Consider the following 121896-nt stretch of genomic DNA (forward strand, 5'->3'; position numbering starts at 1 on the left):
GGTGGGTTGCCATTTGCTTCTCCAGGGGACCTTCCCAACCCAGGGATTGAACCCAGGTCTCCTGCACTGCAGGCAGATTCTTTACCGACTGAGCTACAAGGGAAGCCCTTTGTCTCTATTAGTGGCTTCCAAATTGGCAACATGGTTTTTAAAAACTGATAAGGATAAGTGTGTTTTTTTTTTTTTTTAACTAACTGTATAGTCATTAAGGTCAAATGACTTTTCTATGAACTGATTCTAATCAATCAACAGAGCATGCTGCCACATTTTTTTTTTTGCAGTGACTAAATGTAAAATGATAGCATCTCTTTTTCTTGATTTTACTCTAACTCTCATCCTTTCAATCTCCAAGTATATCTTTTGAATAATTTTTAAATTAATGAATAACATCATAGAAAAATAAACACAGAACAACTTCCCCTTGGCATAGCAACTATCAGATTTTTGTTGACCACTTCCAGTCTTTACTAAGACAGCTTTACAGAGTTATAATCAATGACGTGGAATTTTATCTTTTTTTGCTTATTAATACTTCTCCTCCATGTAGTATTTTAAAGGTTGCATGCCTATGTGCTCACTTGTGCTCAACTCTTTGTGACCCCATGGACTGCAGCCCACAAGGCTCTTCTGTCCATGAGATTTTCCAGGCAAGAATACTGGAGTGTGTTGCCATTTCCTTTCCAGGGGATCATCCCAAGCCAGGGATCAAACCCATATCTCCTGTGTCTCCTGCACTGGCAGGCAGATTATTTACCACTGAGCCACTGGAGAAGCCATTTTTAAAGTTAGATGGAATTGGTGTACCACAGTTTACCTCACCATTTGGGTTGTTGCTAGTATTCCACGATTACAAATAATGCTACTAAAAAGCTCTATGTATAATTTTAAAAAATATTTCCTTATGCTGAGAAACTTACATGCTCATTTTAATAGCTTTGTTACATTTTACCAGATAAACCCTGTAAAAATATTCAATGCACAAAAAATAAATCATATTTTTACAGTGTTGTACCATTAAAAAACAACTTTATTTATTTTTGGCTATGCTGGGTCTTCATGGCTGTGCGGCCTTTTTTGTCTAGTTACAGCGAGCAGGGGCTACTATAGTTGCAGTGCACGGGCTTCTCCTGCTGTGGAGCATGGGATCTAGGGTGCGCAGTCTTCAGAAGTTGTGGCTTCCCAACTCTGGAGCACAGGTTCAATAGTTGTGGTGCATGGGCTTAGCTGTGTGTCATCTTTCTGGATGAGGGATTGAACCCATGTCTCCTGCATTGGCAGGTGGATTCTTTACCACTAAGCCACCAGGGAAGCCTGTGTTTTACCATTTATAAAGCACTTTCACAAAATAACTTTGTTTAATCTTGATATCAGCTCTGTGGGATGGATTTCTTTCCCTCAAGGTTCTTTAGCACTAGAATATAATGAGAGAAATGAACCAAAAAGGAATGCTATGAAATGAACCAAAGAAGAAGTTCTAATAAAAAAGGTTGATAAATATGTTGGTAAACATAAATAATCCTGGTTTAGAAAATAGATTGGGTCTTTCAAGACAATATGGAAAAATATTCTAAACACTGATAATGTGGAAACTTAAGATGGAATTAAATTCAGTGGTTCTTATACTGTTTGAAAGGATACTTAAGATATTAACTTCAGATTTCAAAATAGGCAGGTGAAAAATTCAAGGATAGCTATTAAAATAATCAAAATAGAATGTGCAACTTCAAAACCAGTAAAATAAAACAAGAGAATAATGAAAACTCCGCCAATCCAGAAACCTAGAAAGGAGAAATAGAAGGAAAAAGCACAAAATATGAGAAATACAATCAAATTTATCAGGAATAACAGTTCACTTCATGCAAAATGACACTGTGCTCCATCAATTCAGTAGTGTCTGACTCTTTGCAACCCCATGGACTATAGCCCACCAGGGTCCTCTGTCCATGGGGTTCTCCAGGCAAGAATACTGGAGTGGGTTGCCTTCTCCAAAGGATATCCATCTCCAGGGGGTCTTCCCAGCCCAGAGATGGAACCTGCGTCTCTTGTGTTTCCTGCATATTCTTTACCCATTGAGCCACCTGAAGCCTAAAATGACATTAAAAGGGTTTAAAAATCAAAGGATAGAAAGACACATTGCGTGCGTGCATTTGTGCCCAGTTGTATCTCACTCTTTGCAACCCTATGGACTATAGCCTGCCAGACTCCTCTGTCCATGGAGTTTTCCAGGCAAGAATACTAGAGCAGGTTGCCATTTCCTCCTCCATGGGATCTTCCTGACCCAGGGGCCCAACCTGTTTCTCCTGCATTGGCAGGAGATTCTTTACCATTCAGCCACCTGGGAAGCCTCAGAAAGACACACTAGACAAATACTAATCAAAGGCAAGTTGATAGACCTTCCCTGGTAGTCAACTGGTTAAGAATCTGCCTGCCAACACAAGGGACACAGGTTTGGTAACTGGTCCAGGACGATTTCACATGTCTAAGGGTAACTAAGCCAGCATGCCCTAGAGCCGTGCTCTGCAACAAGAGAAACCACCATAATGAGAAGCCCACACACCACAACTAGAGCAAACTCAAGAAACCCAGCGCAATGCACCAAAGACCCAGCACAGCCATAAATAAATAAATAGAATAAATACACAAATAAAAGCAAGCTGGTACACTGATATCAATATCAGAAAAAGACAAGGTTTTGTCAGAAAGTATTATAAAGAGATTTACTAATAGGTACACTAACAGGTATTTCACAGTATTTTATTTATAATGAAGATTTCCCTTTCATTGATTATAAGTGAAGCAACATTTTTAAGTAGTAGCTTACTGAGAACTGGGAACTTGACTGATCTGACTTTTTAGTCTTTTTAAAAATTAATCATTTTTATTGCACATCTTTCCACCCCTCCTCCTACAGTTGTTATCTTAGTTTTATAGATTCTATAGGTTCCTACCATTAGTAAAAGTGGGGTCTGGCTGCTCACTGCTCAAAAGCCAATAAAGAGGCCAGGTTGGTGGAAAAGGCGGCTTGCTTTATTTTGGATGCCAGCAACAGGAGCAGCAGAGGTGGAGGAAAGATGGATTTCTGTCCAAAAGCTGCCCCCTCCCCCTTCCCTCAATCAGGGGGCAAGCACTGTTATAGGCAGAGGGAGGGGCAACATGCGGAAACAGCACAGTCAGCTCTGGCATTCATGTTGAAATCGGTCACTGGTAGCCTGACGAGCATCATCTTGATTGTTTTGGATACAGTTAATCTTCAGTTCCATGGTCAGTTTTTCCCATTTCCTTGAGACTAATTCTTGGAATTGAGGCACCTTACGTCATGGCTATGGTCTGATCATCATGTAGTTACCGTCTTCCACCTGGTGGAGGTTTCCATATTTGTGTAAGACAGCTCACAGGATATGGCTCAGAGTATTATCTACGGCCCTTGAGAAGAAATTGAAGGTCCTCAACTATGTTTAATGACCACATTATTATTTGGTCTCCTTTGTTGTTTTTCTTTGTTTCTGCCTGTTTTTACTTCTCTGATTATTTTTTTTGGCTAAAGTTTTCCACAGTCTTATAGAATCTACAAAACTCCTTATTTTAATGACACTAATCTGAGAGTCTGGGGCAATGTCTTGTAACACATTCTGCCTTCCAGATTTGCCTTTTTCATCCTCATGTTATTATTAATACTTCTTATAAACAAGAAGCTTAATCTAAAGGTGCTAAAGATTCAAGTTAAATTTTTTCTTAATCTAACTTCATAAAAGGTAATGTGGGCTACTTTATATTAAGACCACAGCAGGAGACATATAATGTCTGGTTGTCCAAATGTTCAATGCTATTGATATATCCATCGCCTCCAAAAGTTTCTTCTCATCTTATTTTCTATTATATATTTTTTTGTGATAAGAACAGTTAACACAAGATCTACCATCTAGGCAAATTTTTAAGTATACAATATAGTGTTGTTAAAAATACCCATGATGATGTACAGTATTCATCCTGCATAACAAAACCTCTTATTTTAAAGGTGTCTATTCCTTTCTTGTGGTGGTACTTATGATAGGGACAGAGTGAAGGGACAAAGTAGGTAATTAAATATCTAATCCCACTGCTGCTGCTAAGTCACTCCAGTCGTGTCCGACTCTGTGTGACCCCACAGACGGCAGCCCACCAGGCTCCCCCGTCCCTGGAACCCTCCAGGCAAGAACACTGGAGTGGGTTGCCATTTCCTTCTCCAATGCATGAGAGCTAAAAGTGAAAGTGAAGTCGCTTAGTCGTGTCTGACTCCCAGCAACCCCATGGACTGCAGCCCACCAGGCTCCCCCATCCATGGGATTCTCCAGGCAAGAGCACTGGAGTGGGTTGCCATTGCTAATCCCACTAGGGGATGGTAAGTAGAAAAAAAATATGTATGCTAATGATAGGTACGTAAGTTAATGATTACTCAAGAAAACAGGTTTGCTTAACCACAAAACCAAGCACATTTGCTTAGCAACAAAACCATGCAGCAGAAGCACGCGACGTGCCCCAAAACAATGAAATAATTGTGGCATGAGACCCACAAACTGCCCAGTGAGCTCAGAAAATTAAAGATTCCCTACAACATGCTCTCTGCACACACAGACAACAATAATTTGTGGAACTAGCTTGACCCAGTAGGGACAAGAAAACTCCCCTCCTCAATCTGGAGAAGGAACTGATGATGGAAGCATGACATCTGCTCAAGAGAGACAAAGAAGCCCTTCTTCCCTTCCACATTTTTCCTTTGATTATAAAACTGTAGTCCAGTAAATTCTCAGGGTGCAGCATCACTCACTCGCCAGCATGTAAGCCTCACAAGTGTCCTATTCTAATAAATCACTTCTTATCACTTAGCTCTGGATGAATTCTTCTTTGTGCTGAGACATAAAGGACTATGGTACCAGAGCTCTTCAGAGCCCCCGCCCAAACAACACCAATTAGTTTTGCTTATAAAAGTGGATTTTCTTTACACATATTTGTGTAATTTTATAGTCTTATAACATGGGCTTCCCAGGTGGCTCAATAGTAAAGAATTTGCCTGCCAGTGCAGGAGTTGCAGGAGACATAGGTTTTGATCCATGGGTCTGGAAGATCCCCTGGAGAAGGAAATGGCAACCCACTCCAGTATTCTTGCCTGGAAAATTCCATGGAAACTGGAGCTTGGCAGGATACAGTTCATGGGATCACAAAGAGTGGGACACAACTGAGCAACTGAGTGGAAACACACAGAGTCTTATAACAGCTTTTGGTCTACAATAGTAGTTTACAATTTTTTGGTATTAAATTCCTGTCTGCACTTGTAGAAACTACTGAGGATCCAAAAGAGCTTTTATATGAGTTATAATTATTAATATTTACTCAATTAGGAGCTAAATCTGAGTTTTTAAAAAGTCACAAGAACATACATGCATACCGTCCATCAACCATCATTTCAATGGTGTCTCTGACACCACATGATTACTAAAACACAGTACATTAATAGCCACTGAGAGTGCACTGCTGCTGCTGCTGCTAAGTTGCTTCAGTCGTGTCCGACTCTGTTCGACCCCATAGACGGCAGCCAACCAGGCTTCCCCGTCTCTGGGATTCTCCAGGCAAGAACACTGGAGTGGGTTGCCATTTCCTTCTCCAATGCATGAAAGTGAAAAATGAAAGTGAAGTCGCTCAGTCGTGTCTGACTCTAGCAACCCCATGGACTGCAGCCCACCAGGCTCCTCCGTCCATGGGACTCTCCAGGCAAAAGTACGCAAATAACATCTTAGTTTTGTTAGAAAAACAGCTTTGACCAGAATGGACACCATACCCCCCATTCCACTCCAGGTGTCCCGAGATCACACGATCACACTTGGGGAATCCCTGGCCATCTCAAGTCTTCGCATCCCTTAGTGTTAGTGTCTCTCAGTGCTGCCTCTGAATAATTGTAAGGGATCTGATTTAGGTCATACCTGAATGGTCTAGTGGTTTTCCCTACTTTCTTCAGTTTAAGTCTGAATTTGGCAATAAGGAGTTCATGATCTGAGCCACAGTCAGCTCCCGGTCTTGTTTCTGCTGACTGTATAGAGCTTCTCCAATGGCTGCAAATATAATCAATCTGATTTCAGTATTGACCATCTGTTGATGTATATGTGTCGTGTCTTCTCCTGTGTTGTTGGAAGAGGGTGTTTGCTGTGACCAGTGCAGTCTCTTAGCAGAACTCTGTTAGCCTTTGCCCTGCTTCATTTTGTAGTCCAAGGGTAAATTTGCCTTTTACTCCAGGTATCTCTCAACTTCCTACTTTTGCATTCCACTCCCCTATGATGAAAAGGACATCTTTTGGGGGGTGTTAGTTCTAGAAGGTCTTGTAGTTCTTCATAGAACTGTTCAACTACAGCTTCTTCAGCATTACTGGTTAGGGCTTAGCCTTGGATTACTATGATATTGAATGGTTTGCCTTGGAAATGGACAGAGACCATTCTGTCATTTTTGAGACTGCACCCAAGTACTGTACCTCTGACCCTTTTGTTGACTATGAGGGCTACTCCATTTCCTCTAAGGGATTCTTGCCCACAGTAGTAGATATAATGGTCATCCATTCCATTCACCCATTCCAGTCCATTTTAGTTCACTGATTCCTAAAATGTCAGGGTTTACTCTTGCCATCTCCTGTTTGACCACTTCCAATTTGCCTTGATTCATGGACCTAACATTTCAGGTTCCTCAGCAATATTGTTCTTCACAGCATCGGACTTTACTTCCATCACCAGTCACATCCACAACTGGGCACTGTTTTCACTTTGCTTCCATCTCTTCATTCTTTCTGGAATTATTGCTCCACTCTTCTCAGTAGCATATTGGGCTCTTACAAACCTGGGGCGTTCATCTTTCGGTGTCCTATCTTTTTGCCTTTTCATACTGTTTATGGGGTTCTCAAGGCAAAAATATTGAAGTGGTTTGACATTCCCTTCTCCAGGGGACCACATTTTGTCAGAACTCTCCACCATGACCCATCTGTCTTGGGTGGCCCTACATGGCATAGCTCATAGTTTCATTGAGTTACACAAGGCTGTAGTCCATGTGATCAGTTTGATTAGTTTTCTGTGATTGTGGTTTTCATTCTGTCTGCCCTCATGGATAAGGACAAGAGGCTTATGGAAGTGACAAATAGATTCAAGGGATTAGATCTGATAGAGTGCCTGAAGAACTATGGACAGAGGTTCGTGACATTGTACAGGAGGCAGTGATCAAGACCATCCCCAAGAAAAAGAAATGCAAAAGGGCAAAATGGTTGTTTGAAGAGGCCTTACAAATAGCTGAGAAAAGAAGAGAAGCTAAAGGCAAAGGAGAAAAGGAAAGATATACCCATTTGAATGCAGACTTCCAAAGAATAGCAAGGAGAGATAAGAAAGTCTTCCTTAATGATCAATGCAAATAAATAGAGGAAACCAATATAATGGGAAAGACCAGAGATCGCAAGAAAATTAGACGTACCAAGGGAACATTTCATGCAAAGATGAGCACAATAATGGACAGAAATGGTATGGACCTAACAGAAGCAGAAGATATTAAGAAGAGGTAGCAAGAATACACAGAAGAACTCTACAGAAAAGATCTTCATGACCCAGATAACTACAATGGTGTGATCACTCACCTAGAGCCAGATATCCTGGAATGCAAAGTCAAGTGGGCCTTAGGAAGCAGCACGACAAACAAAGCCAGTGGAGGTGATGAAATTCCAGCTGAGCTATTTCAAATCCTAAAAGATGATGCTGTTAAAGCACTATACTCAATATGCCAGAAAATTTGGAAAACCCAGCAGTGGGCAGGACTGGCAAAGGTCAGTTTTCATTTCAATCCCAAAGAAAGGCAATGTCAAAGAATGTTCAAACTGCCACACAATTGCACTCATCTCACACTAGCTAGCAAAGTAATGCTAAAAATTCTCCGAGCCAGGCATCAACAGTACACAAACTGAATTTCTAGATGTTCAAGCTGGATTTAGAAAAGGCAGAGGAACCAGAGATCTAAGGGCTAACATCTATACGATCATCGAAAAAGCAAGAGAATTCCAGAAAAACATCTACTTCTGCTTTATTAACTATCCCAAAGCCTTTGACTATGTGGATCACAACAAAATGTGGAAAATTCTTCAAGAGATGGGAATACCTGACCACCTGACCTGCCTCCTGAGAAATCTGTGTGCAGGTCAAGAAGCAACAGTTAGAGCCAGACATGAAAAAACAGACTAGTTCCAAATCTAGAAAGAAGTATGTCAAGGCTGTATATTGTCACTCTGCTTATTTAACTTATATGCAGAGTACAGCATATGAAATGTCAGGCTGGATGAAGCTGAAGCTGGAATCAAGATTGCTGGGAGAAACATCAATAATTTCAGATACACAGATAACACCACCCTTATGGCAGAAAGCAAAGAAGAACTAAAGAGCCTCTTGATGAAAGTCAAAGAGGAGAGTGAAAAAGTTGTCTTAAAACTCAACATTCAAAAAACTAAGATCATGGCATCCGGTCGCATCACTTCATGGCAGATAGACGGGGAAACAATAGAAACAGTGAGAGACTATTTTGGGGGGCTCCAAAATCACTGCAGATGGTGACTGCAGGCTTGAAATTAAAGGACGCTTGCTCCTTGGAATCAAAACTATGATAAACACAGCATATTAAAAAGCAAAGATATTACTTGTCAACAAAGGTCCATCTAGTCAAAGTTACGGTTTTCCCAGTAGTCATGTATGGACGTGATAGTTGGACTATAAAGAAAGCTGAGCCCAAAGAATTGATGCTTTTGAACTGTGGTGTTGGAGAAGACTCTTGAGAGTCCCTTGGACTGCAAGATCAAACCAGTCAATCCTAAAGGAAATCAGTCCCGACTATTCATTGGAAGGACTGATGCTGAAGCTGAAACTCCAATAGTTCGGCCACCTAAGGCGAAGAACTGACTCATTAGAAACGACCCTGACGCTGGGAAAGATTGAGTGCAGGAGGAGAAGGGGACGACAGAGGATGAGATGGCTGGATGGCATCACCCACTCGGCGGACATGAGTTCGAGCAAGCTCCGGGAGTTGGTGATGGACAGGGAAGCCTGGCCTGCTGCAGTCCATGGGGTCGCAAAGAGTTAAACACGACTGAGCGACTGAACTGAACTGAGAGGCGCCTCACCCCTGCCCCTCCCCTCCCCGCCCTCTCGCCCCTCCTCCCTCGGTCCGCAGCTAGGAGACACAAGCCCATTTCAAGACCTGGCACGCAAAGGCCTCAGATTGTAAACCTGCGCGCGCACCTAGCTTCCGACTTCCCGGCGTGCCCCGCGCCTGCGGCGTAAACGCGCGCCGGCGCAGCAACCCACCTGACCCGCGGCGTAGCCAAGGCGGGAGTCTGTGAGTGCCTCGGTCTCGGGCTCCCTGGGCCTGGGGTACTGCCCGCGTGTGTCGTGGGCAGCCCCGGGCTGGCCCCCACCCCCGCTCTCGTCCTGCAGCAGGGAAGAAAGCCACTGTGGGAGGGACGGTCCCACCTCGAGCCTTCCAAGACGCTGGAGTCCTTACGACCCGTTCTTGCTGTGCTCCGGCCTCGCTGCTAAACTTTGGTGGGCCCCGGGATCTAGACCCCAGCTGTTGAGAAACGAAACGTTTGCAAACATGTCCCGGATCGAAAAGATGAGCATTCAGGGCGTGCGGAGTTTTGGAATAGAGGATAAAGATAAACAAATTATCACTTTCTTCAGTCCCCTTACAATTTTGGTTGGACCCAATGGGGCGGGGAAAACGGTAAGTCCTCTAAGGAGCCGCCTTCAGTTTATGGGTCGCCACGTGTTACAAATCTGGAGTAGAATATCTGCAGAGTTCGGAACTCTAGGGTGAGAGGAGTCAATATGACTCAGCTCCTGGGGCCCCAGGGTACACCTGGGTCGTCAGCTGACTTGCGTGCCCGGGAGCATGGCTTGGTGTGGCCTTCAGGTGTCTGTCACCTGAGGCGCCGACCAGACTTTTGTCCACTGCTGCCCAGTGAACAAGGTTTTCTTGAGAATCCCGAGAGGCCGGGAGCTAACTGCGTGAGCTTACGGAGCTCACAGCCCCACAGGAACTTTTTTTTTTGTCTATATTCATGTTTTCTTAATTCTCTTTATTCTCATGGCATAGCATTCATTTCCTGGTAGTTGTCCCCGTTGGGGATTTTTTTGTTGTTGTTGTTATAAAATATAAATATAAATGTATGACTTTAAGAAAACCGACTATCCCAACTAAGCATAATGACTAGGTAAATAACAGTTTTAAAATGAAACATCCATTGGGGCTTGGTTAAATTGAGAAACCATTTTATTGTTGGGATGCTCTTACCTAGTTCAAATAAAGGTTAGAGCACAGCTCATATACTGTGACTTTTTAAAACCCTGGAAATACTTAGAAATTTGAGTTGAGCCCTGGAATGGTATGCAATTATGAAAGAAGTGTAGCCAAGAAGCTCTCTGGTCTGAAAGGGTGGTTTGAGAAAAGCAAGGTGGTATCATTGTAACAGGGAGAAGAGGAAGTGGAAAGCATAGAGAAAGACAAGGTTTGGTGTTAAATGCCAGACTCTTGTTTATTTGTTTATGTAGAAAGATTATTTACTGATGCTTTTTTATGTACCTAAGCACTATATTAAGTGGTACTGATGGAGAGGTTAGTATGTTTAGTGTTTATGAGCCCTAGCTGCTTGAATACAGAATTTTTTTTTTTTTTTTTTTGCTTCTCCATTTATTGTGTGACTGGGCAAAAGTGACCTAAATGTTCTTTGCCTTAGTTTTCTCATTTATAAAATGGATGTTAAAAATAGTTTCTATGGCCTAGGGTTAATGTGAGAATTAAATGCTTAATGTATGTAAAAGTGGTTAGTACAGTACCTGTCACATAAGGTTGATACTAGCCACTTGTTTTGTTTCAACTTTAAAAAAAATTCAGCTTTATTGGAGTATAATGGCATATACATTGTAGGCTATTTAAAGTATACATCATGGTGATTTGACAAACATGTGTTCCCCAAAAGGTTTCTCTTCTTCTAGTTAGTTAAAATATCTATCACCTTGAACCAGAAAGCTCAGTTTCTCTGTACAATGTTGCCAAATTAAATCCCGGAGACAGTTTTGGGTGAAGTAGAAAAGGGTAGCTTTATTGCTTTGCCATGGAAAGGGGGACACAGCAGGCTCATGCCCTCCAAACCATGTGTCCCCAACTGGGGAATATAGTGACAAGTTTTCTAGTAACAGCATGATTAGCTCCTGGCCGTTCTTCTGATGGTGAGGGAAGTAGGAGTCAACATCATCAACCCTCAGGTGTAATTACTCTGGGGTCTGCATGTCCTGGGCAGCATCCCACCTGGAGGGGTTTCGGTATTGCTGCTGCTTCTGCTAAGTCGCTTCAGTTGTGTCCGACTCTGTGCGACCCCATAGACGGTAGCCCACCAGGCTCCCCCATCCCTGGGATTCTCTGGGCAAGAACACTGGAGTGGGTTGCCATTTCTTTCTCCAATGCATGAAAGTGAGAAGTGAAAGTGAAGTCGCTCAGTCGTGTCCCACTCTTAGCGACCCCATGGACTGCAGCCCACCAGGCTCCTCCGTCCATGGGATTTTCCAGGCAAGAGTACTGGAGTGGGGTGCCAGGGCCTTCTCCGTCTGTATCTGCAGAGTAGCTCAAAGATATTGTGATAGTGTGTGTATCTGTTGGTAGGGAAACAGGACCTTACCCCAAGGCTGCTCTTGACTGTCTCTCTCTGGTCTCATCCCCTCCCTCCCCTAAATAACTTTATTGCATGAATCTGCCCTTTGGAACTCAGGGAAGGTCATGGAGGGTGAATGAAGGCTGCTTCCTATAATCAAAGAAATGGGGAACACAGAAAGTCCTTGTGCCCAGGAGCCCCACAGGGCCCTGCAGAGTATCAGCCTCACTTTTTATCCTTTTATGTGTGTGTGTGTGAGAACATTTAAGTTTCACTCTCAATAAATCTCATTTATACAATATAGTATAATCAGCTATGGTGAGCTGTTTAAGCCAATGTTATTAAAAACAGTTTAATAAGAAATAGAAAATTTTCCTCCCAAAATAATAATTATTTTTTATTTCAGTATACCTTCTTAATTATATAGCTTTTCTATATTTATATGTCAGGTTTTATAATATCAAAATTTACCTAATCATGTATTTTATAGTCTTTTTTATAAACATTTATAATGAATTAACATTTTATGGTTAAATTCTGCAGTTTTCTAATAAGTAAATAATATAATTTTCTATTTCTTTAGACCATCATTGAATGTCTAAAATATATTTGTACTGGAGATTTTCCTCCTGGAACCAAAGGAAATACATTTGTTCACGATCCCAAGGTAATGATGCCAGTGAAATTTTTTTTTCTTTTATTTTTTAATTTTATTGAAGTATAGTTGATTTGATTGTGTTAATATGTGTTAATTTCTGCATAGCAAAATGATTCAGTTATATACTTTTTCATATTCTTTTCCATCATGGTTTATTACAGGATATTGAATATAGCTTCCTGTGCTATAGAGTTGGACCCTGTTGTGTATCCATGCTAAATGTAATAGTTTGCATTTGTTGACTCCAAACTCCCAGTCCACCCCTCCTCCTCCCCTCGTCTCCTTGACAACCACAAGTCTGTTCTCTGTGAGTCTGTTTCTGTTTTGTATGTGCGTGCTCAGTTACGTCCAACTCTGCAACCCCATGGACTGCAGCTTACCAGGCTCCTCTGTCCATGGGATTTTCCAGGCAAAAATACTGGGGTGGGTTGCTATTTCCTACTCCAGAAACATTTTTTTAATAAAATTTTTATAATGATAAAAGTGATAGCTCATTGTAGAAAACTTGGCAGTGGAACAATATGAGATATGAAAGTCACTCATGTACAGTCAGTGAGTGATAGCCATTGTTGACATTATCATGTGTTTCTTCTCCTTTACGTACTGTCTTAAGTAGCTGAAGTCATACTCTTAATTTTGTATTCTGAGCTTTTTTTCCATCTAACATTATCATCTAGTCCTGTGTTATTAAAAACTATATTAAATTCTTAGTCTGGGTGTTTGGTACATGGGTACTTTTTATTTTATTAATTTACTTACTTTAATTGGAGGCTAATTGCTTTACAATATTGTAGTGGTTTTTGCCATACATTGACATGAGTCAGCCACGGCTGCACATGTGTTCCCCATCCAGAACCCCTCGCCCACCTCCCTCCCGATTCCATCCCCCAGAGTCATCCTAGTGAACCAGCCCTGAGCACCCCGTCTTATGCATTGAACCTGCACTGGCGATCTGCTTCACGTTTCAACACTACTCCCTCAAATCATCCCACCCTCGCCTTCTCCCTCAGAGTCCAAAAGATTGTTCTTCACATCTGTGTCTCTCATCTTGTGTCTCTCTTGCATATAGGGTCATCGTTACCATCTTTCTAAATTCCATATGTATGGGTTAGTATACTATATTGGTGTTTTTCTTTCTCACTTACTTCACTCTGTATGATAGGTTCCAGTTTCATCAACCTCATTAGAACTGATTCAAATGCATTCTTTTTAATGGCTGAGTAATACTCTATTGTATATATGTACATAGGTGCTTTTTAAATCTTTGTACTTCTTTGTCTGAAATATTTTCTACTTAAAACACCTAACCTTTTATGAACATTTTTAATGATTGCATCATTTTCTTATATTTAGCCTTGCTTTTAGTTTTTCATTAAAATGTACCATGATGAAAGTCTGTGTATGAATCTTTGAATTATGGTGTTTTAACTATTAGTGTGTGTTTAGGACATAGACTTTTCTATATACATTTTGGTTTATAGTTTTTCCTTTTTTTTATTGCAGTATAGTTGATTCACAATATTGCATTAGTTTCAGGTATACAGAAAAGTGATTCAGTGATATGCATGTATTTTTTGATTATTTTCCATTATAGCTTGTTACAAGATATACAGTATTGTTGCCTGTGTTAAATCACTCTTGCTTATCTTATATATATTACTATGTATCTACTAATCCCAAACTCCTGATTTATCTCTCTTCCCGAAGTAGGTTTTACTTTGGCGTATGTGTAGTGAGGTCCTGTGCCTCTCATTACCCCTGCTTCCCAAGAGTTTGTTGTGTATTTCTTCCAGGCTTTTTTGTATGTTTACGGAAAAAAAACCTCTGTATACAAATACACTCACATAAATATTTTAGTATATTAATAGAATTTTATTTTGACTATTGTACAAATCAAGTATTTATTTTGTGATATTTTTGTTGCTGTTTTTTTAGTTGCTAAGTCATGTCCAACTCTTGTGGCCCCATGAACTGTAGCCCTCCAGGCTCCTCTGTCCATGGTATTTCCCAGAAGAATACTGGCGTGGGTTGCCTTCTCCCAGGGATCTTCCCAACCCAGGAAACAAACCAGTGTCTCCTGCGTTGGCAGATGGATTCTTTACCACTGCGCCACCTGCAGATACGTTAAGATATATATGCTTTTGTTTCATTATTTTTCGGAGAAGGCAATGGCACCCCACTCCAGTACTCTTGCCTGGAAAATGCAATGGACGGAGGAGCCTGATGGGCTGCAGTCCATGGGGTCGTGAAGAGTTGGACACGACTGGGCGACTTCACTTTCACTTTCATTATTTTTAATTACTTAATAGTATTCAATTGAGTTTATATTCTCTAGCTTATTTAACTGATGCACTGTTGATAGTCTTTTAAATTGTTTGCACTTTTATATGGCTAAAGATAACTGATTATGAAAGTGATCTCGGGCAATCTTGGCCTGCAGTGGCTTGAAGCAGGATTTTGGCTCCCTGGCCAGAGACTGAAGTCAGGCTGCAATAGAGCACCGAATCCTAGACTCTAGACCATCAGGGCCAGTGGTCACTGACAAGGCCCTGGCCCATTGTTTTGTAGAAATTAATTTCCACAGAGACAGAAAGTCATGAAACATGTGAAGTGTTTATTTGAAAGAAAAAGAATATGTATGAATAGACTCACATGAGCAGCCTCAGAGAATCATGCCCTGGAGGTAGTTTGAATCACTTATATGGGACATTCCTTCCAGGTTTTCTCTGGCCAGTCATATTACTTTGCCTGGTTCTGAGCCTGTGTTTGATTTAACTCAAGGTCCTCCCCTGTGTGAGCGCACATTTTTCAGCCAAGGTGGATTCTAGTGAAGAGGCCTATGGGCAGGTTGACATCATCTACCATGGGGTGGTTCCCCCATTTTTTTGGCCCCTTAGGAGCCTTTCTGTGCATGTGTTGTTGGGAATGTCTCCTTGACCTCAAGAATGAGAAATATGTGGTCTCTATCTGGGCAGGGCTCAGGTCCTCCTCACTTCTGCTGTTATTTTCGTCTTGGAGTATCTGTCCACAGGGGCAAACTCCAGCTGCTCAGCCCGGGGCACATCTATCTCCTGTCTCAAATCCCCCCTGAGAGATGTGAACCCCAAGAAATCTTTATTGGGAGGATAAAGGGTGAGGTCTGTCTTTTGGGCTGGCATGGGGCTTGTAAGCCTACCTAGTTGGGGTCACAGAGCTCTCACCCTGTCTCAATAAAGGGCCCAGGATGACCTCTGTTGTTACACCAGCAGGATCTGTTCTGAGGAGTGGCTGGCATCTCCGCATCGCCATTGTCTTGATATGAAACTACTGTAATCTGGAAGAGACAAACTTAACAAGTAGATTAAAAAGGCAGGGGCCCAAAACCAATAAATGAACTATTATAACCAGGGCCCAAGCAGGAGTAAGAACCAGGTTATATATGGTAGCAATTTTGATCCTGGTCCATATAGAGTCAGTACTGGGGTTACCCTGTCAGAAGGGATGGAGCCATTTGGCATGATCTTACATATTTTTTTTTTTTTTTGATCTTACATATTTTTGATGTCTGCTTCTGTTAGCCCAGTGTGATTTGATGTGGGTGTTATAGACTCGGTTGGATAACCTGACATTAATAGACAAAACAGATCTCATTTCTTCTCAGGAAAATAAGCCTAAACCCAGTTTGGACCTAGTGCTTTGGGGAGACTTGTAACCAGGTAGCCAGTTGTCTAGTTTAATCTAACTAGGTTTTAACCTTTGATGTGATATTAACACATAAATAATAGAAGCTGTTGATCATCATACAGGTCTCTTCTTTTTGTTATTTTGTAAAGCAATTTTAATATCTAAAAATGTAATAGTTATAAGAGGAGACTTTTAAAAAGTAAGGTTGTAGTTGCCAGCTGTTAGCAGACACTGTTTTGAGAATGGCTGGTGGCATCTCAAGACTGATACCGCTCAGAAAACTTAAGTTCTCAACAATATAAGGACTTGTCTGAAATCACACCCAGTACTAAGTGTCACTTAGTATTGCCTTGGATGTCTAAAGCATAGTTACTCCATTTTGACTTTTAATTGTGGTTTTCTCCGTAATAGTCAAAGCACATGGTGCCATTAATGATGTTAGTACCTCTCTAGGTATGAGAAGATGCAAGAATTTGGGCTCATAAAATCTCCTGAAAATATCTATCTGAAGGCCTGTTTTGTCAGTTTTTCCCAGAGCACAGAGTGAGTGCCTCATTACTGATCTCTACCCTGAACCTCTTTTAGGGAGTGTTTAAAGGTCAGCAGCTGCAGCGGCTCATGATTTAATCCTTGCCACCAACCTACAGCGGTAGGTGGCAAGTGCCAGTCTCCAGTTGTCAGGGCCCCTTTATGGTCATAAATTTTATGGTCATAAAAAGGGCCCTTTCATAACCATTTCATCCCATGGTGCTTGGAATGCTCATTCCTGGGTCTGGTGAAATTTTGTTGCTAGGCTGCTCAGTGAGCTATTATTGGACTAGGCCTTACTAACAGTAGCCATAAATTTCTATACCACCTGTATTAATTACTAGGTTCTTACGGTCTAGGAAAAAATTCCCTCTTGTAGCTTCTTCTCATAAGAGTACCACTGTTATAGTCATTGACCTCATATAGAACTATATATTTTTGTTGGAGACTCAGTCACACAATGGTAAATGCAAGAAATGACAATCTTATAAAACAGGCAATGTAAAAAAATAATATAGCTAACAGTATTATTACGGTCATAAGTAAGAACTTAAGAATTTGTATTAGGTACAACCCAGTATATCCCAGATTGTCTGACTTTGTTTTGTGCCAATCCTTATCTTTAAGGGAAATTATCCACAAGGCACTCAGCTTGGTTTCCTAGTGGTGGTGTTCAGTTGCTCAGTCGTGTCCGACTCTTTGCGACCCCATGAACTGCAGCATGCCAGGCTTCCCTGTCCTTCACCATCTCCCAGAGCTTGCTCAAACTCATGTCCATTGAGTCGGTGATGCCATCCAACCATCTTATCCTCTGTCGTCCCCTTCTCCTACCTTCAGTCTTTCCCAGCATCAGGGTCTTTTCCAGTGAGTCAGTTCTTCTCATCAGGTGGCCAAAGTATTGGAGCTTCAGCATCAGTCCTTCCAATGAATATTCAGGACTAATTTCCTTTAGGATTGACTGGTTTGATCTCCTTGCAGTCCAAGGGACTCTCAAGAGTCTTCTCTAACACCACAGTTCAGAAGCATCAGTTCAGCACTTAGTTTCTTTATGGTCCAACTCTCATATCCATACATGACTACTGGAAAAACCATAACTTTGACTCTACAGACCTTTGTTGGCAAAGTAATGTCTCTGCTTTTTAGTATGCTGAGTTTGTCATAGCTTTTCTTCCAAGGAGTAAGCATCTTTTAATTTCACGGCTGCAGTCACCATCTGCAGTGATTTTGGAGCCCAGGAAAATGAAGTCTGTCATTGTTTCCATTGTTTCCCCATCTGTTTGCCATGAAGTGATGGGGCCAGATGCCATGATCTTAGTTTTTTGAATGCTGAGTTTTAAACCAGCTTTTTCACTCTCCTCTTCCGCTTTCATCAAGAGGTTCTTTAGTTCCTCTTCGCTTTCTGCCATAAGGGTAGTATCATCTGCATATCTGAGGTTATTGATATTTCTCCTGGCAATCTTGATTCCAGCTTGTGTTTCATCCAGGCCTGCATTTCACATGATATACTCTGCATATAAGTTAAATAAGCAGGGTGACACTGTACAGCCTTGAACTACTCTTTTCCAAGTTTTGAACCAGTTCATTGTTCCATGTCTGGTTCTAACTGTTGTTTCTTGACCTGCGTACAGGTCTCTTAGGAGAGGTGATCTGGTATTCCCATTTCTTTAAGGAATTTTCCAGTTTGTTGTGATCCACACAAAGGCTTTAGTGTAGTCAGTGAAGCAGAAGTAGATGTTTTTCTGGAATTCTCTTGCTTTTTCTATGATCCAGCTGATTTGGCAATTTGTCTCTGGTTCTTCTGCATTTTCTAAATCCAGCTTGAACATCTGGAAGTTCTTGGTTCATATACTGTTGGAAGCCTATCTTGGAGAATCTTGAGCATTACTTTGCTAGCGTGTGAAATGAGTGCAGTTGTGCCGCGTGTTGAACATTCTTTGGCATTGCCCTTCTTTGGGATTGGAATGAAAACTGACCTTTTCCAGTCCTGTGGCCACTGCTGAGTTTTCCAAATTTGCTGGCATATTGAATGCAACACTTTAACAGCATCATCTTTTAGAATCTGAAATAGCTCAGCTGGAGTTCCATCACCTCCACTAGCTTTGTTTGTAGTGATGCTTCCTACAGCCCACTTGACTTTGCACTCCAGGATGTCTGGCTCTAGGTGAATGAGCACACCATCGTGGTTATCCAGGTCATTAAGATCTTTTCTGTATACTACTGTTGTGTACTCCTAGTGTTACTAATTATCCTTAGTATGATTTAATTGTTCCCAACAAAGGAATTAATTATTCTTTAGAAATAGTAAATCATTTACTACATTTACTGAGCCTTTTCTACAATGACTATTTCACACCTTCTCTTAAACTTAAAATGTACTCTGTTCAATTGATGGATGATCTTGCCTTGTGTTTTCTTGAGAAAGTAGAAGGAATCAGATGGAAAGTCCTCATTTCCAATAATTAAATCTACCAAACTACCCTGCATATATATCTGTAGTGTTTTCACCTTTGTGATAGGGGTACATTGTTTATCATTTGTTTTAAGGTCAATTAAGTCCTCTTGGAACCTAGATCCAATATCAGTCACTTTTGTCAAGTCAGGCATTTTGCCTTTCAGCTGTCTTTGCTCCTGCATTCAGTTTCTCCCTCTTTAGGGTATCATTTACGTCAGCAGATAAACATGGTCAGGTTGCACCAGTCTACAAACAAACTCTCCCTTTACTCCAGTTCAGCCTCTGGCTACTACTTTTTGTTCTGTTTATACCAAAATTCTTAAGAGTTATGTGTACTCATTGTTTTCACTTTATTGCTTCCCCTTTTCTCCCCAGCCTACTCTGTTTAGATTTTCCTTTTTTCCCCCTCACTAAAACTGCTCTTGTAAGGTCACCAGTAATCTCCATATTGCCAGATAACTTTAAAAAAAAATTTTGTTTAGCTGTGCCAAATCTTTGTGGTGGCACGTGGGGGTCTTTGATCTTGTGGCATGTGGGATCTTCTCTTTTTTTAGTTGTGACATGCAGAATCTTTGTCTTTGTATCTTGTGGCATGTGGGTTCTAGTTTCCTGGCCAGGGTCTCCTGTGTTGGGAGCACAGAGTCTTAGTCACCGGACCACCAGGAAAGTTTCAAAACGGTTATTTTCTAGTTCTCAATACTTTCTCTGCAGATTTGATGTATTAATAATTGGTTTTCCTCTTTTTTTTTTTAAAACATTGCTCTCTTGGCTTTCATGACACCATAATCTCATACCTCTTTTTTGATGGGCCATCCTTTAGTCTCCTTTAATGAGTCTACTTTTGCCTGACTCTTCTTGGATGATATTCATTCTCACAGCTTTAAGTATTGGTTATGTTGCAGGAAGAGGGACCTCTTTCAGGGCCCAAGAGTGGGCTCTTGTCTAACACTCAGAAACGAATTGTCTGAGGAGACATGTGCTGAAAAAGCAAGTAACTTCATTGGGAAGGGGTACTCGGGCAAAGAGCAGCAGAGTAAGGGAACTCAGGAGAACTGCTCTGTCGTGTGACTCGTGGTCTCGGTTTTATGCTAATAGGGTTACTTTCCAGGTTATCTCTGGCCAATCATTCTGACTCAGGGTCCTTCCTGGTGCTGTTCTCATTGCTCGTCCAGGATAGATTCCAGTGAGAAGGATTCTGGGAGATTGGTAGGACACATGGATTAATGTCTCCTGTCTCCTTTTGATGTTTCGCAAATTCTTCCGGTTGGTGGTAGCTTGTTAGTTCCACATTCTTTACCAAGAATTCCTGTTGTAAGATAACCCATGCAGATGGTTACTATAGGGCCTGGCCTTGACAGGCAGTTTGGGTCAGTGGTTCCCTGTACAGTTACATGCTGATGAATTCCCAAATATTGTGTTTAGTCCTAACTTCTTTCCTAAACTATAGACATATATGTCCAGCTGTTTAAGTATTTAATGGGGATCTCCAATATAACATACTGAAAATAGAACTCTTGGTTCCCTGTTCCCCCATTCCTCTCACATTCTCAAGCCTGTTACTACCTCAGCATCAGCACCCTGCAGTTTAATAAATGATGTCATCTGCACCTTTGCTCATGCAGAAACCTGTTTGTCATTCTTTTAGTGATTCCTTTATCTCATCTTGTTTCTAATTCATAAGCAGTTCTTATGTACTCTTCTACAGTATGTCCAGAATATGTCCCTTCATTTCATCCCTACTGTTTTCCTGGTCCAAGCCACCACCTTCTTCCCTTTGAACTCTTCTGATAGTCTGTAAACTTGTTTTCCTGGCTCATTCTTTTCTTTTTCTGGCTGTGTCATGTGGGATCTTGGTTCCCCAACCAGGGATTGAACCTGTTCCTCCTGCAGTGGACATGTGAAGTCTTAACCACTGGACCACCAGGGAAGTCCCTCCTGCTTCATTATTGAAATTCTTTTCTATAGAAAAGAAGAATCTCTTTTCTAATAGCAACAAATTATCTCTAAATATTTATTCATTCATTTAACAGGGAGTGGGTCTTTTAAAGTCTGAGGAAAGAACACTCCCGTCAGTGTTAATACTAACTGCAGAGTCCGTGAGGTAGGGTCATATTTGGTGTGTTCAAGGAATCACAAGGGGAGGAGCAAAATAATCAGGGGAAGACTAGTAGAAAATTAAGTTAGAATAGTTGAAGGGTCTAGATCCTGTAGGATTTGGGGTTCTAATTTAAATGGGAATCCATTAGAAGATTTAAGCAGGAAAAGGGCATAGTTTGTATTTTAAAGTGATCAGTCTAGCTGTGAGAGGACTGTCTATAAACGGCAAGGGTAGAAGGGTGAAGACTGATGAAGGGCATTTTGTGGTAATCCAGGTGAGGAATATTGGTGGCTTAAGTAAGTGGTAATGGTAGGAAATATGACAAATGCTTGGATTTGGGATGTTTTAAAGGTAGAACCAGCCAATTAGCTATTGATTTGGGTAGTGGTGTATGAGAAAAATAGAAGCATCAAACAGAACTTAAAGTTTTTTGACTTTAGCAAATAGATAAAATAGTAGTAATGAGGAAAACTCTGGAAAAGGACGTTTGAGGGCCTCTGGTTTAAATGTATAAATTGGGATGGGAATTCCCAGGCAGTCCAGGGTTAGGGCTTGGTGCTTTCATTGCCAGGGCCCACCACCCCGCTCCCTCCGCCCCGGGTTCAGTCCTTGGTCAGGGAATTAAGGTCCTGCAAACTGAGTGGTGCAGTTAAAAAAGAGGAAAAAAACAACCCACATGTAAATTGGGGTGTTTGTTATGTTTGTTAGATATCGAAAGGAGATGTCCGGTAGGTAAATAGAAGTATGTCTGAGGGGAGGTTTGAGTTAAAATTAGGAATCATTGATGCGTACACTTACATATGTATATAGGCTTCCCTGGTGGCTCAGAGGTTAAAGTGTCTGCCTCCAATGCGGGAGACCTGGGTTTGATCCCTGGGTTGGAAGACCCCCTGGAGGAGGAAATGGCAACATATGTATATAGTCAGTCTTAAAGCCTGATGGGATCTCCTAGGAAGTGAATATAGAGAAAACCCTAGCCTAAAGCATATTAGCATTTAGAAATAAGAAAGAGGAGGAGCCAGTGAAAGATGCTAAAAAAAAACAAAACAACTAGTTAAGTAAGGAAAATAGAGAATGGTGTCTTAGAAGACAAAAGAATAGTGTCACAAGAAAGAGGAGTCATCAGCTGTGTCAGGTATGTGGATAGCTCAATCAAGAAGCAGATTTGACTATGTGAAGGTCATTGGTGGTCTTGACAAAACCAATTTTAGTAATCTGAGAAAACAGGAGGTAAGGAAGTAAAACGGGTAGAATTGTTTTATGAGTTTTGCTATAAGTGGAAAGAGATGGGGCAATAACTGAAAAGGTTTGCAGGATCAAGAAGAGTTTTTTTTGGCTTTTGTTCCTGTTTTTTCTACATATGTGTGTATTTTCTGGATGTTTCCATGTTGATTGATGCTCTAGTATCTCTGCCAGTCTCATCTATCACCCACCCCCTTTCCAATTGCTTTCATCTTTTTAGAGCTGTTTTTCTCAGGTATCTGCTTATGTCCTGTCTGTGGTTCTTCTGGCTATGGTGGTTTAGCTCTCTTCACTTATTACCCGCTTTTCGGCTGCTCTCATTTTCCAGTTCTGAGCTCCCACCCACACTTGTTCATCAACTCTTCTCTCCTGAGTCACTCACACCTCCTACTGTGGGTGGAGCCATTCCCCTCACCTGAATTGCCCACATCCCCTCGGTTTTCCCAATATGCTATGTTCTTCTCAACATTTCAGTTTCTCTCCCCCTCTTATATCTTCAACTTCTCTTGTCTTTCTATTTCCCTGTTTTAATTTGACCCTGCACCTAATATTGTTTATCTTAAACAAATGCCTGGGTTCTTCTGGTTTTTCTCAGTAATTTTTCTTACCTGTGTTCAGTTGTTTCTATCTTTTTAGGTACTTTGATTTCCATGTTGCTCTATTTGCCTAACTTCACACCTTTCTCCTCTACTTCTTTCAAACTTTCAGCTACGTAAGTACATCTATTCTTCTTCTACCTAATTTGCATTTCTTCAGTTGACCTGGACCCTCAGAAGCTCATTTCTCTGTTGTCTGCATCTCATCAAGTTTGTTTTGCTTCTGGCTGATACTGTAAATTTTCTGGATGCTTGTTTCCTCAGCAGTTTCTTTATCCCATTTTGCGGTCATATATTGCGTTCCTAAAAGTGGGAGATACTAGAACATTTATAAATTGATAGGAATGACACTGGATAGAGGGGGAAATTGATCTAAGGGAGGGGACAATTATAGAGCAAAATCCTTGCGTAGGCAAGAAGAGATAAGATCCATTGCTCAACTGAAGGAGTTAACGAGAGTACACAATGTTTATCCATTGTAAAAGGATGGCAGGCAGAGTACATATGGTAAATTTAGTAGTGAGAGAATGAACCAATTCTCTTTTGATTGTTTCTATAGTCTCAGTGGAAAAAAGAAGTGAAATCATTAGCTGAGAGTGGGAGAAGGGGATAATTGAAGCTAGTAAAATTAAAAGGTAGTCTTTATTTCAGAGTAATTTGATTAGGGAAGTGTTAAAGCGTTACGTGACGGTGTCAAGGGGTCACTTGAGGTTTGTGGGTGAAAATTTATAGGGAGAGCAACCATTATGTTTGTGTGTTTTCAGTTTTCTTCAGCTGCTCAGTGGCAGACACTGAGTGAGTTGGAAAGTTGGATTTAATCAAGGTTGAGGGTTTGCCTGGTAAATAAAATGAAGGGATTAAGAGGCAAGGAATTTACTATATTCTTTTTTTTTCCAACTATGTCCTCAATAGATTTACTTATTTGATCAATCCCCTTATATGTAATGAATCTCCTATTGGTGCACCAGAACTCAAACACTCCATACTGGACCAACTCTACCCGCCATGTCCAAACCCTCTTCATCCTGCTTGGGCTGTAACTCCTCACGCTGGACCCTCATGTGGATGTTTTCCCATTCCGCCTGGGCTCTGACTTTCCATGCTAGGCTACCTCCCATTTTCCACCCATGAACACCTTGCTTACCTTTCTCAGCCACAAATACTCTTTACCTCGAGGCCTCTTGTAGGGTGGCTGTCTCTAATCTAGCATCTGAATTGTCCCCCCAGGCTCCCCCCTGCCCCTGTGGATTCCCTCCTCAGTGTTGTCAGGCTCTGCATCCCCACAGTATGCCTTCCCCTAGAACAGACATCGTCCTTCTCCTGAGCTTGGTCATCCCTACTCACAGATGCCCTTTGAGCCTGCTTGAATTGACACCCTTGGACTTTGGAAACCCTGGGCCAAGCTGTCTGTCCATGTGTGTACCCTTGACAGCCTACTCAAGCTCATTCAGCCTGCTCCGTGCTGAGCTACCATGTCCCCCCACCCCAGCTAGCATGCACGTGTACCTTCTTCTGCCCCATCTAATGGTTTTACAACTAGATTGTTTGGAAAGAAAAGGGCTTATTATATTTTTTTGTTTTGGATAGAAATTCTTCTAAAGTGTAATATATGTTTCTCCGCCTTAATAAATTACTTAGTTTTACTGAGGAAGAGCCACCAGGGAAGCCCCTACTTTTTGAAGAGCATCAACAACAGCATTGTGCTTGAAATGCTACAAAGTACGCCTTCTTGACAGGTAGATGCCAGGAGAAAAAATATGTATTTGGCTAACCAGGCTATTTGTAACTAACCAGGCATATTGTAAACAATTTAACTCATTTTCTGGTATGTAGATGTAAAAAATCCTTTAACTGCCATGGATTAAAATCTCAGTAGTTACTTTCCTTGGCTTCCCTCCTAACTCAGTCAAGAATCCGCCTGCAATGCAGGAGACCCAGGTTCGATCCCTGGGTCGGGAAGATCCCTGGTGAAGGAAATGGCAACCCACTCCCGTATTCTTGCCTAGAGAATCCCAGGGATAAAGAAGCCTGGCAGGTTATGGTCCGTGGGGTTGCAGAGTCGGACACAAGTCAGCGACTAAAATAGCTACTTTCCTTGGGATGAAATGATAGGATCAAGTCCCTGGGCAAAGCTGAATATTAATCTTTTGCCACCTCCTCACTAAGATGTCTGTATCTAAATTTCTCCTGGATTACTCTCAGCTCCTTATCTTGCCTCAGTCCAGTCTGTTTACCCTGAAGACAAAATGATTCTTCTAAAATGCATTATCTACTGCATGGTTTTCCTTTAAAAATCATAAAACTCTAATGATTTTCCATTGCTTTAAGTCCAAAACTCTTTTAACATGTTTCAGAAAGCTTTTAATTGGTGAAACTATCTTCTGTCTCTACTTTCCTTTTCCCTTCTTTCTGCAGAAAACTTTCTGAAATTACTTTAGCCATTCAGTGTCTCAGATCTTTTCATCTGCTTACTTCTGCTTATCTTTGTCAGGTTTCTATTTAAATATTCATTTCTTTTGGGAAACCTTCCCAGTACTCTCCTAGGTAAGTTAGATGCCTCTCCTCTGTGCTCCCAGAGCATCTTGTACTTCTCTCATGATGCTTAACATTCCTTTTTCTACCCTTTTGTTTAACCCCTCTGTCTTCCATGCACCAAAGGAAAAAGTGTCATTTTTGAACCAAGACAACACATGAAAGCTGCTGCTGCTGCTGCTAAGTCGCTTCAGTTGTGTCCGACTCTGTGCAACCACAAAGACAGCAGCCCACCAGGCTCCCCCGTCCCTGGGAGTCTCCAGGGAAGAACACCGGAGTGGGTTGCCATTTCCTTCTCCAATGCATGAAAGCTAATGAATGCCTAATAAATATTTGTTAAACAGTTGATGAATATGAAAGTTAAATTTATGCTAAAAAGTCATTAAAAGATCAACAAAAGTTACCTACAGTTTTTTTAAAAAGGCAAAACCCGGAGTTTGTGATTTTGGTTGCAACAGAATAATGAGTATCATACTTGTGCTCCCAAGATGAACGACTATAAAACTGGAAAAAATACTTGAATCAACTCTTTCAGGCATTGGACAATAGATGCTGGGTTGTGATATCTAAGAAAAGAAAAATATATGTGGTGACTACACATTTATTCTAGCTTTCTACCTAGGGACACTTTGCAAACTTGAGTGCATAGAATTAGAATCCAACAGAGAGCAGTAGTCACTCGGCAGATGGAACAAAGAAGTTTGGGTTTGCTGAGGTGGTTGTAAATTGTGAGGCAAGGTTCAGGGGTGGGATTGCTGTGTAGAGATGGGACCCCAGAAATCTTCATAAGGAACCCATGAGTCTTTTGCCAGATACTAAGCTGCATGTGCTTTAGAATGAGATTCAGTGAGGACTAGCAGAGAACAGCTACTGGGGTTGAGAAGTGGGATTGTAAACTGAATAGAGATTCTAGCTTTCCTTCCAAGGAGCAAGTATCTCAATTTTGTGGCTGCAGGCACCTTCCATAGTGATGTTGGAGCTCAAGAAAATAATAAAATCTGTCACTACTTGAAGTTTTCCCCGCTTCTGTTTGCCATGAAGTGATGGGACCAGAAGCCATGATCTTAGTTTTCTGGATGTTAAGTTTTAGGCCAGCTTTTTCACTCTCCTCTTTGACTTTCATCAAGAGGCTCTTTAGTTCTTCTTTGCTTTCTGCCATTAGAGTGTTATCCTGTGTGTATCTGAGATTATTGATATTTCTCCTGGCAATCTTGATTCCAGCTTGTAATTCATCCAGCCTGGCATTTTGCATGATGTGCTCTGCATATAAGTTAAATAAGCAGGGTGACAATATACAGCCTTGACAAAATGTTTTCCCAATTTTGAACCAGTCTGTTGTTCCATGTCTAGTTCTGACTGTTGCTTCCTGACCCACGTAGGTTTCTAAGGAGGCAGGTAAGGTGGTCTGGTATTCCCATCTCTTTAAGGAATTTTCCACAGTTTGTTGTGATCCACACAAATACTTCAGCATAGTCAATGAAGCAGAAGTAAATGTTTTTCTGCATTCCCTTACAAAAAGACCCCAATAAAAAAAAAGGAATACCAGTAGGTTGTTTTTTTCCTAAAGTATAGTTGATTGACATTTTTGTGTTACTTTCAGGTGTACAATGTAGCGATTCAGTATTTTTGCAGATTATACTGCATTATTGGTTTTTACAAGAAAATGGGTATAATTCCTTGTGCATTCTTGTTGCTTACCTGTTTTGTATGTAGTATCTTGTATCTGTTAATCCTTTATCCAAATTTATTCCTTTCCCCTCCTCTTTGGTATCCACAAGTTTGTTTTCTATATATCTATTTATGTTTTGCATATACATTCATTTGTATTATTTTTTAGAGGGAATAACTATTTTTGAATATAATAATACAGATAAATTAAACATAAAAGGATGGAAAATGTACTAAAATATGCCAGCTAATAAAGAGAAAACTGAATTGGCTATATTAACATCAGACAGTATACTTTAGAACTAGTAATGCTATTGGGGTAAGAAGTGATGTTTCATGATGATAGAAGAATCAGATCATCAAGAGGATGCAACAGCTCTAGATTTGATCATATTTACTATCATTATTCTGAATTCTTTTTCAGGTAGTTTGCCTGTTTCCTCTTCATTTATTTGGACTTCTGTGTTTCTAGTTTCTTCCTTCATTTGTGTAGTATTTCTCTGCCTTTTCATTATTATTATTATTTTTTAACTTACTGTGTTTGAGGTCTCCTTTTCCCAGGCTTCAAGGTTGAATTCTTTCTTTTGGTTTCTGCCTTCCTAAAGGTTGGACCGGTGGTTTGTGTAAGCTTCTTGTGGAGTGAGATTTGTGCTGAGTTTTTGTTTGTTTGTTTGTTTTTCCTCTGATGGGCAAGGCTGAGTGAGGTGGTAATCCTGTCTGCTAATGATTGGATTTGTATTTTTGTTTTGTTTGCTGTTTAGATGAGGCATCCTGCACAGGGTGCTATTGGTGGTTGGATGATGCTGGGTCTTGTATTCTAGTGGTTTCCTTTATGTGAATTCTCACTATTTGGGCTTCCCTATAGCTCAGATGGTCGGAGAAGGCAATGGCACCCCACTCCAGTACTCTTGCCTGGAAAATCCCATGGATGGAGGAGCCTGGTGGGCTGCAGTCCATGGGGTTGCAAAGAGTCAGACACGACTGAGCAGCTTCACTTTCACTTTTCACTTTCATGCATTGGAGAAGGAAATGGCAACCCACTCCAGTGTTCTTGCCTGGAGAATCCCAGGGACGGGGGAGCCTGGTGGGCTGCCGTCTATGGGGTCGCACAGAGTCAGACACAACTGAAGTGACTTAGCATAGCTCAGATGGTAAAGGATCTGCCTGTAGTGCAGGAGACCCAGGTTTGATTCCTGGGCCAGGAAGATCCCCTGGAGAAGGGAATGGCAACCCACTCTAGTACTCTTGCCTGGAGAATCCCATGGACAAAGGAGCCTGGCAGGCTACAGTCCATGGGGTCACAAAGGGTTGGACAGGACTGAGTGACTAACACTAACACTACTAGGATTAGTTCTCTGGTAGTCTAGGGTCTTGGAGGCAGTGCTCCCACTCCAAAGGCTCAGGGCTTGATCTCTGCCAATGTACAGCAGCACCATCCTCACCCACAGCTCGTGCTCACAACATCCACTCCTGCTCCTGGTGAGTCTGCAGTGAGTCTACAGGGCTCGGCTAGGGCACACATTATTTGTAATCACTCTAAAACATTCACAAATATGCTGAACTGTAAAACAAGTGTAAATAAATTGCAAAGGATTGAAGTCATACAGAATATATTTTCTGACCATGCTAGAATTAGACTAGAAGTCAATAAGAAAAAATCTCCAGATACTTGAAAATTAGACAGTACATTTCTCAATAACCCATGGGTCAAAAAAGGAATCATGAAAGTAATTTGAAAAATACTTTAAATAAAATGAAAGCATACCATATAAATATTTGTGGACTGCAGGTAAGTAATGGTTAAAGATTTATAGGATAACATGTTTATATTAGAAAAGAAAAAATGCCTAGAATTAATGACTTGAGCTTTTATCTTAAGAAACTTGAAAGACAAGAGCTAATTAAACTCTAAGTAAAAGAGAGAAATTAAATAAAGATAAGAGCAAAAGAATACAGAGACAATAGAATCAGTGAAAGCAGAATGTGGTTCTTTTCTTTTTTTAATCAATAAAATGAATAAACCTTTAAGCAAAGTGATAAATAAGCCACAAATTACCAATATTAGGAATGAAAGAGACAACATCACTGTGAATCCTACAGACATTATATAGGTAATAAGGGAATATTGCTAGGAGGTTTATGCCAGTAAATTCAGCAACTTAGATGAAATGAACAAATTCTCTTAAGAACATAAACTACCAAAGTTTACTCAAAAATATACCTACTGAAGAAACTGAAAATCCTTACACCAAGAGTTTCAGGTTCTGATAATTTTACTGGTGAATTGTAAAAAAACATTTTAGGAAGAAATAGTGTCAATTCCACACGAACTGTTTTCAGAAAAGAGGCAAAGGAAATATGTCCCAACTCATTTTATGAAGGTGATATTACTGTGTTACCAAAAACTAGACAAAGGCATTACAAGAAAACTACAGATGAGTAACTCTCACAAATGCAGAGATCCATAACAAAATATTAGCAAGTCAAATTCAGCATTGTATACATAAAGATCATACACTATGACAGAGGTCCAGAATTTAGTAGTAGGAGGAGAACATCCACAAAATCCTGATTGGGAGTCAGAGCCCAAGAGAAGAATGTGTTAGTCCATAGTGATATTTTAAAAATGAAAATCAAGGTGGCATTTGCAGGGGGGTGGGTGCGGGGCAGGGTGTGAAGGATAAATCCCTTCCTTATAGTAGAATCTTAATAAATACAGGAGGAATAATGGAATTAGAAAACTATTCTTTAAAAAAAAAAAAAAGAAAACTATTCTTTGATAGCTATCACAGTAATAATTCATACAAGAAACATTAATAGAGGTGCTAAAACTGATGAAGGAAAAGCTTGATGAGATATGAGACATTTACACAGTTTCAATGTATCTGTTTCCCAAATATTGACAGCAAAGCAAAAAATAATATGATGGAGAAGCCTGGCAGATACCACCTTTACCAGGAGATAGAAGGTAACATTCTCAGTAATGATACAAATTGAAATAGTGCCCATCTGATAAGATGCAATGTAAAGAATATATCATCACTTCTGTGATACTGCTGTAGAAAAGTGAAGTTGCTCAGTCGTGTCCGACTCTTTGTGACCCCAAGGATAGTAGCCCGCCAGGCTCCTCAGTCCATGGAATTTTCCAGGCAAGAGTACTGGAGTGGGTTGCCATTTCCTTCTTCAGGGGAACCCAGGTCTCCCACATTGTGGGCAGATGCTTTACCATCTGAGCCACCAGGGAAGCCCAGTATTGCTGTAAAGAGGCATAATCTGATTCTAGTCCTGAAGACATATTAGAAAAATACAAATTTGGGGACACATTCTATAAAATAATGTTCTGTAATTTTTAAAATTATCAGTCATGAAAGTCAGGGAAAATCTGAGGAACTGTTCCAGATTGAAAGAAACATGACAACAATGTGTAATTCTGAATAATGCATAATGTGTAATTCTGAACTGGATCCTGTTATTGTAAAGGACATATTGGGACAGTTGGCAAAATTGAATGGGAACTGAGGACCATATGGTAGTAATATATCATTCTCAATTTCCTGATTTTTACAGTAAAAAATGCCCTTGTTTCGTAGAAAATACTGGTGTTTGGATGTCAGATCAGCAATTCATTCTCAGGTGGTTTGAGTGGAAAAGTCATGATGTATATTGTATTTCCATTTTTCTCTAAGCTTGTGATTGTTTTTTAAAATACTAAAAACAAACACTTGGTTCTTAAAAAGATAAAATTCATTTATTTTAAAAATAATGTCAGTAGATAATATAGTTCTGGTAAATTGAACTGTACTTTTCCTCATGCATGTATTTTTTTAATTCACTTAAAATTTATTTAAATTTATGTATGTGGTTCCACTGGGTCTTAGTTGTGGCATGTGGGATTTTTTGTTGTTGTTGTTGCAACACTCATATTCTTAGTTGTGGCGTGTGATCTAGTTCCCTGACCAGGGATCAAACCTGAGCTCTCCACATTGGGAGTACAGAGTTTTAGCCAGTGGACCACTAGAGAAGTCCCTTAATTTACTTTTAAAAAATTTTAATTTCATATTGAGGTATAGTCGATTTCCAATGTTGTGTTAGTTTCAGGTGTACAGCAAAATCATTCTCTTATACAATACATACGCCTTTTTTTTCCCCCAGATTCTTTTTCCCCCACATTCTTTATTTCCCCCAGATTATTTTCCCTGATTATTCCTAATCAGTATTACAGAATGTTGACTAGAGGCTCTTATGATATTACAGCAGGTCCTTGCTGATTGTGTATTTCGTATATGTATGTGTGTTAGTTGTTCAGTCGTGTCCAACTCTTTGCAACCCCACGAACTGTAGCCTGCCAGGCTTCTCTGTCCATGGAATTCTCCAGGCAAGAATACTGGAGTGCATTGCCATTCCCTTCTCCAGGGATCCCGACCCAGAGATCAAACCCTGGTCTCCTGCATTGCAGGCAGATTCTTTACCATTTGACCTACAGGGAAGTCCTGTATTTTATATATAGTGAGAGTGATAATGAAGTCTCTCAGTCGTGTCCGACTCTTTGCAACCCCACGGACAGTAGCCAACCAAGGTCCTCCGTCCATGGGATTGTCCAGGCAGGAATACTGGAGTGGGTTGCCATTTCCTTCTCCAGGGGATCTTCCCGTCCCAGGGATTGAACCCGGGTCTCCTGCATTGTAGGCAGAGGCTTTACCATCTGAGCCACCAGGGAAGGCCTAATTTTATATATAGTAGTATGTTAATCTCAACCTCATAATTATCCTCCACCCCTAGCCTTTCCCTGTTGGTAACTATAAGTTTGTTTTCGAAGTCTGTGAATCTTTCTGTTTTATAAATAAGATTTTTTTAGATTTCATATATAAGTGATATCATATTCCTCTTTGTCTCAGTATGATAATCTCTGGGTCCATCCATGTTGCTCCAAATGGCATTATTTCATTCTTTTTTTTTAATGGCTGATTAATACTCCATTGTATATATTACCACATCTTCCTTATTAGTTCTTCTGTTGATGGACATTTAGGTTGCTTCCATGTCATGGCTATTATAAATAGTGCTACAGTGAACATTGGGGTGTATGTATCCTTTTGAATCATGGTTTTCTCTGGGTATATGTCCAGGAATGGGATTGCTGTATAATATGGTAGTTCTATTTTTAGTTTTTTAAGGAACTTCAGTACTGTTCTCCGTAGTGGCTGTACTAATTTAAATTCCCACCAACAGTGTAGGAGTTTTCCCTTTCCTCTTCACCTTCTCCAGCATTTATTGGTTGTAGACTTTTTGATGATGTCCATTCTGACCAGTGTGAGGTGATACATCCTTGTAGTTTTGATTTGCATTCTCTAATAATTAGCAATGTTGAGCATCTTTCATGGGCCTATTGGCCATCTGTATGTCTTTTTTGGAGAAATGTCTGTTTAGGTCTTCTGCCCATTTTTTGATGGGGTTGTTTTTTCTATTGTTGAGTTGTATGAGTTGTTTGTATATTTTGGAAATTAGCCCTTGATCACATTGTTTGCAGATATTTTCTCCCATTCTATAGGTTGTCTTTTCATTTTGTTTATGGTTTCTTTTGCTATGCAAAAGCTTGTAAGTTTGACTAGGTCCCATTTGTTTATTTTTGCTTTTATTTCTATTGCCTTGGGAAACTGACCTAAGAAAACATTGGTATGATTTATGTCAGAGAATGTTTCTGCTAATGCTCTCTTCTAGAAGTCTTATGGTGTCATGTTTTATACTTAAGTCTTTAAGCCATTTTGAGTTTATTTTTGTGTATAGTGAGAATGTGTGTTCTAAGTTCATTGCTTTACATGTGGCTCTCCAATTTTGCCCACACCACTTGCTGAAGAGATAGTCTTTTTCTTGTTGTAAATTCTTGTCTTGTCAATTAATTGACCATAGTTGTGTGGATTTTTCTGTGCTGTCTTATTCCATTCCATTGATCCATGTCTGTTTTTGTGCCAATACCACACTGTTTTGATTATTGTAGTTTTGTTAGTGTTGTCTGACATCTAGGAGGGTTATGCCTCCTGGTTTGTTCTTCAGGATTGCTTTGGTGATACTAGTCTTTAATGGTTCCATATGAATTTTAGAATAACTTACTCTAGTTCTATGAAAAATGTCATGGGTAATTTGATAGGGATTGCCTTAAATCTGTAGATTGCTTTGGGTAGTATGACACTTTAATAATAATAGTTCTTCCAAGCCAAGAGCTTGGGATAGCTTTCCATTTCTCTGCATCATCTTAAGTTTTCTTTTTTTTTTCTTAATATATATATTTTATTGAAGTATAGTTGACTTAATGTTTCAGATGCACAGTAAGGTGATTCAGTTATACATATACACAAATACTAGTTTTGAAATTATTTTCTATTATAGGTTATTAAAAGATCTTGACTATAGTTCCCTGTGCTATCTAGTAAACCTTTGTTGCTTGTTGCATATCTGTTTTTTTAAATTGGAAATCTAGCATTCTATTTGTAAGTCAAACAAGTGGAATAAAAATATCATGAAAGTTTTAGGTAGAGAAACATTCATAAGTTTTCTAAAATATATCTAATATATATTATTTATACATATATATACAAAAGCTTTTCTACTATGCTTGATAAAGTTTTGAGAAAGAACATCCAAAAAAAAAAAAAGATGGAGAAATTGGAAAACATAAACTAAATGAGATAGGAGCACTGACTATGTAATAGAAAAAGTGAAACTAGATAAAAGTAAAAGATCATCATATAGTCTGGTTGTGTTTAAATATGGTTGCATATTAGAAATATATCTGGAGCTCTGGCCGAAAAACCCCCAATATCTGGGCATTTGTATTTTTCAAAAAATTCGAAGATAATTCTGATATGCATCTGGATTTTAAAAAGTGATTACAGATTTTTCTGTTAAATGGTAGTTTTGGTGATACTGAATTCTATTATTTTCCTGTTGACCAATCATGATGCAGTGGTATTAAGGGAGTAATAGTTACATGATCACAATAGTAAAAGATATTTATCAGTTTTCACAGTCAATACCCAGACCAAAAAAAAAGATAATTACAGTGGTAAGCCATAATGGAAACATGATTAACCTAGCAATATAAACTAGTCACGTACAATTTGAGGGCTCACGCAGAGTGGTGTGGTAAGTGGAAGTGCACACATGCACGTGTTTCCACCTGCCCAGCCAGTCTGTGTCTTTTGGTTGGTGCATTTAATCCATTTACATTTAAGGTAATTATCAATATTATGATCCTTTTACCGTGTTCTTGGGCTTTTGTGGTGGCTCAGAGATTAAAGTGTCTGCCTGCAATGCGGAAGACCCAGGTTTGATCCCTGGGTCGGAAAGATCCCCTGGAGAAGGAAATGGCAGCCCACTCCAATACTCTTGCCTGGAGAATCCCATGGAGGGAGGAGCCTGGTGGGCTGCAGTCCATGGGGTCGCAAAGAGTCGGACACGACTGCGTGACTTCACTTCACCATGTTCTTAATTGTTTTAGGTTTATTTTCTGTAGGTCTTTTCCTGCTCTTGTTTTCCTGCCTAGAGAAGCTCCTTTTAACTTTTGCTTGTCTGGAAAGATTCTGATTTCTCCATCAAATCTGAATGAGAATCTTGCTGGGTGGAGTTTTCTTGGTTGTAGGTTCTTTTCTTTCATGCCATTCCCTTCTAGCTTGTAGAGTTTCAATTGAGAGTTCCCTGATAGGAGTTCCCTTGTATGTTTTTTGCAGTTTTTTCCTTGTTGCTTTTAATATTTTATTTTTGTCTTTAATTTTTGTCAGTTTGATTACTATGTGCCTTGGTGTGTTCCTCCTTGGGTCTATCCTGCCTGAGGCTTTGCTTCTGGGACTTCGATGACTATTTCCTTGAAGTTTTCAGCTGTTATCTCTTCAAATATTTTCTCAGGTCCTTTCTGTCTCTGTTCTTCTGGAACCTCTATAATGCAAATGTTGAGGCACTTAATGTTGTCCCATAGGTCTCTTAGGCTGACTTCATTTCTTTTCATTCTTTTTTCTATATTCTTTTCTGTGGCAGTGATTTCCACCATTCTGTCCTGTAGGTCATTTATCTGTTCTTCTGCCTCAGTTATTCTGCTATTGATTCCTTCTAGTATATTATTCATCTGTGTTTGTTCTTTAGTTCTTGTAAGTCATTGGTAAACATTTCTTGCATCTTCTCCATTGTTTTCCCAAGATCCTAGGTCATCTTTACTATCATTCTGAATTCTTTTTCTGGAGGGTTGCCTGTCTCCACTTCATTCAGTTGTTTATCTGGGATTTTATCTTGTCCCTTCATCTGGGACATAACTTTCTGCTTTTTCATCCTGATATAACTTTCTCTAATGTGGTTTTTGCTTTAGCTGCTGTGGGGTCTGCGCTTTTTCCTGCTTCTTCTGTCAGTTTTCCGATGGAGGAGGCTGAGAGGCTTGTTTAAGCTTGCTATGGGAGGGACTGGTGGTAGAAAAAACTGGGTCTTGCCCTGGTGGGCAGGGCCTTGCTCAGTAAAGCTTTAATCCAGTTATCTGCTGATTGGTGGGGTTGCAGTCAGACCTCCCTCATAGTTGTTTGGCCTGAGGCTACCCAGCCCTGGGGTCTGTGGGCTCTATGGTAGGGTTAATGGTGGCCTCTAAGAGGGCTTACGCCCAAGGGGTACCTTCTCGGACTGCTGCTGCCAGTGCCCCCTTCCCTGTGTGAGCCCTTGCCGACCCATGCCTCCACAGGAGACCCTCCAACACTAGTAGGTAGTTTCGGTTCAGTCTCTTGTGGGGAGACTGTGCTCCTTTCCTCTGGGTCTTGGTGGGCACAAGAGTTCGTGCTCTCTAAGACTGGAGTCTCTGTTTACCCTAGTCCTGTTGGAGTCTAGTAATCAAATCCCACTGGCTTTCAAAGTTAGATTCTCAGGGGATTCCCAGTCCCTTTGTCAGATCCCCAGGCTGTGAAGCCTGATGTGGAGTTCAGAACCTTCACAACAGTGGGAGAGCTTTGGTATTATTGTTCTTCAGTTTGTGGGTCACCCGCCCAGTAGGTATAGAATTTGATTTTATTGCGATTGCGGCCCTCCTGCCGTCTTACTGCAGCATCTTTGTCTTTGGCCGTGGGGTATCTTCTTTTGGTGGGCTCCGGGGACCTCCTGTCAGCAGTCATTCAGCAGATAGTTACAGTTTTGCTTTCTCTCGCAGGAGATGAGCACGCGTCCTTCTATTCCACCATCTTGACCGGAACCTCAGTTTTCTTTACTAATGTTTTATAGTCTTCAGTGTAGAAGTTTTTCACTTCTTTGCTGAAGCTTATATCTAAGTATTTTATTTTTGAGATTGCAGTTTTAAAAAGTATTTTCTTTTCCAGTTTTCTTTCTGAGATTTCATTGTTGGTGTAAAGAAATGCAGCTGATTTCTGTCTGTTAATCTTGTATCTTGCTACCTTGCTGGATTCTTTTTTTAGTTCTAGAAGCTTTTGTGTGAGTCTTTAGGGTTTTCTATGTTACTGTTATTGTTCAGTCATGTCCAACTCTTTGCAGCCTCATGGAGTGCAGCATGCCAGGCTCCCCTGTCCATCACTCTCTCTTGGAGTTTGTTCAGATTCATGGTCATTGAGTTGGTGATGCTATCTAACCATCTCATCCTCTGCCACCCCCTTCTCCTTTGGTTGTCAATCTCTCCCAGCATCAGGGTCTTTTCCAATGAGTCAGCTCTTTGCATCAGGGGACCAAAATATCGGAACCTCAAGCATCGGTCCTTCCAGTGACTATTCAGGGTTGATTTCCTTCAGGATTTGATCTCCTTGCATTCCAAGAGAGTCTCAAGAGTCTTCTCCAGCCCCACAATTTGAAAGCATTCATTCTTAAGCACTTAGCCTTCTTTATGGTCCAACTCTCACATCCATACATGATTACTGGAAAAACCATAGCTTTGACTATATGGATCTTTGTCAGCAAAGTTATGTCTCTGCTTTTAATACACTGTTTAGGTTTGTCATAGCTTTCCTTCCAAGGATCCAGCATCTTTTAATTTCATGGGTGCAGTCAACATCCACAGTAATTTTGGAGCCTAGGAATAATAAAATCTGTCATTACTTCTGCTTTTTCCCCTTCTGTTTGTCATGAAGTGATGGAACCAGATGCCATGATCTTAGTTTTTTGGATATTGAGTTTTAAGTCAGCTTTTTCACTCTCCTGTTTTACCCTTATCAAGAGGCTTTTTAGTTCTTCTTCACTTTCTGCCCTTAGAGTGGTATCATGTGTGTATCTGAGATTGTTGATATATCTCCTGGCAGTCTTGATTCCAGCTTGTGATTCATCCAGCCCTGTATTTGCCATGATGTACTACTCTGCATATAAGTTAAATAAGCAAGGTGACAATATACAGCCTTGTACTCCTTTCCCAATTTTGAACCAGTTCATTGTTCCATGTCTAGTTCTAACTGTTGCTTCTTGACCTGTGTACAGGTTTCTCAGACAGGTAAGGTGGTCTGGTATTCCTATCTCTTTAGGAATTTTCCATAGTTTGTTGTGATCCACACAGTCAAAAGCTTTAGTGTAGTCAATGAAGTAGCTGTTTTTCTGGAATTCCCTTGCTTTCTCTGTGACCCAGTATGACCCATGTTGGTGATCTGATCTCTGTGAGAGAGTCACTTCCTAGGCAGGTTGATAAGGAGTCTAGGGGTCCCCAAGGAGAGAGGGGTCTGGAATTCTCAAGGAGGAAGAAAGGACAAACTTTTTTTCTTTCTCCACATTCCTTAGGATTATATAACAATAATGTATCCTGCCTGAGGACAGTCTCTGGATTAAACCTTCTGGCTAATTCTGTTATCTTAAAATGTAAATTATGGGAGTAGGTCTGATGAGGTCTTTACAACCTCCAGACATTCTTTGGATTATATAACTTCATTGTTAACACTAGCAAGCAGGTGCTCTTTCTGCTCCCTTCTGATGCCTATGTCAGAAGCTTTCTCTATCTCCTTTATACTTTAATAAAACTTTATTACACAAAAGCTCTGAGCGATCAAGCCTCGTCTCTGGCCCCGGATTGAATTCTTCTCCTCTGGGGGCCAAGAATCCTGGTGTCTTTGCGTGATTCAACAACAACCTTTCATCTGGTTTCTCTGCCTTTTCTAAATCCAGTTTGTATATCTGGAAGTTCTCAGTTGATGTACTGAGGAGTCCTAGCTTGAAGGATTTTGAGCATAACCTTTCCAGGATGGGAAAAGGTCAGTTTTTCATTCCAATCCCAAACAAGGGCAATGCCAAAGTGTTTTCTATATATAATATCATATCATCTGCATACAATGGCAGTTTTACCTCTTTCCTTCCAATTTGGATACTCCCCCCCCCCCTTTATTTTTGTCTTACTGATAAGCCATGGCTAGGTTTTCCTCTACTGTATTGAATGAAAGAGATGAGAGTGAGCATCCTTATTTCATTCCAGATGTTAGCAGGGAGACTTTCAACTTTTCACCACTGAGTATTATATTAACTGTGGATTTGTCACAAATAGCTTTTATTGTCTTGAGATGTGTTCCCTCTGTATCCAGTTTGGTAAGACTTTTTATCATGAATGGATGTTGCTTTTTGTCAGATGTTTTTCTCTGCATCTATTGAGATGATCATGTGGTTTTTGTCTTTTCTTTTGTTTGTGTCTTCTATCACATTGATTGATTTGCTTTTGTTGAACCAATCTTATAAACTTAAGATGAATCCCACTTGATTGTGGTGTGTGATATTTTTTATGGGTTGTCGGATTCAGTTTGCTAATATTTTGTTGAGAATTTTTGCATCCATATAGAGGCAGCCCACCAGGCTCCCCCGTCCCTGGGATTTTCCAGGCAAGAGTACTGGAGTAGGGTGCCATTGCCTTCTCCGAAACCAAAGACATTGGCCTGTAATTTTCTTTTTGATGGTGTCTTTGTCTGGTTTCTGTATCAGGGTTGAAAGTGTTTCCTGCTCTTCCATTTGTTGGAAGAGGATCAGTGTAAGTTCTTTATATGTTTGATAGAATTCTCCTGTGAAGCTGTCTGGTCCTGGACTTTTGTAGAATGCTTTTTCGTTTTAAAATAATTTTATTTATTTTTGGTTGTGCTGGGTCTTTGTTGCTGCTTGGGCTTCTCTCTGGTTGCAGTGAGTGGAGGCTACTCTGGTTGCTGTGTGCAGGCTTCAGTAGCTGTGGCTCACTAGTTGTGGTACTCAGCCGTAGTTGCTCCTCAGCGTGTGGCATCTTCCTGGGCCAAGGATCGAACCCGTCTCCTTTATTGGCAGGCAGATTCTTTACCTCTGAGCCACCAAGGAAGCCGTATAGAGTACTTTTTAATTACAGATTCTGTTTTGCTTCTAGTGATTGATCTATTTCTTTTTGATTCAATTTTAGTGGAGTATATGTTTCTAGAAACTTGTCCATTTCTTTTAGGTTGTCGAATTTGCTGCCATGTAATTGTTCATAGTATTCCCTTAGGTTTTTTTTGTATTTCTGCAGTATCAGTTGTTACATCTCCTTTGACATTTCTTATTTTGTTGATTTGGATTCTCTATTCTTCCTGGTCAGGCTGGCCAGAGGTTGTTAGTCTTGTCTATCCTTTCAAAGAACCAGGTCTTGGTTTTATTGAATTTTTTTTTTTCTCATATTTAAAAAAAAAATTTGTATTTTACTCTTTCTTTCAGATTTTTATCATTTCCTTCTTTTGGCTGATTTTAGGTTTTCTTTTCCTTTTTTTTTCCCTGATTTCTTAAAGTGGTAGTTTAGGTTGTTTGTCTGAGATTTTTCTTGTTTTTGAGGAAGGAATGTATCACTATGGACTTCCCTCTAAGAACTACTTTTGCTGCATTCCAGAGATTTTGCATGGTTGTGTTTTCATTGTCATTTGTCTCAAGGTATTGTAAAATTTCCTTTATAATTTTGTCATTGACCCATTGGTTTTTTAGTAGCATGTTGTTTAATCTCCAGTAATTTTTTTTTTCTCATTTTTTTTTTCTGTGGTTAATTTCTAGTCTCGTGCTGTTGTGGTCAGAAAAGATACTTGAGATAATTTCTGTACTCTTAAATTTGCTGAGGCTTGTTTTTTGTCGTAGTATGTGATCAATCCTAGAGAATGTTCAGTGTGCGCTTGAAAAGAATGTGTATTCTGGGATTTTTTTGGCTGTAATGTCCTGAAAATATCAATTATGTCTGTTTTATTGTATCACGTAGGATTTTTGTTTCCTTACTGAGTCTGTCTAGAATATCCGTCCATTGATGTGAGTGTGGTGTTACAGTCTCTTATTATTGTATTCCTGTCAGTTTTTTCCTGTATGGGTGTTAGTATTTATTTTATGTATTTGGATGCTTGTATCTTAGGTGCATATATGTTGTGTAAAATCCTTTTCTTGTATTGATCCTTTTGTCATTGTATAGTATCTTTATCTTCTTTATGGCCCTTTTTTAAAAGGAATTGAGTCACATGCATTTATTTCTTTTTGGATATGCTGGGTCTTCATTGCTGTGTGGGGGCTTTCTCTGTCTAAGGTGGGCAGCGGTTCCTCTCCAGTTGCGGTGTATTGGCTTCTCATTCAGTGGTTCTCTTGTTGAAGAGCCTGGGCTCTAGAGCTACAGACTCAGTATGTGCAGTGCACATAGGCCTAATGGCCTTGCAGCCCGTGTGGTCTTCCCATTCCAGGGATCAAGCCCTTGTCCTCTGCATTGACATATGAGTGTTTAACCCATGGACTACAAGGGAAGTCCTGTGGCCTTTGTTTTAAATTCTGTCTTGTCTGATACAAGTATTGTAATCCCTGCTTTTTTGTCATTTCTGTTAGCATGAAATATCTTTTTCCATCCTCTCACTTTGAATCTGTGTGTGTTCTTTGCCCTGAAGTGGTTATCTTTAGGTATATTGTAGGCTCTTGTTTTTTTTAATCCAATCTGCCACTCTGTCTTTTGATTAGAGCATTTAGTCCATTGACACTTAAGGTAATTATTGATGCTGCTGCGTTGCTTCTGTCGTGTCCGACTCTGTGCGACCCCATAGATGGTAGCCCACCAGACTTCCCGTCCCTGGGATCCTCCAGGCAAGAACACTGGAGTGGGTTGCCCTTTCCTTCTCCAGTGCGTGAAAGTGAAGTCGCTCAGTCGTATCCGACTGTATCGACCCCATGGACTGCAGCCTACCAGGCTCCTCCATCCATGGGATTTTCTAGGCAAAAGTACTGGAGTGGGGTGCCATTGCCCCCACTTATTGATAGATATGTATTTATTGCCATTTTAAACTGCATTTTCCTCTTGATTTTATATTTCTTTGTTCCTTTTTGTTTTTCCTGTTGTGCTGTGATTTTTTTTTTTTTTGTATTATACGTATGTTCTTTTTGGTTTTTGTGAATCTATTTTATGTTTTTGATTGTGGATACTCTGTTTTTTCAAGTATGTCAACCCCTTCCTTATGTATTTCTCTTAGACTGGTAGTCATATAGGCTGAAAGATATCCTAGGAAGAAAACTACATTTACTTACTTTCCTCGTCCACATGTTATGATTTTGATGTCCCGTTCTACATCTTCATGTTCATTCTTTTGTTCTTCATTGTGTTATCATCACTTTAATAGAAGTTTAAAAAAATTTTTTATATGTGTAATGGTTTAAGTGATTTACTTTCCAGTTTTGATTTTCTCTTATAGATTCTTATTTTCTTTAAAGATTTGGAGAAGATCTTCCAATATTTCCTTTAAGATAGGTTTAGTAGTGCTGTGTTCTTTTAGCTTATGCCTGTCTGAGAAATTCTTTATCTCTTCTTCTTTTCTAAATTATAATCTTGCTGGGTAGAGTATTCTAGGTTGTGAATTTTTCCCTTTCAAGACTTGGACTGTATCTTGCCACTCCCTTCTGGCCTGTTGTGTTTCTGTACAGGTGATAAACCTGCTGCTGCTGCTGCTAAGTCACTTCAGTCGTGTCCGACTCTGTGTGACCCCATAGACGGCAGCCTTATGAGGGCTGCTTATAATTAAATCTTTTTTTCTTTCTGCCTTAAGAATTTTCTCTTTAACTTTTGCCATTTTTATGTATGTCTTAGTGCAGATCTGTTTGGGTTTATCTTATTTGGGATCTCCTGTGCTTCTTGTTAGGGCTTCCCAGATGGCTCAGTGGGTAAGGAATCCACCTGCAATGCAAGAGTCAGAGGAGATGTGAGTTCATTCTCTGGGTTGGGAAGATCCCCTGGAGGAGAGCATGACCACCCACTCTGGTATTCTTGCCTTGAGAATCCCATGGACAGAGCAGGATATCTGTTTCCTTTTATAGGTTTGGGAAGTTTTCAGCCATGATTACTTCAGATAATTTTAGACCCCCTTCTGGTAGCCATCTTATTGGTGGACTTGCATGCCTTATACTATCCCATAGGTCTCTTATATTGCTTTAATTTTTTTCATTTGGCTTTCTATCTGCTGTCCTGATTGAGTGATTTCCGTTATTTTATCTTCAGGGCACTTATTCATTATTCTGCATTGTTTATTCTGCTGTTCATTGGTTTTAGCTCAGCCTTCATCTCTGCAAATAAATGTTCTAATTGCTCTTGGTTCTCTGTAGTCCTTTATTTCTTTTTACAGTAGTCTGCATTTCTGTTGATAGCCTTTCTTAATTCCTTCAGTATTTTCATTACCTCCTTTTTGAAGTTGATGTTTATTAAAAGAGGTCTGTTTCATTGTTCTTTTGGGGGATTTCTCTTGGTCTTTTAATTGAGAATGGTTCTTCTGCGTATTCATTTTACTTATACTTTTCTCACTCAAGTTTAGGAAAACTAGTTATGTACTGTGGCCTTGTAGGGCTGTTTATATGTGAGGTTGTCCCTTTGTAGCTTGTCTAGGATTAATACATTTGATATGAGGGCACTTGCTAGTATGGATGCCTAGAGCCTCTTTCTTCAGTGTGTACTGGTTTTTATCCCCTTGATGGGAGTGTACATATGCAGGAGCTTACTGCCCAATCCTGAGGTTTGCCGTGGTGGCCCAGGGGCACCCCTGGGGCAGGCGATGGGAACGGATGTGGCTCGTGACTGTTCTGGAGTCTGTTCAGGCAGCAGTAGGAGCTTGTGACTGCTCTTGGGTTCTGGGAGGGAGGTGGTGGGGGCTTGCAACCATTCTTGATGTCTGGAATGGAAGTGGTGGGGGCTGAAGAGCACTAGAAGCCCACGCTGCAGGCAGTGTCCTGTCCGCTGCTAGTACGCACACTGGGGAAAGGGCTGTAATCCGGGTCCTACCCCTCTTCTCGTTGCACCCCCTAAACAATGGCAGCTAGCCTCTGAGGTTGCCCAGGCTTCCTTTGAGTTGAGCTCAGACTGGATTCCAGCCCCACGCTCCGGGATGTTTCTGCAGGGCCAACCGCAGTTCTCTTTGGTTCTGATCTCTGAAGCCCGCCTGTCAGCACTCAGTCCCTGTCCGCACCAACAGAAGAGCATCTGAGGCTAGGGAGTGCAGGTTGGCAGCACCGACCATCTGTGCGGTTTTCCCTCTGGCCTGACTATACAAATGAGCTGCACATTCTTCTCTGAGACTCAGAAACTCCCCTTATGTCCTGGCCAATCTCCTGCCAGTGAGGGAGGTTCACAGGGTGCAGGAACCTTTCCTCTCTCATGGCTCCCTTCCACAGGTGCAGGTCCCATCCTGATTCCTTTCTCTTCTTTCTTTTTGTTCCTTTTTCCTACCTGGTTATGTGGAGATTTTCTTAACCTTTCAGAAGTCTGAGGTCTTTTGCCAGCTTTACAATAGATACTCTGTGAGAATCATTCTACATGTAGATTTATTTTTGATGTTTGTGGGAGAAGGTAAACTTCAAGTCCTACTATTCTTCCATCCTGATGGCTCCCCTGTATGTCTTTTTTGGAGAAATGTCTAGTTAGATTTTCTGTCCATTTTCTGATTGGGTTGTTTGTTGATAGTGAGCTGCATGAGCTGTTTGTATATTTTGGAAGTTAATCCCTTGTCAGTCACATTATTTGCAGATATTTTCTCCCATTCTGTGGGATGAATTTTCCTTTTGTTTATGGTTTCCTTTGCTCTGCAAAAGCTTTGAAGTTTAATTAGGTTCCATTTGTTTTTGTTTTGATTAGTCTAAGAGGTCGGAGAAGGTAATGGCACCCCACTCCAGTACTCTTGCCTGGAAAATCCTATGGACAGAGGACCCTGGTGGGCTGCAGTCCATGGGGTCACTAAGAGTTGGGCACGACTGAGCGACTTTACTTTCACTTTTCACTTTCATGCACTGGAGAAGGAAATGGCAACCCACTCCAGTATTCTTGCCTGGAGAAGCCCAGGGACAGAGGAGCCTAGTGGGCTGCTGTCAAGGGGGTCGCACAGAGTCGGACACGACTGAAGTGACTTAGCAGTCTAAGAGGTAGCCCTAAAAAGATACTGCTGCGATTTATGTCAAAGATTGTTCTGCAACAGTTTTCCTCAAAGAGTATTGTAGTATCCGATCATACAGTTAGGTCTTTGATCCATTTTGAGTTCATTTTTGTGTACGGTATTAGAGAATCTTCTAATCTCATTCTTTCACATGTCACACACTAATTTTCCCAGTACCACTTATTGAAGAGACTGCCTTTTCTCCATCATATATTCTTGCCTCCATTGTTGTAGGCCAGTTGACCATTGGTATGTGGGTTTATTTCTGATCTTTCTAGCCTGTTCACTTGATGTGTAAGTTTGTGTTTGTGTCATTATGTACTGTTTTGATTACTGTAGCTTTATAGTATAGTCTGAAGTCAGGGAGCTCTGTTTTTCTTTCTCAGTATTCTTTGGTTATTTGTGGTCTTGCTATATTTTGAATAGCATATAATAATCTCATTCATTTTTTAAAATTTTTGATAAGTAAAATTGCTTGAATATTTTCTTTTCAGAAGTAATATTCTGATACTTATTAACGTAGCATGATTTTCCTCTTTTTACCTTCAAAGGTTGCTCAAGAAACAGATGTTAGAGCCCAGATTCGTCTACAGTTTCGTGATGTCAATGGAGAAGTTGTGGCTGTGCAGAGATCTATGCTTTGTACTCAAAAAAGCAAAAAGACAGAATTTAAAACCTTGGAAGGAGTCATTACTAGAACAAAGTAGGTGTTTATTTTATATTTGAATGTCTGATCCTTTTTGTCTTTCGGTCTACAAACCTGTATGTTTTTATTCTACATTTTAAGTTTAAGGGAACTTATTATTTTTTTGCTTTTTAAAAATATTTCAACATAACTATGCTTACAGAAATACACTCATATGGGTTAATAGAATACACAATTTGGACCAAAGTCCTGGTACAAGGTTTGCTTGGAAAAGAAAAAAAAAAAGCACCAAAGGATTTGCAGTCTGGTTTTTTAATCTATTCAAAATGGAACTTATTAATTTTTTAACAGACTGTATCTTTAAACCTGTTTTATTTATTTATTTATTTATTTATTTTTTTTTGGGAAACAGCATGCAAGTCGGTTTAAGATAACAGTTCAAAAGGAAGCAGTGAAAATCTCAGGGTACAGTAACTCCATTTTTGTATCATCCTCAGGAACAGGTTCTAAGAGTAACGGACTCTATGGGGTAAAACACAGCATTTCACAGTCTAATTTAATTTAAGCCACTGTTTTATAGAGGGGAAGCTGATGCCCAGAGAGGCTGGCTTGCCCAACGTATTATAACTTGTCGATGAGAGGTTGACAGTTGAAAAAAAAAAAGGAAGATGGAACCATTGTTTCTTTTTTGGTTTGTTTGTTTTGAACATAATGAAAATTAGCTGGACTACAACTACAAATGAGTATAGGAAACAGTAGGACGTCATTTCACGATTCCTGATTTGGGAACCGTGAACGATAACAGAGAGCCAAAATATGATGTTATATAAGAATATTAATTCCTCCAAACTAGAAGATGAAAATATCGAAAAGACCAGAGAGAAAGATGCAGATTTAACGTTTGTTGTGCTTGTATGTTTATGTGTATATAGTTATTTTTGATGTGGCAATGTGACATATTCTCTGTCAGAAGCAAACCCCTGAAGAGGAAGTGTGGGGAGGCTAGAGCATCCGCCTTAGTTCACATAAGCATTGCAATCATTTCCTTGGAAAGAAGAATAATTAAGACTATACTGTATGATTGTAACTGTATTATTATTGTTGTTTGTATGCTTGTGTATAAAATGAGTTGGTAATTTGTAAAGGACACATGAAAACGAGCTGTATGTGTATTTGTATTAAGACAGATTACATGACAGGAGTCTATCTGTAATACCATATTGTTTCAATGTTAGAAAAATTAAGTAGTTCTTATGAGAAGAGACTCTTTAGGATATAATATATGTGTTTTCTTTAAATAATAAAAGAGACCTGTAATCGACATAAATACTTAAGTGGTAGGGGTTTTAGGACAATATTGCTTTTTGGTGATAAAATGCATGAGGCAAGATTTGCTTTAACCATTTGGGACAAATAAACACTGTTTTGGGTTATACTCTCTATAAGGTATTCAAAATTTTCTTTCCTACTACAATCACTAATTCTGTCCCTAGTACTATTCCTAGAAATATATCCAAATGTATAGATATACAATATATATAATTATACATATAATATATAGACATATTGTTATCCAGAGATGATTGTCAAGTACTTTTTTTTTTTTTATTATTATTTATTTATTTATTTATTTATTTTTAATTATTAATTTCTGAACCCTCCTCCCTCCCCCCTCCCCATACCATCCCCCTGGTCCGTCCCAGCGTACCAGCCCCAAGCATCCAGCATCGTGCACTGAACCTGGACTGGCATCTCGTTTCATACATGACATTTCACATGTTTCAATGCCATTCTCCCAAATCTTCCCACCCTCTCCCTCTCCCACAGAGTCCATAAGACTGTTCTATACATCAGTGTCTCTTTTGCTGTCTCGTATACAGGGTTATCGTTACCATCTTTCTAAATTCCATATATATGCGTTAGTATACTGTATTTATGTTTTTCCTTCTGGCTTACTTCACTCTGTATAATAGGCTCCAGTTTCATCCACCTCATTAGAACTGATTCAAATGTATTCTTTTTAATGGCTGAGTAATACTCCATTGTGTATATGTACCACAGCTTTCTTATCCATTCATCTGCTGATGGACATCTAGGTTGCTTCCATGTCCTGGCTATTATAAACAGTGCTGCGATGAACATTGGGGTACACGTGTCTCTTTCCCTTCTGGTTTCCTCAGTGTGTATGCCCAGCAGTGGGATTGCTGGATCATAAGGCAGTTCTATTTCCAGTTTTTTAAGGAATCTCCACACTGTTCTCCATAGTGGCTGTACTAGTTTGCATTCCCACCAACAGTGTAAGAGGGTTCCCTTTTCTCCACACCCTCTCCAGCATTTATTATTTGTAGACTTTTGGATTGCAGCCATTCTGACTGGTGTGAAATGGTACCTCATAGTGGTTTTGATTTGCATAAACCTGTTTTAGTTTCTTAGCACAACTGAGCAGAAAGTAGAGTTTCATCCTGTCTCTACACCTGCACAGCCTTATCCACTATCATCATTTAATTTTTTATTTTATACTATTTATCAGTTAAACAGAGTGATCCCATTAAAGATTTAGTAATAATGGTCCATTCCTTTGAGTAAATTTATGGACAGTTGCTGAATTGAAGGTGCATAATCACTCAAATATAGATTGAATGAGTGAAAAGTGGTAGTAATCGTGTCTATAGGGAAAGATGAGGTAAGCAGACAGGTAGGAAAGCATATTGTCCCTTTCAGCTGTTGTCATTCTGTTAAGGGCAGGTATCATCTTGTAATGGGTTTGGATGTTGGAATTAGGCCGCCCTGAGTTCAAAGCTTTATCCTTATTGAGCAAATTATTTATCATCTTATCCCTTTCATTTATTAATTTGTTAAACTAATTAAATAATCTGTTAACCAATAATGTGTAGCACCTATTATGTGCTAGAGAAGGTGGCTTTTAAACACACTCAGGTCTCTCCTGCAAGCTCAGGTTTCGTTTTACTTCAATTATAGTCTGTCTTCATCTTCCCCTTTATGGTCAGTTTTTTTTTTCAGAAGAGTTATTGATACTCACTATCTCCATTTCTTCACTTCCTCCTGACTCCTTCTCTTCCCCCATTCTTGTATTGAAACAGCTACAACTGTCACAACCTCTGTATTAGTTAGAATAATGCTATTGGGCTTCCCTGGTGGCTCAGAGGGTAGAGTCTGCCTGCAATGCAGGAGACCTGAGTTTGATCCCTGGGTCAGGAAGATCCCCTGGAGAAGGAAGTGGCAGCCCACTCCAGTACTCTTGCCTGGAGAATCCCATGGACAGAGAGGCCTGGTGGACTACAGTCCATGGGATCACAAAGAGTCGGACATGACTGAGCGACTTCACTTCACTTCACTTTACCAGATAGACCTTGCAGTGAGTCTCTATTTTTTAATATGTAGAATATGGCTTCGTTATCACTGTAGATATCTTAGAAAGACGTTAGGGGTTGAAGTAAAGGACATAAAATGCTTAATGTGTCATTGGGACTTGTGTATTAGTTTTCTGTGATTGCTGCAACAAATCACAAACTTAATGGCTTAAAACAGTGCAAACTTATAGTTCTGTAGTTTAGCCAAATCGGATCTCACTGGCTTAAAATCAAAGTATTATATGCATATGTCAAAAGTAAAAGCCATTGTACAGTTTTAATATGTGAAGTTTATTATGAGTAATTTGAAAATATTTGAAAATATTTAAAATTGTAATAAAATACACTTAACATCAGTTTCCAAAAATAAAGTCAGATGAGGAACAGTCCACTTAGCCATGTAAACTAACGCATTTAAAAATTCCAGGAATTAGAATATAACTATCCTGGAGGGTCTGTGTATAACTCAGTAAATGGTAGCTGTTAATCACTTCTTGAAAATTTTTTTCTAGACTGCCATTTTATAACACAATATTTTTGCCTCTTTCTCTCCCTCACTCACATCCTACCCAGTCAGTTGTTTGGAGTTCCATAGGCTCTGTCTTAGATCCTCTCCTGTTTTTGCTCTACATTCTCATTCTTCTTCATTTTATTTGTACATATTTGTCAGGTGAGTGTGTATGCTCGGTTCTGTCTCATCACAACAAAGATTTGGAGTGACGGACATTAAAACCCTCGGCGCATCACAGCTCTCGGGTCTTGGACAGACTGTGTTATAGCTCTTAGACAAATCATTGTTACAGCTCTATTTTATTTAGAAAATAGCAAGAGAATCCTCAAGGTGTGAGGGCGTGCCGACCCAAAGACATGAGGAGAAGAGAGTGGGGAAGCATGCCAGTGCGCAGGAGAGGGAGAGAGAGAGAGCGCCCTTTGGCCCCTCTTTTTATGTGTTTTTCCCTCCCCCTGGGTCTGCCCTATGCAAATTGGGCTAGCCAGGAGTGCTATTTGTTCTACCTGAAGTCCTCACTCTGGTCCTCTGACCTTTCTTTGACTTTCCTTTGTTCTATTTTCACGGGCTTTTCCCTTCCTTGTCTTTTAGCCACCGCCATTTTGGACTCCTGTTTCCTATTCTAACTACCTAACATATTCATATATATTTGTAGGTGACTCATACGTGAATGTCTCCAGAGTAGACCCCTGATTCCAGACCCATGTACCGAGCTGTCTCTTTCATTTTCTACCAGTTCTTCCAAAGAAACCTCAGTTTCAACGTATTCAAAACCAAGCTCATGATCCTTTCCCCCTTGGCTCCCTGTTAGAAAGCCGCCTACAACGTCCTGATCTGTCTTTGTCCATTCTGTCCCCCTACAAAACATTTTCAGTACATTCAGTGCAACATTTTCAGAATACATACAGAAATGACAGTAAAGACAGACATTACCTCTACTGACTGTATACAAGACAGAAGGTTTGAAGGAAAATGGTCAGTTTACCCTTCTGAAGAAAGGTACTGAGAAACCACTTGGAATCCAAGGCTAGGGATGCTCCTGGCCCCAGGTGTAATGAAATAGGGAACTTACTTAAAAGGCCCTGAGGCAATCCTGTTTTGACTGTTCTGTCCTTGTGACCCTAGAACTTAGATCTGTTGATTAGGAATCTTCCTAGGATTTATTTGGATGGGCATCACTAAGGTTTGCCTTTATACTCTTTTTATTGTGTCTTTTACTAAACAGTCCCTTATCTAACCGGCACAGTATCAATATTTTTTTAAGTACCTCTGCCTGTCTGCTGTGCATTAGCATGCTTTATTCTTTTGAGTCTCTTATTTTCCGTATTTTAAAATTTTGAGGATGGAAGATAGTTTATTTTCGTGTATGTATTGCCTATAAATGTTTTCCAACTACATAAAAAAACAATTATAGCACCTGTTCCCTACCACCCTGTTTTACATACTTTTTCATTTCACTTTTACATACTGAAACATTTGAGAGTTGTACTTTTTAGTATTAGAAGGCCATCCACTGGGGATGGATGAGGGGGATTTTTTTGGCTTTTTTGTAAGTACAGGCACGAAGATTTAATTAAGTAACAGACTAGATACAGTTGAACGCCATTTTACATAAATTCTTGATTTTCCTTTTCTGCAGGCATGGTGAAAAGGTCAGTCTCAGCTCCAAGTGTGCAGAAATTGACCGAGAGATGATAAGTTCTCTTGGGGTTTCCAAATCTGTGCTAAATAATGTCATTTTCTGTCACCAAGAAGAATCCAATTGGCCTTTAAGTGAAGGAAAGGCTTTGAAGCAAAAGTTTGATGAGATTTTTTCAGCAACAAGGTTTGTAACCTGTAATTAGATTTTGTAGTCCATTAAGTTATTGAGCCAGAATTGCAATTTGGATGCTTCTTTTTCTAAACAGAAAGTCAAGCAATCATACCACTTATCCAGTGGAAACCAGCGGGCATATTTCCTTTCAGTTTTCTTTCTTTGCATCATTATTCACTTGGTTGACAGAATATATGTAACATTTGTACTTACTATTATGTCATAAGCATTTTCTGAGTTATTAAAAACTCTTTGTGAATGTTATCTTAATGACTGCATAATTTCCATTGTTTGAATATACTATAGTATGCTTACCAAGAAATTTGATTTTTATTTAATATCTTCAAAGGTACATAAAAGCCTTGGAAACACTTCGGCAGGTACGGCAGACACAAGGTCAGAAAGTAAAAGAATGTCAAACAGAACTAAAATATCTGAAGCAAAACAAAGAAAAAGCTTGTGAGATTCGTGATCAGATTACTAGTAAAGAAGCCCAGTTAACATCCTCGAGGGAAATTGTCAAATCCTATGAGAATGAACTTGATCCATTGAAGGTAATTTGATCTCTCGTATGCTGAGGAGAAGGTCACCATTTATCTATCTCTTACCCTAAAAGTACTTATTTTTCTGTGAATGGTGTGTGTATTTCTTGAAAAAATGATCAGAGACTGTATGTTATGGTTATGTCTTAGGTCTGTGTTAAGATAGTCCTAAAGTTGCCTGAAGATCTTGCATTTGAAGGTAAACAAATTTGTAGTATTGTATTAATGAGTCATGTCACTAGTTTTTAACAGTGTAATGACTCAACCTTACAGTTCTGTATTCTTCAGAAGATTATTTTTTTAATCATTTATTTACAGTTGCACTGAGTCTTTGTTGCTGCATGCAGGCTCGCTCTAGTTGCTGTGAGCAAGGGCTGCTTTTTGTTGCAGCGCACAGGCTTCTCACTGCGGTCACTTCTCTCGTTGCGAAGCACAGGCTGGAGGTGCATGGGCTTCAGTAGTTCAGCATGCAGGTTCAGTAGCTGGTGGCTGTGGGCTCCGGGGCGGGTAGGCTTCAGTGGTTCAGCGTGCAGGTTCAGTAGTTGGTGGCTGTGGGCTCTGGGGCGGGTAGGCTTCAGTAGCTGTGGCCGTGGGCTTGGTAGTTGCGCCTCTCAGGCCCTGGACCACAGGCTCTGTAGTGGTGGTGTGTGGGCTTAGTTGCTCTGTGGCATGTGGGATCTTCCCGGACCAGAGATTGAACATGTCCCCTGCATTGGCAGGTGAATTCCCAATCAGTCTACCACCAAGGAAGTCCAAAAGAGATTATTTTTTAATTAACAGGTCTTTCTTTGCAGTTTTTATAATTTGTAGGATGTTCTCGACATTGTGCAAAATTTGAAATTGATGTGTAGCGTGTTGATATATTTACAAATGAGTTAGATTTCTAAATTCTGTGATTGGTAAGCAAGACTTTAACGGAATCCCATTCACTCGTTTCACAAGCATTCATTAAGTGTTTCCAGTGTGTCAGGGTATACTATGTTTGGAGCTACAGGTGCAGAAAGAACAACAGTAGTGTCCTTCCCATTTAAGGTATTACTGGTCTAAAAAAAAACAGTTTTTTTAATGGCTTTTTAAAGTAGCAGAGGAAAGTTAAAAAAAATTTTTTTTAATTATTTGGTTTTTTAAAACTCTTATAAATACTGGTATAGATATTTGAATTGCAATCTGAAAATAGCTTGGTTTTCTGTCCCAGTGCCTATTGACATGAATGCATCCTTTAGTGAGTATTTATTCTTTTGAGCATAACACTGTGCTAGGTACTCTTGAGGATTGTTGTTGTTGATCAGTCGCTAAGTCATGTCCAACTCTTTTGACCCCGTAAACTGCAGCATGCCAGGCTTCTCTGTCCATCACTATCTCCCTGAGTTTGCTCAAGCTCATGTCCGTTGAGTCAGTGATACCATCTAGTCATCTCATCCTCTGTCACCCCCTTGTTCTCTTGTCCTCAGTTTTCCCCAGCATCAGGGTTTTTTCCCATGAGTCAGATCTTTGCATCAGGTGGCCAAAGTATTGGAGCTTCAGTTTCAGCATCAGTCCTTCCAATGAATATTCAGGGTTGATTTCCTTTAGGATTGACTGATTTAATCTTCTTGCTGTTCAAAGGACTCTCAAGAGTCTTCTCCAGCACCACAGTTCGAAAGCATCCATTTTTCAGTGCTCAGCCTTCTTTATAGACCAACTCTCACAGACATACGTGACTACTGAAAAAAACCATAGCTTTGACTATACAGACCTTTGTTGGCAAAGTGATGTCTCTGCTTTAAAACACTGTCTAGGTTTGACATAGCTATTCTTCCAGGGAGCAAGTGTCTTTTAATTTTGTGGCTGCAGTCACCGTCCGTATTGATTTTGGAGCCCTGTTCTCTTGAGGATAGGGAAGCCAAAGACTTAGACTTTGTTTTTAATGATCTAGTAGTCTAGTTAGAGAAATAAAGAATATATTTTGAAAGATAGTTAGGATTACAAAGAAGTAAAATGAAGAGCTGTAGCAATGTGAATGATATAGTTTAAACATAGGTTAAGAGCTTGAAGATGGTGATTGTGGCACAATTGAGAAACGAAAAGAAAATAGATAAATTGGACTTCATCAAAACAAAAAACTTTTGTTCAGCAAACTATACCATCAACAATGCAAAAAGACCACACACAGAATGGGAGAAAATATTTACAAGTTACATATGTAACAAGGAACTTTTATCTGGAATATATAAAGAATCCTTCTTGTTGTTGTCTAGTCGTTAGGTTGTGTCTAACTCTTTTGCAGCCCTTTGGACTGTAGCCCACCAAGCTCCTCTGTCCATGATATTTCCTAGGCAAGAATACTGGAGTGAGTTGTCATTTCCTTTTCCAAAGGATCTTCCTGACCCAGGGATCAAACCCACACCTCGTACATTGGCAGGCAGACTTCACTGAGCCACTAGGGAAGCCCCAGCCAAGATAATGTTAATGCTGCCACAGCACAGTGAAAACGCTGATGGAAGCCGACAAGTTTCTGAGAAGTAGAAACTCCTCTTTTACAGTAACAAGGGTATTCCTGTTTATTGCCATTAAGAATTAATCCAGTTCTTCTTGTTAGACTGCTCAATATATTTTCTGAATAGTTTTTTCCCCACAATTGATATGAATGATCACATTCATGAAGGACTTTCTGTATGCCCAGTCACTGATCAGAATGCTTTAAAACATATTATACAAGCCCCGTGGTAACCCCGTGAAGTTTTTCAGACAAGAAAAACAGGTATTCATACTGGAAGTAAGAATTTAATTCCAGACCTCTCTGATTCCCAGACCCATACTTTTCTCCTTTGGTCAGATTTATCAAAATATAATTTACTTTTAATAAAATCCACACTTTTGAAATTACTATTTGATGAGTTTGGACAAATGCATACAGTAGCAGTATTACTGTATGCTACAGTAATACATACTAGTAGCAGTATTACTACTAGTACAGTCAATATATGGAAACTTCCCATCACCCCCAGAGGTTCTTTCAAGTCTGTTTGTAGTCAGTCTGCTACCTCCACTCCCAGCCTTTGGTAGTCACTAATTTGTTTTGTGTTTTGGCCTTTTCTAGAACGCCACATTCTGGAATGTGGCATAATGCACAGTGGAATCGTGCATTATGTAGCCTTTGTGTCTGACTATTAGCGTAATGCTTTAAAATCTATGTTGTTGCATGTTTGAGTAGTTCATTCCTTTTTATTGCTGAGGATATTCCATCTTAAGGATATATTGCAGTTTGTTCATCTGTTCTCGTTGGTGGACGTTACATTGTTAACAGCTTTTAGCTATTACAAATAAAACTACTGTAAACTTCTGTGTAGAGGTCTTTATTTGGAGATACGTTTTCATTTCTCTTGGGTAACTCCCTCAGAGTGGGTTGTTAGGTTATATATTAAGTGTGTGTTTTACCTTAGTTGCCAAACCATTTTTCAGAGTGTCACTTTGGTAGTCCCACAACAATGTTTAAGAGTGTAGTTGTGCTTCATCCTTATCAGCACTTAGTGTTACTGTTTTTTATTTTAGCCATTAAAATAAATGTCTGATTGCTGTTGTTGTTGTTCAGTCACTTAGTCCTGTCTGACTTTTTGCGACCCCACAGACTGCAGGATGACAGGCTTCCCTGTCCTTCACTATCTCCCATAGTTTGTTCACATGAATGTCCACTGAGTTGGTGATGCCATCCAACCATCTCATCCTCTGTCGCCCTCATCTCCTTTTGCCCTCAGCCTTTCCCAGCATCAGGGTCTTTTCCAGTGAGTCGGCTCTTCTCCATTGAGTGGGCTCTTCTCAGGTGACCAAAGTATTGGAGCTTCAACTTCAGCATCAATCCTTCCAGTGAATATTCAGGGTTGATTTCCTTTAGAAGTGACTGATTTGATCTTGCTGTCCAAAGGACTTCAAGAGTCTTCTCTAGCACCACAGTTGAAAAGCATCAGTTCTTTGGTGCTCATCCTTCTGTATGGTCCAGCTCTCACATCCATACATGACTGCTGGAAAAACCATAGCTTTGACTATATGGACTTTATCAGCAGTGTCTCTGCTTTTTAATGTGCTGTGTTGATCATAGCTTTTCTTCCAAGGAGATTTTTACTTCATCAAAATTAACATTTTCTTATAGTTTTTGCTTTATGTTTCCTATCTAAGAAATCTTTGACCCAAGGTCACAAAAATTTTCTTCTTGAAGTTTTATAGTCTGAGTTCTTATATTTAAGTATATTTCAGGTTAATTTTTTAATACGGTATGAGGTGAGGTTGAGATTTTCTTCTTTACATAAATGTCCAGTCATTCCAGCTCCCAGAGGCTACAGTCTTAATTGTTATACCACCTTGCCTCCCAGTGTCATCTCCCATTTTTAAGTATGGGACTCTATACAAGTCCTCTGAGTCTCCTACTGTACTTGACATGTACAGGCACACTTTGCCTTATTGTGCTTTGTAGATAACTGCTTTTTTTTTTTATTGATTTTTTTGTAGTAACTCTATGTCAAGCAAGTGTGTTAGTGTCATTTTTCCAACAGCATTTGCTCATTTTGGAAGACAGCTGTGCTCACCACTGTATCACCAACGCCATTTGCTCACTTTGTGTCACATTTTGGTAATTCTTGCAATATTTCAAGCTTTTTCATTGTTGTATTATTATGGTATTTTGTAATCAATGATCTTTGGTGTTACTACTGTAATTGTTTTGGGGTGCCACAAACCACACCCATATAAGACAGCAAATTTTATTGTTGTACTTCATTAAATTTTTTTTTTTAAGACAGCACATTTAATCAATAAATGTTGTAGGTGTTGTTACTGCTCTACCAACTGTCGATTCCCCTTTCTCCCTCTTCTTCTGAGACACCCATTATTGAAATTAGACCAGTTATTAACCCTGTAAGGGCCTCTCACATCTTTTAAGAGACAGGAATAGTCATACATCCTCTCACTTTAAATCAAAAGCTAGAAATGATTAAGGTTGGTGAGGAAGGTATATCAAAAGCCATCATAGGCCAAAAGCTGGGTCTCATATGTCAAGTGGTTAGCCAGCTTGTGAATGCAAAGGCAGAAGTTCTTGAAGGAAATAAAAGTGTTACTCCAGTGAACTCATAAGATAAAAAAGTGAAACAGCATTATTGCTGATGTGGAGAGTTTAGTGGTCTGGATAGAAGATCAAACCAGCCACAACATTCCCTTAAGTGAAAGCCTCATCCAGAGCCAGGTCCTAACTCTCTTCAATTCTGTGAAGGCTGAGAGAGGTAAGGACGCTGCAGAAGAAAGGTTTGACAGTAGCCAGAGATTCTTAAGGTTTAAGGAAAGATGCTGTCTCCCAAGACTTCAGAGTGCAAGGTAAAGCAGCAAATGCTCATAGAGAAGCTACAAGTTATATAGAAGACATAGCTCAGACCATGAGTGAAGTTGGCTTCATTGTACAGTAGATTTTCACTGTGGATGAAACAGCCTTATACTGAAAGAAGATACCATCTAGGACTTTCATGGCTAGAGAGGAGAAGTCAATGCCTGGCCTCAAAGCTTCAAAGGTCAGGCTGACTGTTGTTAGGGACTAACATAGCATGTGAGTTTTAAGTGGAAGCCAGTACTCATTGACTATTCTGAAAATCTTAAGAGCCCTTAAAAATTATGCCAAATCTACTATGCCTGTGTTCTATAAATGGAGCAACCTGGATGACAGTGTATCTATTCACAATGTGATTCAGTGAATATTTTAAACCCATTGTTGAGATCTACTGCTCAGAAAAAAATGTATTTTTCAAAATTTCCATAATTTTGCTCATCAACCTTGTATCTGGTCAGCCAAGAGTGCTGATGGAGATGTACAATGAGATTTATGTTTTCATGTCTGCTAACATAGCACCCATTCTGTAGCTCATGGATCAAGAAGTCATTTTTCATTTTCATGTCTTTTTAAGAAATACATTTCATAAGGCTGTAGTTGCCCATAGACAGTAATTCCAATGATGGCTCCGGGTAAATTGAAAACCTTCTGGAAAGGATTTACCATTCTAGATGCCATTAAGAATATTCATGATTCATGGGAACAGATCAAAATATGAACATTGTTTTCTTTTAAGACGTAATACTATTGCACACTTCTACATGGTAGTGTAAACAACTTCTATATGCACTGTGAAGCCAAAAGATTTGTGTGACTTAACTTTATTTCAATAATCACTTTATTGCAGTGGTCTGGAACTGAACCCACTTTGCCTGAGGTGTCATAATGATTAGAGGGAATATATAGCAGCACTTAGTAAAGGGTCTGCAACATAGCAAGTCTTCAATTGCTGATAGCTTTGACTGTTACTGATAATTGTTTTTTAATCTCTCATTCAGCTAACATACTAAACACTTGTTACATGTGCTGGGGAAGCGTTGGTGAACAAAGTGAACGATGTTTCTATGATGATAACATTACCTACTAATACATAAATCATAAGATATGGTATTAGTGAAGTGAAAGTCGCTGAGTCATGTCCAATTCTTTTCGACCCCATGGACTACACAGTCCATGTCCTTCTCCAGGCCAGAATACTAGAATACTGGAGTTGGTAGCCGTTCCCTTCTCCAGGGGATCTTCCCAACCCAGGGATTGAACCCGGTCTCCTGCATTGCAGGCAAATGAAGTTGAGGATGTATTTTGGTACAGGTATGGAAGCTTACAGTTGATACCCATAATATGTTAGTTTAAAAGGTGTCTTAGAAGAGAAATGGGTCAGCCTTAGAATTGTAGAGGAAAACCCCAGGAGAATATCCCCAGCATCATCCAAGGAGGGAATTTTCTGAGCCAGGTCACCCATATTCCTAGGAGTTGAGGCAGCCAGCTGTTGCTAGAAGCAGGCCCCTGAGATCATTTGTCACATTTCACTTGTGATGCAGCATGAGTTTCTAGTCCACTCAATAGTTCTAATTTCTTTTTTAATAAATAGCCTTTTAAGGATTAAGTTCTTAAAATGTGGTACTTTAATGTGACTCCAGTTACCCAGTGAATGAATGACTTTTGTGAGAGGTGTTGAAGGTAGAGCATGGGCGTTGGAGTTAGAAGGGAGTTTATTTTCTTCTTTTCTTTATGAGCTATAAGGAGTTGCATGAGTTACTTAATGTCTAAAATCCTCAGTTTCTCTGTGCTCTCTTTATAGCAATGTGACTAAGTGACTGGCCCTGGGACATATTATTTATCTTCAGTTATTTGCAGTGTAAACTACAGTGAATTTTACTTATGTAGGGTGTTTATTTTCAGAATCGTCTAAAAGAAATTGAACAAAATCTCTCTAAAATAATGAGACTCGACAATGAAATTAAAGCTTTGGAAAGCCGAAAGAAGCAAATGGAAAAAGATAATAGTGAACTGGAACAGAAAATGGAAAAGGTTTGTGGTGGTGGAATTTTGTTCTACTTCAGAATTTTGAGACTATTGTAATGAACCTCATTTGATCCCATTTTGTCACTCATTTCCAAACTTAGAAATCTTGATGTTTGTGGTACTTCCATGTTTATGTTAAAAGGAAGGATATTGAATAAGCTCTGGTTCATATTTTGTACCTCAGTGTGATACCTTGTTATACTTTATTTTGGTTCTACACAGGTGTTTCAAGGGTCTGATGAGCAACTAAATGATTTATATCACAATCACCAGAGAACAGTAAGGGAGAAAGAAAGGAGATTGGTAGACTGTCAGCGTGAACTGGAAAAATTAAATAAAGAATCTAGGCTTCTCAATCAAGAAAAATCAGAACTACTTGTGGAACAGGGTAGGACAGTGTTTACTTGTTTTTTTCTGTATTATAATATTATGCATTTTCTGTATGAATGATGAATCTCTAGGGAAGTATGCCATGTGAAAAAAGTCAGTCTCAAAAGATTATATATCATATGTTTCCATTTTATGTGATTAGATTAATGATTGCCAGGGTTACCCAGTAGGAGGAAGAATGGGAGGAGGGTTAGCATGATGATGGTTTTATAATTGTATTTATTTATTTATTCATTTTTGGCTGTGCTGGGTCCTCATTGCTGCACAGGCTTTTCTGTGGTTGCAGAGAGTGGGGACTACTCTCTAGTTGTGCCTGGGCTTCTCATTGAGGTGGCTTCTCTTATTGTAGAGCACAGGCTCCAGGACATGTGGGCTCAATCGTTGCAGTTCCCGGGCTCTAGAGAACCGGCCCAGTAGTTGTGGCACACAGGCTTAGTTGCTCCACAGCATATGGGGGTCTTCCCAGGTCAGGGATCAAACCCATGTCTCCTGCATTGGCAGGCTGATTCTCTACCACTGAGTCACTAGGGAAGCCCTGGTTATGGTTTTAAAACAAAGAAGAGGGTTCTTGTGGTATTTGAACTGTTCAATATCTTGACTGTCATGGTGAATGTAAGAACCAACACAGCTGATAAAATCATATAAACTTATACACAGAGATGAAATTTAAACTGGGGAAATAAAAGATTGATGGATTGTATTAGTCTCATTATCCTTATTGTGATATACTATAGTTTTTCAGAATTACTAAAAGAGAACATTGTTTTTCAACTCAGCAACAGTTCTGACATCAGATGTGTAGGTTTTTCCACACCGAGCAATTTTCCAGTTATCAGTGGATACCAGGTGTCCTGTAATTTCATTCATTTCTGACATTCCTGGTCCGAAATTAGCACAGACCCCACAGATTAAGGGCTCAGTCCCATGAAACTGTCCCTCAATTTACTTCAGATGCCACTCCCCAAGTCCCAGGTTGTCTAGCATCTGTACTTCTGACCAACCAGCTGTATAAATCAGAGGTTTCCACAACTCCTTTCTCAGGTTCAGTAATTTTCTATAACTCTTCCTAGAACTCAGGGAAACACTATTACCAGGTTATTAAGAATAGAGCTCAGGAACAAACAGATGGAAGAGATGCATAGGGCAAGATACGTGAGAGGGACATTGAGCTTCCATGCCTTCTCCACATGTGCAACTTGCCTAGCACCTCAATGGAAGCTCTTAGGGTGTCATTGCTTAGGGTTTTTATAAGTTGCATTACGTAGGCCTGATGGATTAAGTCACTGGCCATTGGTGATTGAACTCAGACTTCAGCCCCTCCCCAGAAATGGGAGGGGTGGATATTGAAACTTTGGATTCCCTAATCACATAGTTGGTTCCTCTGATGACCACGTCCCATCCTCCAAGGGTCACCTCATTAGAATAAACTCAGGTAAAGTTGAAAAGGGCTTACAATGAATAACCAAAGATACTCTTCTCACCCCTATCACTGGGAAATTCTAAGAGTTTTTGGAGCTGGCTCAGATGGGAAAGCGTCTGCCTGCAATGCGGGAGACCTGGGTTCAATCCCTGGGTTGGGAAGATCTCCTGGAGAAGAAAATGGCAACCCACTCCAGTACTCTTGCCTGGAGAATCCCACAGACGAAGGAGCCTCGTAGGCTGCAGTCCATGGGGTCGCAAAGAGTCAGACACGACTGAGCAACTTCACTTCACTTCACTATCAGTAACCAAGGACAAAACCAAATATGGATTTCTTACTGTATCTCAATAATATAGTTACCATTGGGAAAACTGAGCAAAGGATATGAGATCTTGTTCTATTATTTTTTTTACAATTGCATGTAATGTACAATTATTTCAATTTTTTAAAAGAATCAACTGATAAAAGAATTACTATGATTATGTTTTTTAAAGGCCGCCTACAACTACAAGCAGATCGTCATCAGGAACATATGCAAGCTAGAGATTCATTAATTCAGTCTCTGGCAACACAGCTAGAATTGGATGGCTTTGAGCTTGGACCATTCAGTGAAAGACAGATAAAAAATTTTCACAGGCTTGTGAGAGAGAGGCAGGAAAAGGAAGCAGAAACTGCCAGCCAACTGTTGGTAAATACTGTTATTTTCTTTTGTTTGTATCACATTGTCTAGTTGAATTGTTTTAATTTTTGAGCGGATCTTATTTTGTCATATTTTTGGATTAATGTTATCCATTAAAATTAGCTATGAGGTAAAATTAAAACCTTTATGGAAACAAATTTTGTAAACTTTATAATTGTAAAAGTACAAAGGAAATACAGACCTACATTTCTTATTTGATTTTAGGTAAAAATTCTCTTTAATTTTGAAAAAGTTTGCTCATAGTTAATAATAATCATCTCTGAATGATTATCATTACATTTTTTATGTTTTTCTGTATTTTCCTCAAATTATATTGCTTTTGCATCAAAGAAGCTTTTCCTTAGTGGTGTTTTTTGTGAAAAATTAATGCTTATGCTTCTTGCTATGTATTTAGAATGACTTCGTACGAAAAGAGGCTCTGAAACAAAAACAAATAGATGAGATAAGGGATAAGAAAACTGGACTGGGAAGAATAATTGAGCTAAAGTCAGAAATCCTAACTAAGAAGCAGAATGAGCTGAAAAATGTGAAGTACGAACTACAGCAGTTGGAAGGCTCTTCAGACAGGATTCTTGAACTGGACCAGGAGCTCACAAAAGCTGTAAGATACTCTGTGTAATCCAATAATTTTAAGGTGTAAGATATTTGGAAGTACTTTATCTTTTGCTGGTCCTAAGATTATGGCATTTTAATAAAAATGTCAACCTTGTCTATCAGTCTCCTATAAAATGAATTTATTTGACTGTCTTAATCACCCATCTCTAATCCTGAAACCTGGTGTGCTGAAAATTAGAATCATCTAAGGAAAGTTTAAAAAAAATACTTAAGCTTACATCTTAAACCTTCCAAATAAAAGTCTCTTAAGAGTGGGATGTGGAAATGTGTGTTCAAAACAGAACTGGGTGATTCTTACGAGTACCTTAGTTGAGAACTACTTGTCTCAGTTTACAAAAAGTAGTATTTTCCCGCTAGGTTCCACACACTGTAGATATTATGATTAAATATTGATTAGATATATGATTATTGCCATGCTACCACTTTTTCTGTGGTAGAAACTTTCTTAGCCCACTTCTTCCTTCCGTGAATTTCCAAAATTTCTTCTCCATTCCTAATCTGTTCCCTTCCCTCGCGTCTCTGTTAGCAAAATAAGCATCCTAAAACTTGGTAAATCCCCCCTTTAGGTCCCATCTGGATAATTTAAATGTTTCTTTTTGCTCCCAAACTTAACAGTGGCGTATATTTTTGTCAGTTTAACCCTTGATCACAATATTGCTCTGTTGTGATGGAGAGATACTGGTCAGGGACCACATTACACTCTCTGTATGCTAGGCAATGTGTAGTGAGTTACATACTTCCTTGATAAATGCTTAATTATTGACTGAAGAGTCACTGAACTGTATACTTAGGCATATTTTTCTTGATTTTGCACTAATTTTCATTTTCACTCCTGTTGGACTCTTGTAGATTTATTTACTAAGTCTCTATTCTTATAGTAAGGTAACTTTGTAAGATATTTCTTAAAAAGTTTATTCCTTCTGTTTTTCTGTTGTTGAATAAAATCAAACTAATATCTTGACCATTCTGAGGAGTAGCTGATTTCTAATTTCTGCCATCATTTTAACCAAAACGTATAAACCTGTTCATTTGTTTGAATTATCAATAAGGAACGTGAGCTAAGCAAGGCTGAGAAAAACAGCAATGTAGAAACTCTAAAAACAGAAGTAATAAGCCTTCAAAATGAGAAAGCAGACCTAGACAGGACCCTGCGTAAACTGGACCAGGAGATGGAGCAATTAAACCATCATACAGCAACACGTACCCAGATGGAGATGCTCACCAAAGACAAAGTATGACCTTTCTTTTTATTCTAATTATACTCTCTGGTGTTTAAAACAGTTTATCTTACATTCATAATTGTTATACTATGAAGTATTTAGTTGGTATTGGCTTTATATTTTAAGGGTTAAGTGAGCTTTATGCTCTATAAAATAAACTTTCAGGCTTAAAAACTGTACTCTAATTACAAAAAGTGTACAAAAGTGTTTACACAAACACACGTGTACATTTCTATTAATTTTTATCATATATCATACAGAAATTTTGATCTTCCCAAGTGACTCAGTGGTAAAAAATCTGCCTTCCAGTGCAGGAGGCCCAAGAGACTCAGGTTCGATCCCTGGGTCAGGAAGATCCCCTGGAGAAGGGAATGGCAGTCTATTCCAGTGTTCTTCCATGGAGACTTCCATGGACAGAGGAGCCTGGCGGGCTAAAGTCCATGGGGTTGCAAAGAGTCAGACGTGCCTGAGAGACTGAGCATACACGTACAGAAGTTTTAATTTTTGTGTCATCAGACCTGTTATTCTTTCCTCTAATACTGTAAGAAATTTTCAAGAGTTCCCTGGTGGCCAAGTATTACTGGTAGTTTCACTGCCATGGTCCAGGTTCAGTCCTTGGTGAGGCAACTGAGATATCCCACAAGCTGCATAGCACAGCCAAAATTAGAAATGATTTTTTTTTTCTTTTTCTCCTTGCATTTTCAGTTTTATTTTTAAGCCTAGAGCTGTAATCAATCTAAAATTTGGTTTTATTCTTTATGTAACGTGGAGATACTGGTTTTATTTTTAAAAGATTTTTTTTTTCCCTTTAGGCTGACAAAGATGAACAAATCAGAAAAATAAAATATAGGCATAGTGATGAATTAACTTCGTTGTTAGGATATTTTCCCAACAAAAAACAGCTTGAAGACTGGCTTCATAGTAAATCAAAAGAAATTAATCAGACCAGGGACAGACTTGCCAAGTTGAAGTAAGTAGTTATAACATTTGAAGTTGTAGTAGAAGTCTCATGTCATGCTTTCATTTTTAATTGTTTTGAAATCATTTATTGTCATGAAATGGTATGTCTTATTGATTGAATTTGATTCTCCTCTATTTTACAAATTAAGTAAAATGGCAACAGTGATTTGAGCTTCTTGTTCCTTAAAAGTTTGCAGAACTAAGAGAAAGAATTAAAATATTCCTCTGTAAAAAGTGAGACTTGAAAATACAAAACTCCTAAAAGGTAATGTGGGGACAAGTTTCATTATGTTGAAATTGGCAATGATTTCTTGGTTATGACCCCAAAAGTACAGGCAGCAGAAGCAAAGCTAGACAGATGGGACTACATCATACTTAAAAACTGCTACACAACAGAGGGCAAAGGCAATCCACGTAATGGGAGAAAACATTTGCAAATGATATATCTGTTTAGGGTTGTTGTTCAGTCACTAAGTCATGTTCAACTCTTTGTAGTCTCATGAACTGCAGCATGCCAGGGTTCCCTGTCTTTCACTATCTCCCGAACTTTGCTAAAACTCATGTCCATGGAGTTAGTGATGCCATCCAACCATCTCATCCTCTGTTGCCCCCTCCTCCTGCCCTCAGTCTTTCCCTGCGTCAGGGTCTCTTCCAGTGAGTTGCTCTTTGCATCAGGTGGCCAGAGTATTGGAGCTTCAGTTTCAGCATCAGTCCTTCCAATGAATATTCAAGGTTGATTTCCTTTAGGACTGACTGGTTTGATCTCCTTGCTCTCCAAGGGACTCTCAAGAGTTTTCTCTAGCGCCACATTTCAAATGCATCAATTCTTCAGCACTCATCCTTCTTTATGGTCCAACTTTCACACCCATACATGACTGTTGGAAAAACTATGAAATGAAATGATGAAAGTCAGTCAGTTGTGTCTGAATCTTTGCGACCCCATGGACTAGCCTGCCAGGCTCCTCTGTCCTTGGAATTCTCCAGGCAGGAATACTGGAGTGGGTAGTCATTCCCTTCTCCAGGTGATCTTCCCAACCCATGAATTAAACTTGGGTCGCCTGTGTTGCAGGAAGACTGTTTACTATCTGAGCCACCAGGGAAAAACCAGTTTTGACTGTATGGACCTTTGTTGGGAAAGTCATGTCTCTGCTTTTTAATACGTTGTCTAGGTGACCATGCCATCGTGATTATCTGGATCATTAAGACCTGTTTTTGTAGTTCTTCTGTGTATTCTAGACACCTCTTCTGCTTCTGTTAGGACCTTGCTGTTTCTGTCCTTTATTATACCCACCTTTGCCTGAAATGTTCACTTGGTATCTCTGGTTTCCTTAAAGAGATCTGTAGTTTTTCCCATTCTGTTGTTTCCTTTTATATATTGCATTGTTCACCTAAGAAGGCTTTCTTATCTCTCCTTGATACTCTCTAGAACTCTGCATTCAATTGGAAATATCTTTCCCTTTCTCCTTTGCCTTTCTTTTCTCTTTTCTCAGCTATATGTAAGGCCTCTTCAGACAACCATTTTGCTTCCTTGCATTTCTTGTTCTTTGGGATAGTTTTGGTCACCACTAGTGTTAAAATCCCATGGACGGGGGAGCCTGGTAGGCTGCAGTCCATGGGGTCACAAAGAGTCGGACACGACTGAGTGACTTCACTTTCACTTTTCACTTTCATGAATTGGAGAAGGAGATGGCAACCCACTCCAGTGTTCTTGCTTGGAGAGTCCCAGGGACGGGGGAGCCTGGTGGACTGCCTGCCGTCTACGGGGTCGCACAGAGTCGGACACGACTGAAGTGACTTAGCAGTGTTACAAACCTCCATCCATAGTTCTTCAGGGACTCTGTCCACCAGATCTAATCTCTTGAATCTATTTATCATCTCCACTGTATAATCATAAGGGATTTGATTTAGGTCATACCTGAATTGTCTAGTGGTTTCCCTGCTTTCTGAATTTTGCAATAAGGAGTTCATGATCTGAGTCACAGTCAGCTCCAGGTCTTGTTTTTGCTGACTGTATAGAGCTTCTCCATCTTCGGCTGCAAAGGATGTAATCAATCTGATTTTGGTATTGACCATCTGGTGATGTCCATGTGTATAGTCATCTCTTATGTTGTTGGAAGATGGTGTTTGCTATCACCAGTGCATTCTCTAGGCAAAACTCCATTATTTTTTGCCCTGCTTCATTTTGTACTCCAAGGCCAAACTTGCTTGTTACTCCAGGTGTCTCCTGACTTCCTAGTTTTGCATTCCAATCCCCTATGAAGAAAAGGACATCTTTTTTTTGGTTTTAGTTCTAGAAGGTCTTGTAGGTCTTCACAGAACTGTACGACTTCACCTTCTTCGGCATTAGAGGTTGGGCACAGACTTGGATTACAGTGATCTTGAATGGTTTGCCTTGAAAACAAACCGAGATCATTCTGTTGTTTTTGAGATTGCACCCGTGTACTGCACTGATGCAAAGAGCTGACTCATTGGAAAAGACCCTGATGCTGGGAAAGATTGAGGGCATGAGGAGAAGGGGGCGACAGAGGATAAGATGGTCGGATGGCATCACCAACTCAATAGACATGAGTGTGAGCAAACTCCAGGAGATGGTGAAGGACAGGGAAGCCTGGCATGCTGCAGTCCATGGAGTTGCAAAGAGTCAGATACGACTGAGCAACTGAACACCAACATCAACTGCATTTTGGACTCTCTTGTTGACTCTGAGGGCTGCTCCATCTCTTCTGAGGGATTCTTGCCCACAGTGGTAGATATAACAGTCATCTGAGTTAAATTTGCTCATTCCTGTCCATTTTAGTTCACTGTTTCCTAAAGTGTCGATGTTCACTCTTGCCATCTCCTGCTTGACCACGTCCAATTTACCTTGATTCATGGACCTAACATTCCAGGTTCCTATGCAATATTGTTCCTTACCGCATCAGACTTTACTTTTACCACCAGATACATCCACAACTGAGCATCATTTCCACTTTGACCCAGCCTCTTCATTCTTTCTAGAGCTATTTCTTCACTATTTCCCAGTAGCGTATTGGACCCCTACCAACCTGATTGGCTCATCTTCCAGTGTCATATCTTTTTGCCTTTTCCATGAACAATATGAACAGTATGATTAGGGGTTAATATCCAGAATATATAAAGAACTCCTACAATTTGGTAATGAAAAAACAAATACTCAGATTAAAAAATGTCAAAGGACTTGAAGAGCAATTTCTCCAATAGATATACAACTAGCTAACAAGCATATAAAAAAATACTCAGAATCACTAATCATTAAGGAAATGCAAATCAAAACCATGGTGATATAGCACTCCACACCGGTTAGGATGACAGTTATCAAAACAATAGGAAATACAGTAGTGTGTTATAATTTATAATAGAAAATGAAAGAGCAGTATGTCTATAACAGAATCACTTTGCTGTGCAGCTAACACTAACATATTGTAAATCAACTATACTTCAGTTAAATAAAATAAGTTTTTAAAAAACCCAGAAAACAAGTGTTGAGGATGTTGAGAAATTGGAACTCTGTGCACTATTCATGGGAATGTAAAATGGTGCAATTACTATAGAAAACCTTGGAGGTTCTTCAAAAATTAGGAAAAGAATAACCAGATAATTGAGCCGTTCCACTTGTGGATATATATTCAAATGAAAACATGATCTCAAGGAAATATTTGTAGTCCATGTTCACTGCAGCATTATTCGCAATAGCCAACAGGTGGAAAACCTGAATGCTTATTGATGGATGAATAGATAAATAAAATTTGGTGTATGTATGATGGAATATTTATCTTTGTAAAAGAAGGAAATCCTCTGTGTGTTGATGAACTTTGAGGATATTAAGTGAAGTTAAGTGAAGTATACTAGTCACAAAAAAGTACTACATGGTTCCACTTAAATGAAGTATTCAAAGCTGTCAAACTGTTAGATACAGAAAGTATATATATTGGAGGTTCAGAGTAGCCAGAGGATGAGGGCGGGGTGGGGTGGGGTGTGGTGTTGTTCATTGGGTATAGAGTTTAGTTTTATAAGATGAAAAAGCTTTAGAGATCTGTTACACAAAAATGTGCATACAGTTAACACCACCATGCCATACAATTTAAAATGCGTAAGGTGTTAAATTTTGTTTTTTCCACAGTTTAAAAAAAGTGATCAATTTTTTTGAAATATCACCTTGAGTGGTGTTTAGATAGGAGGGTCAAAAATCCCACACATTTTTGAGGAAGATCGTGAATTTGGCCATGTTAAATTTGTATTTCTTGTGGAAATGTCTGTTAGGGAATAAGATATTAGAGTTTGAGGTTTAGTAGATTGGAAGTTGTTGCTTTGCAAATGATATTGGCGTCAGTAGTACATGTCAACTTGGAGTTATTCAAAGAGAAGAGAAAGAATTGTAGTCAAATTCCTGGAAAACATCAACATTTAAACTGTAGGCAAGCAGAGGAAGAGGAGCAAGAGAACCAGATGCCCAGGGAGCGAGGGTGAGAGCAAGAGAGGAGTGTTGTCTGGTTTGCCTTGAGAAAATATTCTTCCAAGGAGGAGCCCACATGTATGTGGTGCTGTTAAAATAGTGATCTTAATGAGCAGTGCTCGATGGCTAGAATGGTGAAAGCATCATCTGCATGTTATTTTTTTTCCAAATTTTTACTGCAACTCACAATGGAAAGTATCAAGATGAGGCATGTGTGCACTCATGCATATTTATCTGAAACAGATTTCTTAAAATAGTACCAATACTAACTACGCTCAGTCCACTCCAATATATTCTACATAGTATGTTCAGTTTTTTAAAATATGCTGAATATGATACATTAAATTGATTACATGACTTACCTAATGTATCAAAACCTGGAAATCGAAAACCCCTGATTTGTATGGGCATGGAGGCTGGCTAGGATGATATTTAAGAGTTGGAGTGAAAATTAATTGTACTAGTGAGCAAAGTCTTTGATAAATGAGAGGGAATGAGTGATCAGGTTGTAAAAATTGGTTTGGCCAAGGTGTGTGTTCGGTTTTTCCTCTAAGGTGACTCTGGCAGCACTAGTTGTCTTTAACTTCATTCAGAGCAGTTTTGTTCGATTGTATTATGACAGCTGTCCCGTCAGCATGCTTTTTTTAAAATAAAGAAATAAAACGTCCCCAACTTGGTGAATTTTGTGTAGCCATTTTAGAATTGAAGATGAAAGAGAAAAGCAACATTTTCACATATTATGCTTTGTTACTTCAAGAAAAGTAAAAATGCGCCTGAAACACAAAGATTTGTGCCAAATATAGAGAAGGCACTCTGGTTGAAAGCAGTCCGTGTTATGCCATACGGCATGTAGCTGACATACTCAAAATATCCACATCGAGCTCTGAAAATCATTTGCACCAGCTTGGTTGTGTTAATCGATTTGATGTTTGGCTTCCAGATAAATTGAGTGAAAAAAACCTTCTTGACCATATTTCCACATGCAGTTCTCTACTTAAACATAACAAAAAGTTCCATTTTTAAAAGAAATTGTGACAGGCAATGAAGAGTGGATACTGTACAATAATGTGGAATGGAAGAGATCGTGGGTCAAGGAAAGTGAACACCCACCAACCATACACCAAAGACCAGTCTTCATCCAAAGAAGTTGATATTGTGTATATGGTGGGATTGGAAGTGAGTCCTCTACTATTAACTCTTTCCAAAAAACCAAACAATTCCAACAAGTACAGCTGCAAATTAGACCAACTGAAATTCTCTTAATGGAAAAAATTTCAGTTCTTTGGAAGACCATAAAAGGCACCTGGAACAACTAGTTCTTTGCTCAAAAAGATAAAGTTTTTGGAAGATGGAATTAAGAGTTGCCTAGAAAATGGCAGAAGGTAGTGGAACAAAACAGTGAATACATTGTTCAGTAAAGTTCTTGGTGAAAATGAAAAATGTCTTTTATTTTTACTTTAAAACCAAATGAACCTTTTGGTCAACTCACTGGATGACAGCAACAAAGAGGGAACAAAGGGAACATTTTTTGCTGGAGGAATGGAAGTACAGTTTTGAAAGGATTCACACAGAGTTAAGTGAATGCTCTCCTTTTTTCTAATCTCCCTCCAGTAGATCTGTGAAGCATGTTCTCCTTGCTAAGGTTCTTAATGCAAGATCTAAGACCATGATCCCCCTCAAACCAAGCAGAATTCGGTCTGTACACATTTTTCTGGGAGCCAGCGTCTGACCAGAGTGCGTCAGTGTACTGTAGGGCTAGAGTGCAGGCAGTAGTGGGCTGTTGCCATGACTTGTAAAAAAAAAAAAAAAAAAGCACCTGGTCACAGCAGACTTTTGTAGTATTTTCTGGCAGAGTTTATCTTGTATCTGCCTTCACACTTTGAATTCATTTCTCATATTTTAAAATTGTAATCTATTTTCTTATTTTAGCAAGGAACTAGCTTCAGCTGAGCAAAATAAAAATCATATAAATATTGAGCTAAAAAGGAAGGAAGAGCAGTTGTCCAGCTATGAAGACAAATTGTTTGATGTCTGCGGCAGCCAGGATTTTGAAAGTGACTTGGACAGACTTAAAGAAGAAATTGAAAAATCGTCAAAACAACGAGGTAAGTTACGATCTTTACGTTATCAGGGCATTTTCATGTTTTTGAATTTTTGTTCACAGGTAGCTATTAAGGATGGGAGATTTAAAAACTTGCTGCTGGAGCCAGGTGGCTCAAGTTTCAGTTCTGGTTCTACAACCTACTTGCTTTATGACTTTGGACAGATTATTAAAACTTTTTATACTCCAGATTCATTACCTGAGGACATAATTGCCTCAGGATGTTGGGGAGGAGTAAATGAGATTATAGTGTCTGGCACGTAACACTCTCTATAAGTTTTGTTATACTTTTTGTGTTACCAGAAAATATATAAATCTGAATGTATTGCACCCTTGAGAAGATTTAAATGTCAGAATTTTTATTTCTTTCATAGTGTGTTTATAAAGCAAGAAGACTATCATGTATTTACAGAAAAGGATAGAAATATATTAAAACCATATTTTATGTGCATCTCACTGAGAATATATATATATATATGTTTTTTAAATAGCCATGTTGGCCGGAGCTACAGCAGTTTATTCCCAATTCATTACTCAGCTGACGGATGAAAACCAGTCGTGTTGCCCTGTCTGTCAGAGAGGTTTTCAGACAGAAGCTGAATTACAAGAAGTCATCAGTGATTTGCAGTCCAAGCTGAGGCTTGCTCCAGATAAGCTCAAGTCGACAGAATCAGAGTTAAAGAAAAAAGAAAAGCGGCGTGATGAAATGCTGGGACTGGTGCCCATGAGGTGAGAATAGCAATTTCCCGTTACCGTGCCTGTATAGCAGCACTGTAAGAGATAACCTGTCTACCTCCTAGCATAGGGTGGTATTCAGTAAGCAAGAGTTGAATGAATAGAGGTTAAAGTCGGGAATCTAAGCCGGAATGTTATTCTCGTGTTAATTTATGTGATAAGAAAGAATTGTTTTGTTTCAAAATAAGTTTGTTTCTTAAACTACTCACAGGATGGTGATACATTCTTTACTCTGTGTGAGTGTGTGTATGAGTTTCATTCCTGAGACTTGGGTTGAGGGCAGAAATTTTTAAATCTAAATTTTCAGACTATTTGCTGACGTGTCACTTTCTAAAACCAGCAGAAGAATTAAAGTACTGGAAAGCCCCCCCTTAAGAGACGAATTTTAAACTATACTTATGTTTTTCTCATTTCCAGAAAGAATGAATTATAGATGATTTCTATTGTTTATTTTTCCCTCTCTTCTATAAGAAATCCAGATGATGGTCTATTTATAAATAAAATCAAGTCAGAAAGTATGTGAAGATTGCCTTGGTATTTCCCAGAACATAGAGCACAAAAATGGTCACAGAGACCAATAAGACATGACCTTCATGGAGCTGATGATCTTTGTAAGGAAAAAAGCTCTCAGAATTAGATGTAGAAAGTTAGACTTGATAAAGAACTTAATTGGTTCAAACAAATGCATTAGTTAGGAAGAAAGAAGCCAGTGGACTACAGAATTTTGAGGGAAGGAAGACTGTAAAGCATAGAAAAATAGATTTGATTCATTTAAGAGAAGGAAAGGGGAGAGGGAAATTAGACCAGTGTGTATAAAGGACAGGGAAGAGTGAGACATGTGCTGTAGTAGAAACATTATCTGGAGTTTGAGAACCTGTTTGTAGTGACTGATTCCCATAAGTAGGGAAGACAGAGCTGCATTATGTTCATTCCTAGTTACACCTCTGTCTTTTAGGTGATGGGGAGCCATCCTCAGGGATTTATTGAAAAATGTGTTTTAGGAAAATTAATCTAATGTTCAGTTCAAGTCAGTCGCCCAGTCATGTCCTACTCTTTGCATCCCCATAAATTGCAGCACGCCAGGCCTCCCTGTCCATCACCAACTCCTGGAGTTCACTCAAACTCACGTCCATTGAGTCGGTGATGCCATCCAACCATCTCATCCTCTGTCGTCCCCTTCTCCTCCTGCCCCCAATCCCTCCCAGCATCAGAGTCTTTTCCAATGAGTCAACTCTTTGCATGAGGTGGCCAAAGTATTGGAGTTTTCAGCTTTAGCATCAGTCCTTCCAAAAAGAACACCCAGGGCTGATCTCCTTTAGAATGGACTGGTTGGATCTCCTTGTAGTCCAAGGGATTCTCAAGAGTCTTCTCCAACACCACAGTTCAAAAGCATCAATTCTTAAGTGCTCAGCTTTCTTCACAGACCAACTCTCACATCCGTACATGACCACTGGAAAAACCATAGCCTTGACTAGATGGACCTTTGTTGGCAAAGTAATGTCTCTGCTTTTGAATATGCTATCTAGGTTGGCTATAACTTTCCTTCCAAGAAGTAAGTGTCTTTTCATTTCATGGCTGCAATCACCATCTACAATGATTTTGGAGCCCTCAAAAATAAAGTCTGCCACTGTTTCCACTGTTTCCCCATCTATTTCCTGTGACGTGATGGGACCAGATGCCATGATCTTCGTTTTCTGAATGTTGAGCTTTAAGCCAACTTTTTTACTCTCCTCTTTCACTTTCATCAAGAGGCTTTTTAGTTCCTTCACTTTCTGCCATAAGGGTGGTGTCATCTGCATATCTGAGGTTATTGATATTTCTCCCGGCAATCTTGATTCCAGCTTGTGCTTCTTCCAGCCCAGTGTTTCTCATGATGTACTCTGCATATAAGTTAAATAAGCAGGGTGACAATATACAGCCTTGACGTACTCCTTTTCCTATTTGGAACCAGTCTGTTGTTCCATGTCCAGTTCTAACTGTTACTTCCTGACCTGCATGTAGGCTTCTCAAGCGGCAGGTCAGGTGGTCTGGTATTCCCATCACTTTGAGAATTTTCCACAGTTTATTGTGATCCATGTAGTCAAAGGCTTTGGCATAGTCAGTAAAGCAGAAATAGATGTTTTTCTGGAACTCTCTTGCTTTTTCGATGATCCAGCAAATGTTGGCAATTTGATCTCTGGTTCCTCTGCCTTTTCTAAAACCAGCTTGAACATCTGGAAGTTCACGGTTCACATAATGCTGAAGCCTAGCTTTGAGAATTTTGAGCCTTACTTTACTAGCATGTGAGATGAGTGCAATTGTGCGGTAGTTTGAGCATTCTTTGGCATTGCCTTTCTTTGGGATTGGAATGAAAACTGACCTTTCCAGTCCTGTGGCCACCGCAGAGTTTTCCAAATTTGCTGGCATATTGAGTACAGCACTTTCACAGCATCATCTTTCAGGATTTGAAATAGCTCAACTGGAATTCCATCACCTCCACTAGCTTTGTTCTAGTGATGCTTTCTAAAGCCCACTTGACTCACATTCAGGATGTCTGGCTCTAGGTGAGTGAACACACTACTGTGATTATCTGGGTCATGAAGATCTTTTTTGTACAGTTCTTCTGTGTAGTCTTTACACCTCCTCTTAATATCTTCTGCTTCTGTTAGGTCCATACCATTTCTGTCCTTTATCGAGCCCATCTTTGCATGAAATGTTCTCTTGGTATCTCTAATTTTCTTGAAGAGATCCCTAGTCTTTCCCATTCTGTTGTTTTCCTCTATTTCTTTGCATTGATTGCTGAGGAAGGCTTTCTTATCTCTCCTTGCTGTTCTTTGGAACTCTGCATTCAGATGCTTATATCTTTCCTTTTCTCCTTTGCTTTTCACTTCTCTTTTCACAGCTATTTGTAAAGCCTACATTGAATAGATTAAAGTGAGAAAAACTCTAAAAGCAAAAAATAAGGACGATATGTTGACTTGGAAAACTGAAGAGGAGTGCGAGGAAAAGGAGAAGGAAAGATGCAAGAAGATGTGCTTTGTGGTAGCCAGCCTGTAAGATGGTCCCCAGCGATCCTTGCCTCCTGGCATTCACATTCTTGCATGGTTGTCCCTCATGTTCCAGGATGGGTTCCAGGATGTGTAACCAGTAAAATACAACAGAAGTGATCACATGTTCCTTCGAGGATCAGATTATAGAAGACACTGTAGCTTCCTGCTCTCCTTTTCTTTCTCTTGGATCTGGGGGAAGCCAGCTGCTGTGTTGTGAGCAGCCCTTTGGAGGGACCCACTTGGTGAGGACCTGAGGCTTTTGAACAACCACATGAGTGAATGTACCATTTGGAAGCAGATTCTCCAGCAGTAATACCTTCAGATGACTGCAACTCACAGCTTGACTGCACCTTCAGTAACGCACCCTGAGTCAAAAATACCCAGATAGTAGCTAATCCTCCTATCTGTGGGAAATAAGTGCTATTGTGTTTTAAGCTGCTAAGTTTTGGGGTGTTGTGTTATGTAGCGATAGATAACTAATATAATCATCAAGAATAAAAACCAGATCATTAGGGGCTACAGAGAGCATGTCGTATTGAGACAAAAGCAATAATTTGAGAATGAAATGGAATAAGGCAGGATCTTAAAAAGAAAGACATCAAGTGAAAGATAAAATTAGTAGTTGGTAGAAAGTACATGTAGTTCTGTGTTAAACTGATAAATTATGAAGAGCAGAAATCAACACTCAACACAGCTCCCCTTGTCAGAGTAAGGTATATATCTTAATCATTGTTGTGCCTCCATAATTCTTTGTGTTTTGTAAGTTTGGTAACTATTTGCTGAATGAATGAGAACTGTAGTAACTGTGTTTATAGCTGCATAACAAACCCCCCTCAGAACTTGGTACCTCACAACAATGATTTATTATGATCTTCCATGGTTCTGTGGGATAATTGGGCTTAACTAAGTAGTTCTTATTTGGAGTATTTTCATGCAATTGCAGTCAGATATTGGCTGCAGTCATTTCAAGGCTCTACTGGCCTGGACATTCAGTATAGTTCACTCATATGGCTGGTGATGATGCTGACTGTTGGCTGGGAGCTCATCTGAGGCTCTGCTGGCCTGGGCATTCAGATGGTTCACTCATACGGTTGGCAGTGATGCTGACTGTTGGCCACAGGCTTACCTGGGCTGTCACGCAGAATGCCTTCATGAGGCTTCCACCTGTGTCTTGGGCTTTTGGAAGCATAGTGGCTAGATTACCACAGAAAGTATTCTAAGAGCAAATGTGTTAAGGCCTGGGCCCAGAAACTGTCATAGTGTTACTTCTGCTGTTTTTTATTGGTCATGCTGCTGCTGCTGCTAAGTCGCTTCAGTCATATTCGACTCTGTGCGACCCCATAGACGGCAGCCCACCAGGCTCCCCCGTCCCTGGGATTCTCCAGGCAAGAACACTGGAGTGGGTTGCCATTTCCTTCTCCAATGCATGAAAGTGAAAAGTGAAAGTGAAGTCGCTCAGTCACGTCCGACTCTAGTGACCCCATGGACTGCAGCCTACCAGGCTCCTCCATCCAGGGGATTTTCTAAGCAAGAGTACTGGAGTGGGGTGCCACTGCCTTCTCCTTTATTGGTCATAGTGTTACTGCTATTTTTTTACAGAGACCACATCTATGTGTGTGTATGCAGATGTAAAAATGGGGTTAAAATTTAATGGATGCCTATAGTTCTCCACAAAGATGACCCAGTCAAGTGAATGCTTGATTGTCATTAGGCTTTTGTAACTTTGTCACTTTTTAGGTAGTGGGCACATAACTTAAGACAAACTTCTGGTCCATAACATCAAGAAATAATGTGAGCATGACTTATTCATAATCTGAATACGTTCATATTTATTCAGGAAAGTTTTTCATTGCTCTGATATAAAAGATTACAGGGCTTTTGTCACCACAGATTGGTTGATTGGCTTTTCTTGGTCATAGTGTGGACTTAAAAAATCATTAAGTAATAACAGTGTAATAGCTAATGCTTGAGTTTCTAGTTTATTACAAGATTCTCATTAGAAATCAGTTTAATTTATCATACTAATTTGATTTTGATTAAGAATTTAAAACTTTTCTGAAATAAGCTTAATAGCTTTTTATTTTTCAGATTAAATACAAGTGTTGTTGTTTCCGAGGTATTAACAAAAACAGGTTTGGGGCCAGTACCTGCCACGGGGGTGATAACTCATCAGCTAGAGTAGCAGTAGTAAAGTGGGTTCAACAGCTTTTGTACCATAAACCCATGTAGCATTTGACTGAGTGGTTTCCTTCCTTCCTTCCTCTTTTCTTCCATCCTTCATTTTTTTAATGTTTAAAGTTTTTTTTTTTTAAGTTTTAAACTTTTAAAACTTTTTATTCTGTAATTTTACACTTAAAGAAAATTTACAAAGATAGTACAGAGAGTTCACATATATCCTTCACTCTGTTTCTCCTGATGTTCACAATTTATGTTACCATAATATGGCTATCAAAATCAAGAAATTAACTTTGGTATAATTCTATTAAACTACAAACCACATTTGAGATTTAGCAGTCTTTCTGTTAATATCCCTTTTCTATTTCAGGATCCAACTTAGGATCTCCACATTGCATGTATTATGCTTGTTATTAATATTTGTCCTTAGGCTCTTGTGTGTCCTACCATAGTTCTTTGTCTTTCATGATCTTGACACTTCTGATGAGTATGGTCTGGTAATTTGTAAAATATCTTTCTATTTGTCAGACAGCATGGTAAAATTGTTGCTATGAAGATCTCTCAATAGGTAATAAAATCAGTGGACAAAGGTTTGAGGAAAAACAGAATGTTTACATTGTCTTCAGTGTACTTCTCCTAGATATTTATTGATTACATAGAGAAAAATAGTAACTTTACAGTGGATAAATCTGGCTGACACTGTCTTTTCTAAGTAAGAGTAACATACTGACATCATGTGCCCACTAAAGATGCCCTGAGAAGGATACAACATCACTTCTATGGTATTCTTGCCAAAAAATATGTAACCTCCATTTCCTTATGAAGAAACGTTACATTGCTTATTTTTAATTGTGTTTTCTGTGAAGGCAAAGCATAATTGATTTGAAGGAGAAGGAAATACCAGAATTAAGAAACAAACTGCAGAATGTGAACAGAGACATACAGCGCCTCAAGAATGACATAGAAGAACAGGAAACACTCTTGGGTGCAATTATACCAGAGGAAGAAAGTGCTAAAGTGTGTCTGACAGATGTTACAATTATGGAGAGGCTCCAGGTACAGTTACTGCAGTTTAACGCAGAATAAAACTTGTTTCATGGTGGTTTGAAAATGACGTGTGAGTGTTTCAGTAGCTAGTTTTCAGGTACAGATTGTGTTTAGAGTTCCGTATTCTGAATTTCAGGTAGTTTTAGGGAGTAACTGCTTAACTTACATTTCTGAGTTTAGTTCTTTTTATCTATAAGTTAGGAGAATTATGTTTATTTTTCTTTTTTAGTCTGCTTCCTTTAATTTGCATCCTCAGTTGGGTCTGACTCATTGTGGCCTCATGGACTGTAGCACACCAGGTTCCTCTCTCCATGGGAATTTTTTCAGGCAAGAATACTGGAGTGGATTGCCATTTCCTTCTCCACAGATCTTCCCGACCCAGGGATCAGACCCGCGTCTCTTGTTTCCTGCATTGGCAGGCAGATTCTTTACCACTGAGCCACCTGGGAAGGTGCCTTTATTTTCATCATTTAAATTAACTTAAGCATAAAATTAAGAGACTAGAGAGCTCTTCAAGAAAATTAGAGATACCAAGGGAACATTTCATGCAAAGATGGGCACAATAATGGACAGAAATGGTGTGGACCTAACAGAAGCAGAAGATATTAAGAAGAGGTGTCAAGAACACACAGAAGAAGTATACAAAAAACATCTTCATGACCCAGATAATGAAAATGGTATGATCACTCACCTAGAGCCAGACATCCTGGAATGTGAAGTCAAGTGGGCCTTAAAAAGCTTCACTAGGGACAAAGCTAGTGGAGGTGATGGAATTCCAGTTGAGCTATTTCGAATCCTAAAAGATGATTCTGTGAAAGTGCTGCATTTAATATGCCAACAAATTGGGAAAACTCAGCAGTGGCCACAGGACTGGGAAAGATCAGTTTTCATTCCAATCCCAAGGAAAGGCAATGCCAAAGAATGCTCAAACTACTGCACAATTGCACTCATCTCACCTGCTAGCAAAGTCATGCTCAAGATTCTCCAAGCCAGGCTTCAACAGTACCTGAACCCTGTACTTCAAGATGTTCAAGCTGGATTTAGAAAAGGCAAAGGAACCAGAGATCAAATTGCCAGCATCCGTTGGATCATCGAAAAAGCAAGAGAATTCCAGAAAAACATCTATTTCTGCTTTATTGATTACACCAAAGCCTTTGACTGTGTGGATCACAACAAACTGTGGAAAATTGTGAAAGAGATGGGAATACCAGACCATCTTACCTGCCTTCTGAGAAATCTGTATGCAGGTCAAGAAGCAACAGTTAGAATTGGCCATTGAACAATGGACTGGTTCCAAATTGGGAAAGGAGTACGTCAAGGTTGTATACTGTCACCCTGTTATTTAACTTATATGCAGATTACATCATGAGGAATTCCGGGCTCTGTGAAGCACAAGCTGGAATCAAGATTGCCAGGAGAAATATCAATAACCTCAGATAAGCATATGACACCACGCTTATGGCAGAAAGTGAAGAAGAACTAAAGAGCCTCTTGATGAAAGTGAAAGAGGAGAGGGAAAAAGCTGGCTTAAAACTCAACATACAAAAAACTAAGATCATGGCATCTGGTCCCATCACTTCATGGCTAATAGATGGAGAAGCAGTGAGAGACCTTATTTTCTTGGGCTCCAAAATCACTGCAGATGGTGACTGCAGCCTGAAATTAAAAGACGCTTGCTGCTTGGAAGAAAGGCTATGGCCGACCTAGACAGCATATTCAAAAGCAGAGATGTTACGTTGCTGACAAAGGTCTGTATAGTCAAAGCTGTAGTTTTTCCAGTAATCATGTATGAATGCAAGAGTTGAACTATAAAGAAAGCTGAGTGCCGAGGAACTGATGCTTTTGAACTGTGGTGTTGGAGAAGACTCTTGAGAGTCCCTTGGACTGCAAGGAGATCAAACCAGTCAATCTTAAAGGAAATCAGTCCTGAATATTTATTGGAAGGACTGATGCTGAAGCCAAAACTCCAGTACTTTGGCCACCTGATGTGAATAACTGACTCACTGGAAAAGACCCTGATGCTGGGGAAGATTGAAGGCAGGAGAAGAAGGGGACGACAGAGGATGAGATGATTGGATGGCATCACCGACTCAATGGACATGAGTTTGAGCAAGCTCCAGGTATTAGCGGTGGACAGGGAAGCCTGGCGTGCTGCAGTCCATGGAGTCGCAGAGTTGGATACGACTGAGCAACTGAACTGACTGACTGAAGCATAAAAATAATTTCATTTTTATTGTATTAAAATTTGTTAAAATTACGTCTGAGAACAGTTACAAATTAGATTTTTAAAATAATTAAAAGCAGTTAATTTTTAAAGATTTTGAATACTGATAATGTCATAAATTTCCTAAAGGAAATAACTTTTATTTATTCTTAAGATGGAACTAAAAGATGTTGAAAGAAAAATTGCACAGCAAGCAGCTAAACTCCAAGGACTAGATTTGGATCGAAGTGTTCAGCAAGTAAACCAGGAAAAACAAGAAAAACAACACAAATTAGATACAGGTAATAGAGTGTGTTTCTTTATAAAGACTTCAACATTCCAAGCATATGGTTTTTACCACTAATTTTATAACTATTATGTGGACAAGGAACAGTCTTCCAGTCAATGGTATAGTCACTTTCTTTTCTCAAAAGCATCACTTCTTTGTTTCCTTTCTGTCCAGAACAGACTTTGAATAATAGGAACTTTTAAATAATTAGTAATAGATGGAAAGTAAAAGTTGCTCAGTCATGTCCAGCTCTTTGTGACCACATGGACTATAGAGTCCATGGATTTCTCCAGGCCAGAATACTGGAGTGGGTAGCCTTTCCTTTCTCCAGGGGATCTTCCCAACCCAGCGATTGAACCCAGGTCTCCTGCATTGCAGGCGGATTCTTTACCAGCTGAGCCACAAGGAAACCCCAAATAATAGATAAGCTGTTCTCTTTCTCAGTCATACCTGTCCTGTGAGCTCACGCATGGCTGTTGGGGCAGCAGGCGGGTTTGGGAGCTGGATAAATTGTTCTGGCATTTTTCTTGCAGTGGGTGGAACCCACAGAAACTCAGCCTTTGTGAATGCCACAGACCTATAAACGGGAAAGATGTTACTTGTAGTATTTTCTGTGCCCTTCCACTAATCACTGTATGGATGTGTTCTCATGCAGTTTCTAGTAAGATAGAATTGAACCGTAAGCTTATACAGGACCAGCAGGAACAGATTCAACACCTAAAAAGCACAACAAATGAACTTAAATCAGAGAAACTTCAGATATCCACTAATTTACAACGTCGTCAGCAGCTAGAGGAACAGACTGTGGAATTATCCACTGAAGTTCAGTCCTTACACAGAGAAATAAAGGTAAAAGCATTCATATATATTTGTTTTTAAAATTAGTTCAGATATATGAAATGCTCTTTTTGGGACAATGGCCAAAATATGGTTATTGTGAGAATCAAATCAAAATGGTATACAGAACTTGTACTAATAGGAAAAGACTTCTGGGAGAAGATTTACTGGCCATAATAAGAAAGAACTGGCTGCCTGGTTAAGTAGTAAACTTCCTATTACTGGGGGTGGTCTGGTGGTGGCTGCTAACTCCATATAAGGATTCCTACTTGTACTGGAGATTTGTCTTATCTAAAAATCCCACATGGATGGCAGCTACTGCCTCTCAGACATAGCACTCTTTTTTGATTCCAGATGTAATTTCAGCGTACTTCCCACTACAATCAGCAGGCACTGAGTTGACACGTGGAATGGAACCTAATTGGCATCCCTCATCTAGTTTAATCAAACCTAAGTAAAAAGTGAAAGTGAGAGTCGCTTGGTCATGTCCGACTCTTGGCGATCCCACGGACTCTACAGTCCGTGGAATTCTCCAGGCCAGAATACTGGAGTAGGTAGCTCTTCCCTTCTCCAGGGTATCTTCCCAACCCAGGGATCGAAGCCAGATCTCCTGTGTTGCAGGTGGATTCTTTACCAGCTGAACCACCAGGGAAGCCCCCAATCAAACCTAAGACTCAGCCAATTAAATTTTTGAACAGTTTTATAAAAAATAGTCTTATCTAGGTTTATAACCATGCACATTCAGTAAGAACTAAGTATATTACTGAATCTGTTGTTACTATAAATGTTTCTTAAGTAGTTTTAGATTACAGAATATCAGAGGCTTAGAGGATCGTATAAATAGTAGTACTACCTTTTTTATTTTTTATAAAAAATAAACATTGTGACATGTAAACTATTGTATCTCATTTTGCATTCAGTGTATCATTTTGGTAAATGTGACAAAATTTCCTTCTTATAGAAAAAGAAGTTGAGACTTCCAGATATCCCATGATTTGTCCAAGTTCATACAGTTAGAAGGAGACAGAGTTAATTTACTGGTATATATCTTATGATATGTAAGACATTTGACTTCCTACCATACCTAACCACTTCCTAATATAAAATATACCACAACTGAACTAATTCTGAACAATTGTTTCTACCTTTATGAATTCACTTAGGTACTTCAGGATCTTTTGAGGATCAGGGTTTTGAACAATGGTTATATTATGCTATAGAGATGTTGCAAGGCCAAATGATGTGGTCTTCTGTTTAAAAGTTTTTTGAAAACCCCTTTCTTTCCAAAATAAGTCAGGACACATCTACATCAATGTACTAGTATGGTTTAAAATTACCATAAAATATCTACTTAGCTTCAGCAAGCTAAGCTTAATGTCAAAAGTTCCTTTATGATCATATTTCCATCTGTGAAAGAAAGAACTGAACTGAAAGAGCTTTCCTGTTCTTCAGTTACACAGAGCTGATATGGACCCCTACAAACTCAGGAAAATGTGTACCTGAAGCCACATGCTCATAACTGGAAGCACATAGCATAGATTAAGAATCAAGTCAGTGATCTAAAAAGAAATGATACAAATGAACTTACAAAACAGAAGGAGACTCACAGACTTAGAGAAAGAACGTATGGTTGCCGGGCTGGGGAGGGATGAGGGAAAGGGATAATTAGAGAGTTTGGGGTATACATGTACACACCACTGTATTTAAAATGGATTACCAGCAAGGACCTACTGTGTAGCACACAGAACTCTGCTCAGTGTTATATGGCAGCCTGGATAGGAGAGGAGTTTGGGGGAGAATGGATACATGTACATGTATGGCTCAGTCCCTTCCCTGTTCATCTGAAACTGTCACAGCATTGTTAATTGGCTATACCCCAAGACAAAATTAAAATTTTGAAAAGAAAAAAAGAAGTCAGTATAGCATATATACTTGCTGGACACAGTATAGCATAGTGGCTAAAAGAGTGACTCTGGAGTTGAATGAGATTTGAATCCTGGCTCCTTCGTTTACTGGTTTAGGGGACCCTGGACAAATCATTTCTGTGCTCATCTGAAATTTAGCATGAAAATAATGGTACTTTTCTCATAGGGTTGTTGAAAGGAGCAAATGAATGATTTAATCTTTTAAATGATTTTTAAAGCCTGGTACATAGAAAGTGGTTTTATTATAACTATGAAGTGTGAAATATGATAATGTAATGCTATTATATAAGGTCTTATATTTTTTATATCTTTAGGATGCTAAAGAGCAGCTAAGCCCTTTGGAAACAACACTGGAAAAATTTCAGCAGGAGAAAGAAGAATTAATCAACAAAAAGAATACAAGCCACAGAACAGCACAAGATAAAGTAAGATTTTGTTTATTATATATTTATCAAAAACATTTTTTTAATTATTATATTAAAAGCACCAAGTTGGACACTGGTATTTCACATGAAATTAAAAGCATGATAAAATGATATTTGTGACATAATCTTTTTTAAATAAGGATTAATTGTAAATTATTTTACTTTTTTGGTATTATTTTGCTTCTTGATGTAAACTATTAATAGAAGTTTGAGAATTGAGAGCTTTTAATCTAATCCCATAGGTAATAAAGGGAGGTCATAAAATTTGATTTGAGATAAAATGTGTCAGTGATGGAAACTGGAACCCAGCGTTTCTAACTTCCAAGCCCATGTTTCACTGTATGCTCCTGTTAAGTTTTTGTTACCTTAATATAAGATATTCCTTGGAAATAAATCTTCCTAAATGCCTACGCCCAATATTTAATAAACATTTTTCTACAGATAAATGAAATCAAAGAGAAGGTTAAAAATATTCACAGTTACATGAAAGACATTGAGAATTATATTCAAGATGGAAAAGATGACTATAAGAAGGTAATTAAAACTACTTAATTGAATATAATTTAAAATGATTTGTTTATATTTTTATTTCTTATACTTAAATTTTCTTTTTTGTAGCAAAAAGAAACTGAACTTAATAAAGTAATAGCTCAACTAAGTGAATGCGATAAACACAAAGAAAAGATTAATAAGGAAATGGGAATCATGAGACAAGATATTGATACACAGAAGGTAGGTCCTTTTTTTGCTGATGATTTATGGTGGTTTTTATACCAGTAACATTCTTATCTTTTTTATTTTTTACTCTTCAATACTTGCATTGAGTAGATATGAAAACAGTAGGGAAAAGCAATTCTTATGTATATATTTATATAAAAAATATGTTTCTCTTTTACGTTATTAAGAGACAAAGCAAATTTTCCTGTGGCATGATAAAAAGAGACATTTTCATTTGTAAAAGGAAATTTAAAAAAAGTATACTTGGTGTAACTTAAGTTATTGTGATTTTTTTGAGCATAACATTTTTTTTCTGATTGTATTCTTTTTTTTATTGAACTATATTTGGATTACAATGTTGTGTCAGTTACTGCTGTACAGTGACGTGACTCAGTTATGTATTACATACACACTCTTTTTCATATTCTTGTCCATTATGGTTTATCACAGGATATCGATGTAGTTCCCTGTGCTGTACAGTAGGCCTTTGTTGTTTATCCATTCTCTGTATACCAGTTTGCATCTGCTAATCCCAACTCCCAGTCCCCAGCCTCTCTCACATCCCTCCCCCTTGGCAACCACTAGTCTTTCTGTGTCCATGATTCTGTTTCATGTGTGTGCATGCATGCTCAATCATGTCTGATTCTTTGTGACCCCATGGAATGTAGCCCACCAGGCTCCTCTGTCCATGGGATTTCTCAGGCAAGAATACTGGAGTGGGTTACCATTTCCTTCTCCAGGGGATTTTCCTGACTCAGGGATTGAACCCGCGTCTCTTGCATCTCCTGTAGTGGCAGGCGGATTCTTTACCACTGTGCCACCATAGGTTCATTTGTATCATATTTTAGATTCTCTATATAAACGATATCATATGGTATTTGTCTTTGTTTTTCTGACTTCAGGTAGTGTAATCTTTAGTGGCATCCATGTTGCTGCAGATAGTTATTTTCATTCTTTTTAATGGCTGAGCAATACTCCATATGTATGTACACATCTTTATTCATCTGTCAGTGGACGTTTAGGTTACTTCCATGGCTTGGCTATTGTGAATAGTGCTGCTGTGAAGGTGGGGCTGCATGTATCTTTTTGAATTATAATTTCATCGGGATGTATGCCCACGAGTGGGATTGCTGGTTCATATGGTAATTGTTTTCAATTTTCTGAGGAACCTCCATACCATTTTTCCACAGTGGCTGCACCAATTTATAGTCCCACCAACAGTGTAGGAGGGTTCCCTGAGAAAAGCAATTCTAATAACATCGTGATTTCTTCTTTCCTTTTTTGTTTTCAGTAAGAGACTTCCTTGGTAAAAATTTAAACATAAAAACATAAAAGTCTCCCTCCCCTGCTGACAATTGTCAGTCTCACTTCTCTATGTTATTCTTAAATGTTGTAAGTAGACTATATTGTTTTTCATTTGATTCCTTTATTTGCTTTCTCTATTAAAGAAGTTGATTTCTACTGTATAATTAAAATCACATTGAGAAGAAAATTTTCAACATGTCTTATATGAACATAATGGTTAATATCCTTAAAAACTATACCATTTCTCTGTTCTTGCTGTTTTGAACAAAATTTGATGTTTGAATGCTTTAAACACTTGGTTATAAATAATGGTTAAAATCTCTTTAAAGATTAGCCATATCTACAGATTCTCTGGCCATAGTGCCAGGAATGTTAAATATGAGTATCAGTTCAGTTCAGTCGCTCAGTCGTGTCCGACTCTTTGTGACCCAATGAACCACAGCATGCCAGGCCTCCCTGTCCATTACCAACTCCCAGAGTTTACCCAAACTCATGTTCATTGAGTCGGTGATGCCATCCAACCATCTCATCCTCTGTCGTCCCCTTCTCCTCCTGCTCTCAATCTTTCCCAGCATCAGGGTCTTTTCAAATGAGTCAGACCTTCGCATCAGGTGGCCAAAGTATTGGAGTTTCAGCTTCAGCATCAGTCCTTCCCATATGAGTATCAGTCAGAGGTAAATCGAATCTCTGCTATCTAATAAATGCTATATAAATTCATGTTGCATATATAATAGTTACCATTAGCTTATTATGTGTGTTTTCTATTTAAGATCACAATCTATAAATAAAGTCCATACAACTATATAGAGATAATTAAGATAATACCAGTCCGTGACCCTTTTCAAGTTGATGGTCTAAATTTAGTAGATCTGACTACATTAGTTTACTTTTATAACCTACCTTGTTTTAGAAGTTGTTTACTAATTATTTACATAAAGCAATGCTAAGTAATAATGAGAAAATGAAACAGTGTAGAAATAAGGATAAGAAGAAGGCAGTGAAGCAGGAGAGTACTAAGTATATAAAATGTAGGCCATGAAATCTGATATGCTTGCTGAAGATCTCAGTAGTCACATGAAAAGAGAAAGTCATAATTAAGATTCACATTGTCTCAAAACTAAAAACAAACCAGTTTCTTGGACTGAGACCAGAGAAAAATGTCTCTGTAGGCATTCATGGAAAGAAAGGAAGACACTGTATAGATTAATGGAAACCAGGTCTTCAACAAACTTCATGAGGCCTTTTTTTTTTTTACAGTGTGTTTCAGTACCTTTATTATCCCCTGAGGAAGGTTCTATAGAAGGTGGTATGCTTGGAGCCTAAAATAAACGTTAGAGTGTTTGGAGAGCAAAAGTTAGCTATCAGTTCATTTCAGTTCAGTCACCCACTCTTTGCAACCCCATGAATCGCAGCACGCCAGGCCTCCCTGTCCATCACCAACTCCCGGAGTTCACCCAAACCCACGTCCATCGAGTCGGTGATGCCATCCAGCCATCTCATCCTCTGTCGTCCCCTTCTCCTCCTGCCCCCAATCCCTCCCAGCATCAGAGTCTTTTCCAATGAGTCAACTCTTCACATGAGGTGGCCAAAGTATTGGAGTTAGCTATAGGCACCTATCAAAATCACATGGGTTTTCCCCACTCCTAAGTATATAACCAAGAACTTAAAATATATATTTGCAAGCTGCTGCCACTGCTGCTAAGTCACTTCAGTCATGTCTGACTCTATGCAACCCCATAGACAACAGCCCACCAGGCTCCCCCGTCCCTGGGATTCTCCAGGCAAGAACACTGGAGTGGGTTGCCTTCCCTCTCCAATGCATGAACGGAAAAGTGAAAGTGAAGTCGCTCAGTCGTGTCTGACTCTTAGCGACCCCATGGACTGCAGCCTACCAGGCTTCTCATCCATGGGATTTTCTAGGCGAGAGTACTAGAGTGGGTTGCCATTGCCCGCTCCAATATATTTGCATAAAATATGGAAAACAGCCCAAAGTGGTTATCACCTGATGAATGGATGAACAGAATGTGGTATATTCATATATATTTGCCAGGAATCTCCAGAGAAACAGAACCAATAAGAGACTGATAAATACAGATAAAGATATAGACAAAGATAGTTATCGTAAGGAATTAACTCAAGTGATTGTGGAGGCTGAGAATTCCCAAGATTTGTGGTTGGCAAGCTGGAGACCTAGGAGAGTTGATGGTGTAGTTCTGGCCTGAGAACTAGGAGAGCTAAAATATTCTCGATCCAAGAAGAGCCAAGGTTTCACCTTAAATATGAAGACAGGGAAAAAAAAAAACACCATCCCAGCTCATACAGTCAGGCAGGATGATTGTTCAGGTCTTTAGTTGACTGGATATGGCCCATCCACATTAGGAAGGGCAGTCTGCTTTATTCCGTCTACCAATTTAAATTTTAATCTCACCCAGAATCATAGACAGAATAATGTTTGACCAGTGTCTAGGCACCCTGTGGTGTCAAGTTAACATATAAAATTAACCGTCACGGAATATTAGTGAAGTCACTTAGTTGTGTCCAACTCTTTGTGACCCCATGGACTGTAGCCTACCAGGCTCCTTTGTCCATGGGATTTTCCAGGCAATAGTACTGGAGTGGATTGCCATTTCCTTCTCCAGGTTATCTTCCCGACCCAGGGATCGAACCCAGGTCTTCCGCATTGTAGACAGACGCTTTACCGTCTGAGCTACCAGGGAAGTCCTCATGGAATATTACTCAACCATTAAAAGTAAGGAAATAATAGATGCTCTAATCTGGACAAACCTTGAAAGCATTATGCTTGAATGAAAGAAGTCAGTCACAAAAGACCATATTGTATGATTCTATTAACATGAAATGTATAGAATAGGCAAATCATAGAGGCAGAAAACAGATTAGTGTTGCTTGGGAAGGAGAGAAAAGGGAATAGAGAGTGACTACTAATGGGTGTGGAGTTTGGGGGGGGCAATAAAATGTGCTGGAATTAGCACTTTATGAATACACCAAAACCACTGAATTGTACACTTTAAAGTGGCAAATTTTATGGTATATGAATTACACCTCAATTAAAAAAAATAAATCACCTGGGTTATTGAAAATACACATCTGTCTCCATTCCACATCAATAAATCAGAACCTCTGGGGCATGGGCAGAGGCATGTATTGTTAAAGGTCCTCAGGGGTTCCGATGTATCCCATTAACTATATATCAGTTCCTGAGTCAGAGCACTGTATAGCTTTCAGGAAATTGCTCTATAAGTGACATTTTCCCCAACTAGACTTTTGGTGAATTTTGGAATGTAGTTTATTCAGCATATGACTCTATCACAGGTACCTGTAATGCAGCTAATTTTCATGTTTCCTTTAGGTGGCAAACCGCATGCGTTAACTACTCTCTGAACTGAGTGATTGGGATTACTATCAAACAGTTGAAGAACCTAACAGCATATTTATGTACTTAAGCCCTGTTAATTTACTCCACAGAATTTAAAAATTTGGAAGTTTAATAATCTTCCTCATTTTTCAGATGAAGGAAACTGGAGGTGACCTGACTTGCCAAAGGTCATAAAAGTAACAGAGTCGAAGTTGACCCTACATCGTCAAATTGCTAGTATAATGGAAAAACAGTTTTATGACTGCATCTAGTTTTCTCTGATACTTTATCTCCTTCCTCTGATATTTTATATTTTGAAGACTGTAACTGGAATTTTTACTGCTTAAAGTACAGCACAGATTGGACCCAAAAAATATTTCACTAGCTTATTGAGCTAAGCACTGTATTTAGTACTTTTTATATACGATAACTATTTTAATATTCAAAGTAATTCTCTTGACAGGTGGTATTATTATCCCTATGTTACAAGTAAACTGAGGCTCAGAGAATTTAAACTAGTTTGCCCGAGTCATCCTGTTTGAAAGTTGCAATGCTGAGATCTGAGCCTAGGTATACCTGACTTCAAAGCCTATATACTCTTTAACTACTGTGCTGTATACTGTCTTCCTGAATGAAAAAGCAATCAGAAGCTGACCTGAAAGAAAGAAATCTCTAGCTTTCTGGTGACCATGCAGGCTAACAGACCAGGAACATTATTTCACGCAAAAAATCAGTCTCACCTAAGAATGTGATAGCCCTTCAGAGAATCCTTTCAGGTATTCATGAAAGCAAATTCCATTGTTCTGTTAGATAAAAGCAAGCAATGCCACATTCTTTTGTTCCTAATAAGGAAGAAGTATAAGCATAGTCCCCCATGGAAGAATCTTAGGGAGTCATAGCAGCTGTGGTGGTACATTAGGTTGCCTTGGCAACAAAAGGTAGTTTACAACTATATCATTTTCGTCGTCTCTAGCTTATAATGATGCCTTTAATAGATATGTATAATTTACATTATTAGTTCTAGGAAGACTGAAAGGAGCCTTAATGAAGTTAAAAAAAAAAAAAAAAACACCAGCAAAACTCGGAATAGTGATTTATAGATGGGCAGGATTGGATGTGAACATTAAGCATGTGAGAGAAGTGGCTTCCCTTCTGATCTCCCACTTCCCAAAACCGTGGTGACTCTGGTGTCATTACTTTGGCAACAAAATGTTATCAAAGATCTGCCTCCTCCCCTCACCCCCACTTCCCTCCACACTGAGTTTTTTTCAGGTTGCTGTAGAAGGGTCTTCTTTGAAAAGGCCTGACTCCAAACTTAAGGTAAATTTTTTATATTCAGGCTCTTTTGGGCCAAGCCACCATTTTTTTGCAGGAAGACTTTTTCTCCCTAAGCTGCAAAGAGTCAACTTATAAATTGTATTCTGTTCATCTCTTGACAACATAGTCCATTATAATCACCAGGGAAACTACTGAAATAATTGTGGTGCTGCCACCAGATGATTTAATGGTTGCTTTTTAAGGACAAAACTACTCAACAAGAACAGCTAAATTTAAAGTTTTTCAGTTCCATTCAGTGGCCAGAAAAAAATGTCTTCAAGTATATAGACATACTATTTTTGTGAAATTTCTTACTGCCTTGTCAGCTTGAAGGTAAAGATCTTATCGGACATACAGTATATAATGGTCTTGGCACATGTTAGTAGACAAATACAACTAGGGAAAAAAAGTGGGGGAGTCTTCGATAGTAGTCTTGCTCTCTTGTATCTCTTAGATCAGTGGGCTCCATTTTGAGGTTCTTAGGAAAGATGATCCTATGGGGCCTAGGTATGAAATACTGAAGATCTAGTTGTAGCGTTTTCTCTCATCATTTAAATGTCTGTTTTGTGTGTATATGGGCCTTCCAGATTTGTCTAGGCCTGGAGGTCCCTTTACACTGGCTTCTCCCTCTACCGAGTTACACGTGAGTCTAAGGCAGAATTAGACTCATTAGACTCAGAATTCATAGCAGGTAACTGCCTGTTGCCAGTTACCTGCTATGAATCACATGTTGGTAACTTGATTGTTTTTGTTAATGAATTTAATATTTACATTTAGATACAAGAAAGGTGGCTACAGGATAACCTTACTTTAAGAAAAAGAAATGAAGAACTAAAAGAAGTTGAAGAAGAAAGAAAACAACATTTGAAGGAAATGGGTCAAATGCAGGTTTTACAAATGAAAAAGTACGTTTTTAAAAATATTTAGTTTAAATAAAGGTCCTTATTATTGACATGTGAAATATATTCAATGCATTTTTTTTTTTTTTAAAGAATTTAAACCTGTGGCCGAAGTGTCCTTTCAAACTTGAAAGAAGGTGGGCACTTGCATACAAATATGTTTAATGGCTTTATAAACCAAATTACTGAAGAAGTAGTAACACAGAATTTATAGTCACATTGTAACTATGCAGTGATAGCCAGTATTAAAAATACCTAATTCACAGACTTTAGCAAGCCTGCTTCACAAGTTAATGATAGAAAGACTGTCTGGCCTCTGAACCCTGCCTGGGTCAGTGCTTACACATTCTGTAATTGCTAGTGGAGCTACAGCCAGTTCTTTGTCCTTGGTGACCCATTGTACATGGTCCCGGGTATAATTATGTGCCAGCCAGAGCCTTTGATTAATTAGATTCTTCTTTCATCTGGTTTTGTTGGTACTTACTATAGTTGCTATCTTCCTGCTACAGCAGAAAAGATTTTATTCTTGGTTTCTTTGCCTTAGGAATTCTGTAGGAAGCTGGTTGATGCTGAGGCATTAGTCTGGTGTTAAAGGTTGTACTAGCCAGAGTTTTTGGTCCCACCTCAGCTGGTTAGATATACTCATTCATTCAGCCATTCCTTATGGAATTTTCATTTTTCTTCTTGACTTCACAAAGAAATCTGGATCAAAGAATGCTTATGTTTTTCTGAAAGATATAATAAATTGAAATTTAATTTAGTTATTAAAACCTAACAAATATTTACTCCTGTGTTATTGTAAGTTCTCTTAGTTTGGCCATTTTCAATCTCATATATCAAGGAAATAAGACTTAACTAGAAGAGCTCTTTATCTTTCAGCCTGTTTGTTTTTTATGCATTAGGACACTGAGACCCAGAAAAAAAAGATAATAGGAAATTAGAATGAAAGCCAGGAACATGACCCAGATATCCTAGCTTCCAGGCTGCACTATTTAACATTGTAATGTTGGTGCTCTTGGTGCCAAGTTGGGCGGGGGGAAAGCTTATAGAAAAAGCCTTTAAATGAAACCGTATATTCCTTGCTACTAAAGACCAAAATCAGATATTTTTATAATTCCTTCTGTAATTGGCACATAAAAGTGCTTTTCACATTCATTCAGACTGCTAAGCACAACTGCTCTTTTTCAAACCTGTCTTCAACCAGGACACAACAGCAGTGTCAACAAAACAGAAATCAGGCCAGTTCTTTAAGTATATTCATAAACTTGAGAGGCGTGCTTGGCAAATAAGAGGACATTTAATAAGTAATTGTTGAATGAAAATTTTTAAAGCATATGTTAAAATCTGCATTACCTACCAAGTTATGATAAAAGTTTAAGTATTTTACTTTTTGATCAGTGTGATGCTTTTTATACTTATGTAAGAGAAATTTTGTTTTCATAGAGGAAAATAAACTATTAGTAGTATTACTGCATAAATTAATAGTTTGAGATAAAATTTTATTTTGTCTAACATACTGTGAACAAACTGATGAAACCTGTTAGTAACTGCTCAGAGTTGTGCACTTAGTTCACAATGAGAAGTTCGTAAACTTGCAATATTAATCGCCAGAAGTACTTTACTTAGGTTAATGTGTAAACATCAGGAACTTTTTCAGTGTTCACGTGTTATGAGAGTACTTTATTCAGCACACACAAATCAGCTATTTAGAAACCTGGATGCTTCAGAGACGTGAAAAGAAGAAAGTTTTCTGTGGTACTGAAGCCGTAAAGAAAAAGCAAGGGAAGACTGTATTCTGGCTGCAAAGAGGATGGTTTATTGATCTAGCTGAAGAAATCGGGCTTTTCTACTGTAGGCTGCTAAAATCTAAAAATGGTCCTCATTTGTTATTTTCCCTCCTAGTGAACATCAGAAGTTGGAAGAAAAAATAGACAATATAAAAAGAAATCACAGTTTGGCAATAGGACGACAGAAAGGTTATGAGGAAGAAATTATTCATTTTAAGAAAGAACTTCGAGAACCTCAATTTCGGGATGCTGAGGAAAAGTACAGGGAAATGATGATTATTATGAGAACAACAGAGCTTGTGAACAAGGATCTGGACATCTATTATAAGACCCTTGACCAGTAAGTACTGGGGATTTGGTTCCTACTGCAATCAGTATCAACTAGCATAATTTAGTCTTACCACTCCCTTTTAACTTTTTTAATGTATTTCATACCTAGCAGAGAATAGAAAAATATATGTATGTATGTTAAGTAAAGCATGCTTACTTAAATTACGAAATTAAGTTATAAGGCATATTAATATTAACGAGCATCATGATCCCACCCCCATACCCAATCTGAGAACTCTACCATTATCACTAACTACTGTCCACTGAGATGCTCCTCCTCATCTCAATCACTTGTCATCCCCACTCCCCGTAACTGCTGACACAGATTTTTCCTATCTCTGCCTTTAAAAAAATAATTTTGGAAAGTGTATCACTTTTTTAGCTTTTTTTAAAAAATGATTTTGTTTTGTTTTGCTTTTATTAAGTTGCTTATAGCTATGGTTTATGCATTTTCAGTGCTGTACAGAATTCTGTTGTGGAAATATACCGTAGTGTATCCATTTTCTGGTAGATGGAGTTTGGGTTGTTGCCAGGCCTTTGCTAATCTAACCCTTATTGCCAGGAGCATTTGTCGTGTTGTGGAGTAAAAATGAAGAGATTCTCTGGAGTACACGTGGGAGTAAAATTGCTGGGTTGCAGGGTATGCTCAGTTTCACAAAATAATGTTAAATTATTTTCCAAAGTAGTTTTAATGATTTATACCACTAACAGGATATAATAGTTACCTTTGATGTATATTGTGACATTGATTTTGCCGATTTTGTTTTTGCAGTTTAATGGGTTTTAAATGATAAATCATTATAGTCTTCATTTGTAAGTTCCTTGATTTAAAAAAAAAAATTTATTTCGGTTTTGCTGGGTCTTCATTACTGTGGGGCGTTTTTTTCTAGTTGTGGGGAGTGGAGGGCTACTCTCCAGTTGTGTTGTGCGGCTTCTCTCATTGCGTAGGCTTCTCTTGTTGTAGAGCACAGGCTTTAGGGTGTGTGGGCTTCAGGAGTTGCCATCCCTGTGCTCCAGAGCATAGGCTCAGTAATTGTGGCACACAGGCTCTCTAGTTGTGGCAGATGGGTTTTAGTTGCTCTACTGCTCTGGGATCTTCCTGGACCAGGGGTTGAACCTGTGTCTCCTGCACTGGCAGGCGGATTCTTTACCACTGAACCACGAGGAAAGCCTTGCTGTCCCTTGATTTCTAATGATGCTGAACATCTCTGATCATGTTTTTTCTTTGAAATATTTGTATTTTGTACCCATTTTTAATGTATTATTGATGGTCTTACAGATTTGCATGTGTTCTTTTATCTTTTCTGAATTTTAATTTTTTGTTATAGGTGTTATAATTATCAGGTTTTTTATATTTATCATTTTACTTTCTTATAGTGTCTTTTAATAAACAGATTTAATTCTTAGGTAGTTACATTTACTCATCTTTTTAGGTTAGCTCTTTTGTGTCTTTTTTAAAAAATCCTTCCCTATTCCTATATTTTCTTCTAAAAGTTTTAAAGTTTTGCTTTCACACTCAAATACATCTAAGTATCTAATTCTAAATTGAATTTTGTGTACAGTATAAGGTAGGAATCCAATTTCATTTTTTTCCTATGGATACCAGTTTCCTGGCTACTATACCATGTGTTGCATGGGTCATTTCTGGGTTTCATAATTCATTGGTCAATTTGTGCCGTTACCAAGATTGTCTTAATTACTATAACTTTACAGTATATTTTAGTGCATGGGAAAATTTTATTTTTTATTCAGTCTGTCCATCTTTGTCTTTTTTGGAATATAGTTGCTTTACAGTGTTGTGTTTGCTGTACAACAAAGTGAATCAACTCATTTTTGTCTTTTAACTAGTGAATTTAGTCCATTCATTTCATTGTGATTGATTACTTAGTTGTATTTATTTGGTTTTTTTCCTACTTCCCTGACTTCTATGGGATTGGTTTATTTTTCTTTATTCATCTTTTCCCCCTTCTTTGGGTTGTAAATAATATGCTTTAGTTATTATGTTTCCCTTTACTTTTTTTTAATATTCATATTCGACCTAAAAATCAAGTGTTTTTGATTCCCAAAGGGGTCCTAGAGCAACATTACCAGCATCACCTTGGAACTTACTAGAAATGAAAATTCTCAGTCTCCACTCCAGATCTGTTACATTAGAAATATTAGGGACAAGGCTTAGCACGCCGTGCTTTAACAAGCCTTCCAGGTGATTACAATGCACATCGAAGTTTAAGAACCATGGCTCTGATATGACTTGCTTTACGTTCTTCCAAAATGTTCATTTCTCCTATCTGCTGTGTTTCTATTGCCTGGTATTTTCATTTAACCTCATTTTTATATGTCAGATTAGAAAATAATTAATGTGGTTCATAGTCAGTGCTTATTCATAAATCCACATGTTTACCAATTTCTTACAAATCTCATTCCCTCCTTCTTTAGGTTCAGTTTCTTTCTTTTTTTGAAGTATATCCTTTAATAGTTTTTTCAGTGAAGAATTGTGAGTAGTAAATTCTTTTTCAGTCTGAAAATCTTTGCTCTCAATCTTGATACTTTAGGTGAGCACAGAGTTCTAGATTGAAAGGATGTTTTTTTCTTTCAGTACTTTGAAAATATTCCATTTCTTCTTGATCTCCATGATTGCTGTTGAGAAATCATTCTAATTATTCCTTTGGAAGTAACCTGCCTTTTTCTTCTGGTCCTTTTAAGAGTTTTCCCTTATCTCTTGTATTCTGCATTTTTTTGGAGTGTGTCTAGATGTAGGTTTACTAGTTCTATTTAAGAATTATGCCTATTGATCTGAGGATTGATACCTTTCATTAATTTTGGAAAATTCTCATGTATTCTCTCTTCAGATATTATCCTTTCCCCATTTCTTAACTATTTCTTACCTCCTTCATTTGTCATTGGACATAAATAAACCTTATTCTTTCCTCCACATTGCTTAATGCCTCTTGCATATACTGGTAATTCCCTGGGTAACACCCTGATGAAGACCTTCCAGTGCACAGATTCTTTAGCTGCTGCTTATACTGCCTGTTGAGGTGTCCAATTTTAATCTGCTTTTCATTTCAATATTTCAAGACATTTTTCAATTCTGTAAGTTTTATTTTACTCATTTTCAGAAATTTTTATTTTTCTTAATGTATTTTCTCCTTAGTGTTTTGATTCCTTCTCGTATGTCTTTTGGGCCTTCCCTGCTGGTGCAGAGGGTAAAGCGTCTGCCTGCAATGCGGGAGACCTGGGTTCAGTCCCTGGGTCAGGAAGATCCTCTGGAGAAGGAAATGGCAACCCACTCCAGTACTCTTGCCTGGAAAATCCCGTGCACGGAGGAGCGTAGGAGGCTACAGTCCATGGGGTCGCAAAGAGTCGGACTCATTTTAAATATAGATTATATTCTTTTTCACAGTCATTTTTTTATTTCACACTTTTAGGAGTCTATTTCTGCTGTATTCTGTGCTGACTCTAGCTCTAGGGAATTATTTCTTATGTTTCATGTAGTATTTAATTGTAAAGTCATCTTTAATGGTGACTTTTTTTCCTCTATGAAGCGCCCCTGTGACTTTTTTATGTGGATGTCCTTCCACTTGGTTGTTTTGTTATCTATTAGGCACTCTAGGGCTAACACTGGTCTGAATCTAGTTTTTATGTTAATGTTTCAATTTGGAAGTTCCTGAACTACACTGGTGGTATAATAAAGGACCTTAAACTCTTGGAAGGGATTTGCCAGGACTTTGAACTCTCAGATTACTAATTTTCCACTTTTTCACTGAAGTTACTATTCAAGAGTCTCAGCCTTTATGTTGGGAGTCACCTGTCTTTGCCTCACTTGGGCCCTATACCTCATCTTCTGTCCTAGGTGAGAATACCTAAACCCTGGGTTATGAAAATAATAACTAAATTCAGCTGCAGTTATCATATCACACACTGACCATTCTGGTTTTTAGTTCTCTGTTTCCACCACATAGAGAGTTGCCTTTCTTGTAAACTGAGCTATACTGTAAAATAATTTTTGTTCTAAATTTGTCTAGGATTTCTAAGTATTTTATCAAGAGAATGATCAGTTACCTTAGATTTTGTTTGTTACTGTTTTCTAAAAAGGAATATATCCTCCTCGATAGAATCTTCTATGTTTTAAGGCTTCTTCTGGAAAGAGCCTAGTGAACAGACCAGCCTCAGCGTTGGGAATCAGACCACAAGGCTCAGGAGGACAGGAACACCCCACTTTTCAGTATGAGGATTCTTCTAGTTCATGATGATAGCAAGGGTGGCCCCAGAATCACTTAGCTGTAACTCTGGCATGTACAGGTTTTGGAGAGTACTTAGTCTTTTAAGATAAGCGAAAACTGGAACTGAGCCAATTATGTTAGTCATTTTTAAAAATAAATACTAGTAAGGTTTTTGTTGGATTAAGTTCGGCTTCTGTAATGAAGGAACACATCTTTTGTCCTCGTTCTCAGTGAGCGAATAGGTTAACATTACAGTGCTCCTTGGGTTCAGAAAGGCTCATGGATATGTATGTCTGTACCAACTAGGAACTTTTGGTTTTAACATCTTCAAATATTGAAATCTCCCCTAGATTTTTAGGTCCAGCAGTTTAAGTTGTTGAGATTTCATGTTCTGAAATAAGAGCAAATGCAGGACATTATTAAAGAGTCCTTGCCTGGTAGACTATTACATATACAACATTTGTCTTTTTTTAAAAAAACTTCCATAATTCTTTTTAGTATATCCAGCTATAGGCACATATGCCTGTAGAAGGCTTATTACTTTTTGAATTCTTTAACAGCTGATGCTGTGTGTGTGGTAAACGTTCCAAACATTTGTTGAGTGCTAAGGAATAGGAAACCCAATCCTTACTGGCAAGTTTATTTGAAGAGACAAAAATCGAAACAGGTTTTTATCAGTAAAAATCTGTACAGAATAGGATAACTTAACTTGGTTTTGATGAAAAAATTAAGCTGAGTCTTAAACAGCAAGAACTGTTTGTATAAAAGTTGATAAATTGTACCTTTTCGAGGCCTGAAAAAAAATCCATAATTTGTTAAAAGTATTGTCTCTAGTCTCTAGAGATTATCTGAATGTGACTTGACATTTAGCAAATTATTTAAATACCCTGAGCTTCCGTTTTCTTATCTATAAAACAGGAATTTTTTTAAGTCCATTATAGCAGTCATTGTAGAGTCAAAATTAAAAGGGAAACTCACAGGCCATTTAGTCCGGCTCTCCTTGTCATGTTACAGTCTTTAATGTATATTGTTAAATTCTCTATTTCTTAAGGGCACTAAGGAACTTGACCAAGAAAGCGTAGGTTTTATCTAAAGCGTATGTTTCTATCTAAACGTGCTTTAAGACTAAATTTCTCAGGCAGGGGCTGTGCAGAGGAGATACTAATAGTAATTAAATATTTAATATGTGTTGCTCATTTGTTTCCAACTTTTTGCGACTGCAGCATGCCAGGCTTCCCTGTCCATCACCAGCTCCCAGAGCCTACTCAAACTCATGTCCATGGAGTTGGTGATGCCACCCAACCATCTCATCCTCTGTCGTTCCCTTCTCCTCCTGTCTTCAATCTTTCCCAGCATCAGGGTCTTTTCCAGCTAGTCAGTTCTTCGCATCAGGTGGCCAAAGTATTGGAGTTTCAGCTTCAACATCAGTCCTTCCAATGAATATTCAGGACTGATTTCCTTTAGGATAGACTGGTTGGATCTCCTTGCAGTCCAAGGGACTCTCAAGAGTCTTCTCCAGCACCACAATTCAAAAGCATCAATTCTTCGGCACTGAGCTTTCTTTATAGTCCATCTCTCACATCGATACCTGACTACTGGAAAAATCATAGCTTTGACTCTACAGATCTTTGTTGGCAAAGTAATGTCTCTGTTTTTTAATATGTCTGTTACAGCTTTTCTTCCAAGGAGCAAGCATCTTTTAATTTCATGGCTTCAGTCACCATCTGCAGTGATTTTGGAGCCCAAGAAAATAGTCTATCACTGTTGCCATTGTTTCCCCATCTATTTGCCATGGAGTGGTGGGACCAGATGCCATGATCTTTGTTTTTGGAATGTTGAGTTTTAAGCCAGCTTTTTCACTCTTCTCTTTCACCTTCATCAAGAGGCTCTTTAGTTCCTCTTCACTTTCTACCATATGGGTGGTGTCATCTGTGTTAGCCATAATTTAATTGAATTCTATCTCGACAAACTATGGAAAATTCTGAAAGAGATGGGAGTACCAGAACACCTTACCTCCTGAGAAATCTGTATGCAGGTCAAGAAGCAACAGTTAGAACCGGCCATGGAACAATGGACTGGTTCCAAATTGGGCAAGGAGTATGTCAAGGCTGTATATTATCACCCTGCTTATTTAACTTATATGCAGGTTATATCATGAGAAATTCTGGCTGGATGAAGCACAAGCTGGAATCAAGATTGTTGGGAGAAATATCAATAACCTCAGATATGCAGACGATACCACCCTTATGTCAGAAAGCCATCACTTCATGGCAAGTAGATGGGGAAACAGTGGAAACCATGACAGCCTTTATTTTCTTGGGTTCCAAAATCTCTGCAGATGGTGACTGCAGCCATGAACTTAAAAGACGCTTGCTCCTTGGAAGAAAAGCTCTTACCAACCTAGCCAGCATATTATAAAGCAGAGACAATACTTTGCTGACAAAGGTCCATATGGTCAAAGCTACAGTTTTTCCAGTAGTCAGTTTTGGATGGGAGAGTTGGACCATAAAGAAAGCTGAGCGCCAAAGAATTGATGGTTTTGAACAGTGGTATTAGAGGAGACTCTTCAGAGTCCCTTGAACTGCAAGGAGATCAAACCAGTCAATCCTAAAGGAAATCAGTCCTGACTATTCATTGGAAGGACTGATGCTGAAGCTGAATGAAGCTCCAATACTTTGGCCACCTGATGCAAAGAAATGACTCGTTGGAAAAGACCCTGATGCTGGGAAAGACTGAAGGCAAGAGAAGGGGATGACAGAGGATGCGATGGTTGGATGGCATCACCAACTTCTTGGACTTGAGTTTGAGCAAGCTCTGGGAGTTAGTGGTGGTGGACAGGGAAGCCTGGCATGCTACAGTCCATGGGGTTGCAAACATCAGTCACAACTGAGCGACTGAACTACTGGTATAGACCTGTAAAGAGCAAGTATTCATCAGAGAGATCAAGCAGACTGTCCAAAATTACCAAAATATTGGTAGCGATAAAATTAGATCTCAGAACTAAGGCCTTTCTATTCCCACTGTGCTGTGCTACCACCATCCATCCCCCCCTTTTTAACCTTTAAAAAACAAATATTTATATTAAAAATTTTCCTTTTACTTAACTCACACTTCTTGGTTAAGAGCCACAATAGTCAATTTATATATTTTATACCTCCTCAGCAAACTGTATATATGTATGTGCAAAATATATCTTGTCGTGTGCATTAGGACTTTGTTCAATTAAGATTTGAGTGCTTGTACATTTGGTAAGGTTTAGATGTTGTATACTAAGTATGTAGAGATGAAGAAACAGAAAGTTCAGAAATAAATCCGTAAATGGTGAAAATTAACCATGATGATGGGAATAACTGAGGGTCTACTTTAGGCCTTTTCTAAGGCAGGATCTATTTTGAGAATGTGACATTTAAGCTGGAATGTGATTCATGCAAGATATGCAGAAAGCGGAGACACAGGCATTCCAGATGGAGAGATAACTGATGCAGAGGCCCTAAGACCAATACAAACATGAGGTGTTCGAGGAATAGGAAGCAGGCAAGCGTGCCTGGCTACAGTGAGCAGGGGAATCAGGTCAGAGGGGAATGGTTCCCAGAGCATGCCATGCCTTGCAGCCTTGGTTAATAGTTCAGTTTTATTCTAAGTGTGATGAGAAGTCACTGGAGTGTTTGAAGCAGGGAGGTAGTATAACCTGATTCATAATTGGAAGAAATCACACTTGCTGTGTGGAGAATGGATTGTGGAGGCACCCAGGAGAGAGTGGTGGACTGGACTAGGATGGTAGCAGTGGAAATGGAGAGAAGTAGATGGGCTCAATTTTTGTTTTGGAAATAGAATTGACAGGTCTTGCTTCTGAACTGAATGTAGGGGAGGAAAGCGGGGGGGAAAGGAAGACTGATCCTACATATTTTTTCACAAGCAATAGGATGACCGACTCGATGGACGTGAGTTTGAGTGAACTCCGGGAGATGGTGATGGACAGGGAGGCCTGGCGTGCTGCGATTCATGGGGTCACAGAGTTGGACGTGACTGAACGACTGAACTGAACTGAGGATGTTGGGGGAGCAAATTCCCACTCCCTGAAATGGGCAGGATTGGGGAGGAGAAAGTGTTTTGGACACTTGAAGTTTGAGATGCACTTTAAGTAGAAATGTCAGGCAGGCAGTTGGATCTATAATTTAAAGTCTAGAGTTCAAGGGGAAGCTATACATTTAGGAATTATCAGGACTGATGCTGAAGCTCAAACTCCAATACTTTGGCCACCTCATGCAAAGAGTTGACTCATTGGAAAAGACCCTGATGCTGGGAGGGATTGGGGGCAGGAGGAGAAGGGGACGACAGAGGATGAGGTGGCTGGATGGCATCACCGACTCGATGGACATGAGTCTGAGTGAACTCCGGGAGATGGTGATGGACAGGGAGGCCTGGCGTGCTGCAATTCATGGGGTTGCAAAGAGTCGGACACGATTGAGCGACTGAACTGAACTGATGTAGTATTTAAAGCCATGGAATGAGATTACTAAGTGTGGAATAATTGTGGTTAGAGATGGGAAGGGTCCCAAAACTCATGTTTACTAACGGAGTGAAGAAGTAGCTGATGAAGAAAGAAAAAAAAAAAAAAGCATAGTAGCTTGAAACCAAGGAAAGAAACTATTTCAGGAATCTAATGTTATTGAGAGATCAAATGAGATAAGGACCAAGAAGTAACCCTTGATTTGGATAAAATGGAGAATGTTCATGACTTTGAGGAACAAACTTAGTGGCATGGTTGGAACTGAAGCCTTAGAGTTGAGTGAGGAGACAGCAGATGGCAAGAGATGAAGACAGTGAGTACAGTAAACTCTTTATTAAAAAAAAAAAAAAACAACTTCGTTGTGAAGAGTAGCAGGAAAACGGGGTTAGGTATGTAGACTGCTTTTATCCTAAATCTTTTTTTTTTTTTTTAATCCTAAATCTTAAGTTTAGGTAATTCTGCTACAAAGTAGCTCTTCCTCTTAGTACACTGGCTTGCAGACCTGGGGTTTCATAGATGTTAACTGAATGGAAAACTGTACCTAGAAGCCCTCCAGCTAACCCTGCAAGACCCTGAGAGCACTGACAGCAGGAACAAAAATTCCCTCAGTGAGGCACCTGTTGATTGAAAAAAAAAAATCCCTGTTCTGTTCTCTCTGGGGAGATAGAAATATGCCCTGTTTTTCCTGTAAAGTTGTAACTGCTCAGTAGGAGACCATGGTAGGTGGTCCACAGGCTGTATTGACCTGGGCCATGAATAATGAAGGAAGGGCATTTCAGTAGAGAAAAGAGCCTCAATCATGGAGGCATCACCCTGAGCAGAGGGCGGGCATATGTGGGAGCTGGTGGGGTTGGGGAGGTACAGGGGTGCTTCCCAGCAATTTAGGCTTGCCTCAGAAACAAAGGCAGGCTGTTTACTGAGTCCTGTTGTCTGGCAATTAGATGGATTCTTCTAAATGAGCAGAAAAGAAGTGGTACAGATTTCCCCAAAATTGAGTGTTTGTGGGCTTATGCTTGCAACTCTTCTTAAGGTTTATATTAGGAGCCTTAAATTTGCCTTCTCACCTAGAAGAAGAAAGCAAGGTCCAAAATTTCCCTCATTGTCTCACCTCTTAGAAGAAGCATGCAGTCGTCGTAATTGTGCATTCATCTATCTATTTAAGATAACACAGGAAATTAACAGTGCATTTTCAAGAAAAGCTGATTACCATCTGTTATTAGTAATCATCTAAAACCATCACTGATTGTCAGCATTACCAGTGGTCAGAGACACACTCGACAAGGGGAAAACATCCATTATTCAGAATTTACTGTCCCTTATCCACTCCCTTAAAAGAGCCATCAATTAAAATTAAGTGATTTTGGAATATATCATTCAAAGTACACTGTTCTGCCCTATCCCCAAAATGTTACACTATTTTCCCCCAAATGTGGAGTGTTGAATATTAAGTCATACTTCTTCTGAGACTCAGTGGAGACATGTAAGTTTTATATCCAGGGCAGCCAACTCTCGCTGAGTCTCTTCAGAACCCGGCTTCTTACACTCAATGAGGGCTTGATGCAGGACTCACCTCATGGCTATCATTCTCATTCTTATCTTAAATACAGCACGGTTTCACATCAGCCCCCATAGCATCAAACAAGTAGATTATAAAACCCAATGATAGCTAGTGGCATTTCACAATGACTTGCAGGTTTTTTAACCAAATATTTATCAACCACTGTAGCAATAGTGGTTGACCCATTACCTGAATTTTAAAAGCTGATATTTGGGAGTCTGGTCAAAGGAAATTACAGCAGTTCAATAATTTCAAGGGTTTTAGGAAATTAGTTTAATAGTCTTAAAGGTTTTATCTAGAAAAAGAAGACATTTTTCTTATAAATGTGCAGCTTAGGATTGGCAAGTTAGGGATTTTAAAGTGTGCTAAGTAATAAAACTCACTGCTAGTTTGGAACACAATACTCAGTAGAATGTGATACTCATCATATCATTTCCCTTATACTAGAGGGCTTCCGCTGGCCTATATGTAGGAAGACAGGAAGTTCTCATGGTGGTAACTACAGTAGGGAAGAGTATTCAATATAATAATGAACAACAAAATTGATCTTAGCCAGTTTTCTGGCAACCTGTATATCTCAGGAAGTGAAGCGAAGCAAAGTAAAAGGTGCTCAGTCGTGTCCAACTCTTTGCAACTCTGTGAACTGTAGCCACCAGGCTCTTTTGTCCATGGAATTCTCCGGGCAGAAATACCAGAGTGTGGAACTAATGAGTGAAGAAGCATATGAGAAATACATAAAATCTATTGAGAGAAAATGGAACCCCTAAATAAACTAGTTTGAAACAACTTAATCTAGCATAGTTGTCTTAAAATTAGGGGTGGATATGTATTTAAAAGCAACTTTTAGGAAAAGAAACCACTTGTAACAATGTTTCCTGAAGAAAATACCCCTTAACTTCCTAATAACTTCAGGTAAACACTGCATCTTTTTGACAGCACCCTATGATTTTTAGGCTAGGTGCCAGTTACAATATTCAAAATTCCTGAAATTATCTGTGGTAAAACTAGTTATAAAAATTATGTAATTCAAGGATAACACAGTTATCTTAAGCCTTATATAATTTTGTAACTTGCTTACAGCCATCCCTGGATTTGGGTCAGAATTATCTTCCCACTAGAAATAACTGGCAGGAGAGAAAAGTTTGTTTGTTGTATAGCATCCAGTAAAGAATATTACTATCTTAATTTTGCAATACACTGTGTTTGCTGGTGCTATTTTACACAGTGAAGCAACAGCCTTGCAGGAGAATAAGAAACAATTTAATAATAAAATATTTCAACTTCTTAATTTAAAAAAAATACTGGAGTAGGTTGCCATTTCCTCCTCCATTTGGTACAATTTTATGTGCGAGGATGAGAATAGTATTGTTGGAAAAAGTCTTTGTAAGTATTATCTTTTCTCTGCTTTTATTAGGAAGGCTCGTCTTTGACCCCTTCAATATTTACTGAAATAGCTTGAGTTATGGGGAAATCCAGTTCAAAATTTGCCATTGTACATGCATTTCTGACTTTGAATAGCAAAATGGTAACTAACCTTCCTCGGTAGTTGGAGCCCTGGAGATGGCTTAAATATGAAAGGTGTAACATTTGAAAAGGTGTTTGTCTGGCAGGTTAGGTTTTAGTCTACCTGTTTTCTGACCACTCCATTTCAGGCATTCAGTTCTCTGCTAATGACCAAGTCCTGTGATGATTTTAAAAGTGGCCAGAGAGCAGCAGCAAAAACTCTGAACTACTGTCCTGGGGATGCCTAACATGCTTCACTTGTGACATTGAGAACCCATGTGTGCTTAGAAAGTAGACAGCTCCAAGGCTTGCAGAAGCTTTTTATTAAAGGCCCAAGAGTGGACACAGTTTGACAGCTTAGAACAAAAAGGAAAATCATCTAGAAACTGCTGGGGCAGAAGCCATAGTGCAAAGAGGTGCTGACGGACAGGACGGTCAGCTTGGCATTCAGAGTTGTGTGTGTGAAGAAGGAAGAGGGACATGTATGAAAACAGCTCTACAGAGTACATTAGTTCATACTCCTTTTTCTGTCTTTCTCAATAGATTATTTTTTGAGCAGTTTTAGGTTCACAGTAAAATTGAGCAGAAAATACAGAGATTTCCCATATACCTCTGTCTCCAGCCTTCCCTGACCATAGCCTATCCCACAGTCATCCCTGACCAGAGTGGTACATTTGATGAACATCATACTCACCAAAATCTGTAGTTCACATTTGGGTTCACTCATGGTGTTCTGCATTCTCTGCAATTAGACAAATGTTTAATGACATGTAACTAGCCATGTAGCCTGGCGTGCTGCAGTCCATGGGATCCCAAAGAGCTGGACGCGACTGAAGAACAACTGCCCGTACAGTATCATATGGAATAGTTTCACCTGTACGAGTCCTTTTGTCTTTTGGCCTCATTGTGCCCCCTTTCAAACAGTAAATATGCTAGGCCTTTGTCATCTCTGAGGGTCACATTGTAAGACTTTCATGGATCACTAGAATTTAAATACCACTAAAACCATCCTTTGTCCTCATAAAATGCAATAGATTGTTACTGAGATTTTCAAGACAATCTTTCAGATTACCAAGAATATTTCAATATAAGATTGATTTATAAATCACTGTTTTCTTAGAACTTTTCATTTTGGGAAATCATTTTTCACAAAACATACACATAACATGCGTCAGTATTATATGCATTTAACTGAGTGACAGGCACACTCCAGGCACAGGTGGGGCTGATGCAGCTAGCCCAATGACATCTACTTACAGTAGTTTCCAGCCCATGAAATTTATATCTTTGCCTAAGCAGAATCAGAGTTTACCAGATGTCATGGACCTTCAAGGTGATTCTTAAGTGTTAACTCCCTGTAACATACAAATGCTGTAATTTCTTCCTTTGTATATCATAATATTTGTACCACTTAACCCATTCAGCCTTGTATCATAGATATCTTTATTTCCTCTGTATCATTATTCTGCAAATTACAGAACATGGTTCAGATTGGGACTTGAAATTCCCTTGACAGGCTCTGATATTTATTCAGCAGTTCAGTAGAATTACACTGATGAGACCTTTTCATTGTCTTCACAGTGCTTTTGCATTATGTACACATTTGCTTTGTGTGAATAGTATCACATTGTAGATACTTTTTTTTCTCACTTTACCATGTGATGAAATTCATGTTTGTATAAGTAAATACACATTATTTTTAATGTCTGCATAATATTCTATAAGGTGGATGTTACCTACTTTATTTGACCACTGATAGACATATTGGAAGCCTTTAAATGTTTGCTACTGCAGATAGTGCTACAGTGTATGTCTTCTCACACTTGTGCAGATATATCAGAAAGATGGCTACTTAGAAATAAAGCTGCTGGGTCAGAGGGTATGTGCCTTCCAGAAGCACAAGGTCTGTTTCTACCAGTAGTGTATGAAAGTACCTACTTAAATGTATGACATTTCTTTATGTCTGCTTTACACATTATCAACTTTTAAAATTTTTGAGTCTTACACACAAAATGTTCTCACTTTACATTCCCCTGTTTAATAGTGAGGTTAAATGTCTTTTCATATGTTGGCTGTTTGTATTTCTTCTTCAGGAATTGTCCAGTCATATCTCTTTGCCAAGTTTTCTATTAGGTTGTCTTTTTCTAAGTGATTTGTGTTATTATTTTAAAATAGATTCTGGATATTAATCCCTTTCACATACAGCGCAAGGAGTTTTTCCTAGTTTGTCACTTGTCCATTAGCTTTCTTGATGGTATTATTTATTTGTAGCTTAGTGTTTAGGTCAATAAATTTTTGGAATTTTAATGTATGACTTCTCAATTACAAGGGCCTTCCCAATCCTAAGATTACAAAAATTTTTCTTTTAATAGTCTTACTTATTTTTAATCTTTTATTTGGACTTCATTTGAAATTTGATAAAAGATAGTGATATAATTTTAATTTTTCCCTCTTCTAAGCACTATTAAAACCTTTCCCATTGACTTGAAATGTCAGTTATAAAGTTCTGTATATAGTTGGTTTAATTTTTATTCTTGTCCTCCATGATTTTATTCAATCACATTATCTCTCATATATGAATTTTAGAGTCATCTTGTGGGTTTTATTTAAAAAATTATTTAATCTTGTTGGGAGTTTTGTTTGGATTGCATTTAATTTACAGATTACTTGAGGGAAAATGTTTTTAATATTGAATCTCCCATTGGAGTCCTGTAATGTATTTATTCAGGATGGTTTTGTTCTCTTGTAAAGTATTATAACTTTTTCATTTAGATTCTGTACCTTTTTTCTCCTGGTATTTCTTAGTTTTTATTGCCATCATGAATAGGACCCATTTGTCTATTATATTTCATATTGAATTCTGCCACAGTAATGTATGTTTATTTCTGACTACTTATCAGTCTTTAATAGTTTGTCAGTTGATTTGTTAGGTTTTCTGAGTGTATAGTTATATCATCTGCAGAAACGATAGCAAGTTCTTATTTTTGTTCCCCTCATTTAGTCTTCATTTCTCTTTATTGTCTTGCTCAGTTATTAGGGATCTCCAGGACATTATTTTAGAGTAGCAATAATAAAAGTTCTCTTTCTCTTGTTCTTAGCTTTAAGAGGAACACTTTTGTATATTTTAACAGTAAGTTTGATGCTTGCTGTGGGTATCTGATAGTCATCTTGTCTAATTAAGAAATTTTTCTATTTCTCTGTATTTAGTTTTATCAAAACTCAGTATTATACTTTTTGACATCTGTTTAAATAATATTTTCTTGCAATCTTTTAATGAAGTGAATTATCTTAATTTTCTGTTGTACCATTCTTGGGTTCTTGAGATAAACACTATTTGGTTGTAATACACTGGTTTTAATATGCTCAGCCCTAAATTTGGTTTTATTTAGAATGTTTACATCTGTATTTGTAAGCAAAATAAGCCTATCCTTTTTTTTTTTTCTTATGTTTCTCCTTGCTATGTAGTATTTACATACTTCGGAACTAGGTGTACCTTGAAGATATGAAAACATTCACTTGTAAAACTGTCTGAGCCTGATGGCTTGAAAGATGGCATTTTGACTGCCTGTTCAAATAATTTTGATTATATTCAAGGGCTGTTAATATCCCATTTTTCTGATCTTGAGCACATTACTAATTTGATTAAATCTCAGTTTTCTCCCCAGCTTCTGTTTTATTTTATTGAGAAATAGTTAACATACATCACTGTATATGTTTAAGGTGTATGGCATGATGGTTTGATATACACATATTATGAAGATTACTAAAGTAGGTTTAGTTAATATCCATCATCTCGTGTAGATAAAAAGGAAAAAACATGTTGTGATGAGAACTCTTAGGCTTTACTCTCCTAGCTGTCTTATGTCATACAGCAGTATAGTTAACATATTGTATATTACAGACCTAGTACATATTTATAAGCGGAAATTAAATTCCACATGTAAGTGAGATCTTACAGTATTTGTCTTTTTCTGTCTGACTTCTTTTAACCTGCCTTCAGAGTCCATCCAACGTCGTTCCAAATGGTAGGACTTCTTTGTTTTTTTATGGCTGAATAATGTTCCATTATATGTGTAAATGTGTATGTGTATAGATATGATATGTATATGTGTATAAAGATATATATCTCACATCTTCTCTATCCGTTCATTCCATGATGGACATAGGTTGTTTCTGTCTTAGCTGTTGTGAACAGTGCTGCTGTGAATGGGGGAGGAGGGTGCAGATAACTTTTCAAGTTAGTGTTTTCCTTTCCTTTGGATACATTCCCCAAAGTGGAATTACTAGGCTATATGTTACTTGTAGTTTTAGTTTTTTAGGACTCTATACTGTTACCCACAGTGGCTGTACCAGTTTACAGTGTATGCTGGCAACAGTACACAAGGGTTTTCTTTTCTCCACGTCCATGCCATCATTTGTTAGGTTTTGTTGGTGATGGATATTCTAAGAGGTATGAGGTGCTCTTTCATTGTGGTGTTAATCTGCAGTTCCCTAATGACTGTCAGCATCTTTTTCATGGACCTTTTAGCTGCTAAAAGGTCATGGACCTTTCGTGTATGTTCTTTGGGAAAATGTCTATTAAGGTCCTTTGTCCAATTTTAAATTGAGGTTTTTTTTCCCCAGGTTGTATGAGTTCTTTATATATTTTGGATATTAACTCCTTATCAGATTCATGGCTTTCAAATATTCTTTCCCATCCCATAGGTTGTCTTTTTACTTTGTTTCTTTAGCTGTGCAGAAACTTTTTAGTTTAATGCAGACCCCCACTTTGTTGTTATTGTTTGTGCTTTAGCTATGATTTCCAAAAATCAATACCAAGACCTATGTCAAGGAACTTTCTTCTGGGAGTTTCATACTTTCAGGTTTTACATTTAAGCCTTTGATTCATTTAGAGTTCATTTTACGAGTGATTAAAATAGGGATCTGGTTTCATTCTTTTACATGTGAGTATCCCGTTTTCCCAACACCATACTGAAGAGACTGTCTTGTCTCCATTGAGTGTTTTTGGTTCCCTTGTCAAATATTAGTTTACTGTATGTGTCTGGGTTAATTTCTGGGCTGTCGATTATGTTCTGTTGGTCTATTTGTCTTTTTATGCCACTGCCATACTAGGTTTTTTTAAGTCTCTTTTTATATTGAAGTATCATGTGAAGAGTTGACTCATTGGAAAAGACTCTGATGCTGGGAGGGATTGGGGGCAAGAGGAGAAGGGGATGACAGAGGATGAGATGGCTGGATGGCATCACCGACTCGATGGACAGGGAGGCCTGACGTGCTGCAATTCATGGGGTTGCAAAGAGTCGGACACGACTGAGCGACTGATCTGATCTGATCTGATCTGATCAATATAGTTGATTTACACTGTCATGTTAGTTTCAGATGTACAGCACAGTGATTCAGTTATATATGTGTATATATTATTTTACAGATTTTTTCCTTATGGGTTATTACAAAATATTGAGTATAATTCCCTGTGCCAATACAGTACGTCCTTATTGGTTATCTGTTTTATGTATAGCAGTGTGTATATGTTAATCCCAACCTCCTAATTTATCCCCCTCCTCCCTTCTTCCCCTTTGCTAACTATAAGTGTTTTCTGTGTCTGTGGGTCTATTTCTGTTTTTTAAACGTTTATTTTAATCTTTTTTTTTTTTTTCAGATTCCACATATAAACAATATCATATGATCTTTGTCTTTCTTTGTCTGACTTATTTCACCTTAGCATGAAAATCTCTAGGTCATCCAGGTTGCTGCAAATGGATGGCATCATTTCATCCTTTTCATGACTGACTAATACTCCGTTATATACATGCACCACATCTTCTTTATCTGTTGATGGACATTTAGGTTGTTTCTGTGTCTTGGCTGTTGAAACAGTGCTGCAGTGAACATCAGGGTGCGTGTATCTTTTCAAGTTTTGTTTTCCCTGGATATATGCCCAGGAGTGGGATTGCTGGATCATATGATAATTCTATTTTTAGTTCTTAAAGGAAATTTCATACTGTCCTCCATAATGGTCATACCACTTTACATTCCCACCAACAATATAGGAGAGTTTGCTTTTCTCTGCACTCTCTCCTGCATTTATTGTTTGTAGACTTTTTGATGATGGCCATTCTGACTGGTTTGAGGTGATACCTTATTGTAGTTTTGATTTGCATTTCTTTGAGATGTTGAGGATCTTTTCATGTGTGTTTTGGTCATCTGTATATCTTGAGAAATGTCTAGATCTTCTGCCCATTTTTTGATGGGTTGTCTTTTTGGGTTTTTTTGAGCTGTGTAAGCTGTTGGTATATTTTGGAGATTAATTCCTTGTTGGTTGCTTCTTTTGCAAAGATTTTCTCCCATTCTGTGGGTTGTCTTTTCAATTTATCATTTCCTTTGCTCTGCAAAAGCTTTTTAATTAGGTCCCTTTTGTTTGTTTTTAATTTTCATTACTCTAGGAGATAGATCCAAAAGGATACTGCTGCAATTTATTTTAAAGTGTGTTTTGCCTGTTTTTCCTCTAGGAATTACACAGTGTACAGTCTTATCTTTAGGTCTTCAACCAATTTCGAGTTTACTTTTGTGTGTGGTGTTAGAGAATGTCCTGATTTCATTCTTTTACATGTAGCTGTCCATCTTTCCCAGCACCACTTATTGCAGAGACTCTTCTCCATTGTATATTCTTGCCTCCTTTGTCATAGATTAATTGTCTATGGGAGTACAATACTGTTTTAATTACTATAGCTTTAGTATAACTTGGAATCAGGAAATACAGTACCATTGCTTTGTTGTTTTCTCAGGTTTGTTTGGCTATTTGGGTCTTTTGTAGTTCCATGTAAGTTTCAAGAGTGTTTTTTCTATTTCTATAAAAACTACCATTGGAATTTTGATAAGAATTGCATTGTATTACATACATGGCTTTGAGAAGTATTAACATAATTAATCCTTCCAATCATGAACATAGAGATTACCTTTCCATTTCTTTTTTTCATTTTGGCCATGTTGCCTGGCTTGTAGGATCTTAATTCCCTGACCAGGGATCAAACCCATGTAGTTACTGTAATCATTGCATAGTGGGGCTATAAACTCCATATTAACAGAGAGAGAAGATACAAAGTGGGATTCCCATGTGGCTCAGTGGTAGAAGAATCCGCCTGTCAATGCAGGAGACGCTGGTTTGATCCCTGAGTTGGGAAGAGCCCCTGGAGTAGGAAATGGCAACCCACTCCAGTATCCATGCCTGGTGAATCCCACGGACAAAGGAGCCTAGCAAGCTACATACAGTCCATGGAGCCACAGAGTCAGACATGAGTGAGCAACTGAGCGTGCATGCAAGATACAAAGTGAATGGTCCAACTACTGTTGACATCAGCTCTGTCTGCCACACTCATTGGTCAGTGTGAGGACTGGAGTTTTTTCTCTCAGCAGACCTACACATGGGTGAGGATGCGCCACCTCTGATGTCTCAGGGAGCCATGGTGTAGACCATACGTATGCATCTTGGACATGTGTGCCCCACCTGGAGCTTGTTCTCCATGTTGAGAGTGCTTATTTATGTTAATTATGGACGATTTTTAACTTGAATGGAAAGATGACGTTTTTTAAAAGTCATTTGAAGAATCAAGATCATAACGTATAAAGCTAAGGATCACATGATTCATCTCAAGAACATTCTCTGAGGTTTTTTGGTTTTAAACAAATACTTAGAAGTTGTGTCTCTGTCCTTTTGAAAGAAGTATAAAATCTGAGATAAATATATAAAAGTAGAAAATAGAGACTTGTTGCATTCTCATCAACGGGCAGAATATGGTTTTTTTCCGGGCTTTATACTTAAAAATCCTTCATCTGATATTTAAAATGTATTTATGTTGAGTCATTTCTTTCTCTTTTGCTGGTAAACCAGAAGATCATGAAATGATTCTGCAGAGGCAGTAGCATTACGTTCAGTTTCTTTTTTTGTATATATCAGATAAGAGACTTGCAAATGGAAGTATGTCCGCCTCACATCCTTTGTATGGTGATGGCAGTGATGTTTGCCTTTTTGTGACTGTTGCAACATTTATTAATTCATAAACCCACTTCCAAAGAACCTAAGGGCTTTTTGGCGAAAGGTGACTATAGTAAAAACGATGTTAGATTTTGACAGGCTACTTTTGTTTTTACACATTTCTTTTCTTTTTCGTATTTCAAAACTACTAGTATTTCAAGAGTGTTGTGGGGGGTAGAGGGATGCACAAAAGTTAATGCACATATTTGGAGTTAGGATTTTTGAATCTTTAGGAAGGGAAAATAAAATTTTGAAGTTCAGGTCAGCTTAAGTCTCTATATCCTCCTCTCTGAACCAGCACTTCTGGTTGGTAAAAAGCTCACAGATCTGAGACAAAAGCAGCTTCAGAGGTTGACTTCGGTAAACTGTAATAAAATAGAAGAGGGAAAAAAAGGCAGCAGTTCCAGAGATTCACCTGTTTTCCCGTGGATTAAGGGACCCTGTACACCTTCTATCCCCTCTTTAACTCACTGTCATCCGTTCAGCAGAGCTTCGTATATAACCAGTTGGTATCAGTAGAAAGAGCGCTTCCGTTAAACCTAAGGAGAAGTCTCATAAAAAACTCTTTTCAGAAGTTTTCACAGTACTTAAGCATTTAAGGGAATGTTTGTCTTATCATGGAGCTTCCCTGGTGACTCAGATGGTAAAATTTGCCTGCAATGCAGGAGACCAGGGTTTGATCTAGAGAGTGAAAGTGGAGAAGGATAAGGACCCTGGAGTGCTGGAATTATATATGCCTGACAGTTTGCAATACTAGCCAATAGCAAGGTTTTGGTTGTATTTATTTTTTTCTAGCTCTTACTATATTCTGCTGATGCTAAGTTGCTTCAGTCGTGTCCGACTCTGTGTGACCCCATAGACGGCAGCCCACCAGGCTTCCCCGTTCTTGGGATTCTCCAGGCAAGAACACTGGAGTGGGTTGCCATTTCCTTCTCCAGTGCATGAAAGTGAAAAGTGAAAGTGAAGTCGCTCAGTCATGTTCGACTCTTCGCGACCCCATGGACTGCAGCCCACCAGGCTCCTCCATCCATGGGATTTTCTAGGCAAAAGTACTGGAGTGGGGTGCCATTGCCTTCTCCATACTGTATTCTACTTTTATTATTAATATGGGGGAAGTTATCTCATTGTTATGATGTTACTTACTATATATATTATTAAACATTTTGTATATTTTTAATATATACTGTTAAATATATTGGTCTTCCCTGGTGGCTCAGATGGTAAAGAATGTGCCCGCCATGCAGAAGACCCAGGTTCGATCCCTGGGTTGGAAAGATCCCCTGGAGGAGGAAATGGGCAACCCACTCCAGTTAAATATTATGTTACCTTTACCAGTGGATTCTTTTTCCAGAGCAATAATGAAATTTCACAGTATGAAAATGGAAGAAATCAACAAAATTATTCGTGACCTTTGGCGAAGTACCTATCGTGGACAAGGTAATTAACATGGTGTAACATGAATGCTCTTTCTAAAGCCCTGTGTCAAGCTCTTGCTTCATATGACCTCTCATCATGCCAGTATTGCCTCTAGATTTTCTAAGAATTCTTATCTTGACAATATCTTTTAGAAAGAAAAAAATGCAAAGTTTTCTATTCCAAAGCCTGACAGGACTTACAAATTTGGCTATGGTACACATTATATTTAGCTGATGACATAATAGGTTCTGTTGAAGTGCAGATAGGGATAAGCTGAAATGAGATAAGAAGAAGAAGAACACCATTAGGAGGAAATTCTTAATAGGGGAACTAAGAAAAGGGCACAGCTGAGAGCAACGGTTGGTTGGGTATCTGGCTGCTTCTGACCAGGGATTCTCATAACCAGGGAAAAGTTTCCAAACCACCCAGTGTTTCCCCTGGGAATGTCAGCCTCGCATGTTGCTTATAACGTTCTTTGATAAGGTTTGCAAATGACAAAAGGCTGCAGAGTATAGGTTCCTAAAATCTTCTTCTTTCTGTATCAGATATTGAGTACATAGAAATTCGATCAGATGCCGATGAAAATGTATCAGCTTCTGATAAAAGGAGGAATTACAACTACCGAGTGGTGATGCTAAAGGGAGACACAGCCTTGGATATGAGAGGGCGTTGCAGCGCCGGACAAAAGGCAGGTATTTTCACGAACGTAAAACCACTTGTACACAGAAAATTGACGGAGAAATGATTGTCAGTGCAGAGGAAGCACCCAAGGTGCCCTTGAATGGTGGGAAGCTCCTTATAGCATCATTGCTGCCACATGAAGTGAACCAGGCTCAGTTACTCTCATTATACTCTCAATTCTAACCAGCATTTCCTGCAACATTATGTAAAGTAGGCTTTTAGAAGGGCCTGAAACAGTCTCACAGGATAGCCTAAATGTAGAGCAAAAAGCTGAAGGCCATTCATTGTTTCATGGCATTCCTTATGAGAATAAGGTTGTTTGATCATCACTTATAGACCCACACTAATTTATGTGCCACCAAGAGAGAAAAAATTCAACAGTAATTCTAAGCTGCATCTTGATTTCAGAGAAGTCAAAGGATAAGGAACGGTATGTTTTACAGTCAGTGACATACAGTATTAGCAAACCAGACCCTAGATTGAGCCACATGAGGCATTACAGTAACTAAGAGTCTCTCGCCATAGGACTGAGTCCCCACCACCACTCCCCAGCCTAGCCTTGGGGCCTGGGGACCGTGTGAAAGCGGGCCTGCCAGAGTCAAAGGCTGTGAAAGCCACAGGTGGGGGCAGAGGCCCCCACCACCACAGGGACTCAGTGCTGGGCCAGGCCACCTGGCTCTGCAGGGAGCTCTGAGGAAGCCGAGGTTGGATGCATAGAGGACTCGTATCAACAAGTTGGGAAGTAGGACCTGCATCCTTGGGAACGGCGCTGGGTTCTTTCACTGTGCACTGGTTTGTCCCCAAAATGTTATCGATTTTTGATCTTCCTCCTTTGCAGATTAGAAGAATATTATCAATATTACCTCTGGACCCCTGATTCTTAACAAAATTTTATAATTCTGTAAATGGATGCTCATATCATCTGAGTCATTCACATAAAAAAGTTTGCAGTTTTTTAAAGACACTCTATACATGTATTTTTGTCATCAACCCAGATAGCTGATACCAATTTATAAGGCATCTGCAGATTATTATCTTAATCAGATTGCAAAAATGACAAATTTGTGATCTATAATCAATATCCCTTGAGTTTGAAACATGTCTATTTGGATTAAAAATATTTTCTGAACAAAAGCGGATTTCCTGTAGCTACTATAAATTACAAAAATTAGTGCTAGCATTTCCTTGATGTTGAGTGACAGGACAGACAGATGCTGTGTAAAAGTGGGCCAGGAGCTCCATTCCGACTCCACTCTGAATGGGTGATGGTGGCAGCAGGAGAGCAGGGCTGGCCTGTGGCCCTGGCATCTTCAATCTGCCAGCCTGCCCTGTGCATCAGAGAAAAGTTCTGAAGTGCTCTGAGATCACTCACTCACTCACTGACGCACCTCTGTTCACAAGTCTGGGGGTGGAGGGGACATCACAGCCCCCACAGAAGTCGTGCGTCTTCCTGGACTCGTCCCTCCCTCTTGGTTCTGTGGCCCTTGTGCCCGCAGAGGGCTTCAGTGGCGGTCTCAGCGTTAGGTTTGTTATCCACAAAAGTTCCTCATAGTTTTGGTTGCTTGGATTTCCCACAGTCAAGCTTAAATAGAACCATACTTGTGTACTCATAGCTTTCCTCTCCCTCCCTCTCAGAATCATACACACAGACATTTAAGTTCGGGTTAGAGCAATGGTGCCACTTCGGTTCCACAGAACAGAGAGAGTGAAAGAGTCTCCAAGGGAAAAGGTGTCTGTGAGGCTCTGGAAAACGTGTTATATCCAAGTTTTCTAACATCATCAGGACAATAGCCAGATTATGAATTTTTAAGGTTGTTCATCTTGTACCACTATTAAAATTGTCAGTAACATTAGATAAGTGCTAACTGCATTTCTGATGCAGGTCTCTAATTGGAAGCTTTGTTATAGCTGATGTGAGGTGTGGCCTGGCATTTTAATGATGTACACCTGAGGTCAGTGATCCTGTGAGATTGCCCCACCTTTCCCTTCAAAAGCCAGTGTGCCAGTCTGCCTGTTTTCCTCAGGTGAATGAGAAACGTGTGCAGTGCAGCTGAGTTCTGGCACCCTTTTTCCAGGTATTAGCCTCACTCATCATTCGCCTAGCCCTGGCTGAAACATTCTGCTTAAACTGTGGCATCCTTGCTTTGGACGAGCCAACGACAAATCTTGACCGAGAAAACATTGAATCTCTTGCACATGCTCTGGTTGAGTAAGTATCTCAAATTTGGGGCCAAGTTATGATTGTTTTTAAAGGAAGATTAAGAGAATTCTATGGTGAAAATAGAATCCTCTGTAGGTGTGTCCTCCTTGGGGAAACTGGTTTTACCAGACCTTAGGCTTTACCTTGATAGTAATTTTTCAGATGCTTAAAAAAAGAACTACCTGGTGAACACATGCCCCAGACACATCCTACATCTCCCCTAGAGTGTTCACAGTGAGGGTTTCCTGGCTTGGTTTGGTTTTCCTGTAAACCCACCAGAGGGGCCCATGTGTCTCAGACAGGAGTTAGCGTGCTCCACTAAAGCATTCTAGGTGGTGACAGTGGGTTTTAAACTCTCTTCCCCAGCTGCTCACATGTGTCAGCGTCTATGAGGAATGACGGCTCTTACTCAAAAAGTGTATTAGTGGTGTGGTGAGGTAGGCTCCAGACTGCAGACACGCTTATCACAGCTCACCGCTGGGGTGGTGCAGGTCTGGGGGTAGAGAGCCCTTGCTTCTGCACGGTCCAGCAGAAGACGGGCAGTCTGCATGAGATAGAGAAGCTCTTCTGGGGGCTCTTCACTCCAGACAGACTCTTCCTAGCAGAGAGAACGTCTCCTGTGATAGGAGACTTGAGTGGCCCCAGAGCCAGCTGTCTCCAGCCATCTCTCTCAGTAGTCCCGTGTGACCCACAAGTAAGGGTTGGTGCTTGTGAAACCTAAGTGCATCCAGCTCCAGGCAAGGGATAAATAAGCGGTTAGTTAAAAGAAAAAGTCTTAAGTCTCAGACTCATAACTAGTTACCTCAGCATATAGATAACAAGCAGAAACGTTCTCAGTACGCCCACTCAGGCCCCCTGTGTCATACCAGTGATGCATCTAGTGACTGGTGGTGGCAGAGTTCTAAGTAGACCCAGCTCCTGAGAAGGCAGTGGGGCTCACAGTGTTATTCCCCTTGCCTGTAGGCTTTTTTAATAGTTTTCTTCCAGAGAAAACTAATATCAGGTCAAGAAAACCCCAGGAATAAGTCAGACTCCTAAAGTTGAGTGGCACAGATTATTAAAGAAAGTGCAATAAAACATTTCTACCTGCTTTAAGAATAAAACTAGTTCATCATGTATTCTCACCAGTCTTTAAGCCAGACCTCAGCGAAGAGTCAGGCCACGCATCCCCACTGTCTAGCGAGGAGATGAGACTGCAACCTGGCTGACCTGAAGGCCTGGATCCACCCACCCCTCCCCCCTGCCACTTCCTGCAGGGCTGTCAGGGGCCCTGATACTCACACGACACAGGAAAAGCCTGGTCATCACACACAGCACACACTTTGTGTCTGACAGGGTTCTCAGTGGCTTTTGCAAATAAAGAAGAGAGTTATGTATGTTCTTTAGTAATAAAATGTTATATTGTTTCAGGATAATAAAAAGTCGCTCACAACAGCGGAACTTCCAGCTTCTGGTAATCACTCATGATGAAGATTTTGTGGAGCTCCTAGGGCGTTCTGAATATGTGGAGAAATTCTACAGGATTAAGAAGAACATTGAGCAGTGCTCACAGATTGTGACATGCAGTGTTAGTTCCCTAGGATCTTATGTTCATTAAAAACATTCAAGACTTACATACTTTAGAAACACTGATCCTCTGGCAACTGCTTATTTGTGGTATTGAGACAATATGAAAATGTTCTTTCAAATGAGCCTTGTGTCTAGCGTTTTTAATGTCTAAGAGGTTCAAAAATCATTAAAAGTGTTTCACATGAAATTTGGGCTGATTCTCTGAACTTCATTCCTCTCCAGGCAGCATCTGACAAGCCTCAAGAGCAGCGAAGATATGCTCAGCTTCCCTGCTCCCCTCCCTAGCACTAATGAAGGAGTCTATAGGGCCTGAAGCTTCTTACTAAATGTTCACTTCCCAAAGCATTAGTGAGAAGTAGTTTCTCTGCCTGGAAACTACAGTTTGGGCATTAAAAAAAAAAAAAGTCAGTGTTAAGATTTACCTCTAAATTTAGTTTGTTGGATGTGGTTTTAAAAACTGAGTTATCAATATTAATATCTGAAGATGAAAGATGATTATTAATAGCTGGCTCTGCTCTTTATAAATCGAGGTAAGTGACCTCTTCCTCTTGGGACCTCAGTTTCTCCAACTAAAATTTGCAGTAGTCAAATGGGGGCTTCAAAGTTTGAAAGGAATCTTAATTTAATTTCCGTGCCCACTCTATTCCCTCCCCACATATCCCTACCAGGTAGTCCCCAAACCTGGGCTGTCTGAAGACAGGACATTCCCCACTGTGCACCATCCATTTCTGGAAAGCTCTGCCCAAGAGCAAGGCCGCCTCCTCACTGGGGACCTGACCTGCCTTCTTGCAGGAGCTCTAACTTTCTCATATGTCTGTGCTGTTTCATCAGCTTAGCCTTACCGTGTGTCCCGACTGCTCTCCCAGTGTGCAGCTCTGGTGGGGACAGGAAGCAGGGCTTGCTCTGAGTTCACACTTGCTCCTGACGGGATCCGAGCAACCCTGGAAAAGCCGTCCCCGTTTTCATTCCAGATGTTCTTTCTAATACAAGCCCAGTCATACCCTTTCCCTGGAACTACGAGCTGACAACTTGAAGCCTGTCACAAGCAGGCCACGAAAGTGCTACCGAATCACGCACTCTGAAGTAGACTTTCAGAGTCTGTCAGTCACATGGCACAGTCACTTCTGTGCCATCTGCAGCTCTAATGAGCATATGGTACAGACAGCCTTTTTCAACACAAGTCTAGAAAAGAAGCCCTAAGGTTTTCAGCATCTGTGATAGGCTGGATAATGGCCTCTGAAGATACTGAGGTTCTAATCTCAGGGACCTGTGAATGTTACCTAGTAATATGGCAAAGGGACTTTGCAAATATGATTAAAATTAAGGATCTTGAGATGGGGAAATGATCCTGGTGGGCTGAATGTAATTACAAGTATCCTAGTAAGGAGCGGGCAGAGAGTGGGTGGCAGAAGAGAAGGTCCTGACTGTATTGAGACATGCAGAGACTGGAGTGATGCACTTTGAAGGTGGAGGACCAGCTATAAACCAAGAAATATGGGCAACCACAGAAGCTGAAAAAAGGCAAACACATTCTCTCAGAACCTCCAAAAGGAACCATCCCTGCTGACACCTCACTTTCAGTCCAGTAAACTGATTTTTGGACTTATGGCCTTCAGAGTTATGTAAGAGAATAATACTTGTTTTAAGCTGCTAATTTTGTGCTAATTTGGTACAGCAGCAACAGGAACTAATACAGTATCCACTGTATAGAACCAATTTCTGTGCATCTGATGGTGATTATATACTACCTTGAGAAAACTGAAAAAGGTTTCAGTTTTCAGATGAAAAACTCATTTTCTGTTCTGTGGTTCACAGAAAGAACCTTGTCTGAGGAAGTCTGGTCTGGATCCTCGCTTAATCCCTGGAGGAAAGGGCCGAGCAGAACCTCCACTCCAGCCACCTGCTGCTTGTCCACTATGTGCAGTCATCCCAGTTAGCTTTGAAAAACTAGAATCGAGAGAAATGCAAATCAGAACCACAATGAGGTACCATCTCACGCCAGTCAGAATGGCTGCGATCCAAAAGTCTACAAGCAATAAATGCTGGAGAGGGTGTGGAGAAAAGGGAAGCCTCTTACACTGTTGGTGGGAATGCAAACTAGTACAGCCACTATAGAGAACAGTGTGGAGATTCCTTAAAAAACTGGAAATAGAACTGCCTTATGACCCAGCAATCCCACTGCTGGGCATACACACTGAGGAAACCAGAAGGGAAAGAGACACATGTACCCCAGTGTTCATCGCAGCACTGTTTATAATAGCCAGGACATGGAAGCAACCTAGATGTCCATCAGCAGATGAATGGATAAGAAAGCTGTGGTACATATACACAATGGAGTATTACTCGCCCATTAAAAAAAATACATTTGAATCAGTTCTAATGAGGTGGATGAAACTGGAGCCTGTTATACAGAGTGAAGTAACCCAGAAAAACACCAATACAGTATACTAACACATATACATGGAATTTAGAAAGATGCTAACAATAACCCTGTATACGAGACAGCAAGAGAGACACTGATGTAAAGAACAGTCTTTTGGACTCTGTGAGAGAATGCGAGGGTGGGATGATTTGGGAGAATAGCACTGAAACATGTATTTTACCATATGTGAAACAGCTCGCCAGTCCGGGTTTGATGCATGAGATGGTACTCAGGGCTGGTGCACTGGGATGACCCTGAGTGATGGGAGCGGGGAGGGGGGTTCAGGATGGGGACACATGTACACCCTGGCTGATTCATGTCATCGTATGACAAAAACCACTACAATATTGTAAAGTAATTAGCCTCTAATTAAATAGATTAAAAAAAAGCTAAAATTACTATATTAGCCAGGCTAGCATGATATCAAGAGTGGTACCATGAGGAAAGAACAGCAGACCAATCCTCACTCAGAGGACACATCCAAGAATTCATAAATTAAGAAAGAACAAAGCAATTCCAGTCATCTTTTAAAATAAACATATGTAATAACCAAGGTATCTTTATCCCAAGAATGTAAGGATATTTCAGAGGATAACTCTGTCACAAATCATTACCACAATAAAGCCAAAGGGGAAAAATTGTGATAAGATACCCAACATTGACCATTATTTGATAAAATTCAATACCTCCTAGCTTTAGTAAACTCAGTTTTGCAAAGAATAAAAGAATATTTTCTTAGTGTAATTTGAGTAGTTAGTCATCTTAATAGTAAAAGATGAAATATTTTCC

General features: G+C 39.2%; 1 protein-coding gene across 1 annotated transcript; it reads left to right on the plus strand.

The window, feature by feature from the left end:
* Window positions 1-9319: 9319 nt before the first annotated feature.
* On the plus strand, window positions 9320-118872 carry RAD50 (RAD50 double strand break repair protein). The gene is made up of 25 exons (XM_027547086.1): window positions 9320-9765; window positions 12273-12356; window positions 45023-45174; window positions 50636-50821; window positions 51159-51363; window positions 58601-58729; window positions 58946-59111; window positions 61028-61221; window positions 61628-61834; window positions 62898-63080; window positions 63881-64038; window positions 70429-70604; window positions 71092-71329; window positions 77406-77595; window positions 79965-80091; window positions 80734-80927; window positions 83155-83265; window positions 83707-83799; window positions 83884-83997; window positions 90755-90882; window positions 92779-93003; window positions 114171-114256; window positions 114781-114923; window positions 116992-117125; window positions 118527-118872. Exons 1-25 carry the CDS (start codon window positions 9637-9639, stop codon window positions 118711-118713), a joined length of 3939 nt encoding a protein of 1312 aa, XP_027402887.1. The 5' UTR covers window positions 9320-9636; the 3' UTR covers window positions 118714-118872.
* The last annotated feature ends 3024 nt before the right edge of the window (window positions 118873-121896 follow it).

This window comes from Bos indicus x Bos taurus, chromosome 7, assembly GCF_003369695.1.
Source record: "Bos indicus x Bos taurus breed Angus x Brahman F1 hybrid chromosome 7, Bos_hybrid_MaternalHap_v2.0, whole genome shotgun sequence".
Classification (NCBI taxonomy): Eukaryota; Metazoa; Chordata; class Mammalia; order Artiodactyla; family Bovidae; genus Bos; species Bos indicus x Bos taurus.

What these genes read in the sequence shown, in the direction of transcription:
- RAD50 (XM_027547086.1), top strand. Translation starts at nt 9,637, where the DNA reads ATGTCCCGGATCGAAAAGATGAGCATTCAGGGCGTGCGGAGTTTTGGA. An exon ending in GACAGACTTGCCAAGTTGAA is followed by an intron (nt 64,039 to 70,428) that starts GTAAGTAGTTAT and finishes TTCTTATTTTAG; the next exon opens with CAAGGAACTAGCTTCAGCTG. An exon ending in GAAAAGATGACTATAAGAAG is followed by an intron (nt 83,800 to 83,883) that starts GTAATTAAAACT and finishes TCTTTTTTGTAG; the next exon opens with CAAAAAGAAACTGAACTTAA.